The sequence below is a fragment of the Schistocerca americana genome, chromosome 5, assembly GCF_021461395.2.
Source record: "Schistocerca americana isolate TAMUIC-IGC-003095 chromosome 5, iqSchAmer2.1, whole genome shotgun sequence".
In the NCBI taxonomy this organism is placed as follows: domain Eukaryota; kingdom Metazoa; phylum Arthropoda; class Insecta; order Orthoptera; family Acrididae; genus Schistocerca; species Schistocerca americana.
The window spans coordinates 583,352,401-583,496,579 of record NC_060123.1 but is presented as its reverse complement, the minus strand read 5'-3'; the positions used below and the strand labels follow the sequence as shown (position 1 = coordinate 583,496,579).

General features: G+C 42.5%; 1 protein-coding gene across 1 annotated transcript; it reads right to left on the bottom strand.

The window, feature by feature from the left end:
* Positions 1–76,949: 76,949 nt before the first annotated feature.
* Positions 76,950–123,545, bottom strand: LOC124616554 (UPF0605 protein CG18335). Its single transcript, XM_047144872.1, has 5 exons — positions 123,502–123,545; positions 105,295–105,418; positions 94,928–95,021; positions 86,989–87,119; positions 76,950–77,012 (listed from the first exon to the last, which is right to left on the bottom strand). The coding sequence occupies exons 1-5, from the start codon at positions 123,543–123,545 to the stop codon at positions 76,950–76,952; spliced, it is 456 nt and encodes a 151-aa protein (XP_047000828.1).
* Positions 123,546–144,179: the final 20,634 nt, after the last annotated feature.

The following is a 144,179-nucleotide window of genomic DNA, read 5'->3' as shown; positions in this document are numbered from 1 at the left end:
CTACGACACAAGTATGCAAAATTTACGCTTGAGATGCCTCTGGGGTGCCTCTCCTTCCCGCGTCCCTTGTGGATTAGTAATTTTGACATTCCCTTTACAGTAAACTTTTAGTTGTGGCATCCCTAGCACCTCTCACAACTTGGCTGCACATGTGGCCGCTATTATGCCTGATACGAACTGTATAGTAACCTTACACTAATGGTGTCTCTGGCGCCCTTGTCAGGTTGGTATCCGAAGGTGCCGCTGATAATTATAACATGTCCACTATTTAAATACTGCAGCTGTCATGCCTCTGCGCCCCTCTCAGCACTGCACACCAAGCGGCTGGTACTACTCGTGACACATCCTGCATAGAAATTTCACGTTTGTGGTCCCTCTCACCTTAGTGCACCAAGCTCCTGCTACTAATTGTGACACATCCTGCATAAAGATATCGCTGTAGTGGCACCTCTGGCGGCCCTCTCAGCTAGGTACCACAAGCGGCTGCCACTGATTGTGATAGGTCCTGCAAAGTAATTTTGCGATTGTGATGCCTCTGCGCCCTATAAGCTGGGAGCTGAAGTGGCTGCTACTAATTTTGACACATACTGCATAGAAATCTTCCAGTTGTGGTGCTACTAGGGTCCTTCTCAGCTTGGTGGCGCAAGTGTGCGCTACTAATTATGGTACATCTGGTATAGAAACCTAGTGTTTTTTGCCTGTGGTGCCCCTCCCAGCTAGCACCCCAAATGGCCACTTATGTGACATGCCCTGTTTATAAATCCTACTCTTGTGTACCTCTAACACCCCTCAGAAGTTGCCACACCACGTGGCCACTACTAAATGTGACATGTCCCTTATAGAAATCTAACAGTTGTGGAGTCCCTGGCGCTCTTATCAGCTTGGTGTCACAAGCAGCCCTTACTAATTTGACATGCCCTGCATAGAAATCTTTCAGCTGTGGTGTCTCGACACCCTTCTCATCTTGGCACCAAAGTGGACACTGCTAATTATGACACATGCTGTACAGAAAACTTGCAGTCGTGGTGCCTCGGGTGCCCCTCTCAGCTACTGCCACCATTGGCTGTTACTAACTGGAACACGTCATGTATAGAAAATTCGTTGTAGCACCTCTGTTTCTCCTCTCTGTTTGGCACCCCAAGTGGCCAATATTAATTGTGAAATGTATTGTATAGAAATTTTTCTCTTATTGTGCTACTGGCGCCCCACTCATCTTGGCATCCCTAGCATAGTGCATAGGTCACCTAGAGTTTTGATGTCTGTGCCTCTGCTACCCTGTCAGCTTGTGTCACGAGTTGCCACTGCTTATTGCTACACGTTCCGTGTAACAATCTTGCGTTTGGTTCACCTCAGCCGCCATTCTTTGGTTGGTGACCCAAGGGGCACTACTTATTGTGACACGTCCTGTGTAGAAATCATGCACTTAACGCACGTCTAGCGACCTTCTCAGATTGACACCACAAGTGGCGCCATCTAATTACTGCACATTTTGTATAGGAATCCTAGTGTTGTGGTGACTCTGCCACCCCTCGCAGTGGCCCAGAGTAATTGTGACATTTTGTGTATGGAGCTGTGGTGCCCCTTCTCAGTGCCTGCCATTAACTGAGACACTTCGCACTTGTCAGCTCTTGCTGTCTTCGGAATTGTGTGATTGATGCTTTTCCGAAAGTTAGATGGTATGTCACCAGACTCATACATTCTACACACCAACGTGAATAGTCGTTTTGTTGTCACTTCCCCCAATGATTTTAGAAATCCTGATGGAATGTTATCTATCCATTCTCCCTTATTTGACCTTAAGTCCTCCAAAGCTCTTTTAAATTCTGATTCTAATACTGGATCCCCGATCTCCCCTAAATCAACTCCTGTTTCTCCATCTATCACATGAGATAAATCTTCCCCCTCATATAGGCTTTCTATGTATTCTTTCCACCTATCCACTATCGCCTCTTCATTTAACAGTGGAATTCCCGTTGCTTTGTATGTCACCTTAGGTTGTTTTGACATTCTGTATGCTGACTCTGTCCTTCCGACAATCATTTCTTTTTCGATGTCTTCACATTTTTCTTGCAGCCGTTTCGTTTTAGCTTCCGTGCCCTCCCTGTGTATTTCATTCCTCAGGGACCTGTATTTCTGTATTCCTGAGTTTCTCGGAACATTTTTGTACTTCCTTCTTTCATCAACATGTCTTGTATGGAAATCTTACTCTTGTCATGTCTCCATAACCATTCTCTACTTGCTGCCCCAAACAGCAGCTGCTTATTGTGACATGTCATGTACAATAATGTTAGAGTTGTTGTGCCTCTAGCACCCGTCTCAACTTGGAGCGCCATGCTGGGACTACTAATTGTGACACAATATGTGTAGAGTTCGTACAGTAGTGGTGCCTGTGGCAGTTTCTCAGCTTCGAAACCAAGCGGCTGCTATTAATTGCGACACATCTTGCATAAAAATGTTACAGTTGTGGTAGCTCTTGCACACCCTCAATTTTGTATCCCAAGCTACTGCTATTAACTGTGACAATTATGATATAGAAATCTCGAAGTTGTGGTGCCTCTCGAGCCACTATGAGCTATGGTCCTAAGTGCAACTACTAATTGTGATACTTGCTGTATGGAATCATTGTCATGTCTCCAGAAACTGTCTCAGGTTTTCCTCCAGGCAGGGATTACCAGTTGTGACACGTCCAACATAGATATGCTACAGTTGTGGTAACTCTAGCTCCCTTCTCAGGTTGGTAACCTCAGTAGCCCTACTGGTTGTGACACAGCCAGTATAGAAATCTTAGAGATGGGGTGCCACTAGTGAACATCTCAGCTAATTGCATTAAGTGGCCCCTCAGAGCTTGGCTGTTACTAGTTGTGACAAGTCTTGTATAGAAAGCCTTTAACTGTAAAACATCTAGCTTCCCTCTCAGCATGATTATCCAATCTGAAGCCACTAAATGTTACAAGTCCTGTATAGATATCTTGAGTTTGAGGTGACTCTGCCGCCCTCTCAGCCGGCGCAGTAACTGGCTGCTACTAATTGAGATACATACTGTAAAGAAATCACGCAGGTGTCGTGCCTCTGGCGCCATTCCCAGCTGACGTCCATAGCGGCCACTCCAAATTGTGACATGTCCTATATAGAAATCGTTCGCTTGTGGTGCCTCTACGCCAATCTCAGTTTGGCGCCCTAAGCGTCCACTACTTATTGAGACACCACAATACAGAAATCTTGCGGTTCTGTTGTTTCTAGCGACCATCTCATCATGTTGCATCAAGTGGCTTTTCTAACTGTACAGGCCCTGTATAGAATTCTTGCGTTTGTGGTGCTGCTGGCGGCCAGTCAGCTGATAACTGAAGTGTCTGAAACTTATTATGACATGTCCTGTAAAGAAATCTTGCAGTTGTCGTGCATCTGGCGCAGCTCTCCACTGCTGCTCAAAGTAGTTACTAGTATTATACAAGTAATATTGGAGCATCCTGTACAAAAATATTGCAGTTGTGGTGTCTATAGTGCTGCTCTCAGAATGGGCGCCCCAAGAGGCCCCTTCCAATCGTGACATGTACTTCATATAAATATTACTGTCGTGCTGCCAACAGGGCCCCTCTCAGTTTGTGCCCCAAGTGTTCGTCACTAATTGTGACACGCAGTGTATAGAAATCCTACAGTTATGGTGCCCCAGACTCTCCTTCCTGCTGACGCCCAAAGCGACCACTCCAAATTGTGACACGACCTACACAAAAATCTTTCAGTTGTGATTCCGCTAGCATCCTTCTCAGGTTACCACAAGTGGCCAGCCTAACGGGGACATGTCCCGTGTAGAAATCTTACGGCTGTGATGCATTTATCGCCCCTCTCTGCATGGCGACCCGAGCGTTTCCTATTAATTACGACACAGCCTGCATAGAGAACATACTGTTGTGGTGCTTTATATGCCAATTACAGCTTGGCGATCCGAGTAGCCAGTATTAATTGTGACATGATCTGAATTGAAATTTTTCACACGTGATGCCTCTAATGCTCCTCTCGTCTTGTGCCCCAGGTGGATGCTACTAGCAATGACACTTCCTGTATAGTGATTTTTCAGTTGTAGTATCCTTATCTCCTTCTGAACTTGGCGCCCCAAGTGGCCATTTCTAACTGATGCACATCCTGTATTGGAATCATAGAATTGTTATGCCTGTGGCACCCATCGCAACTTGGATCCCTAAGTGGCCTCTAGTAGTTGCGACTGCCTGTATAGAAGAAATCTTGCAGTTGTGATGATGCATCCGGTGCCCTTTCAGCTGGCGCCGCATGTTGCCGCCGGTTACTGTGACACTGCCTGTGCAGAAATCCTGCACTTGTCGTGCCTCTAACTGTCTGTCAACTGGGCACCCCAAGCAGTACCCAATAATTGCGACACATCCTGTACAGTCATCCAAGAGTTGTGGTGCCTGTGGTACCCCTCGCAGCTTGACGCCCTGAGTGAACTCCATTAATGGTGACACACTGTCTAAGGAAACCTAAGAAGTCCGTGTCATGCCCCTCTCAGCTGCTGCACCATGTAGCTGCCATTAACTGAGCCACTTCCTGCCTAGAAATCGCACAGCTTTGGTTCTTCTGACGCAACTCTCTGTCTGGCACACCAAGCATCCATTACTGTGACAAATTATGTACAGAAAATTTTCACTCGTTTGGCCTCGAGTACACCTCCCATTCTGACTTTACAAGTGGCTGCTATTGACTGTTACATGTGCTGTACCGAAAACCCACATAGGTGGTACGTCTGCCAGCGCCCTCAGCTTGACGCCCAAGCAGCTGCTGCTATTTGTGGTACGTCCTGTATGGAAATCTTACTGTTGCCGGGCCTCTAGCATTGTTCTCTACTGGCACCCCAAATAGCTGCTACTTACTGTGACGCATGGTGTACAGAAATTGTGGTTCCTCTAGTGCCCCCTCAGCTTGGCAGCCTAAGTGGTCGATTCTAATTATGACACCTCATAAACAGAAATCTACAGTTGTGGTGCGATGTTCCTAGTTTCCACTATTAATAGAGAAATCTGGTTTCGCAGGACAGAGCGGATCATGTTGTGGAGAAGGGCAAGACCAGTTACTGTTAGTTACACAAGAACAAACAACTTTATTCCTCCAAAACACAATGCACAGTTTTCTCTTTAAAACAGCAAGTATCATTTCACGGCTGAAGGCCAAAGTAACTTCTCAATAATAAAGTTTAAATAATTGCTTTAAAAACACAAGGATTTAGACAAACGGCTGAAGGTCTTACTTAAGTAAAATTAAAATATCTTCTCGGCTAAAGGCCCAAGTAATATTTCAGATCAGCAAAGGAAACTCTTTAAAAGGCAAGCATTTACAAATTTCGGCTAAAGCCATATTAAGGAAAATTTAAATTAACTTCTCGGCCGAAAGCGCAATAATTTTTCTACATAATAAAAGGCAACCTTTCAAGACAAGGATTTACACAGTATAACAGAAAACCATCTTGAGAAACTTGAAATACCTTGGCGGCTCAAGGCCCAAACAATTATTCAAAATAATTAAAGACAAACCTTAAGATAACCATTTACACAGTACGGCTGAAGGCCACTTTAAGAATTCAACATAATTAAGGAGAAAGCTTGCAGACAGGAATCCACACATTACGGCTGAAAGCCACAGATTTTAAAACAAACGCGGCTGAAGGACTAAATACAGAGCAAACAAAATTTTTAAGTAAAACACGCCTGAAGGCCTGATCTAAAATACTTCACATAAGGTTCTGCTGAAGGCCATGTACTGAACATAGAACAGACTAAATTAATACACGGCTAAAGGGCTGGCACGGTACTTGTGACAAAGGAAATCACAATCACCAGGAAAAGAACAGTGGTGCTCAGAAGTGTTCCTAAAGTCGGTCTGGGAAGGAAACTCTAACAACAGTTAAGGTGAGACAGGCAGCCAAGCATAACACTAAATAATCGGGTGGCAGCACCCTAGGGGTGGCTGAAGAAGCGACCAACAAGCTAATCAATTCCCTTCCGCGTGACCAACGGCACGACAACCGAAAATATCAGCGAGGACGAAGATACCAGCCGCACTATGTCTTGAGTTAGGCATCTAAAAACAGCTCGGGGAGCAACAATCCGCAAATGAACGAAGAGATGTCACATCAGTTGAGATTTCACAAGAAGTTAACAGATCACTCAACTTCAGCGTCCAGGTTCGGTGGACGACAAACTTTGTCGCTCTCGCAGCTAGCGCCTCACGATCCGACAGCGCGTGCACGCCGCTAGCGGCTCGGACCTGCGCTCGCACCGCGGAGACTTCCTCGCTCCTCCGTCCCAACCTACTGACCACCTGCAGCAAGCAGACAGCATTATAATAGCTGCTCAGTCAAACCACAAGCTACACACGATTCCACGAAACAATTCCACAAACAACTCGAACAAAACAAAAACCAGAGGCTCTGGAACAACAAGCACGAAACACAAGTCGACACACACGGAGAACCCAGAAGTGGTCGGCGACCAAACACACGTTGTTCGATGAGACGAACGACCGAACGACCAACCAAGGTCGTACCCACTCAAGTCACGTGTGTCGGCAAGTGTCGGGCAAGTCATGGCTGTCAGGACCTCCCTGCTGCTCGCTCCCCGACTCTCTTGATGTCCGTTCGCAACTCGGGCACACGACGACCCGAAGACGCTGGCTCGGACCCAACCATGCAGATGGAACACCGGCCCACTGACCACCCGACATCTCTGCACAAGGAAGGAACCGACCCAAGTCCGGCAAGATGACCAATTGAAGGGGGTCGTAAGACCAAATTCACTTTCCCCGATGAGGCGACCGACCGGACGACCATCCAACGATCGTCCCCGCTCAAGTCTCTTTCCGTCGGACTGTGCATGTGTGTCGCCAGCGGTCGGCGATGACTGGCTGAGCAGACATTACTGGAGTTGCATCCCGACTGAACTCCCGACACACGACGACCCGGAAATACTAGCGGTCGCTCCAGATATAGTACGACAGTGCTCTTATCGATAAGTGCTGCTGCTGCCGTTCACGGGCAGGCAAGCCAGCAACTTAGTGACGCCAGTAAATCGAATAAGAAACGGAATGGCAGTACCGCAAAGACAAGATAACACGAGCCGCCCACCGCTCAAATAGCGACATGTCCTGCATAGAAACCATCAGTTGTCGTACGTGTATAGACCCAATCAACTACTAATTGTGACATTACCTGTATGGAAATCACACTGTTGTGGTGCCTCTTAAGCTCCTCACGTCTTTGCGTCCCAAGTGGTCGCTACTAATTGTGACAACACCTGTGTATAAATGCTACAGTTTTGGTGCATCAACGGCCCTTCTTGCTTCCAAGTGGCCACACTATGGTTGTGGTGTGTCTGGTGCCCCTCTCAACTTAGTGGGCCTGACGGACCTTCTCTAGTTCACACACCAAGGGGCTACTACAATTCTTCACACGTCCTGTATAGAAACAGCGAAGTAGTCGTCCCTCTGATGCCACTCCGATCTGGCGACCTAAGCAGAAACTTCTGATTGTGACACTTCCCGTATACAAAGCTTGCTTTTGTGGTGTCACTAGCTACTGTCTCAGCTCGTCACCCAAGTGGCCGTTCCTAAGTCTGACGTGCCCTATATAAAAATTCTAGTCGTAAATCTACCTCCTCTTAGTGGCCCTAGTAGTTGTGGCACATCCTGTATAGAAACCCTACTGTTGCGGTGCCTCTAGCACCCACCTCACGTTGGCTGTTGCTACTAATTACGACAAGAAATTTGCAGAAATCCTACTGTTTTGGTGCCAGTGGCGCCCCTCTCTGCTTAGCACCCCAATCGTCCACTACTACCTGTGACACAACCTGAGCTGCTTCATTTGCTTGGTAATCTACTTCTAAACGTAATGTATCGGATATGATTCATGCTCGATAGCGTTCTACCTCAGTTTACTGTTAAGAGGTCACCGATATTTCGCGATCCAGTTGCAAAGTAAATGGGCTAGTAAAGGGTGATCCACTGCATTGCCTGCCTGATAACGAAATTTGAATCGAATGGATCTTCTTTCAGGAGACATGTGTAGTTAACTCCTGCAAACTAATGTCGTTGTTCTCATGAAGCATATCAAAAATGGAATTTACAAAATGCGACAGACTCCAGGAATTTCCGACAGAGTACGCGAGAACATGGAATGCTGGCTTGGTGCACGCATTAATCAGGCATGTAACTCCTTAACGAAAGATAAGCGGGCCATTGTTAATACGGAATTTATGTAATGTTTCAGTGACAGGAACACATGACTACATTCATGAACTCTAATTTATAAATACCCTGTATTAATAAATTTTACTCTAACTCGCTTAATCGTTTTCGTAAGTTCACAGTGGATTATGCTGCTGCGTATAATGAAGTTGAAAACCAGATAACATTGTAAACCTGGCAAATAAGGAAACAAATGCGGCTTCAGCAGATGGTGGTACCTTACACATCGGTGTGAAGAAATGAAATTTCCAGTGAGTAAAGCGGTACTGCAGATCGCACGCGGTCGGTAGTAAGATTTCAGGTACGACGCTGGCTTGAAGGAGTAGGTGCACCATATGGCGTTACCAGTGGCCGGTGGTGTGAGGCGCTGTGGCCAGACAAGAGAACGCCCGTTACGTCAGCAGCGAGGTACGGAGGGACAGCACAGTTATTCTGGCGCGAAGCAAGTAACCTTGCTTAATAAATACTTGTTAATAAAAGTAGCTTTTTCCAATGCAGATATTAGGAGAAACTTACTGGGCTAAAGTACTTCCTCACAACAATATTACCACGCCAGCAATCGATCATCTTAGTAAATAAATGAATAATGTTGAAGCTACGAAAATGTACGAACGTCTACGAAATACCACGGGTGTGAGTACGAGGTACAGGCTGTGTGCTACAGTCGTCAGTCACCGATAGCATGCCTTCCGATCTAGTCCTGCCGTAATACCATGCTTTCAGGAAATTATTAGTTTCCGGTTAACCATCATTAACTGTGTTGACATCAGTTTATGGTGTTCATCATAAAGGCATCCCTTTTGAAGGTTATTCCCAATAATATAGCTTCCTGCTTCGTCACAGAGAATCACATGAATTAGAATTGCGCTTTACAGAGAACCCGATGACGCTGATACTGCTTCTGCGAGGGACGTAAGCTTCGAGAGCTTCTCGGCAAAACAAGTGCAGAGAATTCTATGCGACCACTCACTAAGATAGTCCAAGGACGGATTGTCTAGATCTCCAAAAAACTCTCGTGCAGAAGCACGACCAATGATAGTAAACACCCCGTAGACCATCCTCTAGGAACTCACTGGCTGGCACTGGAGGTTTACTACAAGTGGGGGGTCCCTTGAAAATTGTTTGATGTACTTTCCTGTGGATCTCATTGATTAATTAACGGAAAGAAGGGGAGACTTAACTCCAGCCTATGTTAAACCAGATTTTATGCTAAAGGTTTCAGTTTCCGCTACAGGTATTTTGACTTTACTGTGGGTATATTCATACAAATTCCAAATACACGATACAATAAAAATGTAATATCACTTATTCGGAGACAAGACGCAACAACGCAAAAAGTATTGAAATCAGCTATCAAATTTAAAAACAACTCTTGTCCTACATAATCTGCTATTCTACACTACCCGACCTTTCCCTACTCTTCATCACTTTCGTGTTTGCTCTGTTCATTCTTGGATTACATTCCTTTATTCGCATATGCTATCAGCAGGCGTTTTAAGACTACTACCCGAGATTACTATTGCGAATAAAATAATTTAAAATACAGTCTGGTAGATTAACTCCCTTTATAAATCTTACTGAGACTGTGGGGCCCACCCATAAGAAACTCAGCATATAGTATTACACAAGTTTCACACCCCAGTGTGGAAGCAGCAAAATGCGATAGGGTCACTGACAAGGGTACCCCGCAACCATAATAGCTATGGGCACAACTGCCTGAGACGTGAAACCATTTTTATACATGGATTTCAGCCTGTATAAGTATCCCTGAGAAGCATGATTCAGACCCAAAATACCTTGCATGGCGAGCAGAGTCCAGATATTTATACAAATACATATTCGTCTCTATCGTTACTTCTCGGGTGACGAACGTAAATGTTCACGAAGTATGTTGTTAGCATTGATGTATATCACACTGTTGGTAAAAGTTCTTTAATATATTTCAATATATCTACATGGTCATCTTCTTAAAGAGTCATCTTCTAGTTTTGACGTGCAAGTTCCACTTGGTATCATGTTTCTGTCTTGACTGAGGTAGAACAGCAGTTCCCTTGCTTTCTCCACTCGCTAACCCCATTTACAACGATCTGAGCTGGTTGAACCACTCAACGGTTAAAACATAGAGTTACTCTGGTTATTACTTAAAAGTTGGGACCGATGACCTTAACAGTATGATCCCTTTAATCCCCACAACCAACCAACCAACCAACGTAAAGTTTACACGACGTATAGGCCTAGTTGAGATTATAAATATAAATTTTCATTGTAATTACAGACTTCTACCTTGGAGTTCAGTGAGAAGCTTGCCCCTGTTTACCATGGTACAGAGCTTTGAAGTCAGAAATCACAGAAGTTAAATAAAGCTCAAATTACTTTCAGCACAAAGTCTATTTCTGTGCATTATTTTAAAATAAGCACATGAACAAAAGGAATATTAGCAAAAATATATGCATGAAAAGGGCACTATATATTTATTTGCTAAATGTGGGAATTCCTTTAAACTTATCCAAAAACCATTTTATGACAGAGATTTATAACTTCTCTGTAACTGAAAATCAGTGGAACTTCCAAGAGGCAGCTCTTTTTCATTCACGCTTAATGTATATGCTAAAACTTTTTACTCTTCGAAGCAATTTCCAATCCAGTTATTATTGGACACAGGCAGTGTAACGCCGGAAATGCATATCCTTCTATTTCCAAAAAAAAATGGTTCAAATGGCTCTGAGCACTATGGGACTCAACTGCTGAGGTCATTAGTCTCCTAGAACTTAGAACTAGTTAAACCTAACTAACCTAAGGACATCACAAACACCCATGCCCGAGGCAGGATTCGAACCTGCGACCGTAGTGGTCTTGCGGTTCCAGACTGCAGCGCCTTTAACCGCACGGCCAGTTCGGCCGGCCTTCTATTTCCATCTATTGTACTATTGATTTTTCCTTATTATGTTACCTGAAGATATGACATTTCTGTGTCTTTATATATTGTAATTGTTTTACTATTTGTGTATATATATATATATATATATATATATATATATATATATATACATATATGTCGATGTATAATTGGTTTGTTTTGTAAATACTGTTTTTATTTTTACGCTGAGTCTTGCCTAGGAAAAACTATGCTATCGAACGAATACATCGATAGGTGGTGTGGAGAACCAAAGTGTTTAGGATCTTTGGCAGTGTTAACTCTGGCGTGTGGAGGGCGGGCAGAGCAGAGAGGGTCTGGTTGGAGTAGGGCGGTGGAGCAAGTGTGTTGTGTGACGCTCCCGCGAGTTGCCGCGCTTTCGGGGTTTGGCAACATGTAATTGCGCTCGACTTGCTATGATAGTTTCTGACACGGTGTCGCGGATGGGAAGCATTAGCTGGCGCATATCAAGAGCCCGTTTCGCCTGGTGACCATGTCGAGAAGAAGGCGCGCCAACATCGAGCTTCTGCAACAGCGACGGCCGACAATGAGTGACTGTCGCCACCTCCTCGATCGACGACTGCAAACCTTCAACCAACCAACAAGGAAGACTGGAAGCATGTAAAATTTTAGAACTGTATGGCAGACCTCAGCTTTTCAAACTGTTAAATTTTTCTCACTAAATTACAGCACCGTAGCATGAACCTTTGTTGCTCATTGTCCCAATTGCATTACCAAGCAGGGTCCCTTCCTTTTCTAGAATGAACCCGAGTGTCGTTGAAATTCAAACGCCAGCATTAAAGTAATATCATTCGATTTCACTGCTTTAATTTCAAAGTTCAGTTAAGGTATTCATAGCTGGCTACAATATTTAGATTACACAAGCACAAATTAAGAGTGCGAGTTTTGTTACCATATTTTAGCTTACCCGTGACTGCAGCTCAGCTTGGTATGTACTAAATTTTACTTTTGTTAATCAGAATCATTTGAGTCAAGTTCAAAGTTAAATCTCTTATTTCTAAATTGCGTAGATTCATGTAGCTTTTGAAATGATTGTTGAGATAGTCCAAGACTAACCTTATTTTATTGAATTTTGTAGTGCTTCAGAAACAAAGTTCACTATTAATTTCAGTCAATAAATTAACTTTCAATTTTCCTGTTTTATTAATTCTTTTGCTAAATTAAGTCAGAGTGTAGCGAAATTTATTATTTCTGACAAACATTCAGTTTTCACACAACACGTGTCTACCTTCAGTTGCCACGCTTTTAGTGCTAATTATATGTGCATTAATCTTTCATTTTCAGTTATTATAGTAGTTGTCCATATTACTGGCGACCGTAATTTTCCCCAAATCTCAAATATCTAATTAACGTCAATTAATTGTTAACATAACGACTGCACATTTACTTTCTTTATTAATTTTACCCTTTTCTCAAAATTAATTTCCACCAATTTCATTTGCATTTTTCCTTTCATTTAGATGTAACCCTTTCCTCCCTCTTTAGCGGCAAATTAACTTCGGTGACGATTGCTTTTCCCAAATTTCCGTTAGGTGTACGTGGTTCAATTTTTCACTGTCATTAAGGTCGATAAGTGAGGGGGAGGTTACAGCGGGATATATTCTCTGAAGATTTTTCCAAGTCCCGTCAAATATTCTTTAACAGTGTTCTCAAAATTTTCGTCCTAACGAGATGATTTTCGACCATGAAGTCGTGAAGGGTATCAAAGCACTTGGTTTAATACATATTGAAACATATTTCCCAAAAATTAAACTTTTTAGTGAATGATTCGATAATATTTTGCACAATGTAAATATATATTTGACCCCGGGCGAAATAAGTTTAAAGTGCTAATTTCTGAGAAAATGTCTGCCAAATAAGCTGAAGTCTGAAGTCAGATTTCATCTTCCATGCACTTTGCTTTGTGAAAGGCATGGCTGGTGAGAAAAACGTAAACCTCGTCTTTAAGCTCATACAGTCTGGAAACAATTTTGCCTCGAGATGGACATTTAACGTCCCATTTCAATTTAACGTCCCATTTCCTCACAAAGCACGGCAAAGATGAGAGATTGTGTAGGGCGGGCTTTAATAAAATTAATTATTTTCACTGTATCGTCCAACACAGATTTCAGCCCATCGGACATGCGTTTCGAAACAAAAGCCTGTCTATAAATGCAAAAATATGTCCAAGAAGCGTACGGCGCTACCGATTTGACTTTGGAAACAAACCCAGCGTAACATCCTGTCATAGATTTCGCTCAATCTGAACAAATTCCTACACTGCGAGCCCAGTCAATTGAATTTTCTCAAAAGAATGTGTCGTTTAACTTAAGCATATTTTCTCCCATAGTTCTCCCTTATAAAGGTCTGCAGAATAATGAATCCTCTTCAACTGACTCCTCAGTAATATAACGTACGAAAAGTAACGAAATTGCTAAATTGGCAACAACAGTCGATTCGTCATGTTGAATCGCAAAAGAAGGAACGTCACGAACTCTTTCCAAAATTTCATTTTCGACATAATTTGACGTACTGTCGCACAATGGTACCATACTAACTTTTCTTGTGAAACATTCTCCAAGCATGCACTGGTCTATATCATTTATACACGACCGCACTAAATCTTCCACTACTGAATAAGTTTTGCTGTTTTAGCACTTCTAGCTAACGTGATATGACGCTTCAAGAGCATCCTCATTTTCACTGTTTGCAGCGGATATAAAAGTACTTACATAATTTTTCTACTCGTTAGTTTTTCATGTAAAAAAATCTGCAGATTTGTTGAGATGGATAGGGTGTTCGGTTTCTAAATGGCGTTTAAGTGGAGAAGGTTTCAGACTACTGTTAGTAACAATGTGGCCACAGACCACTTTATGTCGTTTTCGACAATCCTTGCAACCTATATATGAAAATCCCAACCTAATGTAATTATTGTCGTACTTTATTTTCTTTACATACTTTTGGTGGATTGACACACATCACTAGAAGCTCAGTGAGCTGTTGACACAATACTAACTTGCGATTTCGTTAATCCTTGTTTCCCTTTCAAACTTCCACTTTGCGACTAGGTATCCATTTTAATGTGATCGGAAACAATTCCCGTATACAACTGAAAACTTACTGTATTTGCCTCAAGGAAAGAAGAAATAGGCTATTGTTGAAAGTCAAAGGACTGACCGTCACGTAACTATTCCTTAGTGAGGCCGTGGTACTGTTGTTAGACTAAATTTCCATTGTAGCGAAATCAAATGCGCTCGTATGGTTGTTAGCCCTGTACTTACCCTTGTTATTATGATTATTATTACAATGCTGCAGAAACTAAGGAAAAAGTAATAGGTATAACCTCAAAATCCGCCATTATGAAAAAGAATTTTGACTGACATTTGGAGATTCGCGAAACACAGGTTGGAAAACGACGAAGTAGAAGATATAGCTTTGTGAATTCGGATAAAACTCTTTCAGACATCATTTTTCTTTGCCATTAATTTCGGTTATGAAGAGGATATTCACTAAAATCTCTAGTTTTCAAGGAAAACATGACAAACAACTACATCAGTTGTTCATCTTGTATCGATCCATTCTCTCCTCAATGATATTTCGCTTTTGGGCACTATTGTGTTATTCGTTTCAGTAATCGTGTCATTTAAGTAGAACTTGTTCCTCCTGGCAAGGTGAAACTGCGTACTGGACCGTGAGGCGAACCCGGATCTTTGCCTTTCTCGAGTGATGCTCCTACTGACAGAGCTGTCCTGATACGACCTATGAGCCGAATTCAGAGCTTTACTTTGGCCACTACCTAACTTTACCTTCCGATCTTCACAGTAGCTCATTTGCGTGCCTTGCAGCAGTAGCTTACCTAGAAGGAAGACCATGTTATAGATCTGAGAGTCGGTCCGACACATGGCTTATATCTGCCAGCAAATTTCAAATAAGCGCATACTCTGCTGCTGAGTGGAAATTCATTCTACTAAGTAGAACGTGTTTGCTCCAAATGTAGTTCGCGTGTTCACACAGGGATGACGCTGAATTTGCTTTCCTACGAAGAAGGACGTTAGTTCCTTGAAATTGAATGTAGAATGGCGTGACAGAACAGCTAGCGATGCTTCCATAAATGTAACAATAAGGTCCACGTGGCAGCTGCGGTAAAATGATTGTTGGCTAATTGTTGTTTGTACGTTAAGTAAATGAAGTGGTCGGCTCGCCTACATCACTTCAAAAACGACTGGTTTCCGTCATTCTTAAGAAACAAAATGTAAAACGTTGATCTGAATAAATCAATCATTGTCGGAAGGAGACAAAGTTTTTGTGGTTGGGAAGTAGTCATGAAGGCAAACGCACGTTCCAATATCCCGATAGATGAAACGATCCTCATTATTAGAGAGAAACTCGCAAAGTACGAGAAATTACATTCTGACGAAATTATAGGATTGACAACACTTATGGGTGTTGTCCTTAAATATAATTGTGTCAACTCCAACGGACAGATTTTTTAATAAGATGAAGGTCATGCTATGGGAACTACCTCGCTGGTTTCCTCAGCTGCTGTTTCTATTAGTTATTTTGAGTTCAGGTTTTTCAAATCTTACACTCCTTTGCCTAGAAATATTTCATTTCACAGACGTTACGTGGATGACACCATCGTCGTATTTAAAAGGCCATGTGAATGATATCATATATCTTAGAGAGTGTCAGAACCGCTACCATTCGAAAATCAAATTTATATACAAATAGAATATCAGTTCCATGAACTTAGTTTCCTCGACTTGAAATTGCAGCTTGTAGACAAAAAAATTAGTTTTCCATAAGAAACCTACTACGACAGGGAACATCACACACGCATCTTCCTGTCACCAGTTTAGGCAAAAGATTTCATTTTTTCTTGCAACGATTGACCGCATATTTGAAGTTCCTCTTTGTCCCTCTGCTTTTACCACAGAGCTTAACAACCTTAAGTACACTGATTTCAACAAAGGGTACCCGGATAGCCTTGTTTAGAAACCGTATGAAGCTAAAACGAGAAAGCACTTTTTGCGTTTTTGAGTTATTTAATAACTCAAAAAACTGCGGCCTCTAGTGAAATCGTCTGGCAGTACAAAATTAGGCTACATTAAATTTCCTACAGGAAAAGGTACTATTTATTTGTTCCCCTGGAGAAATAGGTTGCGCGAGGAGAGCGAGAGCATATTGAAAATCTCGAGCGACGCTCATGTGTTATAACTGAGGCAGTTTTTGTAGGTCAGTGTGACGTTGTTTTTCAACTTGACAGACCAAAAGTGCCTTACATCAAACTGTTCGTCTCGACTGCCTGTACACCACTGTGGTACGTTGTAAACAATGACAAGTACTCAGTACTACAGAAAATAAATAACACGTACGTAAAATGCGTTTTATCTCGTAAATCATTCGGAGTAGTTGTCCATATGAGGTATTTTGTTTCCATTAAAAATTTCCGTCATACACCGGAAATCCGAACATTCTGCATTGAACAGCCTGCATATGCGCTAAGGAAATTCGTCATAATTTGGTAAGAATAGTGATGTTCGTACCTACGACAACAGAAGAAACATGCTTTCTATTACCCATCATTAAAGCCGTCAGTAGCTCAGACAACAGATCAATATCAGTCAAAAAAAATATTTGATTATTTTTCGAATAACACAATCCGTTTGACAGGTTGCAAAGATATCTACAGGATGGTCAGAAAGAGTCTGAAAAGCTCGTAACGGCGTTGCAGGGTAGTATGTGCAGCGAAAAAACTCAAGAAAAATATTTAAAAAATGACTCTGTGCACTGTGGGACTTAACATCTGAGGTCATCAGTCCCCTAGACTGAGAACTACTTATACCTAACTAACCTAAAGGCATCACACACATCCTTGCCCGAGGCAGGATTCGAACCTGTCGTCGTAGCTGTCGCGCGGTTCCAGGCTGACGCGCCTGGAACCGCTCGGCCACACTGGCCGGCTACAAATATTTCGATGCACTGTGTCGTTCTCGAGTTAATTAGCATTGAAGTTAGCCATTTAGGGAGTTGAGCGCACAAATTAGAGCGGCCTGCCAAATAAAATTAGTGTCAGTTGCTCTTGTAGTGTAGATAATAGCGCACGAGACTGCTCAGCCTCCGACTCGAGTTCGATCCTCGCCGCCATCCTATGTTCAATTTTTGTATCGTATTTAGAACCAAAATAAAACTTTCGCTAACTCTGTCTCTGGCGCTCACTTGAATTTGTACGGGTTACGACTTCGTTGTCTGACTTCAACGCTAATTTACTCGAGAACGGCGCAACATATCGATTTTTTTTTCCTAACAGTTTTAGCACAAACTACACTGCAGCACCTCTACAAGTTGTTCGGACTGTTTCTCACCACCTTGTATAATCATCTTGTCCGGATGCCGCCGCCTACTCCAAAGAAAAATTTTTATTGAACAACTCATTGCTTGTAAAGAGAAGTGAAGTTTTAAGTGTACTTGCTTGAATAGGACTGAAAAACAATGTGTTCATTTATGTTAAATCTAACCAAACGTCCTGTAAAGTGACTCGTTCGACATCATTTCAATGAAAGACATGTGCAACAGATGTCTGCAACGTGAGACTAACTAACAAACCACATTTGTGAGAGGCGGGGGTGGACAGGCGACAGTGGTATCGAGCGCACAGTAGCGGTGGCAGCGGCAGCGGCGGCAGGAGACGCGGTCCGCGCCACGCAATTACGGCGGCGCCGGCACGATGGCTCCTCCAGCTCTCGTAAAACAGGATGGCCGCGCCGGGCCGGGCACGGCCTGCTGTGGCGTCGCCAGCCATACGTGGCGATGCGGCGGCGGCGACCGCAAGTGCGTGACGCGCCACCGCCTGGCGAAGAGTGGGGGACGCACACCGAGGCTGCAGACCCGCTCCCCCCCCCCCCCTCTCAGTAAACTGCATTGCTCACCATTAAAACTGCAACAGAAGGAAGCATACATCAAACAAATTTTACTCTACAAGGTGTGTTATAGTCGCAGCAAACTTCACATTGATCCACGATAGATTGTTGCAGTATCTATTCCAAATAGTAATAACAGTATTTCGCACCTCGTAATTAATTTCAGTCGGCGACGATCATATCCATGTTCTCTTGTGTGACTCACCAGCCTTCTGACAGCCACGAATTCCACTCCTATGCCAATATTTTCATCTCACAGTAGCAACTGCATCCTATGCCCTCAATTAACTGCTGTATGTATTCGAATTTCTACCTTGCTCTACAGGTTTTACTCTCTACTGCTCCCTGTAGTACGATCGAAGTTATTCCCTGATGTAACATATGTCTTGTCGTCCTTGTACCATCTCCTTGAGTTCTCCATACGTTCCTTTCCCTTAGATTCTGCGGGTAGCTTCGTCATTCCTACCTTAATAATCTACCAGATTTTCAACGTTATTGTGCAGTATCACATCTCAAACGCTTCGATTCTGTTCTTTTACGGTATTACCACAGTCCATCATTTACTACCATACGATGCTGTGGTCCAAACGTGCATTCTGAGAAATGTCTTCCTCAAGGACTATGTTTGATACAGCAAACTTCTCTTGGCCAGGAATGCCAATTATAACCAATACTAGTCTGCTCTCCATGTCCTTCTTGCTCCATTCGTGATAGGTTACCTCGTTGCCTAGGTAGCAGAATTCTTTTTCTCCATCTACTTCGTGATCACCAATCCCGATGTTAACTTTATCGGTTTCCTCATTTCTGATAATCCTCATTACTTTCGTCTTCCTTCGATTTACTCTCATTTCATATTGTGTACACATTAGACTATTCATTAGAGTCATCAAATCATATAATTCTTCAGTTTCACTGAGGTGAACGTCACCAGCAAATGTTATCACCGATGTCCATTCACCTTGAATTCCGGTTCCACACTTCATCCTTTCTTTTATTTTCATGATTGGTTCTTCGATGTATAGACTGAACAGCAGAGGTGAAAGACTACACCCTTGTTTATTTTATTTATTTTGTTTACATGTCTAGTTCCGTAGGACCAAATTGAGGAACGAATCTCCAAGGTCATGGAAGTTGACAGTACATGAAATTACAACATAAAAATAATAACAGATAAAATAAAATGTTTATGAACCTAAAAAAAGAAGATTAAGTTAACGCAGTCAACAAAATAACATAGGAATCAACTTAATTTTTCAAGGAACTCCTCAAAAGAACAGAAGGAGTGACCCATGAGGAAGCTCTTCGGTTTCGAATTGAAAGCGCGTGGATTACTGCTAAGATTTTTGAATTCTTGTTTTAATTTACTGAAAATGCATGCAGCAGTATACTGCACACCTTCCTGCACAAGAGTTACGGAAGTCCGATCCAAATTCAGATTTAATTTCTGCCTAGTATAAACAGAGTGAAAGCCGCTAATCCTTGGAAATAAGCTGATGCTGTTAAAAAGAAACGACAATAAAGAATATAATTATGGAGAGGCAAATGTCAGAATACCCAGACTAATGAACCGGATGCGACAAGAGGTTCGTGACCTTACACCACTTATTGCCCGAACTGCCCGTTTCTGAGCCAAAAATATCCTTTGAGAATGGGAAGAGTTACCGCAAAATATAATACCATACGACATAAGCGAATGAAAATAAGAAAAATAAACTAATTTTCCTGTCAAACGATCACTTACTTCTGATACCGTTCGAATAGTAAAAATGGCAGCATTAAGTCTTTGAACAAGATCCTGAATGGGGGGGTTTCCAGGACAGATTACTATCTATCTGAACACCTAGAAATTTGAACTGTTCAGTTTCACTAATCATAAGCCGATTCTGTGAGATTAAAACGTCGGGTTTTGTTGAATTGTGTGTTCCAAACTGTAAAAACTGAGTCTTACTGTGATTTAGCGTTAGTTTATTTTTTACAGGCTGTGAGCTTATGACATGAACTGCACTATTTGAAACAGAGCCAATGTCGCCCACAGAATCCCTTCCTATTTTAGAATTACCTGTAATACTTTTATATTTTGGAATTTTTAATATTTTAGAGTTACCTGTAATACTAGAGGGCATATCATTTATATAAATAAGAACAGGACTGGGCCCAACACTGATCCCTAGGGCACCCCACATTTGAGAGCACCGCACTTAGGCCTCATATCACAGCCATTCTCAACAATCTGGATAATAATTTTCTGCTGTCTGTTATTAAAGCAAGAGATGAACCAAATGTGAGCTTCTCCCCCATGTTCCATAATGGTCCAACATCTGGAGCGATATTTTGTGATCAACACAATCAAACGCCTTAGTTAAATCAAAAAATATGCCAAGCGTTCGAAACCTTTTGTTTAATCCATCCAGTACCTCACAGAGAAACGAAAATACAGCATTTTATCTTACACCAGTTTTAATTCGAGCACTTCGTTCTTGGTCTTCCAATACTATTGCTCCCTCTTATAGAGCACCTCATCTCAACTCTTTTCTATTTTGGTTTTTCCCAAGGTCCATCATTCACTATCATACAATGCTGTGCTCCAAACGTACATTCTTCCTCAAATTAAGGGCTATCTATGATACTAGCAGACTTCTCTTCATCAGGAATGCCATTTTTACCAATGCTAGTCTGCTCTTTATGTCTTCGTTGCTTCTAGGTAGTAGAATTATTTAACTTCATGTTCTTCGTGACCACCAGCGCTAATATTAAGTTTCTCGCTGTCCTAATTCCTGCAACTTCTTATTATTTTCGTCTTTTTTCGATTCACTCTCAGTCCATATTCTGTACTCATTAAACAGTTCATTCCATTCAGCAGATCCTGTAATTTTTCTTCAGTTTCAGTGAGGATAGCAATGCCTTGAATTTTAATTCCACTCTCCAACTTTTTTGTTTATTTCTGTCATTGGTTCTTCGATGTATAGGTTGAACAGTAGAGGCGAAAGACTACATCCTAGTCTTAGAACCATTTTCATTCGAGAACTTCGTTCTTTGTCTATCACTGTTATTACACCCTCTTTGCTTTTGTACATTACTGTTGTATATTACCTGTCTCTCCCTATAACTTACCCCTATTTCTCTCAGATCCCCTATATACTCTACATCGAGTTCTATCTCTTCATCTACCAAGTCATCAGACACGTCTTCCTCCTCATAGATGCCTTCGGTGTAGTCTTTCTACCTATATGCTCTCTTCTCTGTATTTAACAATGGAATTACTATTGCACTCTTAATGTTACGACCCTTATTTTTAATTTCAACATATATTGTTTTGACTTTTCTATACACTAAGTCAGTCGTTCCGACAGTCCTTTCATTTCCGATTTCTTCACATTTTTTCTGCAGCCATTTCACCTTGGCTACCATGCATTTCCTGTTTAGTTCCCTAAACATTTTTCTACTGCCTTCTTTTATCGATCAGCTGAAGTATTTATTCTGTTGCCCGTAGTTTCTTCACATTTACCTACTTCGTACCTATGCTTTTCCCTCCAACTTCAGTGACCGACTTTTTTAGAGATGTCCATTCCTCTTCATCTGAACTGCCTACTGAGCAATTCCTTCTCGCAGTATCTATAGCCCCAGAAAACTTCAAGCGTATGTCTTCATTCCTCAGTACTTCTATATTCCAATCTTTTGCGTATTGATTATTGATTCTTCCGACTAGTCTCTTAAACTTCAGCCTACTCTCATTATCTACAAACCTGTGATCTGAGTCTATATATGCTCCTCGGTACGTCTCACAATCCAGTATCTGATTTCGGAATCTCTGTTTGACCATAAGATAATCTAACTGATATCTTTTTGTATCTCCCGATCTTTTCCTGGTATACTTCCTCCTTTTGCGGTTCTTGAGCAAGGTATTCTCTATTATTAGCTGAAGTTTATTGGAGAAGTCAGTTAATCTTTCTTCTCTCTCATTTCTAGTACCAAACACATATTCATGTGTAACCCTTTTTTCTACTCCTTCCCCTGTAACTGCGTACCCATCCACCTTGACTATTAGAGTTTCATCTTCCATTACATGTTGATTTACTCGTTCAGTATCTTCATATACTTTCTCTGTCTCTTCATCTTCAGCTAGTGACGTCGACATCTATACCTGAATTTTCGTTGTCTACAACCCCTTGAAGTTTCTCGCAATATTTGTGGCACTTCCTGTACTTGATGGCCCTATGTAATAAACCTCCCTCATACTTACTTATTGTTTTATGCTACAGTTCTTATCGGCAGCGTGTAAGGATATCGAAGCTACAGTTATGCTCTAGTTTAGATGTTCTCATTTTAGAGCTGTTTAACATTTTTGTACCAGAACTTCACCATACGTTGGTGCATTTTCCTGCTACTACTATAAACAATTAATAAGTAATGCAGATACGCTAACTGTAATTCCTTTGTCACACTAGCGTCGCAATAACATCACGAATTTAGTTAAACTGCCTATATTCTGTGTCAGATGATAGACTACTATGCTGCGCTGCTCCTAAACGAAATCTTGACTTATGCAAAGCAATTACATTTTATTTTGTCAAGATTTTAAACATGGCTGCAGCAGCAACTGTTAAAATTCTTCACAATAAAGGATGGCAGCCAAAAACAGTTGCAGGATAGAGTTTTTTTATTAAAATTCTTGACCAATGTTTCGGTACATATAAATATACCTTCATCAGAAGTAAAACTTCTAAAATTACATCATGCACTGGAGAATAATAAAACAATTATGCCAAAAGGCGTCGTCAGTAATTAAAATATCATCTCCATTTGTACAACATGTGTAATGGGCACAGGATCAAAGCGAACAGTTTAACAATGTTACTTCGCCTATGAACTCAGTTCATAGGCGAAGTAACATTGTTAAACTGTTCGCTTTGATCCTGTGCCCATTACACATGTTGTACAAATGGAGATGATATTTTAATTACCGACGACGCCTTTTGGCATAATTGTTTTATTATTCTCCAGTGCATGATGTAATTTTAGAAGTTTTACTTCTGATGAAGGTATATTTATAAGTACCGAAACCTTGGTCAAGAATTTTAATAAAAAAATTCTATCCTGCAACTGTTTTTGGCTGCCATCCTTTATTGTGAAGAATTTTATTTTGTATTGTCACCCCTCTTAACTGTCATATGAAAAGTATTTAAAAGGTTTTCCCCCAGGATATAAAAATTATTGGTGACACAAGCTTATAATGACAACTTATTGTATTCACGTATACAATTATTCTGATGGAACGGCTTAACTTTTTAGAGTTAGCGCTAGGGAGCACTAAACAAATCTTTGCAATTGGTTTCGTGTTATAGTGTTGGAATTTCGCTTCTCATTTATTGTATTCGATGTTCACATTTATCTGTCTTGTTGACCTTCTTCTTGGGTTAACTGGACGGACTCCGCCGTTGCTCTGAGCTACTATTGGATGGCATAGTGACGCGATTTCAGTCTTTATACTGTTAGGTCTGGAGCACAGGCACTAAAGTAAAAGATCCATTGTATAGCAAAAATCCGCATTGCAATAAGGAGGATTAAAATACTAAAGTAAAGAATCATCATTGTATTTGTTTTGCAGATGTATTGCTCCTGAATGCACTCATACTTTATGTTTGAATTAATCAGTTCAGGATTATCTGAAAAGTAAATGTTGTGCCTGTCTGCGTATTTTCGCAGAGATGCAGTGTAGATGTCGAGAAAGGTATATTGTCATAAAACACACAAATGTACAAAGTCATTGTTCGTCACTACATTTCGAGAGAAACATATAAGCAGTACTAGGAACCAGAAATATTTGTTATGAGCTTCCAAAGTTTTTTAAACAGAAGTTCTTTACAAATTAAAATTAAAGCGATATTCGTCCAGTGCTAATTTTATACACTGAAGTGAAAAAAGTTGTGGGATATCTCCTAATATCGCGATGGTTCTGCGTTTGCCGAAGGCAGCAACGCAACTAATCGACGTGGTATGGACTCAACAAGTCGTTGGAAGTGCTCTGCACGAATACTGAGGCACGTTGCCTCTATAGCCATCCATAGTGGTGAAAGTGTTGACGGTGTAGGATGTTGTGCACAAACAGACCACTCGATTTTGCCCATTAACGTTCGATGGGATTCATGTCGAGAGAGGTAGGTGGCCAAATCATTCGCTCTAATTCTCCGGAAGGTTCTTCAAACGGATCGCGAACAACTGTGGTCCAGTAACATGGCAAATTTCCATCCTCAAATATTCCATCGTTGCAGATTATCTCCAAGCAGCCTAAAGTAAAATTTCGAGTCAAGAATCGGTTCAGTAGGACCAGAAGGCCCAGTCAATTCCGCGTAAATACAGCCCACACCATTATGGAGCCACCAATATCTTGCACAGTGCCTTGTTGACGTCTTGGGTCTATGGCTTTGTGGGCTCTGCACCACTCTCGAACCCTACCATCAGATCTTACCAACTGATATCGATACTCATCTGGCTAGGCGACTGTTATGCAGTCGTCTAGGTCCAATCGATATGGTCACGAGCCAAGGAGAGGCGCTGCAGGCGATGTCGTGCTGTTAGTTGAGACACTCGCACCGGTCGTCTGCTGCAGTAGGCCACTAACGCCAGATTTCACCGCAACTGTTTTAATGGATACGTTCGTCGTACGTCCCACATTGATGTTTGCGTCTATTTCGCGCAGTTTTGCATGTCTGTTAGCACTGACAACTCTACGCAAAGGCTGCTGCTCTCGGTCCTTAAGTGAAGGTCGTCGGCCACTGTGTTGTGCGTGGTGAGAGGTAATGCCTGAAATTTGGTATTCTCAGCACGCTCTTGACACTCTGGATCTCTGAATACTAAATTCACTAACGATGTATGATATGCAATGTCCCATGTGTCTAGCTCCACCTACCATTCCGCGTTCAGAGTCTGATAATTCCCGTCGTGTGGACGCAATTACTTCGGAAACTCTTTGAAACGAATCACCTGAGGACAAAAGAGAGGTTCACTAATGCGCTGCTCTCTTATACATTGTGTACGTGATTTACTGTTATCTGTATATGCGCATATCGCTATCCGATGACGTTTGTCAGCTCAGTGCAATTACCTATTAGCATATCGAAAACAAAATTTTAATGGGCAGACGCTATATATCTGTTCGTAATTTTCTGTTATAACACGCTACCGTTCATGAGCATGCATTTTCATAAATTTTTATTGACACTTACTGAACCGGTTTTGAGCATTTGTTTGATCCATAGTTAGCAAATCGCATAATCCATGCAAACTACATGTGTGGCAGCGACACGTGGTCCTCCACAGTGAAGGCATCTCAGTCGCGGCAGCACCGCCGTCTGGCAAGGAGTTGTATATCTCTGTTCGAATAATTTGTATACGACACATTTTTTACATAAAACGACAATGCTCTCCTGACTTATAGCTTTCTGGCTGTACCATGTTCACATCGAATGTGTATGACTGAAAAACCGTCTGTTCTGAGGTGTGATAGTATGTAATTTTTGCATAAATTTATTTCTGATTGCCTTACTTTGTAGGTTTGATGCACTTGGTACGGTAAGATGCGTCTGTCTTATTACGTTGTAAGATCTGGTCTTACATTATGTTGGTCATCATAAACCGAAATTAGTTTGCCTGATGTTAAACATTGTGTCGAAAAGCTGGAGAAATGAAAAAGTATGGGTAAGCGGGAGTATGAATCGCACACCGAGGATTCCCTACAAACTTAATTGTAGATAATGAAGGCGAGACGGCCACTGACCTCTTCAGTGCAGATGCACACCAGGCTGAAGCTATTACGGGAGTAGGCGAAATGCCGCGAGTAAAGAGATTAGTGGGCAAGGGGAACTACATTATTAGTGTCTGCATAAGCTGAGAATCATTGACGGAAGGTGCGCTCTGGTAGTCCGTGCAGTTGCGATGACCACTGGGTGTGGATGGCTTAGTTGTCAGAGTATCTCCCTCGTAAACAGGAGTCTCGTGTTCGAGTCCCAGTCCAGTACAGATTTTTACATTTCTCCACTGATTTAAATCAATGGCCTCTGGCGGACAATGACTGTAATTCCTTTGTGTCTCAAAACTCAGTTATGCGTATAGACAGTCAGCCATCATAGGAATCGATAATTTATCGAATATTTTTGGCTGTTGTCGACACCGATAAAAAACAAGATATACATCAACCCGACAAAGGACCGTGAACCTAAATATTTTTCAAAAACTCCCACTTGATAATTCTACCCATTCCTGAGAAAGATAATTTTTAACAATCGGAGACACAGAGAGAGACAAAGACAAAAGGAAAACAAAATTATTCTACAAGGCACAGCCCAACCAGGGGCCGGCGGGCCAGATCTGGTCTGCGATTGGTTATAGTCCAAACCGTGGAAGAAATTCCCAAAGCTACTGCCAATTGTTTATCGACAGGGATTGCCCACCTCGTATTTTGTTTTTGTAGTCTTTCTCAGATTAAAATTAGTAAACAATTATAGTCCGTTACGGAAGTATTCAAACACTGCAGCTGTTGAAAATGAAACTAATTTATAATGAAATAGCTGGAACCAGTCGCTTTTATAGACTTTAATTTTTTTGTGATTATATTTCATCATGCCTGGCATCTCCTGCTCAAATGTTTACATCTGCTTACGTGTGGTGTACTTTGTTTCTTTACTATTGGTCTTGTAGAATTTTACAACGTAAGTTTCACAATATTCACTATGCGTAAATAAATATAAACAACTGAAGCTGGAGTGAACATAAAATGAATGTACTCTTAAAAACTGTTGTTTTGGGGCTTAATTTTCTGGCGTGACGTGTCGGGAAAAGTTCACCTTTCATATCGGTCCGTTAACCCATAAAAACTGACTTTGCCAACGCTATAGTTTTGACTTAATGCGCTGGGATCGCTGATGTCACGTCACGTGATGAGGCGACCCGTGACCGCAAGTATGTATCTGGATCAGGCCTGTGGGTCTCTAAGAGAGTTCCCTGCTGGAAATATTCTGTTTCTACCGACTGAGATACACGCCGTTAAAAAACAAGAAAGTTTATTTGTGGTGTGTATATAGTATAGTAGAACGAGAACATGATTAAATTTGTTGGTGATTTCGGTGTATACAGGGTGCGAAATTTAGCGCACAGAGCTGCCACTTCTGGCAGGAACTTTGGCTCGATCCCGGCAGTGCTCTCAGTCGAAATGAGCTTGGTAGACGGTTATGAAGTACGTCATTCTCTGTTGCTTCAACTGTATGCCAGAGTATAGCAGTGGCCCGCAGCTCGTGGTCGTGCGGTAGCGTTCTCGCTTCCCACGCCCGGGTTCCCGGGTTCGATTCCCGGCGGAGTCAGGGATTTTCTCTGCCTCCTGATGGCTGGGTGTTGTGTGCTGTCCTTAGGTTAGTTAGGTTTAAGTAGTTCTAAGTTCTAGGGGACTTATGACCACAGCAGTTGAGTCCCATAGTGCTCAGAGCCATTTGAACCATTTTTAGAGTATCGTAGTGGCTGGCAACGGGTGGTATGCCAGTCTCCCCGAAACCTACGACCAGAGGGTTTCAATCGATGAGAGATCTGGAGAGCCTTCTGGTTAGGCAGTACTTAGAACAACCTTTATATCGCGTTTGCTCAGGAGAGCACGCGCAAGAGAGCGTTATCTTATTGAGCCATACGTGAACTTCCGAGGTGATGTTGTAAGTACAGCCGGTGCTTCTCTGAAAAGATGACGTGTAGTCACGGGATTCATCTCCAGAACCGTGTCAAGTGAAGCTGCAATATTCGTCGCCATTTTGCCAGCCTGTGATTCTCCAGGCGTCGTCTTATTGATGAGGGCAAATTTGTCTTGTTGCAAACGAGATCATTTCCAGACTCAGGATACGTGATGTGGGTGACTGATCCTGCATGGGCAAGAGAGTAATGTGTCTGTACTCTGGGGCGCTAGGTGCTTGGTGCACTTGAAATCCTTCTATCTCATCGACTTTCATGAACACATAACAGACATGGGATCCAGAGCAAGTAGCAATACCACGCAGCGACGAATATCAGTCTCTATAGTCCATGATAATGCCACTGTCGAATTCCGACGCATTCTCTACACGCATCCTCCACTAAGCATGACACAATATTCTCGCAAACAAACTACATTCAAATGAAACTTGTGCATGAGGAATAGACTACGTAGTCTTTCCCTATTCTTAGAAAGCAGCTAGGAACATTTCTACCTTCTTTTTTCGGATGTGTTGAAACAATAATCATTTGCGTATCCAAGCACTAGTGCAGTACACTACCACCATACATTAATGAGAGAATTATACCTCTTTCATTTAGAGTCAGACTGTTAGGCTGTACTGATACTGTCTTTGACGGGATTTGGCAGACACCATATTAATTTTGGTGTATTTATCTTTTTTGTGTTATAAACTACAGTATATCATTTGACGACAACAGTGCTTTACAGAATTATCACAAACACCTCACAGATATCATTAGACGGGAGTTTATGACACACCAACGGTTTAAACCTTCAAGAGATACTATGATAAGCAAGAATAAAACTAACAACTGAATGACTTTAACCTAGAGGAATGGATAGTATCGAGAAGATAAATACTCAAGAGAGGAGATTTTTCTGCCATCTTAGCGTTGGTAACAGAGTTTGCGACTTTCGTATGAATGTAGTACAAGTATATTGTACAACATTCGATGTTATTTTTTATATTTCCGTCTGATTAGAAGACGAAGGATGAAATAAATATTTGGCTGCTTATTTCCGAATATGTGGCACATTCCGAGTATGTGATTAGGCAGGAACCTAAGAGGACAGCTTAAACAGGTGCAAGTGAAACGAACAGGAATGAAATTCATATTGTTCCTTATCACAAATACTTCGCTTTTTATTTCCAAATCTTCGGCATTTTCCGAGTCTGTGGTTGCACAGAAACCTAAGAGGACAGCATAAATTACTGCGAGAAGAACGAGGAGCAATAACATCCATGTTATTCCTTGCCACAAATATGCAATTCATTTAAATTATTAACGTTGCATCAATGTATGTACTCAGGTGAATCTAATACCAATGATTGTAGATATAGGTAGAAATCTCTGTTCAGTAATGGGTTCTAGTAGCGTTTTCTGTAAACCTGAGATGGTCTGCCACTTATGAGAATGAACAAGATATCGAAGGGGGAGTGGGGCAAGCAGACAGTAAAATGTTTCCCTCGAAATCCAGGAGTCAGTCAGGTACGGGAAGAGAGCAGAGTGCTGTTTTATCAGCAGACACAAAAACACCAGGCGGTCACTGCAGTGCGCGGCAGTCCGACAGACAGGGAAAAGGCGGGGGAAAAACATGCGCACTCTTGGTGGGTGACAGACGCTGCAAGCCGAGGGAGATCGCAGTTGTAAACTTTTACATTTTGTAAGAGTGCCTATGGTTGGCTAACGACAATGAATTTCATAGAGGTGGCCATGAATCGCAGATTTTTGAATTGTACGAAACGTGGAAACATGCATGTGGTGCGAGAAAATATTTTTTATTGGAACGCTCTGCAGTATTGGTAAACGACGACAGTTTTGTGACGAGACGGAAAATGGTTGCATTTGCTGTAAACTTTTCGTTGGTCCGAAGACAGAAGGTATTCGTATAATTATATTGCCCACCACGATTCCTGCACTGGGAGAACCACCCAGATGTTCTGGAGGAGGGAAGAGAAGACACTTCATCTTGGGGTAGCGTACAGAGCACACTTTATCAAAGGGCGTCAGAGGGAAGTGTCTTCACTTTAAAGCTCACCACAGGTACTAGCTCTGAAGTTAGGATGTCACTCCACATGATGTCCCGCTGTGCATCCATAGTCAATTTAGCTCATGGATGCCAGTCAATTGAGACAGTTCTTTTACTAGGGCACAGAAACGACATTTATACAGTGAGTTTAATAGTGAAAACACCAATCATTTGTAAATTTAGAAAGCATAAAGTATCTCTTGACTGTCGTTGATATTTATAAACTTTATTTCTTGTATTTCTAATTTATTTCTTGTATTTCTAATTTGCAACTATGCACCACGGCTTGAGAACAAACACAATGCTGGAGTCGGAGAGTGAACGAGATGAAAGCACAATTGACGGTGCAGCCAAGAGCTGAAACGCGACAAGTTTGGCCCACTTGCCGGCGCCGGCATGTCGAAGGTCCTACCTGACTTCCACCGGGACGCGCTGTTAGCTTCTGGGCGCTGGGACTTGGCTACCGAGGATGCATACCCCGGACGGGGTGTGCCACCTCATCGATTTGCTTCCAGAGGAACAGAACCAATAATTGGCGTTACGGCTGAGAACAAAGGGGACCAGCATCTGCCAACGTTAATCAGCAGCCATCCGCCTGCACTTCCACGACAGCAGGACAGCGTTCATTAATCCTTCTTGGAACATCTACATTGACTGCTGGCGACAATGCTTGAGAGGTCAAATTATCCGCTGCCACAGCAGTAAATACCACAGATGCTTCCAGTCGATGTGGCACACCAGCGGTCTTGTGTGCGGTCTGCACTAACCTATAATGGTATTCATCATTGTACTGCCCACACGAGGAGACGCCATATTATACAACATCATCTACGACTGACACATGTGTAACGGCAACCTATTGGAAGGCATATCAGCGTCAGCTTATGTGTGAGGACGAACATCGCTAGACAACTCAATGCAGCGTCACTTCTTGTGAAGCGATCATAAGGACAATTCACAAGTGGGTAATTTAGGAAATAAGGAAATGTATAATCTATCAAAGTCTCTAGTCATGAACGATGCAGTGAGAGACATTGAGAGGAGTGGAGGTAAGAATATCTAGTTACTATTTACAAACGGGTTTTGGACATGAACAAATATATTAACTAGCTCTTTGACGAAAGTAGAGATATGCGACCAATCAGTCAAAGGAAATTTTAATAGGACCATACTGATCGAGATGTGCTTCTGCAAAACGAACTGAAAAACTCTGCGAACATTAATCATTCCAGAACCGTGTGGTTTCTCATGTCAAACTTTGAGTATAGACTCTCTGTGTGTTATTGATAGACTCTTCGTTTGGTCCAAAAGAGTGCAGGCATTTCAGTATTTTCCCTTTGGTGTGTGTGCGTTTTTTTTTTTCAGGAGCATTTAAAGGCGTGCGTTATTTCGCACTCCTTAATGGAGTCATTCTCCCGCTAGGACCGTTTAGCTTGAAAGCATAGCTTGCTCGTTTGAATGCACTGTTGGGGCCAAAATTGCTCCTTCATTTATTCTTCCAAGCAACAGTATCAACCTTTCAAACCTTACCCCTCATCCATGTTTCGAGACACAGAGGTTTCTCTGCCTACATATTGACGAACCACGAGCCAATCTGTTGCGTTCTGGCTGCTGGTCAGAACAGCATGTACTTTCCACGGCAATTTTCTGCGGTCACATTAGCCAGAATGGCGAGCGCCACTTTCCGTCCCGTGCTAAGTCTTGTCTCCACCTTGAACACGGGATAGATACAGATTGCGGTAGAGCAGTGTTCCTGGAATCAATGGGTAAGTATGGGTCCCTAGTGGACACAGATTTAGGCAAAGTCGCGATGGATATATTAACTTAGGAATTCAGTAAGCCTGAAAGCATCAGCGCTTTCTTGTTCGCCTCACCACACTTCTTTTATCCTTTTACGTGTAAAATTCATTGAAAGTTGAGCTGTGTTGGACCCAGTGCCTAAGTTTTTGTCAGTTAGTTAGGTCTCATGCATGATAAAATGGTTAAGTAAATTCACCGGCTTATCATGCATTTCTTTCGTGCAGCGAGTGTTATATTCGATTCTATATTTCCTTCTCCGCAGTGAATTATTTACCGGTTTCCCTATCTTTGTTGGTAGCTTCATGTTAACCCTCCCCCAGTTCTTTGCAACCACTACCCTTATTTTCTCGTAATAATATTCAGGCTCCATCATTCTCTCCTTTTTCCCACTTGACTCCTTACTAACAGACTTAACTGCTGAAATAAGTATTCTTACAGATGAATTATTAAATTGTGGTAGACTAATAATATCCCGTTTGTAATCAATACTGAGATTTCTTGTGGGAAACAAATGCTGGAAATTCCTTTTTTAATGACATACAATCCCAACAAAATCGTAGATGAAACCACACAATAGTAAAAAACATGTCATGGCCTCCGTGAGAGGAACAAACAAATTCATAGAAATAGCATTTAGTTTTCCTGCGGTCATCACGGGTCTATCGATACCGTTGTGCTGCCAATGTTAAACTGTACCTAGAGGTGAGGGCGTTTCATTTCAGTACCCATTTCGATCATTGCGCGTAACGGAGAGTAGCTGCATATCGTTCCTTCTGGGAAACGAAGCTACTTGTCTTATTGCTAGACATGAAATAAACTTCCACTTGATGCTGCGAAACAGGATGCTTGCCTTTGAAAGTTTATAACCAAGCTTTTATTCCTTGAGATCATCATATGAAGGTGGTCTTCCTTATGTGCCCTCTGAATGTCGACGTTTATGGCGAAAAGTTTTTGTCAAGGAATCATTACTTTTCCTTCTTCTTTGTTGAATTACAAATCCTAGCGAAATCCTGTTTCACACACCCACGCACATCTTTTATCATATTTAATTCTTTGTGTCAGTTTACTGGTATGTGTGTTTCTCTATAAACGTGTTAGCAGCCACTGATCTATAGGCCCATAACATCTCGAAATTACTCACGTAACCACAAATTTGCAAGTAATGTGAGAGAGCATCCCTGTTTCGTAAAAATCTACACGGATTCTGGTCGTATTAAGGCCAAGTTCTCATTCAAAATGGTCGAAACTGCGATTTCTTTAACCACACTTTTCGAAACGTATATGTGTGCAGAACGTTGGGACGATAAAGGCTTTGTAATCCGTTGGTTACAAAAGTTTCTGAAGCGCATTCTTCGAAGAAGTGTGACGACCGTTGCGGGAGGCGCTCAGCCTGAGACGCCCGGCTGAGGTAGAAATTTTGTCGTGCCGTGACGCACGTTCGCAGAATGATTTATACAGCAGTATGCATGCGAACATAAGCGCCGGAAAAGCCGACGAACGCTGGATTTCCAGCTCAGCCAGATTGGCTTTTCTCGCCGAGAAGAACGAGGGAATTGCTCTCCAGGAACAATTTGAGTTACGGTAAGGGTTCATATACGGTCCTGCAATCGTAGACTAAACGTAAATAACGCAAACACTTTCGTTGTTGATCAAATTATGGTCAGAACTCATCAAAATATAATTTTTAGTTCCCCATGTTGGATTAGACATTTTGAATTTTGAAATTGTAAATTCCGATTTGGGTTCACCGACATCAAAAATATATTATAACATGAACCTTTTATGCGAATTGAACTAATAATACGTATAAGAGTTATCCCTAAACTTTAAACAGATTTTTCTCGAGAAACTATTTTTCAAATCTGCGTGCAGCATGAAATAAAAATGGTTGAACCTACTAACTTCTACCTTTTTTTGACGCTCGAGAAGTAAATACTTTTCTTGGGAGCTTATACCTGTAATATATGAAACTTGTTAATGTTAACAATTATTTGTAAAGCCTTTAAGGGTGAAAAAAGTCCAAAAATCGAACTCAAAGCTAGAGTTAGCACCTTATCGTTAAATTTGAGGTTAATTCATTGTGGTTAGGTATAAGCTCCCATAAATTTAAAGTAGTATCGACTGAAGTTATCCAGTGTTGAGTTCAGATAACTCCTGAGGGGCTACACTGCACTCAGTCTGCGTACTTCAAACTCGCAGGCCCTTGATCAAACCATAATGAAGAGAATCATTTTGTTTTCTTCGTGTTGAAAACATAAAATAAATTTCAAGTTATAATAAATCATAACCCCCAAGCACATCATTGGTATGTCTTTTCAGTGTCTCAAAAAAACTTCCAAACTTTCCCTATTTTTTGCTCATTTAACTGAGAACTTAGCTTTAAACGTTACGTGATAAAATAAGTGACTCCTTGCTCACTAGCCACAACTTCGTAGAAAAAACTCACGAATTTATCAAGATGTTCCCCCCCAAGTAGTTAGAAACATTCCCCACACCTCAACTTCTCAAATTCGTAAATAGTTACAAGAGAAGCGGCCGCAGCAACAGCATGTGACTTCGCATAAAGGATCGAGGTAAGGAACTCCAATCGACGTGTAGACACACTAATTTGCGTAACATTAGATCATAGCAAGAGAACTGCCAGGGGAAGCATTTATGTAAGGAATCAAGGAAATTTTGAACCTGAGAAGTTGAACGATGACGGTGAGGGGTTTGAAGAAGACCCATTCAAGGAAAGATTTTAATTTTCAGTTTCATAGATCAATTCACAAAATACGGCCCAAATAATGAAACTGAGAAGAGGTCTACGACAAAAAGAGTTCTTAGCTAATGCTCACTCTCTCGCCCAATCTCAGCATGGCAAAAGCACGTATCACCCAAGTACTATGAGAGGGGTACGAAGATCTAGCAGTCAGGGTCTCCCACAACATTTAGTGTGGCAGTGGCTCTTTGTTTCCCATTATCTCTCTAAGTTCTTGAGCTCCGGACCCAGGATGTATCAGATGCCTGTGGTTACAGGTCTACCTTAGATCGACAGTCAGTTGTTTTACTAAACCATAGCTAATGTGACATCTGTGACTAACACGACAGCTAGAGCCAGCACGGAGAATAAAATTAAAAAAAAAGACACCCTGAGTGCCCCATAGACGGCCAGTACTAATGGTTCACATTGAGAGGCTCACAATAATATTAAGATCATGAGCTTTCGAAAGAATATCAAGAAATGCATGACAACTTTGCTGTATTAAATTATATATATTTATTTCTAAAGGGTTCCGTTCCAAAGGATCGTCCAGGAAAACAGAAAAACAATACGAGTTTTTCCGTGTAGTCAATACGCAACAAGTGAATTCCATACTACAGTTTAAGTTGGAACGCATACCAAACGCTCACAGCAGGTCAGTTTCATTTATGTATTATAGACAGTCACTTGTGTACCTTAGCTGAACGATGCACGTTGACCTACTACGAGCGTTTGGTATGTATTCAAACTTAAAACTGTAGTGTGCCACTCACCTGTCGCACGTTGTATGACATGTAAAAACCGAGTAGTTTTTCTGTTTTCCGGAACGATGGTGTAGAACAGAAATTTTTAGAAATAAATGTTTAAAAATTCAATAGGGGAAAAGTGGTTACGTATTTCTTGATATATTTACGTGCTGTTGAGCGTCGCCTGCAAAAAACTTTTGAAATAAGCTGCTCTGCTCGACCATATTGCGCCGTCTGTGATCAGTATTGACAACATCCTTGACCATTTATCGCATGCTATGCAGACCAATATTAGTTTTATTGTTGTTCTGCTGTAAAAGGAGTTCAACACAAGACGAAAGGCAGTAGTATCAGATTGCATCGAAATGTATAAATGATTTCGAATATTGGGGCAGATCCGTACAAAAACAGACGTGTTAAGAATAGTATGTAGTTCAAAAAATATAGGGGAGAGGTTTCAAAATTTTTTATTAATGTGATTAAAGGTATACGTAGTTATTTGTCTGTGCATGCATTACGTACCCGAATACAACCCTTTACCGTAATTATTGTTGTATAACACGTTTTCATAACTATGTCGCAATTACTTTACTGTGGAACTGCATTTACAAATTTCAAGTCCTCGAAAGAGTTAGCAGTGTTTTTTCTTTCCATTTTTTGCAGCAAGTTTCTATGTTATGAATGGCAATGTCTGGGGATAAGGGACGCCTATTCCCAGCGATATCAACTTTTGGACCTCAACACATAAAAAGCAATGATTACTCTTCTTTTCCTTCACTTTCATCTCCATCGCCAAATTTTTGTGAGTGATCTGCGACGCTCCTTGAAGCAATTTTTCATCCCCCTTTTTTTCTGCTTGCAAAAAAGTGGAGCAATTGTTACAGTAACAATGTCCTTACCTTCAAACATTCTGAACCACAATATTATATCACAATATTACCGCCAATATTACTGAGCGGTCTAGGGAGAACGACAGTAATGTTGCCCAATATTACTGTGCTGTACTACTGTGCGACATTATTGACCATCTGCTGAGTCCTTTACGATGTATGGAAACTTCTGTCTCTGCTCGCGCGCACTAAATATGTATGCGAGTTAACGTTAAAACAGAAACGCACACTAAAACACAGCATAAAAATCTAACTGTAAACTGTTTCTCAGTTTCACGTAGCAGGAAACTTTCACACCCTATAAAAAGTATGAAGTATGACATTTCGCTGCCTTCCGACTGTATGGCAAAGACAGAAAAACAGAATCTCTCTCTCTCTCTCTCTCTCTCTCTCTCTCTCTCTCTCTCTCTCTCTCTCTCTCACACACACACACACACACACACACACACACACACACACACACACACAGCAAGACTGGATAACTGTGACATAGATGCGGTCACTCATATGCGAACAATGAAGATTAGTGTGAAAGGTAGGTAATGCTCTGAAACCTTTCGTCACCTCGTTTGCCTATTCGTTGGTCCACTTTACACGTACATCCCGCAGCGTGCTGTGGTCGACTTCTCACACTATAGCAAAGCATTAATGTTGAAGTAATTAAGTTTATTCTTTTTCCGTAATGTGACTATATTTATCGTGAATGATTAGCGCCTCTATTGTGTAAATAATGCAAACTAAAAGTGAGAACTAAATTTGTTATAAGTGAAATATTATCTGAGACTGTTAAAATAATTCTGTTAAATATTAAAGCAAACACACTGCCAAAGTCGGAGACTACGTGTAATATAGAGTTACTGAAACTGCTTGAGTGGTTGAAAGAAAAACTTGTGTACTCATTTCTTGTTATTGCGAAAGGCACTGCAAAAGGTCACAGTTCATCGGTTGTTTTAGCAATTGTTCAAAACGAATAGAGAAACAATTACTGCTTGACCACAGCAGGAATAAGTAATATTTGATTCGGCGACGAGATGCTACAATTAATAATTACGAGAAATTGTTGCTGCTGAGCTACTAATTTGAGCCTGCAGCATCCAAAATTCTAAGATTGCATCATTTCAGAGTTTTAGCTTTGTAAAATTTTTGTGAGTGTTTGGAGTGATTCGGACAGTATATTTTTGTGTGAATTTTAACCACGATTTCATTGTCACCATTTAGACACTTCATCATTACCTGGAACATGATCCATGAACTGTTGCCACATATTCTGTGCAACGCATTACGAATGCTAAATTTGAATAATATCAAAGACGTTAACTTTGCCAAAAATTAAGCAAAGTGTCCCTTGATTTTTAAGTTTATATTCTTTTTCATTAATTTTTTCTTTAATTAATCTTTGGTCACAGCAATAACGACTAACTTTTAGAATCAATTTCTCAAACGACTTTTGAAACGATGTAGTCGGGGAAATTAAAATAATTATTGTTTCTTATAGAACTATGTTAATTAAATTACTATAGATCTGGGTATTTCTGTATCGATGTCTTGTTTGCCTTATTGACGATTGCCATGGTGGTTCGTAAATAATTCCAAGTGATTAACGTTTAAATGGGATAATATGAAGAGCGAAGTTTTCCTTTGATAGTTTCTACCAGTAAAGATTATATTATAGAGAGTTTATCCTACATCATTATTATAGCGCTGTGTGCTCCTATTATCGATTCACTTTTCCTTATGTCTATCATTACTTTAAATATTTCCCAAGTTTTGAGTGTGCCCGCATCTCGTGGTCGTGCGGTAGCGTTCTCGCTTCCCACGCCCGGGTTCCCGGGTTCGATTCCCGGCGGGGTCAGGGATTTTCTCTGCCTCGTGATGGCTGGGTGTTGTGTGCTGTCCTTAGGTTAGTTAGGTTTAAGTAGTTCTAAGTTCTAGGGGACTGATGACCATAGATGTTAAGTCCCATAGTGCTCAGAGCCATTTGAACCATTTTTAGTTTTGAGTGAAAACTTAGAATCTACTGCATGTTTTGTTATCCTCTGGATATGAGAATTTACTCCCTCACAGATAAAAGTCTGAGTTCATCGATACATGTGTTACTGATTATTGTAAGGGCTTAAGTCTGTTTGTAACCATTTGGTTTTAGAAATGAACTGTTTGCTTTAAGACTGGCGACAGACTTTTATTGCACGACACAACTCCGCTGCACTACAAGGCCGACTCACTGTAGTAACCAAAACCAACTGCGGGAACGCCTTGGGCTGCGGATCGGAGCCGCCAGGCGGGGAAGCCGCCGGCGGTGGAGCACGCACCACCGGGTAAACACAAGGACAAGTCGGACGACAGACCAACGACAACCAACAACAACCGACTACGACCAAGACCGACACCACAAGGAAGAGATAAACAACGGAGGCTTGTAGAAACCACAACACGAAACACCAACGGTAAATCCACTCGGAACCAGAGCCAGGCAAATATCAACAACGAGCAACGACCAGAACGCTTATTTTTTTTTCTTTATTGTATATCTATTCCCCATCGGGGCGGGCTGGCAGCAGCATATGCGCTGCTCTTCAGCCGAAAGACATAGAACAAACAATAGAAGACATTTAAAAATAACAAAAGAGAGAATATGGTGAACATAGATATAAAAAAAGGGGGAACATCATGGAAGGCAATAGACAAGAAACGGGGTGACTGTAAAACGGAGATAAAAAACTGTTTAAAAGTAGCACACACAAAGAGCCACACACTGCGACAATTAAAAGAACACAAGGCAAAGTATGACTGGAGCATAAAAGGTATCGACGGATGGCGTAGCACATAACAAACACTGACGGCGAACCTCAAGGCAGTACACAATTAAAATCACACCTCTTGACGCACAGGAGAAACAGCACTAAACAACACTGATGTGGCACACTGACGATGGTCAAAACAGAGGATCTGCCAGGCGCAAGGAGATGAGGGAGACCTGAAGAAGGGAGGGAGGGGAAGAGATGGGGGAGATGAGCGGGGGGCGCGCGGAAGAGGGCCAGGTAGGGAGGGATGTGGGAAGGAAAGAGGCAAGTATGGGGCGCAGGGTCTCAGGAGAGGGGGGGGGGGAAAGGATGAAAATCCGCTCTGGGAGAAGGAGGGAAGAGGAAAAAGGGGGCCCTGGGGAGGGGGGGGGGGGGAACAAGGCCAGGTTATAGTTGGAAGGGAAAGAGTAGATGTACCGCCGAGATAGAAACGCAATCCTGAGCGAGTACCAGACGGACTGGACTAGGGCAGATCGGGTCCCTATATACGAAACCGGAGTGAGCGGCTATTGGCCGCTGTCTGCACGTGGCGTAGCGGTGGCGCCCTCGCTGTGAGAGAGCCGCTGCGCGGAATAGCCGCCGCGGACGCGGAGCCCTCTATAGGCTGACCACGTCCATTTGTTCTGGCGCGTGTTCGACTTCCGCGGCGGGAGGTACTAGACTCACAGCAGTGCGTGTATGGGTCGCTGAGGTAGCCATTCAGTGCCAAGCCGTTTCACAGACAGCAAAGTGGTGTCCTCAGCACTGCGAGACCCAGCGACACAGATCGAGAGGATTGGGGGCACTGTAGTTGGATACAATAGATCACTTGGAAAGTGCGGACGAGTCTTAATACAGTGCCTTATACCTCTTCCCACTACATATGGGGTTGCTGTTACATTCAGTGGCAGAATTTGCCACTACAATACCACTCTTTCTTGTGTGTACTTCTCATTATGTTCAATAAAGACTCGATTGAGAAAAAAATAAGCTCTTTTTTTGTGGGCAATCCTCGTATATCTGATGGTTACTATATTTGGTATGGTCTATGGTACCACTAATTTTCATCACTTTGGTTACTGTTTTTATGCCTTGTTTAATCATTTGATCTATGTACCATCGCCTTGTTACCTATCTGTTTCCTTCATCCCACCCGTCCAATCGTTACATTTTTAGGTCAGTGTCATTATTAGGGCCTCCCCTATTTTCTAGTTCCGGCAAAGTACAGTGATTTGGAGCTATTGCACTGATTGGCCTGACCACATGTTATGTGTTACCCAATACAAGAAGCAGTCTGCTCTTTTGCTTTTTACAGATGGGTGGCATTATGTTTCTTCCATCTTCTCCTTTGTACGTTACAGTTCCGTAACCTGAAGATGGGTTTTTAAAATCCGGAAGCCGGTCGTGGTTTTAATAAATAATCAGTACAACTGAATGGTATCGATCTAAATTATTTTTCGTTGTAATGTAAGAGCTGGAGATCCTGCTCTTATGAGGAAGAGATCCTGGCCCGCACATGTGGAAAAGGGCAAGTGTAAAGGACTTCAGAAACGTCCTGCATGGAGTTTACCGACTCATTGGCGTCTTTATTATGGAGAAAGGGGACCGATAATCAGTCTGACTATGCGAACAGAGGTGGGCCCTTCTGGAAATTACAGACAGCACTTTAATTTCACGTTTTATATTAGCCTATTTGTACCTCACTAGAAGGAAATAATGCTTCATATTGTGAAAGAAACATTACCTGTTTACTGTACTCCACAGGCCAACATCGAATGTTCCATGTGTGTCAAATGCTAAACTGAATGAACTGGTCCACGTACTACAAGACTGTAAAACTTCCCATGGCATGAACAACACTAATTATTTTTAAGAGGAAATCACGTACACGTATATAAATGTCATATGGAGTCAAGAATATCCTTAATAGTAACTCCACAAATAAATCCCTTAGAATATGTCAGTCACAGAGGGTTGTTCTGCCCCAGTGCTATGTAGTTATACGAAATTGAGACGAATGATATGCAGTATCACTTGCTAGGTCAGTTAGAGTTCCACTACTGAGTACTACTTTTCACTTATTTCACCTGAAATTCCGTTAGTAGCGACCTGTGAATTCACGTCAGGCTCCCTAACTTGGCTCTGCGGACGTGACCGCTTACAATCCTTGGGCTGAAGTCGGAAGCACGAGGCCGGCCAGGCCATCGCAGCGCCTTCGGACACAACGCGCCCCTGGAAGGATTAGCGGAAGTAAAGCCCGCTTCCCCTGCTTACTGTAGGGAAAAGCCGGCGCTGGAAAACCGTCAGATGTATGCACCTGCCGGCCCTTCAGAGAGTGGGTTCCCCCAAAACTTATGATTTTTCCACATTTACCCAAAGGAAGCTAGAATATGGAGATTTTTTCCGCTTCAAATACATGTTTCCCATTCGTTAAAAGCAACAAACTGTCAAACCGAGATTCATTGAGGTATTCAGAGAAGATGAAGAGTAATTTCAACTGAGAGGACTGGTGGTAGGAAGAAAAGTAAGTGTTAGAACTTGAAACGGACACCACCAATGGCTGAAGACAGTGATGTGGGAGTCGAGAGGACATTTCCGCCCATGGAAAAACTGGTGGTTAAGCACAATAAAGTAAAGTATTAGAAAGTTAAGTTCACAAACAATTCGTTTCGCTGAAGTCCACCACACCTAACTTGAGAGGCAGCTCCACCCCACGAGCCGAACTGAAAAGATAAATCTCATAACTTAAGAAACGACTTTTGTTCTCTGCCGTCGAGTAGCACTTTTGTTGCTGACTTCATCCGAGAGGTGCCGTTCCGCGCCGGCCGGTGTGGCCGAGCGGTTGTAGGAGCTTCAGTCTGCAACCGCGCGACCGCTCTGGTCGCAGGTTCGAATCCTGCCTCAGTTAGTTAGGTTTAATTAGTTCATTGGTCAAAGCCGACGAGTGGTATCGGACACTGGAATTTATCCGAAACGTGAGATGGCTGAGAGTTGTGAAGTACAGTATTACGCCGTCTGTGTGAACTTACGATCTCGCGACGGCTGCACTGGATCACTGCGGTAGACAGCTACGTTACGTGTCGCGGAACGGCAAATGGTTCAAATGGTTCTGAGGGATAAATTCTAGTGTCCAATACCACTCGTCGGCTTTGACCAATGACGTTATACGTAAGGCAAAGATGCTGCAATGGACTATCTACGAATGGAACGGATCATACTCGTAAACAAATGAATGTAGCATGCCCTTGATCGTGACAATTATTTACGCGCGAATTTCATTTAAACGAGTTTAAGATGACTGAAATAAATAAGAACACGAGAGAAATTACGAGTGCATATATTATACTTTCCACACGTACTGCAAAAAGGATGTAAAAATGGACCGTCGAATAGCTGGATCGGTAACTAGAAGCAACGTATGTAGGAGGTCATTTCTAGTTACCGATTCCAATATTACTGTTTGTTGCAAAAAATCTTATATCAGAAACGTGCTTAAAAATGATCTTGTTTGTGAACTACAGAATACGACTAGACTTTCAGAAAATGAAAGTCTTTACACAAGTTACTGCACATGCAGAGAAATAAAACGCAAAAATAACCAAACCTTGCAACCGATACTGCACGAAAGTCACGCCAGCTACAGTAGCTCCTAATAACACTCAGTAAAATCGACACACCAGGAGTGAAAGTAAAAATATGAGAAGTGTAGCAGAAACATCGAAAAGGAAAACATAAAAGTGTCTACATAAAAAGTTCGGCAACTCAACAGATATCAACTATTAGGAAACAGGATATTTTACTGGACGAGCAATGTTCAACAAGCTTCACACATTCTAGTTTAGAAATCAGATTCAGGTTTGCATTTGCTAATGAGTTGACTTTAACTACAGTTTATTCGATGCAGTTACATCAGATTCGTCTCTGAATTGCACATTATATTCGATTACTTGTTTCCCACTGTTTTCACGGTCTACCACAGGTGCACATTTAACATTATTTTTGTGCGTTTCCCACGGTCGCAGGTTCGAATCCTGCCTCGGGCATGGATGTGTGTGATGTCCTTAGGTTAGTTAGGTTTAATTAGTTCTAAGTTCTAGGCGACTGATGACCTCAGCAGTTAAGTCGCATAGTGCTCAGAGCCATTTGAACCATTTTGTGCGTTTCATAGTACTTTGAAGCCAGATTGCACTTCGACGAACCTCAACCTTTCAACGTTAGATTGCATATCAGGAGCCGTTAACTCTAATTTAAGTTCAGACGGCGTATTAGGTGCCTCGGCGTTCAAGCACATCTCAATACTTTGACACCATCATTTTACGAAATTATGGTCCTTAACGGAATTAACGAATAAATTATGTTATACGAGTATATCAGTTTAAAATCATTATTTTTATTCATTTACTTACAAAGTGCCCTCCCTCGAAATAGCCTTCTCTATACATGGAGGGTGCATCACCCAAAACTTGCACCAGAAATATTGCGGTAAGGGAAAGTGCTGTCGATGTGTCGTTTTCACAGAATGAATTGCTGTTCATGTATTCGTATTGTTAGTCAATACACTGATTGTAATAATACTTACAAAGTGTACTTTCTGTGCAAACATACGTTTCTAAAGAGGAACCATGCCTATTGACATTAAAAAACTAAAAGTGGGACAAATCAGAATATTAGTGGTGTTTGCGTCTAGTGCGAGTCGTTTACGAGATATTGTATTTTGAAAAGGTTCCACACCGACACTTGTCTGCGCTATTAAATTTACATAGTTGTTAGGTACAATGTTGTTCGTTTTCTTACATCGTGCCTCTTATAAAATGAATAAAATAGAATAAAATATTAATTATTAATTATGTATGATAGTGATTGGATGTAATTAATATTTGCTTATCTGGAACGTGGACGTTTAATTATTCGGTATCAGACGCTTGACAATGGCTTTTTCGTAAATGTAATGTTATTCATAGTTGACCGTGAAATAAGACTCAAATAATCGGACTTCGTATTTAAATAGTTTCCAAAGACTGCTGCGGTAGGTGCGGACTCAAATCTAAATCTCAATATTAGAATAATTTGCCAGCCATGTCAATACGTCGTACAGAGGTGACTGTCAACTAAACATAAAAAGTTTACACAGTTAGTTAAATCAGATATATTCAACGAATAAGCCTACAGTTAAATAATTCTACTTACTTTCATAAACATAAATTCTTTACAGAATCGAGTGCCTAGTAAGATTGCAACTCGCAGTGTTCTTATATATCATCAAATATGGCGGTGTGCCAGTCAATAAAATATACGTGCTTCCCGCACCAGTTGTTGTACAAGACCTCTCTTCTTAATCAAACATAAGAGTATCGTAATTGTGTTTTGTTTTATCAGCGACACAGCGCTGCAGTTCTGTGCCATAGGCTTTATTTATTTGTCATAGATTAATTATTTAATTAAGATTTCGCGTTTCCGAGGAAACTCACGCACGGCATGCAAATGTGCCTTTATATTGCCCCCTGAATTGCGAGGCGAAAGGACACACCTGCAGGCGAGCAATTCACCTAAAGGCACAAGAAAATCTAAGTTATCTACAACTATTTGCATGACTTACATTATACTGTATATCATATGCAAAATTTGAATGACGCGCGTGCGCCGTAAAAGTTCTTATGTTGGCAAAATAGAGTGCGCGCATGCGCAGAAGCGTCTTTGTGACTCCGGCACTGCCGTTATCTCGTAAATTTAGATCACGCGGCACAGTATTGCAGTTCATATTGTTCGTGTGCGCGCTCATTTCTTAGTCGTTGCACAAAGAAAATATTTCACCAAGATTACATATGAAGACTACATTCTATGTCAGGTAACTTAGTTTAAAAAATTACAATATTTGTTATAATACAATACAACTTTAGATTGTTGAATGTTCTTAGTTACATAGTATTGCATTGAAATGCTTCAAAGAAAAATGTCTTCTTGTTTCAGGTGCGTTGACCTATACACATCGTGTCTTTATTACAGTTTATATTCATCTGCTGCACAATAATTTTACACAGGTTAGTGTCGTCGTGGTAAGGTTTTTTGATCACAGTAACATCGCTGTATAACAACGTGATTGATACATAAGCATGTCCATTTCCTATTTCCATTATAGTCGTTGTGATGCAGTTCGTTGTGACAAAAGGCATTGTTTATTAAAGATCAGACGTGACCCGTCGAGTAATTGGTCCATATGCAGTTCGTTTTCGATATTCCGTGGAAGCTTGGTTGCAGAACCTCGGACTGCACATAGCTGGCGTCGATCCTTCGACAGTCCAGGTAAGTGTGTCCGTCACATTTCGAGAACATTCCATTCCCTGAAGTTCCAACCAAAATTCTTCCACTCGTCGTGTTGTTTTCTGGACAGGCACGTTGTGACCATTTAATCCAGTTAACATCTTGAAGTTAGATACTGTAGTAATGTCACTAGACGATGCACCAATTACGCACTTCACATTTTCAGTTTTTTGCTAAATATAGCTCACCTAAATGTTAGTAGTTACTTATCAAAGAAATTGTTCATCGCGTTTACAAAGGTACGATTCGTGATGAATGTCATTAACAGTTTCTTCCACATAGGTTTCTGCGTAGTTGCAGACTTAGTAATGTACGTTAATGTCCGTGAACAGTGGTTCACTACGCAATTTTTTTTTTTAAGTTTTTCACATTTTGGCACTCGTTATCGTTCAAATCTTCACATAGTAACAGTTACATTACACATCAGTTAAAAAAAAAAAAAAACATAAGTAATCATACATATACACGTCACATATTTTCTTAGCATAAACATAATACAGTTACACATAAACATGTTTACATCATCATTACATAGCTATAAATTATTACATTGTGTCACATTTGATTACATGAATTGCAGATATTTACGTCCTCTTTAACGGTTTTGCTGGGATTTTATCGATGTTTTTTGTGATGTCATCTGAAATTAAGATAGGTGAGACACAACATTCATTACATCAGTAGGCAAGACCAGGCGTTTTCACTACTCAATAAATATTCAAAATAATAAGAGATGAAAAGCTGTTAGATTCCTCGCGTTTTGTGCGTGTGTGTATAGTGTCTGTGTGGCCTTGGCTACTGGTAGATGCTTTTCTTGCTGAGAGATGTGCGTCTAATCTATTTCTCGAAGTAAAAGATCGCTTCACAGATGACGTCTGTCGGTTCGTCAGGTGTCATACCAAGTCAGTGGTACCTACAGTCACAAATGTTCCGTGAAAAATTAATATATCATTCACTGGTACGTAATCATAAATTTTACTTTAATATTCAGTCTTCTCGGTGGTGCCGCGGCGTTGAAAGAAAAGTTCTTCTGTCTTCAACTGCGTCACTGGAACCGCTGAAATGAAAATTTCTATACTACTTATTATCTGTGTTCTAGCAAACAGAGTTTTGCGAGTTGCTTAGCAATGTTTTCACGGGTATGACTTTGACATTATTTAGCATGAAATGCTCTAAGATCTCGGTGTGCGTAGAGCCCAATAATTTTGTTAGTTCTAGGATGTTGTAACAGATACGCACCAGGATGCGGTATGTTAACAATTATATAAGGTCCTTCATATAGCAGACGCCACTTAGCATTACGTCGTTTGAGTGCTACAGATTTATGATGAGTACGAAGTAATACAAGCATTCCTACCTTGGATTTTTGTTTTCTTTTTATTATGTTTGTGTGATGTTTGTTTCGTATCTGTGCGTGATGTGTCAGTGTAGTCAATACTTCTTTTATTTTCTGTTCAGGTGTGATTTCCTTGTCTGACAACTTAGGTAATGGTTCTATCCATTGATCGTTCTGTTTGCAATTGAACATGATCTCGATAGGTGTGTAATTTGTATTGTAAATATTTAAGTTATTGTGTACGTCTTCGAAAAGACTTAGGTAGGACACCCAATTAGTATGTTTTGATGAAATATAGGTCCTCATGAATCGGTTTAGTTCTCGGAAAAGTCTCTCAGTCGCGTTGCATTGTGGACTAAACCTTGAAATAAATATACTTTTAATGTTATTGTCCTTCAAGATATTTCTCCATTTGTACCCAGAGTAGTATGCTGCATTATCTGACAGAATTGCTTTAGGTTTACCCACGTGCGTCAGGTAATCACTTGAGAATCTTCGTATTATAGCATTTGCAGTGGCGGATTTTAAAGCATAAAGTTGTACATGTTTAGAAAATATATCGTAAAAAGCTAAGATATATTTGACGCCTCCAGAGCTCGCTGGATGCGGTCCACTGATGTCAGTACAGAGAATTTCCAGGGGTTTACTCGGTAAAATAGAATGTAAATCTGTTTTTGTGGATAAATTCTGGGGTTTTGATTTTTGACATATGACACATGTTTTCAGTTCCCTGTAAATTTTTCTTCTCATATTGCTAAAATAACAGTATGTGCTGAGCTTTGCCAAACACTTTTTCGTCCCATAATGACCCCAAACTAAGTGTGTGTGCCAAATCTAATTACGTTCAGACTCTTTGGGAATGCATACACACCAGTTAGTAGCATTTGGATGTCGGCGATAAAATAACACATCATTGTGTAACTTGTAATACTTAGTCAAAGGATGATTGTGTTTTTCTACCAGTAATGTTATTATCTAATACCAGTGAGGATCAGATTTTTGTAATTTAGTCATGTTTCTGCACATATCAATATAATATTGGTGATACTGCTTGTCTTGCATTAAGAGAATCCTGTAGTCATTTATATTTTCTAAGTCACTGTTGGTTTCATTCATACCTTGTGGAAGTCTAGACAAAGCGTCGGCAATGGTGTTGTCCTTACCTTTTATGTACTTCATATCAAAAGAGTAGTTCTGAAGAGTAACTGCCCATCGTGATAGTCTAGGATGTACAAGTTTACAAGTTAACAAAAATGCTAGGGCCTGGTGATCGGTATAAATTACTGTATGTTTTCCAAATAAATAGTAACTGAATTTCTTGAATGCCCAGACTATGGAAAGTGTTTCTAACTCAGTAGTGGAGTATGTACGCTCACATTCAGTTAGAGTACGACTTGCAAACCCAATAATTCTTATCTGTTCCTTTTCTTTATTCTTTACAACTTGAAATAAGCAACAGCCCAAGCCAGTACGTGAAGCGTCACAAGTCATACAAAAATCTAAATTGAAATTTGGATGGCTCAATATGTTTGCATTCACTAAAGCATGTTTAATTGTATTAAAGTCATTCTGGCACTGTTCCGACCAGATCCAAACTTGATTCTTTCTGAGTAGATTTAGCAGATGTTTACTGTTCAAAAGTGGTTGTGGTAAAAAACGTCTGAAAAATGAACATAGCCCAAGGAATGATTTTAACTGCTTTTTAGTTCGAGGGCTAGGAAAGTTTCTGATAGCATCTAATTTACTGGGATCAGGACGTATGCCCTGTGAATTAATGATATGTCCTAAATATTTTATCTCACTGCAACCAAATTTTGATTTTCTAAGATTGGCTGTGACTCCAGCTTGTGCAAATTTTTCTAAAATTCTTTCAAGTGTGTCAACGTGTTCATTCCAAGACTGTGTAGCTATCAGTATATCATCTACATAGTGTGTGACTGTCTCAACTAAATCATCGCCAAGCACGGTATCCAGGGCTGTAATGAATACCCCAGAACTGACATTCAATCCGAAGGGTAGAACACAAAACTGATAGGTTCGCCCCCCGAACATAAATGCAGTATATTTCCGAGAATCAGGAGTGATACCTACTTACCAAAATGAATTAGCGAGATCTATTGTGGAAAAATATTTTGCATCTAGAAATTTTTGTAATTGCTCTTCTAAATTTTCGGGTTTTGTGTGAACCGGTAAAATTATTTCATTAATTGCTCGTGCGTCTAACACTAGCCTAATGCTACCATTTGATTTTTTGACAACAAGTAGAGGACTACAGTAAGTTGAGGTGGATGGTTCAATGACCTTCCAGTCTAACATTTGTTTTAATTCTTGCCACACAGCAGGTCGTTGAGATAACGGTACGTTATATGTCTTGTGGTAGAAGATCTTGTGAGGCTTAACTTCAATCTTGTACACATACGTGTTGATAACACCTAATCGTTTGGTAAAAACTTGTAAATATTTGGATAACACTTCCTGTAGTTTTATACGTTCATGTACACTGAGAGCTGTAGCTTTATTTATCTTATGATCAAGCAATGTTTTCAAGTGCATTAGCTCTGTGTCAGATGAGTGTGTTTGCATGTCTTGAATGTCATTGTCAAGTACTAACTGAACCTTGTACCCTGTACAGTGTTTGTCATGCTTTAGAGTTCTCCTGTCCAAATCAATAATAATTACACTGCCTTTATCATTTAAAATACATTTACCTTTGGAGAAGTCTATAATGCAGTCGTTCTCGCTCATAATATCTATTCCTAATATGCAATTTGTCACAAGGTTTTGTACAACCAGGAATGGCCATTGTACGGTTCCATTACCTATTTTAATGTTTACAAAAACTTGCTTCGTAACCCTACATGACTTATTACCTAGAGCAGTAGTTATTTTACAGTTTTGGACAGGAAACTCAGGCACAGGCTCCAATTCACACATCTTTTTATAGAAATTAAAAGACAAAACGCTCACAGCTGCACCTGTATCTAAGATAACAGTAGTTGGAATCCCACCTACTACACCAGTAGTAGAGGCTAAAACAATTTCATTTGTGTTTGAACGACATTGTGTACTGTCTTGCAAAAGTTCATTTGATATATTCTCATTGTGGTTATATCTTATAAATAAAACAGGTAGTTTTTGTTTAGAATTATTAGGTAAATCAATATTTTGTTGTTCAATGGTGGTGTCAAATAACTGATTAACATTGAAGTCGCCCCCCAAGAATTCTTCAGCCACGACCCGGGGCATAGAATTGACTGTTTCTAGTCTGTTGGATTAGCATTTGTATTAGGTACTGACACAGATTGAGGTTGTGTATCAGGTGTCATTTCTATTATATTCATATTCGGATATTGCCTGTTGTGATCTCCAAACTTTTGCGGTTGTTGTTGCTGTTGCGCATTATAACTTAACTGTCGGTCGTAAGGTATGCTCCAATTTTGTCCTGGTGGCTGCTGTGGTAAAGCAGTGTTTGAATGAAAGTATTGATCGCTACGAGTCCAGCCTTGATGCTGTCTTGGCTCGTAGTTATTATTATTTCTATTTCTGTTTGTGTTTTTGTTGTTACATTTGTATCCGTTGTTACCGTTGTTGTTATTACCGCGGTGCCTTTTGTATGGTTTGCCGCATGAAGTGTTATTACTGTTGTAAGTGGTGTTTGTATTGGAATACGCGTGTTGATTTTGATTTCCGTACTGAGACAGCATGTGAGTTTGCTGTTTTTGATGTACCGCGTATCCAACTGTGGGCGCGCTAGAATTGAGTTGGCAAGCCTGCATATTTTGCATACAATTAGTATAAACATTGTGGCTGCTGTTTTGCCGCGCGAAGCGCTGATCTTCTAGTAACATGTCAACCGAATCTAAAGCTGTTAAAAAATAATCTGGATCGTCATCCGGAATATGTAAGAGTTTTTCTTTAATGTTGAAAGGCAATTTGGCCTTCAACGCACGGAGTATATCACGTGTTGCGACTGGTTCGTCCAAAAAAATGTCCCATGTTCAAGTATTTTTCAATATATCTGCGTAAGTTACCATTTTTACTGTTAAAAGTTTCAGGTTCTAAAATTTGTCTTCTGAGTCGCTCCTGGACGGATTGCGACCAGAATTTGTTCAGAAAGGCACGCTCAAACTCACTGTACGTGGTACATACGTCAGCTTGACTGTATGCCCAGACAGCTGCATCGCCTTGGATGTAACCGACAATATATGAAATCTTTTTCCGGTCACTCCAAGTGCGTGGAAATGCGTTACTAAAAGATTTAAGAAAAATCACCGGATGAATGGTTCGTTTTTCTGGGATATAAGTCTGAAATTGCCTGTGTTTTATTAAGCTTTCTTCTTCCTTTGCATTATGATATGGACTTGTTCCACTGTAATCACTATAATGTTCAGAGGGCGAGTAATTACGATAATGTTGCTGTGGTTTACCATGATAATAGCTTGTGTTTGTGTTTGCACGACGTGGTATGTGTTGTCGTGGTGTGTTTTGTTCTTGTATGTTTGTTGTGTGCGGTATGTGTGCGTCATACTCGTATGTATATTGGTTTCTGAACTGTACATTTTGACTGATATTTTCGTTACATTCAGACTGTGGTTGATCCGTGAATTGTGTCATTGGTGCAGTGACGGATTGTACTGCGTTACGAATCAGCTGTTTGTTATTAGTGATGTATTCTGCTACGGAGTCGTGCACAATTGTTGGTAAATTTTCACGTATGCATCTATCAAAATGTTTGTCTTTGCTCTCTACACAATCATGAAATTCTTTATTAATATTTTGAAAATAAGCTGTGGCACCAGATTGTAATCTGTCAGTCAGTTGTTGTTCAACATCGCCAAATTTATTCTGCACGTCAGCAATTCGTTTTTCAAGGTTGTCATGTACTGAAGGATATGTTTGAATTTGTTCAGTAAGAGCTTCACACGTGACATTAAGGTTTTTTACTTGTGTCTGTAAAAGTGCCACGTCATTTGTTTCTTGTCTCGTATTAAGCTTGGAAAATTTCGTACTGAGTTCAGTCATCTGTTTGGTCAGTGTGGCGTCTATAAGTTCCACACGTTTACATAAAGTGTCATTACATGCCTTGATTGCTATGAGGTCAGATTTAATTTCGTCATTTTGTGTCTTTAAGGTTGCCAGGTTTTCCGCGTTCTGCATCCTTAAGGTTGCCATATTTTCTGCGTTTTGTTTCATCAGCATTTGTAGCATGTTGGCAATGTTTACTGTTTGCAAGGTCTCTGCCCCCGCCGCGTCATTAGACGTGACGTCATGTATTAACATGGGCTCTGACTGAGATTTTGAAATTTTTGTGGTGGACGGCCTATTGTCAAAATTTCCGTTAACACTTGCATCAATATTTGATGAATCGTCACTACCGGTTGTTGTCGTAAAGTCATTTTCTAACATTTGTCTCTCGTCCGAGTCGGATTGCGTCTGAATAGTATGTCTTTGCTGTTCCATCTTTGCGTATTGTTTTCTAGTTATGACCATGCCACACGTATGGTATGCTTCAAAAAAATAAAGTTTGACACTGGTTTTAAAATAAAATGCAGTTGAATATGAATCGCTCGTAGCAACAATGGCTGTTTGTTAATTTAAAAATGTAAACTGAATATCGGATTATACTTAATGGCTGCTGGCCATGTTACAACGTATCGTACAGTAGTCAGCCATATTGTACACTCGAGTATTGGTATTGTTGCAGAAGTTATTGTTTAAGGAAAAGCACTGAGAATGAAATTTATCACTGAAAACTGCTACGCGCGAAAGAAATACTACAGAATCTACTGAAGAGCTAATACACTGAATTAAGCGCCTGGTCAAGCCTGCCAATGCAAAGATGCTGCGTCTTACCTTATTTTGCTGGAAGCTTCATTGCGTCTTCCCGCAAAATTTTAGAATTCGAAAATATCTTCAGATTTTTGTTATTTCTCATACATTCACGTCCAGGTCCAGAAAGTTGATTTTTCACATGAAACAAAGAGAACAATGTAACAAATGACAAAATAACAAGTCCGACACGCAGTCGCCAATATAAAATAAATAAAATAAAATAAAATATTAATTATTAATTATGTATGATAGTGATTGGATGTAATTAATATTTGCTTATCTGGAACGTGGACGTTTAATTATTCGGCATCAGACGCCTGACAATGGCTTTTTCGTAAATGTAATGTTATTCGTAGTTGACCGTGAAATAAAACTCAAATAATCGGACTTCGTATTTCCAAAGACTCCTGCGGTAGGTGCGGACTCAAATCTAAATCTCAATATTAGAATAATTTGCCAGCCATGTCAATACGTCGTACAAAGGTGACTGTCTACTAAACATAAAAAGTTTACACAGTTAGTTAAATCAGATATATTCAACGAATAAGCCTACAGTTAAATAATTCTACTTACTTTCATAAACATAAATTCTTTACAGAATCGAGTGCCTAGTACGATTGCAACTCGCAGCGTTCTTATATATCATCAAATATGGCGGTGTGCCAGTCAATAAAATATACGTGCTTCCCGCACCACTTATCCAAGACCTCTCCTTTCTTAATGAAACATAAGAGTATCGTAATTGTGTTTTGTTTTATCAGCGACACAGCGCTGCAGTTCTGTGCCATAGGCTTTATTTATTTGTCACAGATTAATTATTTAATTAAGATTTCGCGTTTCCGAGGAAACTCACGCACGGCATGCAAATGTGCCGTTATACTCTGTGTTCCTTGAGTGCAGTGCGACTTGCAAGTTAGTTAGTATGAGTGGACGATGGGATTTCCTAATGCAGAGAAAGCCGACATGCTACTGGTGTACGGAGAGTTTAGGAAGAATGTAGTTCGTTTTTGTACGTTATATACGACAAGATATCGAAATAGTCGTCAACCATCTCGACAGTTATTTATTAACCGCTACCATCAGTTATCTGAAAGTGCTAAATTGGCTCTTAAACAACACGACAGGAGTAAACAAGTGAAGACAGAAGAGGAGCAAATTTAATGTTTTTGCTTCTGTTGCAGCTGCTACGCACGTCAGCTTCCGTGCAGTCGAACGAGGAAGTGACATGAGTCAGGCAAGTGCCCTACACATTTTCCATCGACGGAGGTTTTACCTCTATCACATCTCTTTCCATCAAGAGCTGCATGGAAACGATTATGAGAATCGTGTTAACTTCTGTCAATGATCATTGATACAGGATTTACAGATGTACCACGTGTTTTGTTTAGTACTGAAGCCACATTTACCAATCTTACCAATCACGCCAGGTAAACAGCAAAGTATGCACTACTGGTCTGTTGACAATCCCCGTCGGCTTCATCAGGTGGAACGCCAGCGACCATGGAGTGTAAACGTGTGGTGCGGGATCGTGAACCATCAGCTCATACACTCCTGGAAATTGAAATAAGAACACCGTGAATTCATTGTCCCAGGAAGGGGAAACTTTATTGACACATTCCTGGGGTCAGATACATCACATGATCACACTGACAGAACCACAGGCACATAGACACAGGCAACAGAGCATGCACAATGTCGGCACTAGTACAGTGTATATCCACCTTTCGCAGCAATGCAGGCTGCTATTCTCCCATGGAGACGATCGTAGAGATGCTGGATGTAGTCCTGTGGAACGGCTTGCCATGCCATTTCCACCTGGCGCCTCAGTTGGACCAGCGTTCGAGCTGGACGTGCAGACCGCGTGAGACGACGCTTCATCCAGTCCCAAACATGCTCAATGGGGGACAGATCCGGAGATCTTGCTGGCCAGGGTAGTTGACTTACACCTTCTAGAGCACGTTGGGTGGCACGGGATACATGCGGACGTGCATTGTCCTGTTGGAACAGCAAGTTCCCTTCCCGGTCTAGGAATGGTAGAACGATGGGTTCGATGACGGTTTGGATGTACCGTGCACTATTCAGTGTCCCCTCGACGATCACCAGTGGTGTACGGCCAGTGTAGGAGATCGCTCCCCACACCATGATGCCGGGTGTTGGCCCTGTGTGCCTCGGTCGTATGCAGTCCTGATTGTGGCGCTCACCTGCACGGTGCCAAACACGCATACGACCATCATTGGCGCCAAGGCAGAAGCGACTCTCATCGCTGAAGACGACACGTCTCCATTCGTCCCTCCATTCACGCCTGTCGCGTCACCACTGGAGGCGGGCTGCACGATGTTGGGGCGTGAGCGGAAGACGGTCTAACGGTGTGCGGGACCGTAGCCCAGCTTCATGGAGACGGTTGCGAATGGTCCTCGCCGATACCCCAGGAGCAACAGTGTCCCTAATTTGCTGGGAAGTGGCGGTGCGGTCCCCTACGGCACTGCGTAGGATCCTACGGTCTTGGCGTGCATCCGTGCGTCGCTGCGGTCCGGTCCCAGGTCGACGGGCACGTGCACCTTCCGCCGACCACTGGCGACAACATCGATATACTGTGGAGACCTCATGCCCCACGTGTTGAGCAATTCGGCGGTACGTCCACCCGGCCTCCCGCATGCCCACTATACGCCCTCGCTCAAAGTCCGCCAACTGCACATACGGTTCACGTCCACGCTGTCGCGGCATGCTACCAGTGTTAAAGACTGCGATGGAGCTCCGTATGCCACGGCAAACTGGCTGACACTGACGGCGGCGGTGCACAAGTGCTGCGCAGCTAGCGCCATTCGACGGCCAACACCGCGGTTCCTGGTGTGTCCGCTGTGCCGTGCGTGTGATCATTGCTTGTACAGCCCTCTCGCAGTGTCCGGAGCAAGTATGGTGGGTCTGACACACCGGTGTCAATGTGTTCTTTTTTCCATTTCCCGGAGTGTAGTACCGTTTTTCATAGACGGAACACTGAGCGGGCACACGAATTGCAGCCTTCTGACCAACTATATTCCGCGGATGCTAGACGAGGCTCCTCTGCCGACTAGGAGGAACCTGTGGTACCAACATGATGGCTGTCCAGCCCATAGTGCACAAAGTACTACAGCATGTCTTCACGAACTATTTCCAAATCGTTGGATTGGATGCAGAGGACCTGTACCTTGACTGGCCCGTTCCCCAAATGTTAAGCCTGTTGACTTTTTTCTGTGCGGAAAGCTGAAAGACGTTGTCTACATGGACATACCAACTACATCTGGCCGAGCGGTTCTAGGCACTTCAGTCTGGAACCGCTCGACCTCTACAGTCGCAGGTTCGAATCCTGCCTCGGACATGGATGTGTGTGATGTCTTTAGGTTAGTTAGGTTTAATTAGTTCTAAGTTCTAGGGGACTGGTGACCTCAGATGTTAAATCCCATAGTGCTCAGAGCCATTTGAACCAACTACATCCAATGACATGCCACGACGAAACGACGTATTACTGCAGCCTGCTCAGACATGTCTGCCGAAATGCTAGCACGTATGCAGGAGTCGTTTCGTACCAGATGGGAAGTGTATATTACAGCTGCCGGTTGTCATTTTGAACACAGCTTGTGATGGTCAAATGTCTCGTTACTGGCCAGAATCCACGTATCTATTGTATGCACTCGTGTTGTTCTGTAGTGTGTGCTACTACAGGTAGTGTACAAGTGTCGGCGTGGGATCTTTTCAAAATACGATATCTCGTAAACGAATCGCATTATGATCTTGCAACAAACACCACTGACATTCCAATTTACCCTGCTTATAGTTTTTAATGCCAATAAGCATTGCTCCATTTAAAATGTGTATGTTTGCACAAAAAATACACCTTGTTCGTGTTATTACAGTCAGTTGAGTGGCTATCAGTTTGAGTCCCTAACTACCAATCCATTCTGTGCGAACCCCAAATCAGTAGCACTTTCCATTTCTGCAATATTTGCGGTGCAAGATTTTCGTGATGCACCCTGTACCATATACAGGATGGTCCATTGATCGGGCCAAATATCTCACCAAATAAGCGTGAAACGGAAGAAGTACAATGAACTAAACTTGTCTAGCTTGAAGGGGGAAACTAGATGGCGCTATGGTTGGCCCGCTAGATGTCGCTGCCATCGGTCAAACTGATTTCAACTGCGTTTTCTCAAATAGGAACCCCCATTTTTATTACATATTCGTGTAGTACGTAAAGAAGTGTGAATGTTTTAGTTGGACCACTTTTTTAGCTTTGTGATACATGGCCCTGTAATAGCCACAAACATGTGGCTCACAATTTTTGACCAACAGTTGGTAACAGGTAGGTTTTTTTAAATTAAAATAAATAACGTATGTACGTTTGAACATTTTATTTCGGTTGTTCCAATATGATACATGTACCTTTGTGAACTTATCATTTCTGAGAATGCATGCTGTTACAGCGTGATTACCTGTAAGTACAACATTAATGCAATAAATGCTCAATCTGTCAACCTCAATGTATTTGGCAATACGTAGTTCTTCTCAAATGCGAGTAGTTCACCTTCCATAATGTTAGCACATGCATTGACAATGCACTGACGCATGTTGTCAGGCGTTGTCGGTGGATCGCGATGGCAAATATCCTTCAACTTTCCCCACAGAAAGAAATCCTGGGACGTCAGATCCGATGAACTTGCGGGCCATGGTATGGTGCTAAGACGACCGATTCATCTGTCATGAAATATGCTCTTTAATACCGTTTCAACAGCACGCGAGCTATGTGCCGGACATCCATGATGTTGGAAGTACATCGCCATTCTTTCATGCAGTGAAACATCTTGTAGTAACATCGGTAGAACATTACGTAGGAAATCAGCATACATTGCACCATTTAGATTGCCATCGATAAAATGGGGGCCAATTATCCTTCCTCCCATAATGCCGCACCATACATTAACCCGCCAAGGTCGCTGATGTTCCACTTGTCGCAGCCATAGTGGATTTTCCGTTGCCCAGTAGTGCATATTATGCCGGTTTACGTTACCGCTGTTGGTGAATGACGCTTCGTCGCTAAATAGAACGCGTGCAAAAATCTGTCATCGTCCCGTAATTTGTCTTGTACCCAGTTGCAGAACTGTACACGAAGTTCAAAGTCGTCACCATGCAGTTTCTGGTGCATAGAAATATGGTACGACTGCAGTCGATGTTGATGCAGCATTCTCAACACAGACGTTTTTGAGATTCCCGAATTTCGCGCAATTTGTCGGCTACTGATGTGCGGATTAGACGCGACAGCAGCGAAAACACCTACTAGGGCATCATCATTTGTTGCAGGTCGTGTTTGACGTTTCGCATGTGGCTGAACACTTCCTGTTTCCTTAAATAACTTAACTATCCGGTTAACGGTCCGGACACTTGGATAATGTCGTCCAGGATACCGAGCAGCATACATAGCACCCGGCCGTTGGGCATTTTGATCACAATAGCCATACATCAACACGATATCGACCTTTTCCACAATTGGTAAACTGTCCATTTTAACACGGGTAATGCATCACGAAGCAAATACCGTCCGCACTGGCGGAATGTTACGTGGTACCACGTACTTACACGTTTGTGACTATTACAACGGAATCTATCAAAAAGCGAAAAAAGTGGTCCAACTAAAACATTCATACTTCTTTACGTACTACACTAATATGTATTAAAATGGGGGTTCCTATTTAAGAAAATGCAGTTGATATCCGTTTGACCTATGGCAGCTCCATCTAGCGGGCCAACCATAGCGCCGTCTGGTTTCCCCCTTCTCGCTAGACGAGTTTCGTTCTTTGTAGTTTTTTCTTTTGATGCTTATTTCGTGAGATTTTGGCCCGGTCACTATCAATGGACTACCTTGTATAGACAGACAAATCCATACAGGGAGAAAAGGCATTCTAACGCCAGTGTTTTCTGAGGCGTAATCTGAATACTTTGGTACACACGATATGTGGTCTCCGTCACTCGTTACGGAATAATTGCATTTAGTTTTTTTTCCTTACCCCCACTTTATATCCGTATTTCACAGAAAGTATATGCATAATTTTGCAAATGTGCTCGGCCTTATGTTTGGAAACAAACTTGTCCGTTCTCTCACGCTTCTTGTTGTCGAAAACAGTAGTGCCGACTTTGCTCTTCATTATCAAGCTTGAATTGAGCATTATTTGGTCCCCTCCTGGGTCTGTTTTTTAGGATATTAATTGTGCGTTAACAGTGATAAACAAAAGTATTGATAGGTCTACTGATGAAGAGTTGACCGATATGCTCCTCGTATATCGGTTCACTGAATGCAGTAGCAGAGCGACACAACTACTCTATGCTGAGCTATTCCCTCAGTGACGGCGAAAACATTGAAACTATTTAACACACGTGCCTTTGTTGCTTTACTCTGCGTTTTATGTTGTATGTTTTGGAGATATCTGTATCACATATTCCAAATTTGGATTCTGCTGTGAAGGTACTTTCACATAAACTAATCTAACCAGTGATATAAAAGTAATAAATCGTAATTGCATTTATCATTCTGAACGAGCTAAAGGAGACTATGGGTCTCTTACACAGAAATACTCAAAGAATATGTATGAGAAACCTCATCAAAAGTTCTCGGTGTAAGGGGAGTTTACAGTATAATTGCTGACGTATTATCAACAAAAATTCATTGATGTAATCATTTAATTCAAATGGTAGCATCTTCAACTCTCAGGTTTACCACATTCCATATCATATCAGTAACGGAGGGGACTATTTTTTACTTTTCATTCAGGTTTCATTTCCAGATCAACTTCTTGATCCACACTCATGGCAGGCACCACAGCCATTTCTGGAGCCAGCAACCCTTCTTGTAGATTTTGTTCTCCTGTTTCTTGTAGTTCTTGTGCTTAAATCTCCAGCCTTTGCTACAAACGTGTTTCTCGCTGCTGTTCGACTTCTCTTGAAATGTCTTTATTCGTTTTTTGTCGAGGCAGCATAGATACCAAAGAATTCGAGATGTAGTCTCATCTGAAGATTTCTAACCGTTGTCGAATATGTTGCCGCAGATCATTAGCAGACTCTGTGGCCCTGGGTGGTATCCGTTATCTGTAGAAGAGAAAAACAGGAATGATTATAACCTTAAGTGGCGTTTTAAAAATTCTGTACATATCACTACAAGTCCGTTACCAAAGGGGAAATACAGCGTGCTCCTCAATCCATTACAAATTCGGGACGTTAAACACAATTTTCTTTTTCCTTCCTCATTACTATTTATAATGATTTTATCGACTTATTCTACTTCTTAGAATGACACAGCAAGTTTTAGTTCAAGTTGTTGCTCTTTTCAATAAGTCTGTGTAAAAGAAACCTAGATAAGTTTCAGAACACAGAGTCTACGGATAAACTGATTCAGCATATTCAGGATTAAGATATCTGTAAAGAAAATGTTCAGCATTAATTCCGCAATGGGCTCACAATTTGTCTATATGTAACTTTATGGTCAATCAACATTATTATAACTAAAGTACTGTAGGCGTAGCATGATTATAGCATTATATGCTGCCTCAGCTACCTCATCGAATCACATATTGTGGCTGTGAGCGATATCCCACCAAACATTTTTAACTATCATGTTTATTTGATTTGTAGCCGATAACCGACAAATGCGTCAGAAAATTCCGGAAGTAAACATTTCCATAGGACTCCTACCAGAAGACATATTAACTGTTTCTGATCCATTTTCTAGCCGAGTAGAGCAGTGTTCATCATGGAGACATCAGACACTGGGGCACATCGATTTCGACGTTTCGTCATTCTAGTCAGGAGCCATTTGAAAGTAATTCGTGTGAGACTGGATGACTATACTATGCTTCCGTTGTTTTTTTCTTTTTTTTTAACTCGAGGTGAAAAATCATGGTTCAGGAACCGATTCGGATCGGGCAGAGTCATTATAGCTCAATAAAATTTTATCGACGCCCATCATGCCTTAAGATAACAGATTAGGTCGAGAAGTAGTCCTGCTATGCAGATTTATCTGGACATGTACATCACCTGCAAGTAAAATGCAAGCAGCAGTGTGTTTAACAAGATTCAAAGCACAGAAATGAAGGGAGGCTGACTACGTACTCGGCATCCACAATCCGATGGGGCCCTACTTTCAGCAGAGGACACAGTATTTGCTTTGGGTGTGGTCCTTCCAGTAAGCAGTGCCGTAGCCGAACAAGTGCATCCTATTAGCAGACAGTTCTCTCCGGAATGTCATTAGTTATTAACAAAATTATGCATTGGAACGTACTCCCCATAAAGATAACGGAAACGATATCATGCATTTGAGTCAAGGCAACCCACGTAACCAGAGGTGATACATCAGATCACCTGTCGTGCCTCGGTTGTATTTGGACTTGTCAGGTATGTGAGCCTCTGTGTAGGTCGACATTCATTTTCGTAACTGTTCGTGAGAACAAAAATATTGGAAATGCAGAAACAGACTCCGGACGGGATGGATATACCGCATGTAATAACTGATGAGCAAAGAAATGATAATTAAATAAAGACCCTGAGCTGCCGACAGGCGTTGATATACATTAACGGGGACAGTTGAAAATTTGTGCCCCCACCGGGACTCGAATCCGGGATCTCCTGCTTACATGGCAGACGCTCTATCCATTTTTTTAACTCATTTTGTTCTATATTGTTCGTCGAATTTGTTCGTGGTGGACGTCCGATGACTCCCATTCCGGTTGTTCGTTGATCCATTCACACAGTTTTTTATTACAGCGTGTAGCTAAGCACTCTGCCCAAACACGCTGAGCTACCGTGCCGGCAACCCATCTGAGTCATCGAGGGCACAGAGAATAGTGCGACTGCAGGGATTTATCCCTTACACGCTCCCAGTGAGACCCACATTCCCAACTTAATTTCCATTACACTCATTACTCGCAGCAGACAACCTTAAAAGAGTCCCGTAAGAGTTCGGACAATGCGTGTGCATCCAGGACAGAGGAAGAAGGTCAATGGGCGGTTATATATGAAGATGGTATCTGTTCTTTCGGACATGTCCGAAAGAACACATACCATCTTCATGTGTGATCAACAAAGAGGACTACTGTAATAAGAGCGAGAGTCAGTGGCACGGGTAAATTCGTTGAGAGCAGTCCAGTAACAAAAGAGTGTAGTATACTAAAAGCATGTATCATTATTATTGGAAGACACATAGCAGGTACAGTGTGAGGAGAGGCGAAGAATCCACGGATCATACAGAAAATAATTGAAGTTACAGAAAGAAAGAAGAAAACATAATCCTAAGTCTGAGTTAAGAAGGCAGCACTACAGGTTGCTTAGGAATAAAATTAACAGTGAGTGCAAATTGAACAAATCTGATTAAATGAGACGACCATGTAAAGATATTGAGCACAATAGGCTTGTAAGTTACATGAACCTGCTTACAGGTAGATTACAAGTAACTTCCAGTAAGTAATATGTAAATTAATTAACCTGATAGATGCAGATCTAACCGCTATATTACATGTACCGAAAAACTTTGATAGATGGCAGGAATGAATCGAAGGCCTCTGCAAAGGAGAGCTGCCCTCGAAGTATGACACAAGACGAGGAGGAAGTTGAACTGGAAGTAATATATAGTGCAGATATGCGGTCTGTACTTGCCAGAGCGACGAATGTCTTCAGCTAAAACGAATCAGTAGGCGTCGATGTACACGTTCGGAGTTACTGAAATCTGTGAAAAGCATATATGAAATGGAGTCAAATCTGTGACTTGCCAACACAGTACCTAAGGAGATCTGCGCCAGTGTGCAGAAATTAGTATGACAACTTACCCTTTTACACTGCTAACTAAAATGATATAAAGAAGAATAAAAATAAACGTTTAAGTTGTGGTAGAAGAAGGGAAATTTATTTCCAGGTAGAGAGGAGGTACATCTACACCTACATGTACATATAAATGACTGCTCTGGAGTACACACTGAAGTGTTTAGCACGTGGTTCACACAACCACTTTCATGATATTTCTCGACCGTTCCGCTATAGAATGCGACGTGCCAAAAATGAACGTCCTTATCTTTCCGTTGTTGCCTCTAATTTCTCTCGTTTCACCACCATGGTCATGCCTGAAATTTCGTGAGCAGATCTCATTGTAACGAAGAACGCTTTTGTTTTAATGATTGCCACTCTTATTCGCTTGTCATATTCGTGATATTCTTTTCTCTACTTCGCAATAATACAAAACAGACTGTGCTTTAAACTTTTACAATGTCCTCTGTCAATCGTACCTGGTATTTTACACAGGTCAGCTATATTCCAGCAAAGGACTGTCAAGTGTAGTGCAGGCAGGCTCTCTAGTAGATTTTTTGCATCTTCTAAGTGTTTCGCCAATAAAGTGAAGTATTTGGTTCGTCTTCCTCACAATGTTTTCTGTTTGATACTTCTAATATAAGGTGTTGGTAATTGTAGTCCCTAGGAATCGCTAAACTACAAAGTTATGTGATTTACATGAAACATCAGTCAATAACGAAACAAGAAACAAGGATATGAAGTAAGCTAGAGAATGCGTGTGCGCTAGGAGAAGCACCAGTGGAACAGTTGGCAGATTATATGGTCAGCAGTGCTTAAGAGTTGCGTTGCGTTTTGAAGGTGGATTCTCCGATTAATGAACAAAATATTTAACTGCGCTTCTCTCCTAACTAAAGTAAGAGACACTTTACATTATCTTGAGTGGCTCAAATGGTTCAAATGGCTCGGAGCACTATGGGACTTAACATCTATGGTCATCTAACTAACCTAAGGACATCACACAACACCCAGTCATCACGAGGCATAGAGAATCCCTGACCCCGCCGGGAATCGAACCCGGTATCTTGAGTGCACTAACGAGTATGTGGACTCTTAGAATTAAACAGTAGCCAATAGCAGCCTAACTGAAGATTCATTGTGAGCCTCCGATTGGACTAGACGGGTAAGTTCGTGTCATCGGAAGCAGGTGGAATGATTAGAGTTAAGTTATAGGTCCAATAGATACCGACGACGATAACAGGAAAGCAAGTAACAAACGAAGCTTGCCCTATTGTAATCTAACAAAATGTAAAAACAAAAAGTTGCCAAAGAAACTGAGTCACAGACAAATACAATCAATGAACCGCTGATAACAAATTGTCCATTTCAATCTTTCTGCGTTGCTTAACCAGCTGAGCAACAGGAGGAGGGGGTCATTGTGGGAATGTGACATGGATGTTGCTCACTTGTTCCATAGCCCTGAACATGGTGGTGGAAAGGAGTGTCCAGGTCATAGTGTCCATATGACTAACTGTTAGATTGATAGTTTCTGTACTGCTCAATAAGAGACGATTCGAGCAAGTGATGTGGAAATATCGGTAGACTCTTAGCTCTGCACTTCTTTGTAATAATTGAAGTCGATCGTGATTGCAAGACAGTGTAGTAATTTCCTCTCCAAGGAAAAGGCCTCATTTTCCGTGAACATGGGGTTTGAACATGGGGGTCTACCAAACAAATCTAAGTTAATTACTATTGGCTAAAGACATAGCATTTCCCGTCGCATTTGACAACGCTAAATCTCCTATTTTGTGACATGATAATTATACAATTTCTAGAAATATGCCAAAATTCAGCAGTGCTTAAGACGTCTGTATCCCAGAATACAGCTGTGGGCAATTTCCTCCTTTCTTCCATGTTATGCGAGTGGGTGTGCGCAATACCTACACAATAATCCTTTTTAAATTGTCCATATACCAAGCCTTATTGGAGTTCATGAAAAAATATGCTTCTTCTACTTAATGTTCTTTCGAGTTGACGACAACAAATGGCTCTGAGCACTATGGGACTTAACAGCTGTGGTAATCAGTCCCCTAGAACTTAGAACTACTTAAACCTAACTAACCTAAGGACATCACACACATCCATGCCCGAGGCAGGATTTGAACCTGCGACCGTAGCAGTCGCGCGGTTCCGGACTGCGGGCCTAGAACTGAGTTGACGACATCACTGCATCGCATGTGTCGCAGGTGGTTAATCAGCTGTGTTACATTTCAAGGGCTAGAAAAAAAATCTCTTCATGTTGTAAGATGGCAAGAACTATGCCCCTTACATGAAGTCATTAAAGATCACCTAACTCACGTTGAGCGAACAGTAGGGCTGAACAACATGACTGAAAAGGCACAATGCATCTTGTAGAGGGTATAGTATGGACGTAGTGGAATAATTAATGTCGGGTGATGGTTTTAAAGTAATTCACATGACATGAAAACTTTGTGGAAACGAGTCCATTTACTGGACGCTAGTTTACCCCAGGGAAGTATTTAGAGTTGAGTGTGGCCGGCCGGGGGAGCGGCTAAGGGAAGCGACAATGGGCAGCTTAAGGTGGCTCAAGCTCTGAGAAAGCGGTAACGGTGCGCGGCCTCTAGCCACCTTAAGATGAGTGACAGTGAGTGGGTTGTTGACCCTGACTCCATGCTGGTGTACCGGAAAACAGACAGAGAACTTGTATGCCTGTTGATAAATGTCTGTCGTCGATAGGAATTACTTTTGAGTTATTGAGCTTTACTCCACGCAAACGCAATTTATTACCACTGCCTGGTAGGAGAGTCATGTAATGTGACGATTGAAGGTCGTGAGTTAAAACAAATTTGTGATAATCGACTGCATCTGTTTTCAATCAAGTAGTGGAAATCCCAAGTCACGTTCTTAATTAATTTTATGTTCAACATTTGCATCTGGTGATCAATAGCTGCATATAACATCAATGTGCACCCCTTTTTAATTAAAAGTGATCAATTCTGAATCAATTAACGTCAACACTGCCACTGCAGTTCAATCAGGAGGCACAAGGCCTTATTACTTTCTTTGTGTTATCCGATATTGCGGCATTTTGCACTCTCTGTTGATCTGTTAGTCAATTAGCTGGGGTGAACACACGCCAAAACCAGATAAGTGATAGGTGGGGTGTTACAATGTGTCACAAGGAAGGGCTCCACGAGATGTGCCACAAGTGGGACAAGTTTCATTCTAAAAAACCAGACATCATGTCGAAGTAAAATCAGCACGCTTTACAGTCAGATTGTCCCTTGTACGACTCCCTTGTAGCTTGAGTAAAAACATGGAGACATGTCACTCTGTGACCAGAATAGTAAGCTTCCAAGAGTATGATAATTTTTTTCAAGTAAATCAATTGGGTGCTGGGAGATGGGTGGTGGACTGCCAGGTGAGCTGTAGTAACTTCTTATTTCCGATTTCTGTTCGATCTTATACCAGTATTAGAGTGACAACAGAAAGGTGGCTACACAGCTAGTGTTAACTGTCGTTGGTTTGACGCAGCTCTTACGCTAGTCCATTCCGTGCAGTTCCCATAATCTCTGCATAACTACTGCAGCCTACATCTATTAGAACCTGATTGCTGTGTTCAAAACTGTGCCTTCTCAAACCATTTCACCCCCCACACACTTCTCTCCACTACAAATTAACTGTTCTTCCAAGTCTCAGTGTGTGTCCAACAATATATGCCTCCTTTTACAAAATTGGGCCACAAACACCTTACCGGCAAATTATGTTCAGTATGCGCATCATTAGCTACTCTACCCACTCATCTAAACTTCACCATTCTCCTGTAACATCACATTTCCAAAGCAGCTACTTTGTTCTTCTTCATACTGTTTATCATCAGTGTTTAAATATTGCGCAATGGTACATTTGAGGGAAATACTGTTTCAAAACACTTCATACCGCTTAAATTTATGTTAACATACTCCTCTTTTTCTGAAAGTTTTCCTTTTTATTGCCTGTCTGTATTTTATACCCTCTCTACTTCTGTCATCGTCAGTTCCTGCCCAAACAGCAGAGCTTGTCTGCTACTCTTGTTAATCAGATTCCCTGACAGTTAGTTAATTTATTCGAGTACGCAACATCAAAATTTTTTTGCTTTTTTACATTTTATAACCTTGTTTCAAGACCGTATCCATTCCGTTCAATTGATCTCTGAAGTCATTTCGAGGCTTTGGCGAAGTTAATATGTCATCGTCAAGCGTTAAAGCTTTATTTTCCCTCCTTGAATTTCCACAACTTTTCGAAATTTGTTGTTGATTCGCTGAACTCCTTGATCTGTTTAAGAAATTCAATAAAATGGGTGTAGGCTAACTCTCACTCACTTCTCAACTTCTGTCCTCTTTCATGTCCTTCAAACCTTGTACAAACAGTCTAAATTTAGTAGAAGTTGAAGATAATCTATCACTTATATATTTTATCAACGATAGTCCATGTGGTGTCACCGCCAGACACCACACTTGCTAGGTGGTAGCCTTTAAATCGGCCGCGGTCCGTTAGTATACGTCGGACCCGCGTGTCGCCACTATCAGTGATTGCAGACCGAGCGCTGCCACACGGCAGGTCTAGAGAGACTTCCTAGCACTCGCCCCAGTCGTACAGCCGACTTAGCCAGAGATGGATCACTGACAACTACGCTCTCATTTGCCGAGACGATAGTTAGCATAGCCTTCAGCTACGTCATTTGCTACGACCTAGCAAGGCGCCATTACCAGTTACTATTGATGCTGTAAAACATGTACCGTCAAGAGCGATGTTCACCATTTACGGATTAAAGTTAAGTATTCCAACAGCTACGTCCTTTTTTGCCAAAGTCTAACTTCCTTGTCCTGTTCCAGACCTCACGCCAGCCTGCGTGAGCTAAAACGCGTGCCTTTCGGCTTCCTCTCATAGTGGGTTGGCTCTCTTGCCAATCCACAACAGTCCAGAATGGAAAAAATGTATTACAAACGTTACTATAAGCTTTTCATAAACACATAAAAGTTATATGTGTAGGTTTGCCCTTCTTACATCTCTCTGCTACGGTAAGTTATACTTTCAGTATTGGTTCGCAAAAATTTACAATTATTCTGAACCTAAATTGCTTGTCACAAGTGTCGGCTAATAGAAGTCGTTCCAGCCTTATGGAGATATTTCGTTCTACTTTTTAACAACCATGACATATTAAAATGTTGGTTAGACAATATTCACGCTTTGTCTTCTTTGGTGTGGCGATTCTTACTACTGTTTAAAGCCCTATTACTGCAAAGGCCAGCGTTAGTCAGGCAGATCTGAGAACTACATACACATCGGCTGTGTCAATATTTATTGTTTGTGATCCTTCATGTAGTTCACTTACTTTCAACATGTTGAAAACGTTATCTTAAACGTTGAGTTGCTGCATTGCGTTGATTCTGATCTCAAATACTTTCAGTGCATCCTTTTACGGTAACCAGAATGGTTCCTGTCCTTTTTTGTTTTTTTGTTGTTGTTTTTTTTGTTTAGGACTCTACGTCATTGTCACTTGGTAAATTACAGTCATGTTCAGAAAAAGCAGAACACCTTGAACAGCTAGAGATAGGACCTTCATACTCACTATACATGTACATTAGTATGTTCTGCAGAAATGATTAGCATTTCGGTCATCTCGAAACAGTGTGTCCTGTTTCCTAGTAGGTACATGATCCGCCATGGGTCCTGATGACTTTTTCCATGCGTGATGGCATTGGCGCACATCGGGAGCGAATGGCGTCCTGTGGTATAGCCATCCACGCTGCGTTCACCTGGTTCCAAAATTCATCTGTAGTGGTTGGCATTTGGTCACAGAGCAGCACCTGTGTTCTCACCATACCACCCACACATTTTCTACTGGTGGAGAGTCTGGTGATCTGGAGAGCCAGAGCAAAAGGCTGGAAAACGAGTTCTGGAGTGTTGTGCAGAAATCGTATGGCTACGGGTCACAGGACGTCATTCACATAGGCCGCACTGGTCACAGACCCATGGACACGCACCAAATGTGATCTTTAGTTGTACTCAACAGCACCCCACACCATAGGGCCTTCAGTTCGTGCTGTACGTCTCGTGCGAATGCAGTCACTGTAATGCCGATCCCCTGTCTCCGGCGAACCAAAATGCGGCCATCATTTTGAAATAAACAGAACACTGGTTCGTTCGAAAACACTATCTGGTGCTATTACTGTCACCAGTGTCGTCGTTTCTTACACAATTGTCGTCTAGCATGTTTGCGCCCATTCGTCAGTGGTAGGCGGAGTAGTGGACGACGCACGCGTAACACACGCGATAATAAACGGCGTCGGACTGTCATCCCTGATAGCGTGCGATGTGTTTCGCTGTTCCACTGTTGCTCGAGAGCCGAGGAGGATGCAGATCTGTCCTGCAAGGCCATTTAGATGAGGTTTCGATCTTCTCGGGGGGTTGTCTGGGTGGTGCGACCTTACCCATCTGATCGTATTCTACGGCCTTTCGTGAAACTGTCTGCGCACATCCACTGCACTGCCGAAACGCTTCGTCTCACACGAGCAGCAATTTCCCGGATTAATACGTCACATTCTGTCATGCTAAAATGTGGTCTCTCTCAAACTCACTGATTTGATGGTACGGTTTGCGCATACGTCTGCATTGCATCCTGTTCGATTCTCAAGTAGCTCCGATTCATTAGCTTCAGTTTATAGCGAGAACGAAAGCCGCAGCCGGTGGCGGTGTTGCGCCGCGATATCGATCTTGACTTTGAACCCGCCGACCGAGATGGTTCCAGTGCTAATAATTTCTGCATAACATACTAACGTACAGCAGCGGTCTTGCCGCGGTGAATACACCGGTTTCCGTCGGATCACGGAAGTTAAGCGCTGTCGGTGGTGGCCGGCACTTGGATGGGCGACCATCCGGCCCGCCATGCGCTGTTGCCATTTTTCGGGGTACACTCAGCCTCGTGATGCCAATTGAGGAGCTACTCGACCGCATACTAGCGGCTCCGGTCACAGTAAACCGTCATAACGACCGGGAGAGCAGTGTGCTGACCACCCATGCCTCCTATCCGCATCATCAGGATGACACCGCGATCGGATGGCCTCGATGGGCCACTTGTGGCCTGAAGACAGAGTGAATACTAATGTACATGTCGTGTGAATGTGAACGTCCTATCTCTAGTCGTTGAAACTCTTCTATTTTTTCCTGAACGTGAGATTATTTATTCTGAATACAGAAAATAACTGCAAGTACCTGGAAAGAAGACAGTAGCAGACACTGTTAAGGAAACGCGATCACGAATAATATTGCCGAACATCCACTCAGTTGCCATCGTCGATGCCATCGCCAACTTACCGTGCTGTTATTTTGTTATTTCTTCGTTGACGTAAGCAGACGGAATGAAATAATAGTCAGCCGCTTCAAAAAGCACCGGATCAATACAGGGCGCCGTAAATGGTGTGGAATTGCTAACAGGTAAGCACGTGACTCACCACCACTGACCTAAGAAATGATAGTGAGGTGTAGGACTGGGCAAGCGATATTCGCGTTCGAACGGGATTGACATTTCCAGATACACCGCAGAGTCCTATACAGTATCGAGTTTGTTCGAACTACCACGTGGTACTGAATTCGGACGGCGCGAGTGCAAAGGATAACACAGGGAACTACAAATTTTCTACAGCAATAAACTAAGAATATTTTGTGAAACAGTGGAGGCAATAGTATTAAATGCTACCACTGCACGGCTCCTATTACATTCAAACAAATTTACGACAAGAGGTCTAATGTAGTATGTACGTATATGTAAATATTTATTCCGATTTTTAAGTAAAGGTAACAGATAAAGTCGAAAACGTTGTTCTCCAAGAAAATACTACCTGAGTGAACCCAGCATAGCACTTTATTTCATTATGAGAGGCACCAATGATTAACTAAATAGGTTGCAAAACAGCAGTTAAATTCCTGTTTACATATTAGAATACCAGAAAAAAACTATATCAGGTTTTAATCAGTTTGAAAACAAGATGGCAACATTGAAATGAAACACCTAAGACAACTAATCAAGGATTAAATGACGCAAAAACGAAATGTATCTAAGAAAGCGGCAGCAATTTTTATAGGGAGAGTAAATTACAACGGAATGAGCCGTCTTCAAAATCATGATTTAATCTTTTATTTATTTATCAGCTGCGGTTGTCATGTGTGACCTGCGCTGTAGAAGATATTTCAGTTGGTGCTGCAGAGTCATTTTTGTTGTTAAAATGCACAGTGTAATCAAAACGCTAAGATAGGACGTTGTGATAGTACCAACAAAAGTCACTAGATCGCAAGCCGATCAAAAGATCGAACATAACCAGAGTTTTCCCGAACTATGACGTAAATTTTTCGAGCAGTTCGAGTCGTGTTGAAACACGCCCCAGTGAAGTGATGTCTGTGTGCCAGTTGATCAAATGTTCAAATGTGTGTGAAATCTTATGGGACTTAACTGATAAGGTCATCAGTCCCTACGCTTACACACTACTTAACCTAAATTATCCTAAGGACAAACACACACACCCATGCCTGAGGGAGAACTCGAACCTCTGCCATGACCAGCCGCACAGTCTATGACTGCAGCGCCCTAGACCGCTCGGCTAATGCTGCGCGGCACCAGTTGATCATACTGAGTCATTGCACCGACATGTAGACATGACAGAACGGCAGAAAGGAGTTATCATGACTAAACATGCCCATGTCAACACCTTTGCCCGGTTTGTTGGTGTATTAACGGGGACAGTACAGCATGCCTACACAGAATGGTGTACCTCTCACTGCCAGGAGACGAAGCCTAAAAATAGTGGTCGTAAGAAGATCCGACGCGGATTGGAGAAGGGTATCATGCCTTGTCAGTGACAACAGATCTAAAATCCAAAAAACTCTGTTGTACACAGCTTAATCTAAACTCGTATTCGAACGAAGAGTCGTCACCTAGCTAAACAGCACAGTACCTGGCCAATATCTGCGTGGGGGCGCTTAATGTGCTCCGTTGAAGCTTGAGTTTGCCTCTTTCCACGTAATTCTAGGCGTAGAGTGTAACGACTACCAATTGGTGCGTGTGATCTTCAATGCGTGGAGGAATACATTCAGGCCTCAGATGTTTATTTCACTTCCGGGAATGTTTTTCGTAATGTAACTCGGGCACACAAATTTAAATTACCATGAACGTCAACCAGAATGTATATTTGAACTTTCTCGGTGGTCAAGTGTCGCTATTTCTTCTATATGCAGGGCGTCCACAAAGTCTGAGTATATAACGAATTCTAATAAATATTCTATACTCTATAAATATTAAGAAATAAATAATAATAAAATAAATTCTAATAAAGTTTGTTTTTTCCAGATTGAATGATGGTTCGGTCTAAAGAGGAAGGAGCGGAGTTGGTACTCTTAAGTCGACGAGAGGAATAGTCGTATCGCAAAATTGCCGAAGAGTTTAACCTTCGACACCCTCATCGTCAAACTATTTCTTTCTCCACCGTCAGAAAACTTCTCATCAAGTTTAAAGAAACAGGCATTCTGTTGGACAAACCCCGTTCCCGACGACGAAACAAAAGCGGCTGTCTTGGCAGAGGTTTAAGTTAGCCCAAAGAAATAGGCTCTTCCGACATCCATGGAGTTGAGTGTTCCAAGGTCAACCATCCAAAATATCCTGGCAGAGCAGCTCTTTCATCCGTACAAGTTACAGGTATTGCATCACTTTAATAAAGTTACCCATAACAGAAGCATCCAGATGTGTGAATGGTTTACAGATAAATTGGATGAAAATATCAATTTTAATAAAGACAGTGTGTTGTTCAGTGATGAAGCTGTGTTTTCTGTCAATGCTGAAGTGAACATACAAAAACTTCGATCTGGTCTCAAAGCGATCCACATTGGATGAGTCCAATAAAATGATATGCCCTCTAGTAATAGGGGTAATTCTAAAGTATATCTGTTTGCTGATGACACTAGCTTGGTTGGTTGATTGATTTGGCGGAAGAGACCAAACAGCGAGGTCATCAGTCCCATCGGATTAGGGAAAGACAGGGAAGGACGTTGGCCGTGCCCTCTCAAAGGAACCATCCCAGCATTGCCTTAAGCGATTTAGGGAAATCACGGAAAACCTAAATCAGGATGGCCGGGATTGCAGGACACAGGTTTGAACCGTCGTCCTCCAGAATGCGAGTTCAGTGTGCTAACCACTGTACCACCTTGCTTGGTACCAGTTTAGTAATAAAGAATGTTGTCCGCATCATTGGCTTGGTTTCAAATGGAGCACATCATGATTTAAGTTCATGGCTTGTAGAAAATAAACTAAAGCTTAATCACTGTAAGACTCAGTTTTCACAGTTTAGAATACACAATCAACATCACCCGATGTTTTAATTTCACAAACTGGGCATATGATTAGTGAAATTGAACACTTCAAATTGGATAGTAAACTGTCGTGGGAACGCGGGACTGCTACGGTCGCAGGTTCGAATCCTGCCTCGGGCATGGATGTGTGTGATGTCCTTAGGTCAGTTAGGTTTAAGTAGTCCCATAGTGCTCAGAGCCATTTGAACCATTTTGTCGTGGGAAGCCCACGTTCAGGATCTTGTTCAAAGACTTAACGAACGGTATCTCAAATAAGTGATCGTTCAACACGAAAATTAGTTTATTTTGCTTATTTTCATTCGTTTATGTCGTATGCTATTAAATTTTGGGGAAAATCTTCCGATTCTAAAAGGATAATTTCGGCTCTGAAACTGGAAGTTCGGGCAATAAGTGGTGTAAATTTACGAACCCCTTGTCGTTCCCTGTTCACTGGTCTGGGTATTTTGATATTGGCCTCTCAGTATGTATATAGTTTACTGTCCTTTCTTCTTAACAATATGACCTTATTCCCAAGAAGCAGCAGCTTTCACTCAGTTAATACTCGGCACAAATCCAATCTGTATTTGTATCGCACTTCCTTAACTCTTGTGCAGAAAGGTGTGCTGTATACTGCCGCATCCATTTTCAATAAGCTACCACAAGAATTCAAAAATATTAGTAGTAATCAACGCGCATTCAAATTGAAATCGAAGAGTATCCTCATGGGTTACTCCTTCTATTCTGTTGATAAGTTCCTTGAAAAATTAAGCTGATTCTTATGTTATACTGTTGATTGCGTTTACTTAAACTTATGGCTTGATTATTTGGGGTTCATAAACATTTCCTTTTTGTCAGTCATTAATTTTATGTTGTAATGTCATGTGCTGACACGTTCTATGACCTTGGAGATTTGCTCCTTAATTTGGTCCTAAGGAACTACACACGTAATAAAAATAAATAAGAGGCCTGCCAAAAGGTGATGCTGTGGTGTAGCTTGTGAAATACTCATGTTTTCGGACCTCTCTTCTTTGGTGAAAATATAACGAGTGAGACTTATCTGAACAAGCTGAGAGACAAATTGTTGCCCCCAATTGAGAGTCTGGATGAGGGACTTTCAGACTGGTTTCAGCAGCACGGAGTCCCTGCCCATTTTGCTGCAGATATTAGAGATTGGTTGAATGACAATTTTCCTCACTGTATTGGGAGAAGAGGTCATATGGAGTGGTCCCCTCGTTCACCAGATCTTTCTCCCGTTGATTTATTTCTCTGGTGTATGCTGAAAGAGGATGTTTAGTCGATGAACCTGACAGAAGGCATTACCGGCCACAGTCCTAAAATCGACCTCAATTCAGACTTGTTCCATCGAGTTCACCTTAATTTTGCGAAGTACATCAAATTTAGCATTAAAAAGCGTGGAGATCATGTTCAAATTATTATTTATCAACACTGAAGTGACTAAAATGTGCTTTATTATTATTTATTAGAATACCTAGACTTTATTGACACCCTGCATATCTTCACCTTTCTGTCTGGCTCACTTACCTTGAGTTTTGTGCGTTGGACGGGACCTGTATTATTGCTCATGTACTATTTTGAAGTGTAATGATTTCATTCAAGCGTTATCTTTACAAATTGCATGCAGCTATGTACGAGGGTCGTTCAATAAGTAATGCAACACTTTTTTTTCAGAAAGCAGGTCGGTTTTATGTAGTATTTCAATCTTTTACCTACAAATCGATATTTTTTAACATAATTTCCGTTAATTGCGACGGTCTTACGCTGCCTTCCTGGGAGGGCCTGTATGCCTGCATGGTACCATTCTAGAAGTCTTGCTGGACCATCCAAGTACTGCTTCCCGGAGTACATCCTTCACTGGCCCGAGAAGATGGAACTTAGGAAGTGCGAGATCCGGGCGGTAGGGTGAATGAGGAAGAACAGTCTTTTGAAGTTTTGTGATCTCTTCTGGGGTGCGCAGACTTATGTGAGGCATTGCTTTGTCATGGAGGAGGAGCTGCTTGTTTGCATTTTTGTGACGATGAACACGCTGAAGTCGTTTCTTCAATTTCCTAAGAGTACCGCAATGCACTTCGTGGTTGATTGTTGCACCACGATGGAAGACACTAAACAGAATAAACGCTTCACTGTTCCAGAAGACCTGTGCCATGAGTATGCTGGCTGAGAGTGAGGTTGTGGACTTTCCCTCTGGAGCGGAAGCGGTGTGGCACCACTCCAGGGAATACCATTTTGTTTTCGGATCGAAATGATGATCTCATGTTTCATTCCCGTGACGATATTCGATAAAAACTGTCACAATCAGCCTCGCAATTTCCGAGAAATTTGGCACAGATGGTACTTCGTTGCACTTTATGTTATTCGGCGAGAACCCTGTGGGTACCAATCTGTCACTACGCCAATTGGTGGACGAGAGTGTCAGCATTACCAAAAGAGACGTTCACCAGTGGAGAGAACTGGTTGACTATGATCGAAGGAGAATTTCAGCAAGTTCCAACGCTGCAGGAGTCATAGCTGTGTGCGGCAGGTCACCAGCGGGAGATGGGACAGAGTGATACACTATGTGATCAAAAGTATCCGGACACCGACAAAAACATGTTTTTCATTTTGCTGCCAGTTACTGCCAGGTCCCTATATAAGCGACCTCAGTACTCGTTAGACATAGTGAGTGAGCAGAATGGGGCGCTTCGTGGAACTCACGGACTTCGGACCTGGTGAGGTGATTGGGTGTCACTTGTGTCATACGTCTGTACGCGATATTTCCACACTCCTAAATATCCATAGGTTCACGGTTCCCGATGTGATAGTGAAGTGGAAACGTGAAGGGATACGTACATCACAAAAGTGTACTGGCCGACCTCGTCAATTGACTGACAGAGGCCGCCGATAGTTGAAGAGGGTCGTAATGTGTAACAGGCAGACATCTATCCAGACCATTACATTCGAATTCCAAACTGCATCAGGATCCACTGCAAGTAGTATGAGAGTTAGGCGGGGGGTGAGAAAACTTGGATTTCATGGCCGAGCAGCTGCTCATAAGCCACACATCACGCCGGTAAATGCCACACTATGCCTCGCTTAGTGTAAGGAGCGTAAACATTGGACGATTGAACAGTGCAAAACGTTGTGTGGAATGACGAATGACGGTATACAATGTGGCGATCCGATGGCAGGGTGTGGATATGTCGAATGCCCGGTGAACGTCATCTGCCAATGTGTGTAGCGCCAACAGTACAATTCGGAGGCGCTGGTGTTATGTTGTGGTTGTGTTTTTCATGGAGTGGTCTGGCACCCCTTGTTGTTTCCCGTGGCTGTATCGCACCACAGGCCTACATTGATGTTTTAAGCACATTCTTGCATCCCACTGTTCAAGAGCAATTTGGTTATGGCGATTGCATCTTTCAGCATGATCGAGCACCTCTTCATAATGCTCGGCCTGTGGTGGAATGGCTACACGACAATAACATCCCTGTAATGGACTAGACTGCACAGAGTCCTAATCTGAATCTGTACAACACCTTTGGGATCTTTTGGAACGCCGATTTCGTGCCAGGCCTCACCAACCGACATCGATACCTCTCCTCAGTGCAGCACTCCGTGAAGAACGGGCTGCCATTCCCCAATAAATCTTCCAGAACTTGATTGAACTTAGGCCTGCGAGCGTGGAAGTTGTCATCAAGGCTAAGGGTGGGCCAACAAGATGTTGAATTCCAGCATTACCGATGGAGGGTGCCACGAACTTGTAAGTCACTTTCAGCCAGGTGTCGTGATACTTCTGATCACATAGTGTAGCTCTCTGCTTGGAAAGCACCCGCGTTACATATGCCATTCAGACGGTTGCGTATAGAGCCACCTCTATCCGAAATCCATGACACTGTAGGGGCTGAAGCGGAACAAATTTCGCATTTTTTCAACTGAAACTGGCCGAGAGAGAAAATTGTGTTTCATTACTTACTGGACGCCTACAAATGTTTGTTATGACCATTTTTTATGCAACATTATTCATAACTATAGTATTATGTGTGTAGGAGCTGCTGTCTGATTTTAAGAAACATGTTTCGCTTTTTACATCGGTATAAATTATCCCCCATATTATGATTGTCCTGGTGGGAGAACCCATACAGGTATGTAAATGCTTTTCCATCCAGCTGAGGTATAATGTAATAAAACTGATATCAATAGTTGTGGATATCCTATGCCCAAGATAAATACCATATCGACAAACAGTAATATACAATACATATTTGGCGTTAAGCACTGAAACAGTATGGAATGATTGGGAAATGTGGTCCACCATAAGATGGAAGTTTGCACTGAAGTTTACGGCTGCCATTACGTTAATTTAGATGTAATTGCTGTGGGGCTAATGATAGTATACAACTTATACAGATGAATATGTGATATCCTACATTTATAAAATCTCACCTCGTCGGGTGTTGCCTCTAATGCCACGGAAGCTTTTGCTGTTCTGGCGGCAGTGGTGTCAGCGGCAGGCTGACCTCAGGCTGAAAACGCGAAAAAAGCAACTTCTGTAAACCATCCCAATATGTCATGAGTGCATGTTGAGCGTACTTCTACAGGTATCTCCATGCGTATTTACCTTCCCTTTACAAGTAAAAATACGAAAGAAGTGAGTAATTTTATACTGCAAGAATGAGGCAATATTGTTAGATCTTAATAGAAACCATCATATGTCTCCAGACAGAGATAGGCGTAGCAGAAAGCGAAAAATACGCCTTATTACTTTAGAAACGAAATGTTGACTGTGTTAAGTAGACTACTAATTAGATTAACTTCCGAAATTTAGTGTTTGCAAAATACGTAGGGTGCATTTGAAAAAGATCACTTTGTGTTTAGGCCGCATCATTACGAAATATTTAAGAAATTTAAAATAACTTCGTTTCGATGGAGCGATTCCTTTCCTAGATGTAGAAGTATACGATAACCAAGCGGCCAACTTGGGCATAAAGTATACAGGAAACCGAGATACACCAACGTACACTCTAAGACAACAATAAGAAAAAGCGACCAGTGAGAAGGAATTGTAAGTATTCGAATGGCACGAAATCGGTAATTGTGACGTACTCGTGCAGGAAAACAAATGATTACAATATCGGCAAAATTGGATGATTTATTCAAGACAAAGAGCTTCGCCAATTGAGTAAGTCAGTAACGTGTTGATTCATCTCAGGCAGCTACTCGGGTTGGCATTGATTGACAGAGTTGTTGAATGTCCTCCCGAGGGATATTGTACCAAATTCTGTGGAACTGGCGAGTCAGAGTCAGAGTCTAGCCCTAGGTGGCTAGAGGGGGCTGTCGATAATGCTCCGGACGTCGTTAACTGTGGAGAGATTCGGCGACCTTGCTGGGCAAGGTAGTGTTTGCCTGCCAATTGTATTCAACTGTATTGCATTGCGTGACACTGGGGACCTAGAAACGATGGAGAGGCTTCGTCCACCCGTAGCTCTCAGTGGTTCACAGCCCTACAACAGGCTACAGCGGTCCGCCCACCCCACCGCCGCCCCACACCGAACCCAGGGTTATTGTCGGTTCGACCCTCAGTGGACCCCCCCCCCCCTCCTCCCCCCCCCCCCCCCCTCCCCCCAGGAACGTGTCATTCCAGACTTGTGTAGCCCCAAATGTTTGCGTGGTAAATTATGGTGTACGCGAACGTGGAAACGGTGTTTTCTGCTGGGCGGATTCGTGCCGGGTACCGGTGCGCCTTTCTGGTCGGGAAGCAGCGCGTTAACCGCGCGGCTAGCCGGGCGAGCGCAGTGTTTACCAAGCACGATGTCAAGAAGTAGAAACCCTCGCCATGTGCGGACTAGCATTATATTGCTAAAATGTAAGCCCAGGATGACTTTCCATGAAGGACAACAAAACGCGGCATAGAATATCGTCGACCTACCGCTGTGCTGCAAGGGTGACGCGGATTACAACCCAAGGGGTCCTGCTATGAAAAGAAATGCACCGCAGACCGTCACTCTTGGTTAACGCGCAGTATGGATGGCGACAGTCTACTTGTTATCGCATTGCTGTCCGGGGCCTTTTCCGACACGTCTTCGGCCTGGAACTTCATTGGATGGAGTAGAATTGCCTTCACTGATGGGTCCCGCTGCGAACTGAGCTTCGATGACCAGCAAAGACGCCTCTGGAGACGCTACGGGCAGTGGTTGTATACCTACCAGATTGTCGCTCGCCACACGGCCACACAACTAGGACCAATGGCTAGGGATGCCACTTCTTTTCGCAGCAGAGCCCCCTTGGTTGTCATCAGTGGTACCCTTACGGCAAAGGCGTACGTCGAAGAATACATTCTACGCAACGTTTTGTTACCTTTCATGGCAAGTCATTCGTCGCTTACTTTTTAGCAAGACAACGCCCTCCTGTACACGACGAGAGTTTCTACAGCTTGTCTCTGTTGCCTGTTTAACCCAGCCGTATCCAACAAGGTCACCGGATCTTTCTCCAATTGAGAATGTTTGGAGCATTATGGGCAGGGTCCTCCAACCAGCTCGCGACGTTTACGATCTATCGCGCCCGTTGGACAAAAGTTGGCGTGAAATTCCTTAGGCGGGCATTCAACAACTCTATCAATCAGTACCAACCTGAATAATTGCTTTCAAAATGGTTCAGATGGCTCTGAGCACTATGGGACTTAACATCTGAGGTCCTCAGCCCCCGAGAACTTAGAACTACTTAAGCTTAACTAACCTAAGGACATCACATACATCAATTCCCGAGGCAGCATTCGAAACCTGCGACCGTAGCGGTCGCGTGGTTCCAGAGTGAAGCGCCTAGAACCGCTCGACCACACCGGCTGGCCAACTGCTTTCAAATGGGCTAGAAGTGGACCAACGCTTTACTGACTTGCTCAATTTGTGATGCTCTTTCTCCTGCATAAATCATCCAATTTCTTTGAAACTGTAACCATTTAATTGTCTCTACATGTACATCATATCTACCGATTTCAGTCCCATTCGGATACTTCCTTCGCGGAGCGTCGTTTCAACATACAAAGAGCTATGAGGCGCAGTGAGGATTAAAAAGACAAATAAACAGAAGAGCCTTTTGCTGTTGCTCCCTTATCTTACGTGAGAAGCGTCTTCGACAGTGTAGCCAAGGCGCTGCGCCTCTTGGGAATTAACCCCGCAAAGGATTCCTAGAGTCACTCCACAATATAGGCGCCTTCGAACTCGATGTGATGCAGCAAAGTCAACATCGGTGAAACCGGGAGACTGATTAACAAGCACGTGCCAGAGCACGAACGCTACATGCGACTGAAGCAACACGATAAATTTGATATAGCTGGACACCACCACGACTGTGGTCGACCTAACAATTTTCATGAACGTCGTGTGCTTGCTATGCAGCCGTGGATGCAGCATTCAGAAATAAGAGAGACTAGAGAAATAATTAAACGCCCCAGCAGCCTGTGCAGGTAGAACGACGACAAGTAATCGACATCCCGGATACCAACGGTTCCCGACCAGCCAGCGAGCAGCTACATATGATCCTGGTTTAGCGCTATATGGGTCCGCCCCCGTTAGCTGAGTGGTCAGCGCGGCGGAATGCCATGCCAAGGGGCCCGGGGTTCGATTCCCGCCTGGGGCAGGAGATTTTCTCCGCTCAGTGACTGGGTGTTGTGTTGTCCTCATCATCATTTCATACCCATCTCCGACGCGCAAGTCACCCAACGTGGCGTCGAACGCAGTAAGTACTTGCCCTCGGCGGCCGAACATACCCGAATGTGGGACTCCTGGCCCGCAATGCCGTACGCTCGTTTCCGTTACAGCGCTATACGGAAATGGCCGCAAGAGAACTGCCGGTCGGTATCAGCGTATCTCTGCAGGAAAACGTTGACACTGAGTACAAGCTGCCGATTCGGCATTGCCTGCCAGTCACTTGCCGTTGTAATGAACACAAATAGCCTACTGTACAGCCATCCGTCCACATAAAAACTTCGCATTGTGGCCCAGATGAATCAATCAAGACTGACCGTCAGCCGTGTCATCCTCTGTCAATGGCTTCACTTTGGTGCCGTATGGAATGGCACGGTGTGCGTACACCGCTCTCTCGGTCGTCATCGGCTTTCTCGACTTTGGAGCCACTGCTAATCCATCAAGTGGCTCCTTAATAGGTCTCACGAGACTCAGGTGGAGCCCAGTCCAGTCCTCCGATCAAGGAAAAATCTCTGGTAATATGGATAATCGAAACCTAATCCTCCGCATAGTAGTCAGGAAGGCTGACCACGAAGCTACAATCCTTCTATAGAAATCTTTACTTCAATTTGTGAAACGGCATCCCAGAATATGAGATCGGTAATTACCTGACAACCGAATTAAGGCAGTATGAAGGGGAAGACAATCATCAGAATCCGGCATTTAGTCGCCCTGGGAAGAATTGCTTCAAATACGGTCGAAACGCCGGTACCGTATTTCATACTGACGAGGCCCAATAGCGAAAGCGATTTTATTCATACCGACACTGGCGGTTAGATCCTAAAACCTTATAAATGCTGTCCAATAACGAATGTCATTTTTAATTTTATAATAGAATACATAATTGATTTAAAAATTGATAGTATTATTGCGTCAGTTTGTAACATAAAGACTACGATTAAACATAGAACAAAGTATCAGGCAAATTTCCTCCACGGCTTCGTCTGCACACGTCCACTCTGTGTACAAAAGCCGGCCGGTGTGGCCGAGCGGTTCTAGGCGCTTCAGTCTGGAACCGCGCGACCGCTACGCCCGCAGGTTCGAATCCTGCCTCGGGCATGGATGTGTGTGATGTCCTTAGGTTAGTTAGGTTTAAGTAGTTCTAAGTTCTAGGGGACTAATGTCCTCAGATGTTAAGTCCCATAGTGCTCAGAGCCATTTGAACCATTTTGTGTACAAAATTTTTGGAGATTCTAGGGAAAAGTTCCTCTTGCATTTGACCCATGACACGTCTTATTTCTGTCTTTTCTGGTGGTTCGTGGTTGTTCAGATAAATGTAAAATTTTACATACTCCCCCAGAAAAGTCACATGGTGTCGAATCACACGATCTCACCATTCCGAGAGATGAGACGAGCACGGAATCTTTCTCTCAGCGACATTGTTGTTTCCACATCATTGTGGCAGGTTGCCAATTCCGTTGGAACCATATACGTTCCATATTCAATTCTTACAATGACGACCACAAAAACCATGTGATCATGTGGCGATAACGATAACCAGTCATTGTCACTGCTTTTCCAGCCTTGTCTTCAAAAAAGTGTGGCTTATTTTAGTTAGCCTGCCCATAACTCGCACCAGACCGATTAAGAAACGTCTCACGGAACATGGGAGAATTCTCTGTGCTCAAATACAGTATGTTGTTTATTTACATAACCAATAATCTGTAAGTGTGCCTCATCATTGAACATTATTTTGTTATGAAAATCACTAGCCAATTCTGGTATTGCGAATACCCAATCGGCAAATGTTCGACGCTTCAAATGGTCCATCGGTTTCAGCTCTTGTGTTAGTTTGATGGTACAAGAATGCAATCGCAGATCTTTAAACTTGAATGCAAAATCCTTCTGGGAATGGCTAACTTTTGAGAACGGCGGCGAACCGAGCTCACGGGACTCCTGGCGACTGTCTCTCTGAGCCGGCCGGTGTGGCCGAGCGGTTCTAGGCACTACAGTCTGGAACCGCGCGGCCGCTACGGTCGCACGTTCGAATCCTGCCTCGGGCATGGGTGTGTGTGATGTCCTTAGGTTAGTTAGGTATAAGTTGTTCTAAGTTCTAGGGAACTGATGACCTTAGAAGTTAAGTCCCATAGTGCTCAGAGCCACTTGAGCCAATTCGGTCGAGTTTACCGCGCAGCTACGGGGCTCACGGACACAGCACTTGACTACCACGACAGGTGGAGGGACCACGTGAGGAATTGGCACCAGTTCTACACCGTATACTGCGCTCTGAAGTGACCTGGGTACTCGGTTAACAACTGCTCGGCCACTCCGGTCGGCCTCGTTTAGCAGGGTAACAAATATTTAGTTCAGTGAGCTTAAATTACTGGTCTTTCCTCATAGTTTATGCCTACTATTTCTGAGAGTTGCAAACATATTCACGTTGGCAGATTCTTTTTCTACTGTGATAAAATCTATGCAGGATTCTTGATATTTCTTAAATTTTGCCTCTTGCACAACTCCAGAACTGCCTGTCTGGTACTTTTACTTACCTAGCACCATACTGGCCGTAGTCTAACACATTCTCAGTTTTCACTTCCTTTCTACTGTATGCTTATCTTGTCAGCTCTTTGGCTCCATGGGTTGTTGACACCACAATTCGTTAAATTTGACTGCATTTTGACATCTTGCGGATTGTGAGGATGGTATTTGTCCGAAATTTAGATTGTATGACTCTAGTCTAACTGATTCTGCGCACTAAGTGTCACTTCTTCCTATAATTTCAGAAATTCCACAAAACAAATGGTTCAAATGGCTCTGAGCACTATGCGAATTAACTTCTGAGGTCATCAGTCGCCTAGAACTTAGAACTAATTAAACCTAACTAACCTAAGGACGTCACACACATCCATGCCCGAGGCAGGATTCGAACCTGCGACCGTAGCGGTCGCATTGTTCCAGACTGTAGCGCCCAGAACCGCACGGCCACTCCGGCCGGCCGAAATTCCACAGGTATGTTAAGTATTCCCTTTACCTCTTCCTCAAAGGTAACCTCGATTTCTTTTTCTATCTCATCATCAGGTAGTTGCTCCCCTTGTATAGTCACTCGATGTACCCTTTCTACTTATTCCTGCTCTCTCCTCAACATATAACTGTCTTAATGCCTTGCATTTTAATTCAGCGAAAGCTATTTTTACTTTTCTGTATGCTGAATCTACGATTCTTAGCTTTCCATTCTATTCAGTTTTGTCCAGTACTTCCTACAGCATTTTCTCTTTACCGTCTCTGCACTTCCTTTTAATTTCATTCTTAAGTGACTTATGTACTGTGTACCATTGTTTTCTTGAACATATTTGAATTTCCTTCCTTCATCGATCAATTGAAGTTCAGCATTTCTTCTGTTAGGCAAGGTTTCTTCTTTCAGTTTCTCTTCACTAATTCCAGCGACATCTGTACTGAGCATCTACTTTCATTTTAAAGATTTTCTAGTTTCTGTACTACTTCTCGACTCTTAGAATGTTACTCTTCGTCGATTTGTCAACCTTTTCCGCCTATCACCTCTCCTGGAGATCTGAATGGTGACCAATCCAAATTTTTTTAAATTTTTTTTTTATTTTTTTTGGCCAATGGAGAAACGTCAACACCTTTGTGCGTCTTTATATACAGTGGTTTCAAGTTGCCTTCTTCGTCTTATTTTGTTGATAATTACTAATTATACTGTTTTTAGGAAAGTTTCTCACATTAAGGGGAATATGGAGCCGCGAACTTCTGGTCACTATCTCTCGTCCTCTTCCACAGGGCCGCTGGCAGAATGACTCCTTCTACTGGAAGTCTTGGGCTGCTATTGCTGCTTAATTTTTTTCAAAAGTTGCCCAGTGTCTGGGTTGAGCCCGTGAGGTATGCTTATAACACATTTGCTGAATGGAATTAGATACGGGCCATGAAATGGACGACTGGGATGGTCGTCAAAGGCGTTACTGAGTTTAGTGTGCATCTTCCGCAGCTTGATTTCGTCTGTTAATGGCAGCTGCCGCCAATTTGGTTCGCGCACCTCTTTCTAACAAGATTACATGTAGTCACAGCTTTCGTCTTTCTTATGAACTGCTAACTGCTAACTGCTACATAGCGGAAAATTTCACTGAACGAAAGATCAATTATGAATCGCAAATCCTGCGGAGCTCGGGACAGTTGTCGTTACGTTCCTAGCACCTCACTTTTAACGCTCAACTTCGTGGTACACCTCGCTAAAAACTGCTCTGATGTCCCATTCCCATCAGATGTATCTATGAGCCAACTCTTCTTGAGCGCAGAATTTACCGGTAATATTTGACAGGTACTCTGGTCTGGTGGATCCAGAATATGAGTGACGTATGAACGCTTTTGGCAAAATTAGGGCAAGCAGTTCTACTAGCTGCCAAAATTGTGGATTTTTGAGTGTGTTTTCGACTCCGTTTCGTATTTCCTGAAATTAAATAACACCTGTTGGCTAGGAAAAGCCACTTCTCTAACCAGACCGCTGCCTCAGCAGGCAACCATTACTGTAGTGATCAATAGCCGTAATAACTATAAGGCGGGCGAAAGAAAATTGGTCCCCTCTGCCGATAATATATATTGGGTTGCCTATCCTCCTAGGAATGAATAAATTAGGGAATAAAGGCGAATATGTTCCTTTTTAAGGGGGGTAGGACGTCAAACGGGCCGACTTGGAGCAGGAGAGGCATCACTGGACATTTTAATTTCCAGTGTCTATACATTTACAAATAAATTCATAAAACTTTGTCAGCATCACCAGGAAGGATTCAGGATTCACACTCATTGCAGTGGAAGTTCGAAAACACAACAAAATAAAAATTTTTTGCGTGTGAAAATTCATTATTTTTTCACTTACTAATGGCTGTATTTGTTGCTATAGGTACACTTTTCTTCATAAGTTAGAGAGATTCTTCGATGAATTTTGCACAGCATACAAACCATACAAAATTTATTTGTAAAAGTATAGACAGTGGAAATTGAAATGTCCTGTGGTGCCTCTCCTGCTCCAAGTCGGCCGGTTTGACGTCCTGCCCCCCAATAATCTGAGATGCGGGAACCAGCTGCCTTATTCTGTTTTTCTAAGCACCTTTAAAAAATTTTCCTTGAAAGTTTGGCATGTGGAGATTTCACTCTCTTTATAACATGCAACTCATCTCTCACTCCCCAACTCTTCTAACTGTATGTCGTTCACACCCATTAGTGCATCGCTGTAAGTCCCCATTCACAGCCACTCCCACTTTTCCATTCTCACTCACTCATTCATCTCAACTTATTTTCATTACCTGTTTGTGTTTCTGTAGCTGTCACTGTCTCCTGTCTCACACCCACAGCCTCCTGGGCTCTGTCCTTCTAGTACTGCCTCCTCTGACCGTCACCGTATACCTCTTGCTACCTGTTACAGCTACTATCTCATTCATTCCTTCCCATGGCTGTTGTTTCTTCTCATTGTCACTATCTCTCTGTTGCTCGTTGTCATTGTCATACACTCTGTCTCTCACTATCAATGGCTCCCACCTACTTCTAGGTTTCAACGTCTCTTTCTTTATTCCTCTTCCAATGACATTGTCTCCTTCACTTTTTCCCTAGCATTGTTCCATCACAGTTAACTATGGTCCAATGCCCGTGTGTCCCACTGTTTCTGTCACACAGCCATTTTCTCCTTTGCCGTTTCTGTACCACAACCACTGTCTACTATCTTTCACTATTTATCAGTCTTCCGTCTCTTTCCCACTATCAATGTTTCCTTTTCTCTGATGATAAAAAAGCGCGATGTGTTCGCTGTCAGAATTCTTTGGAAAATTTTTAAAGGTGCTGAGCAAGGTAGAACGTGGCAGCTGGAAACCAATTATTCACTCACTCTTTTATCAGAAGTATGTTTTGTGTTCGAAAAGGACGATTTTTCTCCTGGTTGCCTTCTTTTCCCTGCTACAGCAGGCCTTATCGCTAATATGGAAAGAACTTTTGGGTCAGTAAAATTTTAATAGTTTACTTACGTGAAAATGAGAGAGGGCAGAATTAATTTTACACATCATACCAGACTGCAAGTGGACAAAAATTTTCCATGCGCTACAGTACTACAACGTGAGGTTCAGAGAACTCTTCTGTTGATATCGGAGACTCTTTACAGTATATTTCTCCGTGATCCTTCACTTTAAAAAGGACGTTTTCGTCTGACACCATGTTTTACACGTACAGGTAGGGTAACTTTGAACCTGTATATCAAAAACTGACAAAAATATCAAGAAAGTTTTCAAGCTATTTCGAGATTGTGGTCTTACGAATACACCAAAAAAATTACACTCATTTCCTGTGCATAGCCGGCTCGGGCTTGGAACGAAAATAAGTTAAAAACCTCTTATTTGGAATTTCTAAGGAGCCGCCCGTGAAATAATGGTGCGTCCAAAAGCTCCTTAAGGCCAACCACGAATGACGGCAGACGCAAAAAGGTCCAACAGATTTTCCCCATTTGTCTAAGCAGAAGGAAGTGTGTAGTATTCATACTTTGACCCTGTGATGGAGGATACTGACACAAAGACGATTCTTCTGCTAGGTATACAAATGATTCCGAGTCCAAGAGCTACCCAGAACGTTACCTTCCTTAAAACCCGAGAAATGAGCCCCGAAAGAATCGCGTTTTAATGCGTGGCGTTTTGGAACAAATAAGGTAGCGCACGTTGTCACATCCTGTGCGATAAATAAAAAGTCCTCTCCTAAAACTATAGGTGTGTATATAGTAAAGCAGTTTTACTGGAGGGAAAGTGTGTTGGCTGAGCAGTGGTTGCAGTCTCACCTGACAGTCCTTCTCTGTGTCCTGCTGCTGCCGCCGCTTCCGGCGTTCGTACATCTCGGAGAGAGACTCCGTGGCCGCGACAGAGAAGCGCAGGCCGGGCTGCGCGCTGGTCGCCTCCCCGGGAACGTGGCCTGCACAGTTAAAGGCGCGAAGTCATCACTATGCAGGTATTACTCCGAGACCACTGTCAGCAGCACCCTCATTGTGGCTTTACACAGCCAATCGACAAGGAAACTGATAGTGACGTTGTCTCTGAGACACTGGTTCCGTTGGCAAAATATTGTGTCTAACGTCTCGCCTACCTCTGCGCAAAGTATTATCTTCTACATCAACATCTATGTACATACGCCACAAGCAACTGTACGATCCTTGGCGGAGGGAACTCTGTACCACTAGTAGTCACTACCTCACCTGTCGTTGTCGCAAATAAAGCGACGAAAAAAATGACTATCTACACTGAAGAGCCAAAGAAACTGGTACACCCACCTAATATCGTGTAGGGGCCCGCGAGCACGCAGAAGTGCCGCAGCACGACGTGACATGGACTTGACTGATATCTGACGTAGTACTGGAGGGATCTGACACCATGAATCCTGCAGGGCTGTACATAAATCCGTAAGAGTAAGTGAGTGTGGAGATGTCTTTTGAACAGCACGTTGCAAGGCATCCCAGATAAGTTCAATAATGTTCATATCTGGGGAGTTTGGTGGCCAACTCACTAAAATCTTGATAACCTACTACTGTAGCAGCAGAGGAAGGAGTTCCTGGAGCCATTCTGTAGCAATTCTGGACCTGTGGGGTGTCGCATTGCCCAAGTCCGTCAGAATGCACAATGAACATAAATGGATGCAGGTGATCAGACAGGATGCTAACGTACATCTCATCTGTCAGAGTGGTATCTAGACGTATCAGGGGTCCCATAGCACTCCAACTGCACACGTCCCACACTATTACAGAGCCTCCACCAGCTTTAACAGTCCTCTGCTGACATGCAGGGTCCATGGATTCATGAGGTCGCCCCATACCCTTACGCATCCAGTCGCTCGGTAAAATTTGAAACGAAATCCGTCATGTTTCCCGTCATCAACAGACCAATGTCAATGTAGAAGCGCCCATGCGGGGTGTAAACCTTTGTGTCCTGCAGTCGTCAAGGGTACATGAGTGAGTCTTCGGCTCCGAAAGCCCATATCGATAATGCTCCGTCGGGTGCTTCGCACGCTGACACTTGTTGATGGACCAGCATTGAAATCTGCAGCAGTTTGCGGAAGGGTTTGCAGTTCTGTCACGCTGAACGCTTCTCTTCATTCGTCGTTGGTCCCGTTCTTGCAAGATATTTTTCCAGCCTCAGCGAAGTCGGAGATTTGATGTTTACCGGATTCCTAATATTTACGGTACACTCGTGAAATGGTCGTACGGGAAAATCCTCACCTCATCGCTACCTCGGATATGGTGTGTACCATTGCTCGTGCGTCGGCTGTAACACCACGTTCAAACTCAGTAAAATCTTGATAACCTACTACTGTAGCAGCAGCAGCCTATCTAACAACTGCGCCAGACAATTTTTGAGGCGTTGCAGACCGCAGCCCCGTGTTCTGCCTCTTTACATATCACTGTATTTGAATACGTATGCCTACACCAGTTTCTTTTGCGCTTCAGTGTCTATACCTCCGTATGAGCCCTAATTTCCTCGCGGTCCTTGTGCAGAATATAAACAGGCGGCAGTAGAATTGTCCTGCAGTCAGCTACAAATGCTGGTTCTCTAAATTTTCTCAACTGTGTTCCTCCAAAAGAACGTCGCCTTCCCTCCAAGGATTCCCATTTGATTTCCCGAAGCGTCTCTGTAATATCAGCGTTTTCCTCTAACCTAACGGTAACAAATCTAGCAGCCCGCCTCTGAATTGCTTCGATGTCTTCCCTCAATCAGCCCTGGCTCAGATCCCAAACACTCGAGCAATACGCTAGAATGGTGGCAGTAGCCGGCAGCCTATATAAGGCCTCCTTTATGAACAAACAACAGTTTGCCAAATACTGACCACTAAACCGAAGTTGATCATTCGCTTTCCCTACTAGAATCCTCACACGCTCGTTCCATTTCATATCGCTTTGCAGCGTTATTCCTAGTTGTTTAAATGAAGTAACTGTGTCAAGCAGTACACTACTAATGCTGTACTTGATCATTATGCGTTTGTCTCTCCTACGCATCCGCATTTACTTAGATTTTTCTAAATTTGGAGCTAGCGCCAATCATGACACCAACTATACATTTTGTCTAAGTCATCTGGTATCCTCGTACAGCCAAGCACCTCCAACACCTTCGCGTACACGACAGCATCATCAGCAAACAACCGCAGATTGCTACCCACCCTGTCCGTCAGATCGTTTATGTACACTGCTAACCTTTATAATTGCTACACCACCAAGATGACGCGAAATTTAACCGACAGGAAGAAGATGCTGTGATATGCAAATGATCAGCTTTTCAGAGCATTCACACTAGGTTGGCGCCGGAGGCGACACCTACAACATGCTGACATGAGATAAGTTTCCAACCGATTTCTCATACAGAAACAGCAGTTGACCGGCGTTGCCTGGTGAAACGTTATTGTGATGCCTCGTGTAAGGAGGAGAAATGCGTACCACCACGTTTCCGACTCTGATAAAGGTAGTATTGTAGCGTATCGCTATTGCGGTTTATCGTGTCGCGACTTGCTGCTCGCGTTGGTCGAGATACAATGACTGTGAGCAGTTTAGGGAATCGGTGAGTTCAGGGGGGTAATACGGAACGCCGTGCTGGATTCTAACGGCCTCGTATCACTAGCAGTCGAGATGACAGGCATCTTATCCACATGGCTGTAACGGATCGTGCAGCCACGTCTCGATCCCTGAGTCAACAGATGGGGACGTTTGCAAGACAACAACCATCTGCACGAACAGTTCGACGACGTTTGCAGCAGCATGGACTATCAGCTCGGAGGCCATGGCTGCGGTTACCCCTGACGCTGCATCACAGACAGGAGCGCCTGCGATGGTGTACTCAAAGACGAACCTGGGTGCACGAATGGCAAAACGTCATTTTTTCGGATGAATCCAGGTTCTGTTTACAGCATCATGATGGTCGCATCCGTGTTTGGCGACATCGCGGTGAACGCACATTGAAAGCGTGTATTCGTCATTGAAAGCGTGTATTAGTCATCACCATACTGGCGTATCACCCAGCATGATGGTATGGGTTGCCATTGGTTACATGTCTCGGTCACCTCTTGTTAGCACTGACGGCACTTTAAACAGTGGACGTTACCTTTCAGATGTGTTACGACCCATGGCTCTACCCTTCATTCGATCCCCGCGGAACCCTACATCTCAGCAGGATAATGCACGATCGCATGTTGCAGGTCCTGTGTGGGCCTTTCTGGATACAGAAATTGTTCGACTGCTACCCTGGCCAGCACATTCTCCCGATCTCTCACCAATTGAAAACGTCTGGTCAATGGTGGCCGAGCAACTGGCCCGTCACAACAGGCCAGTCACTACTCTTGATGAACTGTGGTATCGTGTGGAAGCTGCATGCGCAGCTGTACCTGAACACGCCATCCAAGCTCTGTTAATGTACAGGCGTATCAAGGCCGTTATTACGGCCAGAGGGGGTTGTTCTGGGTACTGATTTCTCAGGATATATGCACCCAAATTGCGTGAAAATGTAATCACATGTCAGTTGTAGTATAATATATTTGTCCAATGAATACCCGTTTATCATGTGCATTTCTTCTTGGTGTAGCAATTTTAACGGCCAGTAGTGTATATAGAGAATATCACACTTCCTTCGAGCACCGTGTCAAATGCTGTTCGGGAATCTAGAAATGTGAAACCTGCCTGTGCCATCATCCACAGTTCCCAATATTTCATGTGGGAAAATGGTAAGTCGAGTTTCGCACGAGCGACGCTTTCTAAAACCATGTGGACAGAAGCTTTCCGATCTCAAGGAAATTTGTTACATTTCAACTTAGAATATGTTCAAGAATTCCGCGCAGACCAACGTTAAGTATATTGATGTGAAATTTTTCGGATTCATTTTTTACCCTTCTTATATACAGAAGTCGGAATCGGCCCCTTACTTAGCTTTTATTTACCACGAATTTCTCGCCGAGCACCAAGTCCCAAGCCACTGGTTCTATAAAACTGTAGGCCTTTTTTCTTAATGCCAGATTGCTATAGAAATCTTGAGCATGTTCTAAGTCTGGACATAAAAAAAATCTTGAGAGATAAGATCTTCTGTCCGCAGAACAGTTGAACTTGGAAAGTATCACTCGTGCGATACTACTAAACACAATATCTCTTCGCTTCCAGGAGAAATGCTGCTGTTAAAGAGAAATACTTCAAGCTGAATAGAGTCATCTAAGAGGAATGTGAGAAATTATAACAGATAGTAGCGCCAGTATCCGATGATAACAGCGTAGATGAAGAAATAAAAGGCAGGATTGCCGCGAGAAATGGAGCTTACTGCGCCATGATTAAGAATACTGCCACGTCTCCAGAGCAGAAATTGAAGGTTACTGTCTGTCATACGGTTATAGGTCCGGTGATAGTGAATGGCTCAAAAACACGGACAATGAATGTTGCAGAAGAGGCGTTCCTGAGAAGATGGGAGAGAAAAATATTCAGACAGATTTTTGCGCAAGTGAACGAGTTAGGGTAGTGACGAATACGGAAAAATAAGGAACTGATATAACTATACCGTTATGCTAACCTAGTTTCGGAAATCAGAAGGAACAGATTACGGTGGTTGGGTCATGTCGCGCGAACCTCGGAGAGTAGATCTGACAACTAGGACTACAGAGGAGATCCAGGTGGCAGAAGGTCCAAAGAAGGAGCACGGAAAGAATGATTGGATGATGTGAAGGAAGAAGTGAGAAAGAGAGTAAAAAGAAGATGGACGAAGCGTGCAGAAATTTGTCAAGACTGGGCTGCGATTGTCAGAGAGTTCAAGGCCCTACAGGGTCTCTACCGCCAAGGAGAAAGTAAGCAAGTCTGGAACCGCGCGATCGCTACGGTCGCAGGCTTGAATCCTGCCTCGGACATGGATGTGTGTGTTGTCCTTAGGATAGTTAGGCTTAAGTAGTTCTAAGTTCTAGGGGACTGATGACCATAGATGTTAAGTCCCATAGTGCTCAGAGCCACAAAGAAAGTAAGCGAGCTCGACCACAACTCAGCTGGCCTTTTCCTCATTTGACGTCCTGCGAATTATGGATGAAGTGCAACAGACAGCTTCCGTATTTCTAGATTTGTGGAAGGCGTTTGACATGGTGCTCCACTATAGACTTTTGTACTGTTAACGGAAGTCCGAGCATACTGAGTAGATTTCCAGGTGCGTGGGTAGCTGAGATAAAGTTTTAAGTAATAGAATCCAGTACGTTGTTCTGGGCGGAGAGTGTTCATCAGAGACGAGGGTATCGTCAGTAGTACGTCAGGGGACATCTGATGGGACCGCTCTTGTTTTCTGTACACTTGAAGCTAAGCTCTCACAGACCGGGCGAGCAGCAGTTTGCGACTGTTTGCTATGACGCTGTCGTGAACGGGAAACTAAAGTTGTTGAGTGATTATAGAAAGATGCACGCTAGGTCAGTGGATGACTTCGGTTTGGTAGGTGAATTCTAAGAGAGTGTTCTTCATGTATATAGGAGGCCACGTATAGAATAGCAGAATAACCCATTCTTGAGTACTGCTCGAGTGTTTGGGATCCCAACTAGATCGGATTAAAGGAAGACTTCGAATCGATTCTTAGGCGTGCTGCTAGATACGTTACCGGTAGGTTCGATAAGCATGTGAATATTACGGGTATGTTTCGTGAACTCAAATCGGAAATCCTGGAAGGAAGACTACGTTCTTTTCGCGAAGTACTGTTGAGAAAATCCAGAGAAATGGCTGATGGGTCTGACTTTAGAACGATTCTGCTGGCACAGACGTACATAGCGGGTAAGTAGAATGAAGTTAGGCTAAGAGAGACTATCAGTCGTACGGTAGCATACAGACAGTCGTTCTTCCCTGTTTCCACTTGCGCGTGAAAACGGAAAGGAAATGACAAGTTGTGGTACAAGGTACCCTCCACCATTTTCCGTATGACGGCTTGCGAAGTATGTGTGTAGATATAGATGTAGATTAGGAAAAAGAACAAAGTGCATAGTATTAACCAAAACGATAGGCAGTTTACCGTCAGCACTTACAAACACAGGAGTCGAAATGTTAGGCAGAAGAAGTTATGACTAACACTCAAAAACCATATGCCCCAACACAAGGTAACGCTAGCCGAGAAGCCTTTCAGTGTATGTACAAAAGTATCACTCAGTCTTTAGGCCACAATTGGCTCACCGGGACCATCCGACCGCCGTGTCATCCTCAGATGAGAATGCGGATAGGAGGGGCATGTGGTCAGCACACCACTCTCCCGGCCGTTATAATGGTTTTCTTTGACCGGAGCCGCTACTATTCGGTCGAGCAGCTCCTCAATTGGAATCATGAGGCTGAGTGTACTCCGAAAAATGGCAACAGTGCATGCTGGCCGAATGGTCACCCATCCAAGTGCCGGCCACGTCCGACGGTGCTTAACTTCGATGATCTGACGCAAACTGGTGTATCCACTGCGGTAAAGCCGTTGCCATCATTAAAACTAGCCCATGTACAATACACGTTTAGCGTAGCAAGTTTGTTTGAGAAACATCCAATTATCGAGTTCAGTACATTCTGTCTGTACCCATGTGCAGCTGCAATATTAGATAAGAAACACAAAATTACATTTATTTGGTCACGAATCGCCTTTCGGCACCGATGCATATGTAATTATTATGTTACTATATTAAATCATAAAATTATTAGATACCCATGAGTATAATTGTTTTTCTGACATCTCTGATCATCGGTTTCGGTTTTAATGAAATGTAATTTCTTGATTTTATATTTCTTATCTCAGTGAAGATTAGAACGCTAATAATTAATAAAGCGCTTCAGTATTCTGCAAGGATTTTTCAGCGCGCATCAACTGCCGCAGACAAATGGTAATTTTAGTAATGATCGCTTCTATGGGCGTGAAGTGGATACGTGTAAATTAGTTATACAATGGAAGACGAGAATTTACAGACAGTTATAAGGCGGCAGGAAAGAGGAAACAGTGAGATATAAACCTTACCAGTCCGTAGCGGCGGTGAATCAAACACAGGTTTAATCTCGCGAGTGGCCCTCCGTTTACCTCCGTTTTGGCCACAGAATACAAAATCTTGCTTTGCACAGGAGGATCCAAATTTCCTCTATAATGGAATAACGAACGTTAAGACAGAGTTCTCGTATGTGGACAGCCATTTTGGACAAAAATATGGAAACACCGCTAGAAATGATTGCTAGAGCCCTAAATGCCGATGCTAGCAAAGCCTGGCGGTTTAGCTGTAACATTTGATAGTGAACGGCACCTATGCAATGTACTCAATACGTTGCAGGTGTCACTCGTGGTCGTAATAGTGTTATGTGTAATTTTGTTTGCATTATCTCGGATCTAAGTGAATTCGAATGTGTGAAATTGTTGTTAGTATGGTGGCTTCTGCCTTAAGCAAGTTAGCCGAAATATTTGGTGTTTGAAGAGGCACTATACTGAAGATTTGTCCCACAAAGAGACAAATAGGGAAAACATCTAGCCCCTAAATCACAACGTGTTGAGTGATTGTAGCAGACGGTCTTTGAAGAGGATTGTGACGAAAAATAGGGGGACGACTGCTGCAAAAGAAGTTCATATTCAACATACTGAAAGAATCGCAGCTTATCTCTATTAAGCGGTCGTTTCACTATCCATTCGACGTGCTCGTGGAAATACTGGATTCCGCAACGTAAATTATGTTTTACACCCACATTTACTTTAATCGAGATTTCTGTGTGGCGAATACTGTAGGTTTGTACGTACCTGCATATCCAGGAATCATCGGATGGCTATACTTGATGATGCCACAGGTGCGGTGCTGCACCACGTCTATGTCACGTTGAGTCGGGCGCTTCTCCTGGAATATGGGAAAAAATAAGTCTTTCTCAAATTAGAAACATTACAACTGAGAAAATTCTCTCATTTATGCAGAGCCGCCATGGCGTATACGCCTGAGAAACTTTCTGGAAATTCTATAAAAGAATGGTAGGTGGCCTTACAGTATGTATATTCTAAAATTTGAGGAAAACTCTTCGTATCTGAAAGGAGACAGCAGTACAACAGTCCATTTCTAACCCTTACCCTTCCATTAGATTTTCTCGGTGACCATATCTGCACATGGTGTCTCTATCGAATCAAGATGTACATACGTGCGACGAAACCTGGTTGCGAATTACTCCGCAAAACATAAACTGTATTCAGATTGTGTGTGTTAGCATAAAAATGTAATGGTTATAGACTGGAAAAAAGCAGAAAATTATCACCGGTCATTTCTTTGAGAGATGTGCAGTAATGCATATCATGTACAGAATTAGGTTTAAGATGTGGGGGTATAAAATGGATAGCGATCCTGTAGGTGAATCTTGTTTTGTTCGAATATGGCAACAGGAAGACTCATGATTCCACCCAGTTGGGAAAAGATTCCTATGAACATTGTGAAGGTAATAGATTTCCCAGATGTTTAGTAGTCAAAGTTTTTGGAAATAGATCATTTCGTTGATTGACAGTGAAATCACGTACCAGTTTTGAATGTAAATTGACAACCCTTATGAGCAGAAGATCTGTTATTTTGTTTATGTGCAAAAATAGTCCAAAACTTAAAAGTTTGATTATTATGCAATAGGATTTATTAAGCTCTCGTTTCGTATATTGTACTAGGTTTATCAAAGCAGTAGTTGGCATCATGACGTGCAAAGTAATCGGAGGCGGCAAAGAATCATGTGAACGAACCATGGGGTCAATGAATTACAACGACTAGGAGATCATAGTAATGAAGTAAATACTGATGTACTGATGCTCTGTCCGCAGCTCGTGGTCGTGCGGTAGCGTTCTCGCTTCCCACGTCCGGGTTCCAGGGTTCGATTCCCGGCGGGGTCAGGGATTTTCTCTGCCTCGTGATGACTGGGTGTTGTGTGATGTCCTTAAGTTAGTTAGGTTTAAGTAGTTCTAAGTTCTAAGGGACTGATGACCATAGATGTTTAGTCCCATAGTGCTCAGAGCCATTTTTTTTTACTGATGCTCTCGTTTCTCTTCGGAAGTTTGGAGTTTGTTAAAAAACAACATGTATCCAGTTGAATAACCTCAGACCACGTTTTGTAAGTAAAGGCGTAAGAAAAGCTTTCCTATAAAGCAGAGTTGATGAATTCTGGTTTTGGTAGAAGAAGAGATCTTCTGGAGACAAAAATAGAATTTTCATCGAGTCGGGGGTTCGCACACTTCTCGGAGCTGAAGACCACCGACGAGGTAATTTATGATGTAACTGAACCCTCGCAGCATACAAAGCAGGTCTCTAAGTACTACAGTTTATGGCCAATGTGGTATTTTAAGCATACAGACCCAAAAGCTTGAGCTGTGACTGAATTATGTGACAAACGGTTACACTGATGTTCCACATATAAAGGATTGGTTATTGGTTTAGGGAACAGATCAGATTTTCGGCGGTAAGAAAAGTGACACAGCCATAAGAGAAATGATTGCGTTTCTTTGCACGATGAAATAAAAACAACACACGGAGGATACGTTAAAGTAATTAATAATAGGAGCGACGGAAATTCTCGTTGCAGTAAAAACGTTTCTTGCTGTCCACAAAAAGCGACAATCTTAAATGAAGTCTGTTCGAAGTGTGACAGTAAGAGACAGAATGGTATTTTCAATATGAAAACAATCCATTGACCCTCCTGAAAACATATGGTGTAATCGATGCAAAACATCAAGTCAAATTGCTAGTAAGTTACGAATAAGAGCCAGGATTCAAATGAACTAATAGATTTCAGAGAATTATATCTCTCAAAGATACAGATAATAGCAACAAACTTATCAGTTAAACATTCTACCAGTTTATGACACACTAGAAATATTCGATTGCACATCAAAAAGTTGGACTGTTATCTGAAAGGTGAATGAAAGAAGTAAATGGTAGAAACGTTACGTAAGAATAAATGCGACATCAGAGTGGCTTGCTAATCTTTTGTAGCTCAATAACGAAAATATACCACCACAAGTAGTGAAAATAGATGATTCTGCTACGAAGACAGTGTAATGAGAGTAATGTATCTAAGCTACATGGGAACAAGTGAATTATCTGCGCCACATTCCGATACTAGACCAATGTAAGTTCGCTGTAAATAGTGTCCATGAAGTTAACAAGAAGAGCAACAATTTAATGGAATGTGTAATATACAATATAAACCAAACTAAAATTAATGGAATCACTACTAGAAATAAGAATTACACGCATAAAGATTTAAAATCACTTTCTTTGGTCGAGAAAGATGCCCATTGTTAATGAACACACACTTTTAGTGATCGTCCGTTTAGCATATAAAACATAGCTCCTGGTAAAGTTTGCGAAGAGAGTGTAGGAACTGTTGGCGGTCAACCCCTTCTTCCACGCTTAAGGATTTCGTAGTAGAAGTAGTTGATGTAGACATTATTAATAGTATCAGAGTACCTGAGTGTTACGCAAAACCTCGTTTTTGCACATATTCAGCACTGAAATAATATCAATGTTACTACGTGTTGCAGACTGACTTTTTGTTTGATGATACGTGGATAAGAATTGCCACAATATTTTCTCCAGGCAGCTTTTGACAACAACAATATTTTGGGAAAATTGCATGACGAAAACAGTGCTGTTTAGTAAATTAGTAAATGACAACCGGTTTAGGTCATAAACTATCTCTAAAGTGGAAAAATATCTTTTACAAAGGCAACATCGCGTGGCATTCATGCTTTTAACCATGAAATGAAGAACACTGACTACCTGAGCGACGTAAGAAAACCCGTGTATTCAGCAGCGTAACACTGACTCAAACCAGCACAAGTAGACTACTCCATCTACCTGTGGTTGTTTGAGCCAGTGTTACACTGATGAGTACATGGGTTTTCTTGCATCTATCAGGTAGTCAGTGTTCTTCATTTCATGGTTAAAAGCATGAATGCCACGCGATGTTGCCTTTGTAAAAGACATTTTTCCACTTTGGAGATAGTTTATGACCGAAACCGGTTATGAAGAAGTGATTTACAAGACAGCACTGTGTTAATCATCCACTTTTCCATATTATCATAACAATTCCCATGTATTAAGCATTTACATGTATCGCGGAAATTTTGTTTCACTTCTTCAGCTAAGGGGTAACACCACTGTACAATTAAAAAGAAACATTTTTAGTGCCTTGAAAATGCATTGAACCTTCCAAAATATGAGGCAAAATGTGTAATCCCTGAAAAAAATTATTGTGTGGAATTCTGAGACTTCCTCTAGCACCTCGAATGATCCGAAACGGCCTACCTGCGCCAACACAATACATCCTGTAGTGTCTGGGTGCAGTCAGAAGCATTTCAGAACAATAATACGTTCGCTTGGCGTCAAAAAGCGTCAGTACATACACAAAAAAGACAATTCGTTTGCTCGGAATCTTGATTTTTGTGTGCAGGATTAACTTTTGATGATTTATTTGTTATCTTATAGTATACAGTTTTGTCTTTCAAGTAAGAATGAGTGGTAAGAAAGTGTACTCGGGCAAAGACGAAACGAAAACATTGAATCCAACGCGCCGTCGAAGCAGTATGTCTTCGAAGCGTCCAAAGAATGGATACAAGGTTGAGAGCTGTTCGGAAGGAGTGGGTGCTTCTGCTAAGAAACTGAAAGACAGTGACCATGACTTTGATACGAATTACGGATTGAACTACAGGATTATAAATTTTCTTGCCGTTTTCTCTGTTATTTCTCAGCACATTGTAATGTAAAACGTGAAGTGCAGACATCACGCTGCAAGAACGTAGTCCTCGAGGTTTACAAAACACAATAATTGTTAGTAGAAACTGCCAAGAAGTTGCTGTACAAAGGAGAAAGTTTATATGGAACGCATTTGAAATCAACCGTCAAATCGTCCTAGCAGTGTGCCGGCTTGGGGTTGGGCTAATCGGAACTGTAAAGCTTTGTGCTTTCATGTTATTGCCACGAATGATATTTCAGTCGTTCTATGATATATTGGTGGGTATGATCCCGATCGCAGAGGCAACAGTACGACAGGCCAGTCATGGAGTACCACATTACTGGTAAGAGTTTTCTAAAAGTAGGATTTTTTAATTCGTTCATGTCTATAACACATTTCTAAACTTCAAATGCGTTTTTCCCGGTATGTGGTTTTTCTAAACGGCACGCAGCGTAACTCCAACAATTATTAATCTTTATCAGAATGAGATTTTCACTCTGCAGCGGAGTGTGCGCTGATATGAAACTTCCTGTCAGATTAAAACTGTGTGCCCGACCGAGACTCGAACTCGGGACCTTTGCCTTTCGCGGGCAAGTGCTCTACCATCTGAGCTACCGAAGCACAGAAGTAAAGCTGTGAGTACCGGGCGTGAGTCGTGCTTCGGTAGCTCAGATGGTAGAGCACTTGCCCGCGGAAGGCAAAGGTCCCGAGTTGGAGTCTCCGTCGGGCACACAGTTTTAATCTGCCAGGAAGTTTCATTAATCTTTATGTTTCAAAGTTTAACCTCAACTTTAAAACAGTACTTCAAAGTCAGCCACCAATATTTATTAGCAAATTTCGGTGAAAATCGTACGATTTTATTCAAACAGTCGCCAGTTGCACTAAATTCCATACGTGGTTCAGTAGCTACGCTTGTGTACGAGATTCATTCAAATGAAACCTGGTCAGTGATTCTACCTTTGCCTTACACGTAAGGTGGCGCCACGTAACTGCGGGTGTGGTGGCGTCATCTATTGGCAGAGAGACTGGCGCGTGCGCATCGTTTGAGGTTGCATAGCGCCAGTGTGGCTTGACGCCGAAGAGAAGGTGGTCACACAAGTTCTCGTCCACTACCGAACATGCACGAGAATAAGCAGGAGCAACGAGGAGTGATTAGATTTTTTGGCGGCAGAGGGAGTTGGACGCCATGAAATGTATCGCCGGATGAAGGCTGTGCACGGTGAGTACAGCCTGAGTCGCTCAAGTGTTGTGGAATGGCACAGACGATTCCTTGAGGGGCGCGAGTCACTGGAAGACGATGCTCGTCCTGGACAGGCTCACCGTGCCATCACACCGGAAATGGTTGCGGAAGTGAATGCTTTTAGTCTTTGACAACAGCAGAATCACCTTGGACAAGATCCATCGGTTACTGGGTATTAGCGTGGGCACCGCCGAACCACAATGCATCAGCACTTGAACTTTCGGAAAATCTGTGCGTAGTGGTCTCACCACCAAATGACCGCCGAACAGCGCTATACTCGAGTGGCGCTGTCTCTGAGTCATCTGCAACGCTATCGTGAGGAGGAGTACGACTTTTTGTCGCGTATTGTCACAGGTGACGAAACATGATGTTACCATTTTGAACCGGAAAGTAAGCGTCAGAGCAAGCAGTGGAAACATGCGGCTTCACGACCTCCAAAGAAATCAAAGGCCGTGAACACCAGTTATGGTAATTTCATCACGTCCATTTTTGACCACAAGTGCTCACTGCTTTTCCAGTTCCTGGAACGGGGAAACACCATCAATCGCCAGCGTTATCAAGCCCCTTTACAGAACTTTAGACAAGCCATCAAGTCGAAACGCCGAGACATGTTGTCCAATGGCGTTATCCACCTGCATGATAATGCCCGAACACAAACAGCCAATGCGGTGAAGACGATTTTTCAGCAGTTTCGATGATAAACGCTGGAACAGCCACCGTACAGTCCCGACGTTTCACATTGTGAATTTCATGTTTTTGGACCTCTAAAACCAGTTATTCATGACCATCGATTCGCAACGGACGACGAAGTGTGCGACTGGATCCAGGCTTGGATCCGACAGCACCTTGCTAGCTTCTTCTAGGATAGAAGAGCCCGGCTAGTGTCGTAATGGGATAAATGGGCCAATAGTTTTTGCGACTGTTTTTGACTATGTGTACTGAGCATGACTGCATTTTGGAGGTAATAAAATCGTTACCGTTACTGTACGCTAATGACCGGGTTTCATTTGAATGCCCCTTATAGTTTATATTGATGTTTTTCTTTTTTCTAAACTCAAACTGGCGCCGGTTATAGTGCATGCAGCTGACCGCCACACGCCTCGGCAGAGGTGCAGCAATGTTGCCTTTTTTATTATTTTGTGGCAAAACCTTTTTGTAATATACTTATGTAGATGCTCAATAATACCCCAGGTATTACTTCTCTCTCGTCTTCGTTCCGACCAAAAGAAACTGTCAAGGAACTGCCTTTTTTACACCACTGTAGTGGTCATACCTCTTAGGTTCTTTGACTTATTCCACATCAGTGAGGACCATTTCACTTAGTACTATGGGAGGAATATTAACATATTTTTTGTCTGTAAGTACACTGATAAGCCAAGATATTGTGACCGACTCTTTTACCTTTGGAGCGGAATACGGTAAAGACTCTGCGTGGCATTGTTCTGACTAGTTCTTGATAGGTTTCCGGAGCTATGTGGCTCCTGATGTGTACGCAATGTTCAGGTTGCGTCGGGTTGAGATCAGGCGAATTTGATGGCCAACACATCAACGACAGTTCACTATCATCTCTTCAAGCCACTGCAGCATGATTTTGGTTTTGTGACATGGACAGATATTCTGATGGAAGATGGCATCACAGTCGGGGAAACATATCGTGCGTGAAGAGATGCAGGCTGTCCAAATGAGGTTTATGTTACACTCATGTGCCGTAGTGCTTTCGATTACAACACGCTTTCCGTGAATTCCTAGGTGAATGTTCTCCATTCTATAATACTGCCGCCTCCAGGCTGTGTCTGTAGCATGGTACACGCTAGGACTAGACGTCTGCCAGGACGACTGCGTGTGCTCAGCCAACCATCGTACTAGTGTACGAAAAAAACAGCGAATCAGCTGGCCAGGTGAAACGGATCCATTGATCTACAGTCCATTCTCTGTGAGTCAGTGCCGACTGCAATCGTTGCTGACGGTGCAGTTGGATCAACATCGAAACACGTGGGAGTAGTCGGCTGCAAAACCCCTTCTTTATCGATGTGTGCTGAACGATGAGCTCTGAAACACTGCAGCCTGCTCCAGCAGTGTCCTCTGTCGTCAGATCCGCCACAGCTTGTCGCCTGTCCTGCTTTAAAGAGTGGGAACGCCCCCGAGATCCACTTTCTCTGATGAGCCGCTGACGTGCTACACCTTGTCGCCCACTCGTGGTTTTACCACGCTTCTACGGCTTTCCATAAGGTAATCCATTAAATTACAGGTAACCCACTAAATTACAGGCCCACATCGTTAACTCGATATGCAGCAGGATTTTGGAACATGTATTTTGTTTAAACATTATGAATTACCTCGAAGAAAACTGTCTATTGACACACAGTCAACATGGGTTTAGAAAACATCGTTCCTGTGAAACACAACTAGTTCTTTACTCGCATGAAGTGCTGAGTGCTATTGACAAGGGATTTCAGATCGATTCCGTATTTCTGGATTTCCGGAAGTCTTTAGGCACAGTACCACACAGCGGCTTGTAGTTAAATTGCGTGCTTATGGAATATCGTCTCAGTTATGTGACTGGATTTGTGATTTCCTGCCAGAAAGATCTAAGTTCGTAGTAATTGACGGAAAGTCATTGAGTAAAATACAAGTGATTCCTGGCGTTCCCCAGGGTAGCGTTATAGGCGCTTTGCTGTTCCTTATCTATATAAACGATTTGGAAGACAATCCGAGCAGCCGTCTTCGGTTGTTTGCAGGTGACGCTGTCGTTTATCGACTAATAAAGTCATCAGAAGGTCAAAACAAATTTCAAAACGATTGAGAAAAGATATCTGAATGGTGCGAAAAGTGGCAGTTGACCCTAAATAACAAAAAGTGTCAGGTCATCCACATGAGTGTTGAAAGGAATTCGTTAAACTTCGGTTATACGATACTCCAGTCTAATTCAAAAGCTGTAAAATCAACCAAATACCTAGGTATTACAATTACGAACAACTTAAACTGGAAGGAACACGTAGAAAATGTTGCGGGGAAGGCTAACCAAAGACTGCGTTTTATTGGCAGGACACTTAGAAAATGTAACAGACCTACTATGGAGACTGTCTATACTACGCTTGTCCGTCCTCTTTTAGAATACTTCTGCGATTTGTGGGATCCTTACCAGATAGGACTGGCGGAGTACATCAGGAAAGTTCAAAGAAGGGTAACACGTTTTGTATTATCACGTAACATGGGATAGAGTGTCACAGAAATGATACAGTATTTGGGCTGGACGTCATTAATAGAAAGGCGTTTTTTGTTGCGACGGAACCCTCTCACGAAATTCCAATCACCAACTTTCTCCTCCGAACGCGAAAATAATTTCTTGACATGGACTTACATAGGGAGCAACGATCACCACGATAAAATAAGGGAAATCAGAGCTCGTACGGAAAGATATAGGAGTTCGATCTTTCGGAGCGCTATACGAGGTTGGAATAGCCAGGCACTTAAATGTGATTTGCAGAGTATCCATGCAAATGCAGATGTAGATGATAACGACGGGGGGAGACAATTTGCCGACCAGCTTCGACGTCTCCAAGGTGCACGTTTCCTGACTCCAGGCCATATCAGTTTACCTTATCTCAAAGCTGCTTATGTCTGTGGATTTCCCCATTTGCGTTACACATCGTCACTGGAATGAGTACCCGTTCGTCTCTGCTCCCCTTAAGTTCGAGAGGACTTGAATAAGTAAAGCAACATACTTTTTTTTCCTGAAAGCAGGTTGCTTTCATTCATGATTCCAATACACCATATCATTCTCCACTCTTCGGCTACAAAACACTATTATTCAACATGATCTCCGATCAGTGCGACGACCTTATGTCACCTTACTGGGACGGCCTGTGTGTCCACATGGTACCGCCCTACTGGTCGACGTCAGAGACAACGTCTTGCTCCATCAAGTAACCTCCCCATCATCCACGTACTGATTCTCACGGAGTGCATTCTTCACAGGCCCAAATAGATGAAAGTCGGAAAGTGCGAGATCTGCGCTGTATGGTGGATGAGAATGAACAGTCCAATGACGTTTTGTGAGTTTCTTTAGGTTGCGGAGATTTGCGTGAGGCCTTGCGTTATCATGCGGAAGGAGAAGTTCGTTTGTATTTTTGTGGCGACGAACACGCTGAAGTCGTTTCTTCAGTTTCCTGAGGGTGGCACAGTACACTTCTCGGATGGTCGTTGCACCTTGAGGGACTATATCAAACAGAATAATCCCTTCAGAGACCCGGAAGGCCGTCGCCATGGCATCACCGACTGAGGGTGCGGTGTTGAAAGTTTTCTTCATAGTTGAGCTGGTGTGACACCACTCCATGGATTGCCGGTTTGTTTTTCGGTTCGAAGTGATGTTTCATCGCGTGTGACAATGCTTGACAAAGCCTCATAACGCGCAAGCAACTCCACGCAGATGGTACTCCGTTGCTCCTTATGATCTTTGGTTAAGGGGTGAGGAACCGAGCGAGCATGCGCCTCTGAGTAGGGCAACGCAGCGAAGCGTTTGGTTATGATCCGTCGATCACCTTGAATGAGAGTGTCCGCACGTTCCAAAACTGCAGTATTGACGGCTGCGTGCGGCAGGGCGGCCCGCACGAGATCGGAGAGGTTCGCGCGACCTTGTTGTGATGATGGTATACGCATTGCTCAACGACTCGCCGTGCTTTTGTTCACTGCTAGGTCTTCGTAGACATTCTGCAGGTGCGTATGAATATCCGCGCTGCTCTGGTTTCCGCTAAAAGAAATCCAGTGGCTGTTCTGTGCTTGGAACGCACCTCCGTTACAGGTCCCTTTGTGATAGCTACGTATAGCGCCTCCACCTATCAGAACTTCATTGAACTTTAGGGGCTGAAGCGGGAATATTCAACGGTGTCCCCCAACAAATTCAGCATCTTTTCCAGCTGAAAATGAAAGAGAGAAAAATGTGTAGGTGTACTTATTTAACCCCCATCGTACTTTGCTTGAGGAGTCGCGTGCTTGCAACGGCACCAAGAGGTACTGCATCTTCCGATAGACAACAGTCGTAACGTCTCAGCCCAAGTGTATGTATTATGTATTGTTGTTTTAAAACGTTTTCTGCGGGCCTAAGTATCTCCACAATATGGATCTATGGAACTAAAAGTACATCAGACTGGGGGTGGCATGGACGCTGTACTGACCTGATAGGGCGGTCCCTTGATGGGCGCCAGTACGGTGAGCGCCTTCCCCACGAGAAGCAGGTGAGTCGCGTGTCCCTTCGTGCGGCCCAGAACGTACTTGAGGCCCGGCGTGTGACCAGTGTACCTGCGCACCGGATCCACGTTTTAGTCACCACTTTCATTTATAATGGAGTTTCTACACCCAATGATCTGATGATAAAATGTGGATAAAAATAAACTAGGGAAGTTTCTAGTGTTTGGAGATCAAAGATGTAGACGATAACATTTATAGAGATTTAAGTACAGCAGTCCCAATAACACCATCAGAATTAAGAACAACATCAAAAGACACGAAAAATAGAAGAGCTTGTGACCTAGACTATGAACTGCTAAAATATAGGGGAATGTTTTCTTAACCACGGTTCTTACACTTAATAAACGACCACTGGAAGAAGTGCAGCACACCATCTGCGTGACATACGAATGGGTTAATATCTTCATTTAAAAAAGATGTAAGAAAAAATTGCGCAAAACAACAGCACGATTAGCCTGCTTAACTCCATTTATCTGCCCGTGTACGACAGTGGACGTAGCCATTGTGTTCCACAAAACGACGAACTAAAATGCAATTTTGCAGGTGGTCATATCTCGCGTTCTGTTGTTCACAGAGATAGGTCAAGTGTTTTGGACAGCCCGTGGCCTAGCAACCACTTGTGTACCTATCGGAAAAACATTCATATTGTAGCTATCTTACAGTACAGGGTCAGAATTTAAACATTTCACACTTCCTACGCCCAAGCAAACTAAGAAAATGGGTATGGTCTATGGTTGGCCTTAGGCGGTTTATGAAAGCACCATTTGTTTATGGGCGGTTCCTGAGAAAACCCCGATAAAACATGATTTTTGGGCACGAAAAGTACCGGTTATGGGGAGGATCACATCTATAATTTCTATTCAGGGAAAACCGTCGAAATATTTACAATATATTCGTACGATTACATTCACGGTGAAATCCGAAACTTTCTACGATTTATCCTTTACCGAAATCCACAAGTTCAAATGTACCGTACTTATGCAAAAAAATAGAAGCGCAAAAACCAATTCTTAGCCAGCTTTGCACAGTGGGCAGCATTGTTTAGGGAACTAACAATAGCAAACAGTTCAAAGTTTGACCGTACATTCTTTAGTCATTCATTTAGAAAAGCCATATTTTCAAACAATCTGTATCCGTTATCGAGATACACCTAAAAAAAACATTGTGTTTGCATTCCAAAAGTACCAGTTGTGGGGACGGCCATTTCCATAATTTCTACTCATGACAAATCGTCGAAGCTATTACCATATATTCTTAAGCTCATGTTCTAGGAGAATCTTGAAACTTTTCTCGATTCATTATTCATTACCGAGATGCAGAGGTTCAAAGTTACCGTACTTATGCACATAAAATATGCACATATTATCCGGTGTGAGGTGTAAATGCAGTTTTAACTGACATACTGAACAGGTGGTAAAGGTACTAGGTTCATCGCAAGGGTTACGAGACCGCCAAACTACGTTTTCAGTCAGCATATTTTCACCAATAGTACCTCATGACGCGCTGTCCCTGTATAATGTGCACTACATAGTGGAACTGCAATGACAAAAAGTGGGGTGAAAACGGTCTTAACACGCTTGAAAAGGACTTAATATGGCTGCCAAACTTATGTAAAACTGGAAAGACTGAAAATTCAAAAAAATATTTCAAATAACTGTTAACTCTTTTTAGACACAAATCATAGGCCAGGTATTTTCGACGAACTGCGATCGATAAGCAAAGTATACAGAAAAATTGTAAACAAACAATTTTGTGTTAACCGTATATTATGAGTATTATTTGTCGTTTATATCTGTAACAATATACAAATGTTTCGAAGTATATAAATAAACTGTGAAAACATCACTGGTCTGTAGAATTTGTTTTATATAGGTAGCACACACTGCAGCAACAGGAAAAACAAGGGAATCAGTGGGAAAATGCTCTTTTCGGAGCACAAAAAAGGCAGATATGTTCCTGTTTGCAAGACTCTGCCAAAATGCTGGGAACCAGTTCCCACAATCCTCATTCCCCCTTCCTAACAAATGTTTGGGCAGGCTGTAATATTCATTTTCTGAAAGAGAGTAGCAAACAGACAGGGACGGTGAAAGTGAAACGAGACAGCGCCAGAGGGAAAGCAAGGGAGAGGAGAAAGTGATGGAGGGAAAGAGGAATCGGCAGAAAAAGACTTAGAGCGTGGGTAAGACAACAGAAGTGGCAGACAAGATACAGAGGAGATATTGATGATCAGTGAGAGACAGGGGAAATAAGAGGAAAAGAGAGTTGGATGGAGACAGAATTAGTATGAGCAAAAGGGAGAAGAGACTGTGGAAATGACGAGACGTTTGTCATATTTCGTCCACATTATTTAACATATACGTTTACCATATCGTTAAAGGATGGAAAACAGAGGTCTGGGATAAATATAAATCATGGTAAGCAGTAGTTGCTTAGTTGCTTGTGGATAATCCTACGTTCATACAGGAAAGAGAGGATGATCTTTAAAGATATGTATACTGAGCTGATTAAATTACCAAAGAATATAACACAAAATGTCGGCAGAGGAAAGTGTTCATTGTAATAGAATTTTTCCTATTCCATTTTTAAATTATAGCTTTCTTTATAGATATTGCCGTTCAAAAAAATGGTTCAAATGGCTCTGAGCACTGTGGGACTTAACTGCTGAGGTCATCAGTGCCCTAGAACTTAGAACTACTTAAACCTAACTAACCTAAGGACGTCACACACATCCATGCCCGTAGCAGAATTCGTAATTCGGACCTGCAACCGTAGCGGTCGAGTGGTTCCAGACTGAAGCGCCTAGAACCGCTCGGCCACTTCGGCCTGCGATACTGCCGTCTTTCTCCAAAATTAGAGTAAGTTGTCAGGAGAAGCAAGTTTTTTCCGCGTGTGAAAAACTGTTTCAAGGTACAACATGGACTTGTACCTAGGAATTAGCATTTTGTTTACGTTTAAAAGGCTCACAATTGAGAAAAATCTTGTCAGTACTGTATTTAGTTGTCTATGTTACATCATTTACCTTCTGTATGCCAATAATCAGTGAAGGAAATCAATCTGAGATTAAATATTATCCAGTAGCAGTTAAAAACTGCAAGCTTTTTGAAATAGAAGCTACTGCCAGCCAACTCATATTTCTATTTCAAAGGTGGGGACAGTTGGTGAGACATCCAAGGAACTCAATTTGCAAGTACCAAATGTAGGAGACCATAAATTTCAAAATAGAGGGTGGTGCATGACTGACCAAGTATAGCTTAAATGTCCTCATGTTACTTTACTAGTTTTCAAAAAATACAGAATTTTACTCACCCTAAATCTCTGTAAATGAATAATTAACAGTATCCTCCAAATATATTTAATATATTATACAGCACCTAAATATGTGAAACCTGTAATGTTTACAAACGCTCCACAAAAAACAACCTCATATACTACAACAATAAAAACTGTAGAAAACAGCGGAAATTGTTTATATACGTTCTTTCTTGTGATTCTAGAAACAGTCACTAGATTAAAATACAGACTAGGAAACATTAAGTGTTCCTAAGTACATTAAACTGCGGTCGCTGCACTGTCCCATACCCAAGACTAGAGTAATGGCATTTTGGGCAAAATACCCAATGCGTTCAAAACCAAAAGAAAACCCGTAGAGCTATATTCTCACTTCTCCTTTCTAGGAGCAGATATAAGATACAATAAAAATAGTGATAGAGAAACTAGAACTCACTGTTTTGAAACATATGAGGTACTGCAAACTGAAGACTGAATAACAATGCTAGAATTAATATATTAGTGTGATACTTGGGCACGTACAAAGACAGAAATGAGTATGATACAAAGAGCATAAATGAATACGTACCGGAGGCATTCGAACAAAATTTAATGTTCACTTTTGGAGGAAGAGTGAACAATTACGAAGAAAACGAGCAAACATATGAACAGAATAAATGAAGATAACTGCCAAAATAGGTAAGCCTTTATAAGTCACAACGAAGGAGAGATTCTGGAAGACATAGGGAAATATGGTAACAAGTACGAATGTGAGCTTAGAACGGGCATTACTACCTAAACGGTGGTCTGCGGAGGAAGAAGGATTCCATGAGGCGTCTCTTGTTCGCGCACGCTTTGGTGTTCATTGCGAAGTTTTGGTATGCATGCTTATTGAGTCTTGATGAAAACATTTATATTACTTCTCAATCACTGCGTATGTTGTCCTAAGCGATAGCATCAATATTTTGTTAACATAATCAGTAACTGTTAAAATAAAAGCTACGCTCCGAAACAGCTCTGAGCTGAAAAAACGTTTTTACGTTGACAGTTGTCACTATGTTACTTTTATTACAGTCGTGACTCTATTGCACGTTTGTAAAAAATGTAAAATGATTTTTGTGAGTTCGACCTCCGTTCTGCAGAGGTATCTGACCTACCATGAGTAATACCGCAGTGTAAGTAAGTATCGTATCTCAGTTTCGTACATATTCGTTCGTATTTTAAACACGAAAAGAGTAGTCGGAGGTTTAAGTGCTACTCAGTAATACACGGAACATTATAGGACTTGTAAATCGGGTCCAGTGGTTGTACATTCACGAGCACGGAGCAGAGTGTTTCTCGGCCATTGTCATGTGGTAATTGACAGTCGCGTGTGTGGGCGCATAGTAGTAGTAGTAGCTTTATTCATACGTAGACCTCTTTTTACAAGGATATAGGACATGTCAAAGTATTTACATGTATAGACCAATTTATAATGTATGCATTACTTTTTTTACAAATAACTATTAATAATGTAATGCCACACTGTTGACTCATATCTCACTATCAGCCACTGCACACACTATACACACATTGTTTCATAACACTTGACTCATTACACACACACACTGGCGATCTCTGCGCCGTTTTCTGTACCACAACTTCCCATTTGCTATCCCGAAAAACTGAGCCAACATCCCTCTATAATGAGTGACATGTTGAGCTCAAAAAGAGGAAGAGGAAGGGGTGCATAGTTTGGGGGTAAGTTTCTCCAGAAAAGGAAAAAAGAAGGAAAAAACATATTGTGAAGGTATTATATGGAATGTTGGATGTTTTATATTCTTTATTGTTATTTATTTGTATAACTTTTTTTTACCAAACCCCTACTCTGTTTTATCTAAGTAATCCTTCACTGTATAAAATATATGGCATAGCAGGTACTTTTAGCTGTCTTTTTAATGTATTTATGCAGTTTGTTTTATCTATTTTGATAATTAATTGTACAGTTTTATACCTTGGTAGGAAATGCTGTGTCGAGTTTTATGTTTATTTTTTCTTGGTAAATGTAAGTTGAGTCTAGCTCTTGTTCCATGGTTATGTACAGAACTGTTTGTGCAGTAATTATCAATGTTATTTTTGATGTGTACAAGTGATTGGTAAATGTATTCACACGGAGCAGTTAAAATCTCCAGTGTTATGAACAGATCTCTACAATTAGCTCGACTACCATTTTTGGTTATGATTCTTATGCCACTTTTTTGGAGTTTGAAAATTGTTTCCATATTTTGTGCATTTGTTCCCCAAAAAAGAATGCCATAGCTAAGAACTTAATGTACATATGAATAGTCTGTAACTAAAAAACACTGCATGTTACACACTGATGATAGGATTCTAAGGGCATAACATGCTGATGACATTCTGTTTGCAAGTACCTTTGTTGGTGTGTGTGTGTGTGTGTGTGTGTGTGTGTGTGTGTGTGTGTGTGTGTGCATGCATTCATAGATGGTGGGTCGCTGTGTTTGTGTTTTTTGTGTTTTCATTCCTAATCTATTTACCTTACTTCAAGCGACATCAGGCTGCCTGTGGACAAAATACCGCTTCTTAGCCACTGAACTGCATGGTTCATAATTTTAATATAAGAAATTTAAGAAGGTGAAATAAATGATATTTAGAAACTATGATGGTGATTGATGTGCATTCTCTTCATTATAGGGGTGGTTTGAAGGGACCACATGTAAGTAGCATAGGTGCAGTGGTATGATATCACGGCAAAGAAAGGATGTGTTGGAGGTTTCATTCAGGATATGGTAGGGTTGATTATGAGTGAGGGAGAGGATGATATAAGCTCACGGAAAAAGTCTCAGCACCAGGAAGGTGTTGTGCAACGTAAAGACAGTTGCAGTTGGTATGCGTGTTTCTACATCTGAAAGATGATGTCTATTCAGATTTCGCGCCAGTCGGATAAGAGTGGAGCTAGTATCGCCGCTGGTAGGATACAAATCAGGTATGATTTAAATACACGCTGTAATGGTACTGAGAGTTAGTTACCTTTGAGATTGGACGTGGGGAGTTGATGTTAGTCAAGATTGCCTTTAAGGCGACAAAACACACCGTTATTAACACCTTACTGACTACGAATGAGGTCGTGTAACGGGACTACGAGAAACTGGACGTTCCTTCTCCGATACTGCAGAAAAACTTGGCAGTAATGTAGCTACTGCACATGTTTGCTGACAGCGGTTGTCAGGATAACGTTAGGTCGCAATGAGGTCGGGTTCCGGGTGGCCACGTGGCGCTACCGACGGGAAAGACCATCGTGTTTGGCGTATGGCTCTAAAACATCGTACTGCATCTGTAGCAGCAGTCTGGAGAGTAGTTGGCACCACAGTGACACAACGAAATGTTGTAAATCGGTCACTTTAAGGACAGCTCCGAGCCAGACGCCTTCTACCGTGCATTCCACTGATCCCAAATCACCCCCATTTGCAACTTCATTGCTGTCAAGCGAGAGCTAATTGAAGGGCAGGATAGAGCTCTGTTGTGTTTTATGATGTAATCTGGTTCTGTCTCGGTGCCAGTGAGAGCCAGGAGGCCAGGTGAGGACTTGCAACCAAGCTGTCTCTGTGCTAGTCACACTGGACCAATATCTGGAGTTACGTTCTAGGATGCGATTTCGTATGACAACGTGAGCACTCTCGTGGTTATCCAATGCACCCTGACGGTAAAACTGGACCCCACTCTGGATCTGTTGTGCTCCCATTCATGAACAGCTGTCCGCAGCTCGTGGTCTCGCGGTCGCGTTCTCGCTTTCCGAGCACGGTCTCCCGGGTTCGATTCCCGGCGCGGTCGGGGATTCTCTCGTGGCAAGATTGGACTGAGCAAAGTTTGGGACTTTGTACGGGCGCTGATGACCTCGCAGCTGAGCGCCCCACAAACGAAACATCATCATCATCATCATAAACAGCATTCTACCAGGTGTGACCCAGCCGGCTAACGCTCACGTAGATACACAGCTGTTGTGACCCAAAATGGTCTACACAGTGTCGACAGCTCGATCGCCAGACCTGTCTCCAAACGACCACATAAGGGACATCATCGGACGACAACTCCAGCATCATCCACGAACAGCACTAACTGTCCCCGAATACACCACCGAAGTGCTACATGCATGAAACTGCATCCCACAGACTAACATCCGGCTCCTGTACAAACAGTGTTTGCATTCTTGCATTCAAGATTCTGGAGGTTACACAAGTTACCAATGTACCAACATTTCACATTGGCAATGACTTATCTAGCGTTGATCTTAACCTGTTACCTCCCAGTGTTAATCACGTGTACATGTTATCTAGATGAATGTACTCCCGGAATTTGTCCCTATGTTGTTTTCTGGCGTTGCGATTTTTTTTCGTGATTGTATTTAACGAATGAATTCATAGTCTGGGAAAGGAACGCAGATGGACCCAGTGAGTTTCGATAGATAAGGGCGGCAAGGAATGGAAAGGTACCGTCGTTTCAAACATCCGTCATGAACTTGATGTCGTCATGGATGCCACTGAGATGTACCAACGGCATTCTTTGGAAAAAAAAGGGACATAAAACTGCACTCAGCGAGACCCCTATCATCATGAAAGCTAATGACTTTTACTATAGCGCAATTAAAATATCTACAGAAGTCAAAAGCGCTAGTCAAGTCACTAACAAATACGGATTTTTGTAGCACAGCACAATGTGCAATCTGATCATCTTCAGGCAAAAGCGGGCGCGTCATATTAGAAGCCAAAGACTGTATTGCACAAACACAGTCAAGTCACATTATCATGACCACGGCCTATATTCGACGTCAGCTTGCTGTAACCACTCATAGACTGCAGGTGGCAGCACCGGCAGTGGAGGCTATATAAGCCTATCCTGCAAGGCGTCACACAGCTGGCAGTGTATGTGCGTGGGTCCAGGAGCACCAGGTTGGGTTTACCGTACTCCACTCGCCACCAGACTCCCGGATTTAAATCCAATGGAGGATGTGTGGGACCCCGTCGCTCCAGATGTTTGCGTCATGGATCCATGACCGCGAAACCTAGCGCAGCTGGCGATAGCACTGGACTTGGCATGCTCCACATGCATGTCGGTACCTTGCAGAACGTCACTGAATTCTTCTTGCACGTCTCGCAGTGCTCCGCCCCGCAGTAGGTGGTTATTCAGGCTTCTGATAAGTTGTCCCATTAATGTGACTCGACGTTGTATATCTACTGACTAGTGGGTACACCTCAGCTGTATCACGACCGTATACGGACTTGGCCTGTAACCTCACTGCTGTACTGGACTCGCATTCGGGAGGACGACGGTTCAATCCCGCGTCCGGCCATCCTGATTTAGGTTTTCCGTGATTTCCCTAAATCATTCCAGGCAAATGCCGGGATGGTTCCTCTGAAAGGGCACGGCCGACTTCCTTCCCTAATCCAATGAGACCGATGACCACGCTGCCTGGTCTCCTTCTCCAAACAACCAACCAACCAACCTCACTGCTGTCAGTTATCACTCCACAGTGACGGAGGAGTACTCGGGTGGCATCTTTTGTATTTCCAACAACTTGACCCAGATGGGGTCACGATGGATGGAGGGAAGTAGAAATAGGAGGAACCCTCGCGGCACTTGCCTGACGTGATTTGGGGAAATCATGTAAAATCTAAATTTTTATGGTGAGACGGGGATATGAACTTCCGTCCTCCCGAACGTGAGTCCAGTGAGCTAACGACTGACCCACATAACTCGATTGGGCGCTCGAGAAGATTTTTTTATTCAGTCACATAGGTGCAAGACCACGTATTCATACAATAGCCAATTTTTCTGTTGTCTTATAATTATAGAAATACTGGACAAATGTTGGCAGTGGTCTAGGCTCTTTGAAATTGGTAACTGATGACTCATACGAACAACATTATTTGTTATACATCAAAGTGATCGCACGGAGGTCATCTCCCTAACCGTGGCCGTGCGGTTCTAGGCGTTACAGTCTGGAGCCGAGCGACCGCTACGGTCGCAGGTTCGAATCCTGCCTCGGGCATGGATGTGTGTGATGTCCTTCGGTTAGTTAGGTTTAAGTAGTTCTAAGTCTAGGGGACTGATGACCACAGCAGGTAAGTCCCATAGTACTAAGAACCATTTGAGCCATTTTGAACCATCTCCCTAACCGCACTAAGAAAAGCAGCATTTGCACAGTGACATTTAAATTCGAAGTAGCTCCAGGTTTCGTGCACGGAATAGATGATGCATTGAGTACTGTGATCTCTCGAGTGGAAGAATCTTAAGTCTGAGATTGGATGCTATCTCTATAGATTTATGGTTTACTGCAGTAACAGGTGTCGTTGATGTGAAGTGTTTAATCCAATGGACCCTCAACGTCCTCCGCTGTGTCTTTTCTTAACGAAACAGTATCTTGTTTTCTTGGAAGACTTACCGTTATTCTTCAACTGTATTTACACGCATTAGGAGGTCTGAAATTCGTCAGAGAGTGTTAGACTGTTTAGCTGCTTAGGACTCGATATTCATCATCTGATAACAGCTTATATTTTCAGCTACTTAATACCCTCCCCCCTTTCCACCCCCCTTTCCCCCACAGCCCGGATAGAATTCTACTTAGGATGCATCCTTATATAGGCGAAACTGTGGCCATGCCACTTACTTTCAGATAGGTGAACTATACGTTCTTTAGCCAGTGATTCTGAGCCGTGAGCTGAGTATCATGTCAGACCTTAAGGTAAAATGAAAAGGTCAGCGATTATCAACTAATAATATACCGTCATCAGTCTAAATTTATTTATTTTATAATTTTATATAATTTTTATAATTTCAGAGATGCAACTCCGTATTCAAGGACTGTAAGAACATAACGGGTGTTACGTCTCTTTCCGATTTTGCGCCTATCAGTAACAGAACGACACAGTTAGTAGATTTAACGAGATAAAGTATACCACACGCAGGATTAATGAGAGAAAACTAGAGAAGTGAGAGAAATAAAGTCTCATGACGTATTACCTTCAATGGACCGCATAACATTCCTCTTCTGCACCGGTGAAAATATTCCATATTTGCACTTACATTCTGAAACTATTTAACATGAACTTGAAAGCACTACGTAACTTAAATGGCGCATATTTCACCTACGTTACACAGATGTAATGCACTATTGCATTTACTACTATTTCCATTTAAACAACTGACGAAATTAAAGAGGAAATAGAACAATACGTAGGTGAATATGATATTGGGGTGGAACTCGCTTAATTGGTTATATGACGGAATATAATTAATTAATAATGCCTAGCCTAGAGGTTACAGTCACGAACAGCCCAAAGCCTAATGTTTATTAATGACGTAAAGGTGTCTTGTCAGTCAGAAAGAGGTATGTATGCGTTCAAGAATTAGTCGGCTCAATTAGCGACAGCGATACAACATTCAACAGACCACGATTTAGAAACGGACTAATACTCACCTATGCACGGATTGTTATGAAACTTAACGGCAGAAATGCTACAAACATGATTGCACGTGCCGAAAAACTATGGATTCTATACGAAATGCACTCCCTTTATATAAAAAAGAAATATATTAATAGAGTAATATACACATTACAACTGCATTTTGGTATGGTTACACACAGGAACGAACATGAAAATATAATAACATTATTTATGATAAAGCGGCAGAAACAACGGAAAAGTAGAAGAAATACTTTCCAGAAATCTGCTGAAGCTTGAAACACGACGATATCCGTCAACATTTCACGATCATATGCAGAAATGCCAGCCTCGAATCATAAACACAACAGGTATCCACTCTGAGAAGGACTAAATCTGTCTGTAGCAGAATGGTCTCAATCAAAACATTAAGCACAAGTTACAGCAACAAGCAATGGATGATACTGTAAGTGTGGTTACAAAAGCGGCAAAATTCAGAATAAAATACTTCTCAGAAAGGATAATATTGACTCATAAGGCCACTTCGGAATTAAAACTGTAGGATGTCACAGTTAAAGAGAGAAAAAAATATCAGCAATATTAGTCAAAAACTGAAAGAAAATATAGACATAATATTGACTCATAAGGCCGATTCGGAATTAAAACTGTAGGATGTCACAGTTAAAGAGAGAAAAAAAATATCAGCAATATTAGCCAAAATCTGAAAGAAAATATAGACATAACTATCAAATTTGTTAAAGAAAATGACACTGTCATAAAGAAGGTAGATAACTGTACGAACAACAGTGAAGATCTTTGTCAAAAACACCACCAAATAAATCAGGAGAGATCCCATAGTGTGTTTCAAAATTCAAAAAACTAAAAATATAACAATGCTGAAACCACAAGCCCAACCCATGTCCTCAACGATGGTGCCCCGTCAAGGCTGTAGCTAACTCTAGAAAAAGCCCAGCATTACAGCTAAAGAAGAATCTGTTCAACATTCTAAAGTAGACAAGCACCACTGAAAGCAACACATCTATCAAGGACAATAGAGAATTCACTCAGGCGGTCAAGGACTTGCAGGTACACAGTGAATTCTAAATTTGTGCACTAGTGTCGCAATCAAACCAACATTAGACATCATTAAGAAAATTTAAATAAGCTAATTGCAACAACAGAAGTTCTCATGGAGTTCCTTGAACTTGTATTGAACAATAATTACTTTCAGTTCAACCACTAATTTTACGAACAGCCAGGTGGACTCGTCACGGGATCAGGTCTCTCTGGCTTGTTAGTTGACATCAGTATTGATAATTTAGGTAACCAGGTTCTTTGTCTAGTCAGCAATAGTTAGTAAAATAATTAACTGTTACGGATATGTTGATGGGTTAATCACAATTGTCCAGTGCAACAACACTGAAGTAGGATAGCTGTGTAAACTATTCATCAGTTCCACCCCAACACAAAATTCACTATCCAACGTGAGGTACACCGCAGATTAAATTTCTTATACTTAACTGTTTGCATAAAAAACAACAGACACGCCTTCACCACACGCAGAAAGAAAATAGCTACAGAAACAAACTGTTCACAGCAGTTCCTTCCTTCTAGCTACTCACAAAACAGAAGCATATAGATGATCAATAGGGCAGTGAGTATACCAATGGCACAGCATGATCTTGGTGATGAAATTGCCTTAAACAAACAAATAGCCACTAGTACTTGCTACTCATCATTCACAATAAAATTTATCACCTCTTTAATCCCATGACAAAGGAAGAAAGTGGAAAGGTAACAACACACTTGTTACCAACAGATACCAAAACCATAAAATTTTCCTGTATTTCATTCACTGGAAGAGCTTATTATAAAGTTGCTAACCGGGAAGTTACATTCACGGACAGTCCTCCATGTCCGTTAATAATATACGCTCATGCTCATAAAGTAAGAATAATGCTGATACATGGTGAAACAATGCTCTGGGCGCTTTGCGAGTTTAAATCACCTAGGGGTATGACCATGCAGTGCATTTGACCTGCGGTCGTCGCACGGTGGCGGTGGCAGCAGTCCGCATACGCAGAGGTGTGTTGGTGCATGTCAGAGTACGGTGCAGCGAGTAAGTGCGCAGACGTTTTCAGACGTGCCAATGGTGACTGTGTTGAAAATGCCTCCAAGAACGCATATTGATGACGTTATGAGGGGTAGAATACTAGGGTGACTGGATGCTGGTCAAACACAGCAGGTCGTAGCACGGGCCCTCCGTGTGCCGCAAAGTGAGATCTCAAGATTATGGCAACGATTCCAGCAGACAGGAAACGTGTCCAACCGCGATAGTACGGGACGTACACAGTGTACAGCACCACAAGACGACCGATATCTCACCATCAGTGCCCGCAGACGGCCACGGAGTACTGCAGCCAGCCTTGCTCTGGACCTTAATGCAGCCACTGGAAGAGTTGTCTCCAGACACACAGTCTACAGACGACTGAACAGACATGGTTTATTCGCTGGGAGACCTGCAAAGCGCATTCCACTGACCCCTGGTCACAGGAGAGCCCGTAAAGCCTGGTGTCAGGAACACAGTATATGGTCATTGGAACAGTGGTCCCAGGTCATGTTCACAGACGAGTCCAGATATAATATGAACAGCGATTCTCACCGGGTTTTCATCTGGCGTGAACCAGATACCAACCCCTTAATGTCCTTGAAAGGGACCTGTATGGAGGTCGTGGTTTGATGGTGTGGGGTGAGATTATGATTGGTGCACGTACATACCTGCATGTCTGTGACGGAGGAACTGTAACAGGTCATTTGTATCGGGACGTCATTTGGAACCAGTATGTTCGCCTTTTCAGGGGTGAAGTGGGTCCCACCTTCCTCCTGATGAATGATAGCGTACGGCCACACCGAGCTGCCATCGTGGAGGAGTACCTTGAAGCAGAAGATATCAGGCGAATGGAGTGGCCTGCCTGTTCTCCAGACCTAAACCCCATCGAGCACGTCTGGGATGCTCTCGGTTGACGTATCGCGGGACGTCTTCAAACCCCTACGACATTTCAGGAGCACCGACAGGCTCTGGTGCAAGAATGGGAGGCTATACCCCAGCAGCTGCTCGACCACTTGATCCAGAGTATGCCAACCCGTTGTGCGGCCTGTGTACATGTGCATGGTGATCATATCCCATATTGATGTCGGGGTATATGCGCAGGAAACAGTGGCGTTTTGTAGCACATGTGTTTCGGGACGGTTTTCTCAACTTATCACCAATACCGTGGACTTGCAGATCTGTGTCGTGTGTGTTCCCTATGTGCTTATGCTATTAGGGCCAGTTTTGTGTAGTGCCACGCTGTGTGGCACCACATTCTGCAATTATCCTTAATTTATTAGGATGAGTGTAAAATGAAAAGAAATGATCATTTTTGTACGCTTTGTCAGAGAGCTTTAAGTTAATCCTAACTCTGCCGGCATGAAAGACTAGTTTACAACCCTAGCGTACAAAGAGCCGTTTCAAGTCAATCAGTAGTTAACAATCTGAAGTCTTCTGTTGATAACCTTGATGGAAATGTTTCAAGGCTTCCGCTATCCAGTACCTACTGTGACACGTGGCTCAGCCATTAGGTCCAAGGAGGCACGTATTTGCAGGCTGTATGGGCTAGAATCTAGGCACAGGTACTTCTCTTCGACTAGGAGAAGCAGCGTTCATGTGATTCTTCAAGGCCTCTTGAGTATTCCCGTCATACGTTGTGACTTTATATCCATTGTGCAGAGTGTATTTCCGTTCTTCTCATTTCTGGCTGCACTGTGTCCGCTGTTTACGCTTAAAGAACGATTAACCGTCTACAGCCTGTGTTTTCCGATCAGTGTTGTCTGTAACTCTTTTTCAGTCATGAGCCCAGCTGATATAACCAAGAACAGACGCAAAACGGTATTACTTGCATAGCCCCCTCTGTTAAGAGATGACTTGTACACGAAGAGTCCGTATGATAGGCGAACGTGGTGCCTCTGAAAAACGCTGATGAAAATATTGGTAGACCTGATAACTTATGATGAAAGACTTTTGAGACACAAATAAATCTGGAAACATTTTTAGGTATCAAGGAGTAGCTAAACTGGCAGTAGAGGGAAGTGTAAGTGGAAAAAATAGCAGAAAGATAACAAGACTTGGCTACAACCAAGCACTGTCAAGTGGACGTAGTTGTGCAGAAAACAAGAGTCTCACAAGAGGATGGAATGTGAGAACTGTGTTCATATTAGCCCTTATAGGCTGTAATTGCTTCAAATGGTTCAAATGGCTCTGAGCACTATGGGACTCAACTTCTGAGGTCATTAGTCCCCTACAACTTAGAATTAGTTAAACCTAACTAACCTAAGGACATCACAAACATCCATGCCCGAGGCAGGATTCGTACCTGCGACCGTATCGGTCTTGCGGTTCCAGACTGCAGCGCCTTTAACTGCTCGGCCACTTCGGCCGGCTATAGGCTGTAATTATTCAGTATTCAAATTAGTAAATGCTTCTCTCGTAAAACGCATCAAGCGACTGGAAATAGAAGAAACCCTAATACTGGCACTATGGAGAGATCACTCTAACAACACCTCACACTGTCTGTCGTAGTTTGGATGTGGATGTAATGGGTGTCCATAATTAAAATTCCAGTTCCAAAACCCTGTAAAAGTGTACCACTGCTCAGAATGATGTAAAAGTGGAACAGCGTATTATTGGCGTAGGGGCAGATGTCATGAAAAGGAAAAAAAAAAAGGAAAACAGTAAAAGAAAGAATTGAACGAAAATTTTACCAAAAGACGGCGATGTAACCATCTTAACATAAATGGGTCAGGGAGGCAGCTACATATGACAGATGAATCGCAATACGATGGCAATGGTTTGAGTTGCACATTACACCATTAGTAATGTTCATTGTGCTCGGCTGCACAAGATTAGCTGTCTACGGTTGTGGCACTGTAACGTACGTAAGCCCATTCATCTCGGCAATATCTTACCACAGCGGGTGGTAAAAGGGCAGTTTTTAATTGTTCTGAGGCCACAAACCACATAGGAAGCAAAATGACGTCAGTTTTTAATTGCCCCTTGGCCAAAAATTGCATAAAAACCAAAATGACATTGGTTATTAATTGTATCTGTGGCCAAGAACCGAAAAAAGCAAAATGTTTTGCTGTTGTTAAAACTAGTACAAGACATGTTCTATACTCTGTCCACCGTTCTATGTCACCAGGTGAAATCAAGAAATAGAGTTATCCACAACAGATCAAAGTGTCTCGCGGGTCACGTTCAGAACTCGTTGCATAATGTGTACCTTTAATTCAGCTACGGTCGTAAATGGAGCACTGAACACATCTTTCAGATATCCCTGCGGCCAGAAGTCACACAGATTAAGATCAGGTGGTCTGCATGATCAGGCTGAAGGGAAATGGCGGCTGATAATTCTAGAATTCCTGAAATAGCTCTGAAGCAGCTGCTTCACTGGCTGTGCAATGTGCAGAGAAGCTCACTCTTGCTTAAAAATGCTCACCTCCCCGTAAAAATACGGTCCTACTATAAACGATGTCGTCGACTCGCACCACACAGTCACCTTTACGGAATGGGGTGGTACCAGATGACAAGCGAGCGGATTTTCCGTTGCCCATCATCTGCAATCCTTGGAGACGGAAATGGGCTTCGTCTGTCCGCAGATTGTTCCATGGCCTTTCATTGTCCACTAACACGGAAGCAAGAAAATACAGCTCAGCAGGAAGCAACTCCTGAACATGTGTGATTTCTTATGGATAGCAGTGAAGGGTGTTTCATAGGCTTGTTTGCACCGTGCTCGCAGGAATGTCAAGCGTTCGGTCAGTTCACGTCATGTTTGCACACCACCGTTCGACCCTTCTTGCAGTGCTGTGGCTACATCTTCGATAGACGTCGGACTGTTCTCCTCCCTCTGCCACATTGCACTTCTAAAGAACTTGTCTTTTCGAATTCAGTAATCATTTTCTCCAGACCCTTCGTAGACATCGGACCAGTGCCTTTTTTCATACTCCTGAGTGTCCGAAACTTCTGCAGAGCTACTGACGCACAGTCGCCGTTCTTGTAAAAAGCTTCATATGCGGCACATGATCCTTCATGAATACATACATGTTGGGCGTCAGAGGCGCTAACTAAGGAACAGCCGTGTGCCGCACGTTTCTTAGCATTCATGTTCTGCCGCTTACAGCGCCATCTACCAGCGTTTTGAAACTGGAAGTTTAATAATTGACGTCCTGTATAAATAACTTGGTGAGCTGGATGTTTTGCGGACATTGTATGAGATACGAGGTCCACCACACAAATTAAAACAGGTTAAGAATGTTGAAAGGTCATCGCTCTTCATATTATTGACCCATTCATGACACACGCCGTCTAGGTATGTTTTAACAATTTCCAATACTAGATCTTTTGGACTTCATCTTTTACATCCACGTTAAGTACATCCAGAGATTTAATGGAACAATTACAGTCGATGACGGTGCAGTTAAGTACGTCTGTAAACACAAGCTGTGTAGACCAAATATTCCCAAGATAGTCCGTTCTTACGAAACAAGCCGAAATAATCTTTTTCATCTCCTCGTTCCGACGGCCAAAGTAATATGCTCGACAGTGTGCTTCGCTTCCCTTCCTATATAACAGTGTGGAAATTTATTGTAATGAATGGTGGACAATTATGAGAGGTGGCCAATCGACTGTCCGAACTGATTCCAAACGGGTGTCTATGTTTTTGTGAGTCCCGACAATGCACAATGCAATGTTTACGCTACTAGCTCCATTTGCACGTGCCGTCCGTCGTTTACTACCCTGAATGACATGAAAATTATGCTTACTGTTTCTAAATTCGTCAAATTTTACACTCCGTGTAATCACAGCTTAAATCACACCAAATGTGCTTCTACTTTCCAACTAAGGGTACCGAATGCAGCTCACTGTCACGGAGGTACTATGATGCCAACTACAGTCTATAATAAATCATAAATATTACGGTAAATCACGATTTATAGACATTAGAAATAGTATAGGTATTTTTATTTATATCGTGTTTCGTAGTAGTAGGACACTACGCTCTTTTGTCACACTTCTCCATTACGACGAAACACTATGCCGGCGGGGAACTTACTGCTATGTTGTGCTCACTTTTACCGTTTGGTAGTTTTCTCGGGTGTACAATGAAGACATGAGTAGTACCGAAATCCCAGAATCATATTATTATTCCGTACTGTTTAGTTCTGGTGCTAAAGAAAAATACTTTAAAAAGCGTTATAAATAAGAGTTTACCGTAGATTTACTTCAAGTTTATGTCGTATCCTGGGCAAGAAAACATTTTGCTGTATTACTTAAAATCTAAAGTAACACAAACCTCGACACAAAGGAAAATGAATAATTAGTAATCGTTTACTCACCCAGGTAAATGGTGCGGCTCGGCTGTGGCCACCAACTCGGTCATTTTAATGAGTAATTTAGGAGCTTTCCGAAAAGGTCACAGGAATTTGAATGGAGACGTATCTAGGTAACGAACGAACATTGTTGGCGGTATTAAGCATTTGTGCGGTGGTGCACTTGATTTTTTTTTTTTCAAGGACGAAATAAATACGTCTCGGCGCTTAGTAGAGTTATTATCGTAGATATATTGTTTTACGTCAGTTTTAGTAAATATGGATTTACTTAGGTGAAAATACAGTTTAGGTGAATTTCTGTTTATAACACGTCATTGTAGGATGCTTTCTGAACCTAGCAGTGTCAGTGGGATACGTGTGTTTAGTTACAATTATGCAGCAGAATCAAAGGTTTGAAGCATTTTGTATTGGTACCCACATTAATGAAAGTATATCTATACGGTATCTATTGAATTTTGTATTAGAAGGAAAAAAGCGCCGATATTACAAACCGTTGCATCTGAGCCATGTATTGCTAGACTGTAAGATGCGGATCAGCAAAACCGAAGCACAGGAAGCCGTAAGAGCAAAAATTTGTCGTACAGGATTATAAGAAGAAAACAATCACTTCCAAAAGTCACGAAAACTAAGTTTGGCATGCCCATTACCTGCAACAATTAAATGTTTACGATTGAAATTAACGATTAGTCGCACAAAATTTAAATACGTAGAAAGTGATCCACTCACAGAGAAAGCAGACCAATGTTTTGTAATAAATCTTCATTAATTGTGGGTCACACGATATCAACAGAGAGCCTGTACTAAACCCGTGTGAGTAACAAGCATTTCATGATTAAAGTGTATGCCCCCAAGAATCATGTACCTCAAAATTTATTTCTATTTTGGTTACTCATTATTAAAATTACTGTCAACTTTGAAACCACAGGCATAGTTTTTAAAAATACGTAGAAATTGCCAGTTCACAGGTTTCACTTACAAATCTCGAAAGATTAGTAGCCTACATATTTGCCTCACTTAATGAATCTTCTTTGATTTTCTTGTGTTCTCATTTAGGAGACTAGTCGGCAGCTATTCTTGTCCTTCATTTTTTTGTCTTTTGTAAGTCTCTTCAGTTCAGAGCATGTTATAAGTTTCGTATCTTGTTTTATTTGCATGATTTAGTCATGGATCTTTCTTGCGCGTTCTTCCCATGTGTCTTTCCTTGTATTTATCTCACAGTGAATGAGCACTACCTATACAGGGTGAACATAATAAAACCGACAAACGGCAGGGACAGATTCCTGATTTCAAGGAAAAAAGGTCCTATGAACATTTGTCCGGAACTGCATGTGCGTTCAACGATAACAAATCGTGCACGCATCTCGTGATCGTGCGGTAGCGTTCTCGCTTCCCACGCCCGGGTTCCCGGGTTCGATTCCCGGCGGGGTCAGGGATTTTCTCTGCCTCGTGATGACTGGGTGTTGAATGATGTCCTTAGGTTAGTTAGGTTTAAGTAGTTCTAAGTTCTAGGGGACTGATGACCATAGATGTTAAGTCCCATAGTGCTCAGAGCCATTTTTTTGACAACAAATCGTCCCGGAACACAGTACAGAGCTGCAGCGCGTCCACGGCACAACAGGTGTTCAAAGAGGCCTCCATGGGATCGCAGGCGATAGGGAGAGTAGTGGTGGTCATGTAGGATAGACACAATCGTATTTTTGTGTACACCATGTTGAAGGGCCGCTTACCTGGAGCTTGCGCTAGGGTCCGTCTCAATATTTTGTTGAACCCAGTCCTCCAAATCCGCTGCCTCTCTGCGAGTTCGTCTGTTTGAAAGGACCCACGATCACACAAAAACGAATAAAGGACTTGAAATGTTGTGCGATGTGGTTGGTATTTTTGAAGGTGCCTATTTTAGTACAGCCGTGCCGCCTGTCGACCGTTTCCATCTACTTGGCCGTACACGAACGCCGTTTCGGCTTGCTCGCAACATGAGTACCGGACCATTCCGTTGCGTATAGTACGCTTTGTCAATCACATAACTTGCAATACACAAGGAACACGCGGCATGTGGTCAGAGGAACTGTCATTCGTCAGCGTCATCTACCGTGGCAACGATGCATTTCCGGACACATGCTCATAGGACATTTTTTCCTCCATTTCCAGACATAATCCGTCCCTGCAGTTCATCGGTTTTATTCATGTTCAACTTGAATAGGTGTCTAACGCATCGGTCCCTCAGTACCATGATAATCCTCCCCAACGATCTTTTCTCTTATATGATGTTGAACGCTTCTTTATTGGTCATTCTCCCTGTCGAACAAATCTCTTGTTGTTCTCCAACAACGTCTCAAAAGCCGGTAACCTCTTCTGGTTTCTATATCATCCATGCCGCCTAGCGATGTATGGCAACGCTCCAAACAGAAGCTTTTACGTGCAGTTTCCTGCTGTTTAAACTAAGGTTATTCCATTTTAGTTGGTTTCTGGTCTCGTTGAATGTTATTTTAGCTTGTTCAGTTCCACAGTTAATCTACTAGCATGATCTACCACCCTTTGTTGTTCTGCTACGCAGGTACTTGCCGCTGCTGCAGATTATCTCAATCAGAGGTAGGTATGCTGCTGCCGGAACTTTACTTGTACTAGGATTTAGGTTCTGTTCTTTTTTATACTAAATGCTGCTGAAAGGCCGGCCGGTGTGGCCGAGCGGTTCTAGGCGCTTCAGTCCGGACCCGCGTGACCGCTACAGTCGCAGGTTCGAATCCTGCCTCGGGCATGGATGTGCGTGATGTCCTTCAGTTAGTTAAGTTTAAGTAGTTCTAAGTTCTAGGGGACTGATAACCTCAGATGTTCAGTCTCATATCGCTCAGAGGTATTTGAACCATTTTTTAGCTGCTGAAAGTACGTTGTTTGACCTCCTATTGTCTTTGGGTAACACAGCTATATCATCTGCATTATAGTTTCTCCATGTACAATTATTCCTTCAACATACGTTTCGTATCATTCGATTAATGCAGTCTCAGTGTTTGCTGAAGTGCAATGGGGAAAGGCGGCATCGCTGCCGACTGCACTAAGCTGACAAAAGTCGTGGGATATCTCCTAATGTCGTGTCGGACCTCCTTTTGCCCAGAGAAGTACAGCAACTCGACGTGGCATGGTGTACCGACACACGGTACAAAAAATTAAATCGTGCGATGGCAAGTCAGACACAAAACAAAGTAAAATGAAAACAGTAAAAAAAAAAAAAAAAAAAAAAAAAAAACCTCTGAAAATGCGAGTGCAGTTAGCTGTCTTAACGGTAATTTATAATTAAATGAAATAATGGTACAAACAGACTCTATAAAATAACTGTCTAGGATCATTGTGGTAATTAATTGTTCTTTTACTCGCTGGCGAAAGAAACTAAAAATCCAGTGTTATTGCTCACTCTGTGTTCTAGTCTCGAAGCTACGGTGGACTTTCGCATTGTAAGTTGTAAATTTTTAAATAATATATGGTAATCTATGCTGACCGTGAATTTTTCTTTCATGTACCTAATGACCTTCATACAGAAGTAAAAATATTAATTGTAAGGTTTTCAGTACGCTGGGTAATTAACAAGAACGGGCGAACTATCGACCATTCTTGGCGGACACACTGCGTAGGAATAATTTCATTATAATTTCATTGCGTTCCGTCATCAACGGCACTTCATAAGACTAGCACATAATTATAAAGGAAAAGGAAGTGAATATACTAATTTATGAGGTTTAAGGTAAAGACTAAGAACATTCAGTTAAGCTCAGATATAGGCCGCTTCTCGGCAAGACGAAGAGTTGTTGTTGTTGTTGTGGTCTTCAGTCCTGGGACTGGTTTGATGCAGCTCTCCATGCTACTCTATCCTGTGCAAGCTTCTTCATCTCCCAGTACCTACTGCAGCCTACATCCTTCTGAATCTGCTTAGTGTGTTCATCTCTTGGTCTCCCTCTACGATTTTTACCCTCCACGCTGCCCTCCAATGCTAAATTTGTGATCCCTTGATGCCTCAGAACATGTCCTACCAACCGGTCCCTTCTTCTTGTGACGTTGTGCCACAAACTCCTCCCCAATTCTATTCAATACCTCCTCATTAGTTATGTGATCTACCCATCTAATCTTCAGCATTCTTCTGTAGAACCACATTTCGAAAGCTTCTATTCTCTTCTTATCCAAACTAGTTATCGTCCATGTTTCACTTCCATACATGGCTACACTCCATACAAATACTTTCAGAAACGACTTTCTGACACTTAAATCTATATTCGACGTTAACAAATTTCTCTTCTTCAGAAACGCTTTCCTTGCCATTGCCAGTCTACATTTTATATCCTCTCTACTTCGATCATCATCAGTTATTTTGCTCCCCAAAAAGCAAGACTCCTTTACTACTTTAAGCGTCTCATTTCCTAATCTAATTGCCTCAGCATCACACGACTTAATTTGACTACATTCCATTAACCTCGTTGTGCTTTTGTTGATGTTCATCCTATATCCTCCTTTCAAGACACTGTCCATTCCGTTCAACTGCTCTTCCAAGTTCTTTGCTGTCTCTGACAGAATTACAATGTCATCGGCGAACCTCAAAGTTTTTACTTCTTCTCCATGAATTTTAATACCTACTCCGAATTTTTCTTTTGTTTCCTTTACTGATTGCTCAGTATACAGATTGAATAACATCGGGGAGAGGCTACAACCCTGTCTCACTCCTTTCGCAACCACTGCTTCCCTTTCATGTCCCTCGACTCTTATAACTGCCATCTGGTTTCTGTACAAATTGTAAATAGCCTTTCGCTCGCTGTATTTTACCCCTGCCACCTTCAGAATTTGAAAGAGAGTATTCCAGTCAACATTGTCAAAAGATTTCTCTAAGTCTACAAATGCTAGAAATGTAGGTTTGCCTTTTCTTAATCTTTCTTCTAAGATAAGTCGTAAGGTCAGTATTGCCTCACGTGTTCCAACATTTCTACGGAATCCAAACTGATCTTCCCCAAGGTAGGCTTCTACCAGTTTTCCCATTCGTCTGTAAAGAATTCGCGTTAGTATTTTGCAGCTGTGACTTATTAAACTGATAGTTCGGTAACTTTCACATCTGTCAACACGTGCTTTCTTTGGGATTGGAATTATTATATTCTTCTTGAAGTCTGAGGGTATTTCGCCTGTCTCATACATCTTGTCAGGACTGGTTCTCCCAAGGCCATCAGTAGTTCCGATGGAACGTTGTCTACTCCCGGGGCCTTGTTTCGACTCAGGTCTTTCAGTGCTCTGTCAAACTCTTCACGCAGTATCGTATCTCCCATTTCATCTTCTTCCACATCCTCTTCCACTTCCATAATATTGTCCTCAAGTACATCGCCCTAGTATAAACCCTCTATATACTCCTTCCACCTTTCTGCCTTCCCTTCTTTGCTTAGAACTGGGTTGCCATCTGAGCTCTTGATATTCATACAAGTGGTTCTCTTCTCTCCAAAGGTCTCTTTAATTTTCCTGTAGGCAGTATCTATCTTACGCGTACTGAGATAAGCCTCTACATCCTTACATTTGTCCTCTAGCCATCCCTGCTTAGCCATTTTGCACTTTCTGTCGATATCATTTTTGAGACGTTTGTACTCCTTTTTGCCTGCTTCATTTACTGCATTTTTATATTTTCTCCTTTCATCAATTAAATTCAATATTTCTTCTGTTGCCCAAGGATTTCTATTAGCCCTTGTCTTTATACCTACTTGATCCTCTGCTGCCTTCACTTCTTCATCCCTCAGAGCTACCCATTCTTCTTCTACTGTATTTCCTTCCTCCATTCCTGTCAATTGTTCCCTTATGCTCTACCTGAAACTCTCTACAACATCTGGTTCTTTCAGTTTATCCAGGTCCCATCTCCTTAAATTCCCCCCTTTTTGCAGTTTCTTCAGTTTCAATCTGCAGTTCATAACCAATATATTGTCGTCAGAGTCCACATCTGCCCCTGGAAATGTCTTACAATTTAAAACCTGGTTCCTAAATCTCTGTCTTACCATTATATAGTCTATCTGATACCTTTTAGTATCTCCAGGATTCTTCCAGGTATACAACCTTCTTTTATGATTCTTGAACCAAGTGTCAGCTATGATTAAGTTATGCTCTGTGCAAAATTCTACAAGGCGGCTTCCTCTTTCATTCCTTCCCCCCAATCCATATTCACCCACTATGTTTCCTTCTCTCCCTTTTCCTACTGACGAATTCCAGTCACCCATGACTATTAAATTTTCGTTTCCCTTCACTACCTGAATAATTTCTTTTATCTCGTCATACATTTCATCTATTTCTTCATCATCTGCAGAGCTAGTTGGCATATAAACTTGTACTACTGTAGTAGGCATGGGCTTTGTGTCTATCTTGGCCACAATAATGCGTTCACTATGCAGTTTGTAGTAGCTAACCCGCACTCCTATTTTTTTATTCATTATTAAACCTACTCCTGCATTACCCCTATTTGATTTTGTATTTATAACCCTGTAATCACCTGACCAAAAGTCTTGTTCCTCCTGCCACCGAACTTCACTAATTCCCACTATGTCTAACTTTAACCTATCCATTTCCCTTTTTAAATTTTCTAACCTACCTGACCGATTAAGGGATCTGACATTCCACGCGCCGATCCGTAGAACGCCAGTTTTCTTTCTCCTGATAACGACGTCCTCCTGAGTAGTCCCCGCCCGGAGATCCGTATGGGGGACTATTTTACCTCCGGAATATTTTACCCAAGAGGACGCCATCATCATTTAATCATACAGTAGAGCTGCATGTCCTCGGGAAAAATTACGGCTGTAGTTTCCCCTTGCTTTCAGCCGTTCGCAGTACCAGCAGAGCAAGGCCGTTTTGGTTAATGTTACAAGGCCAGATCAGTCAATCATCCAGACTGTTGCCCCTGCAACTACTGAAAAGGATGCTGCCCCTCTTCAGGAACCACATGTTTGTCTGGCCTCTCAACAGATACCCCTCCGTTGTGGTTGCACCTACGGTACGGCCATCTGCATTGCTGAGGCACGCAAGCCTCCCCACCAATGGCAAGGTCCAAGGTTCATGGGGGACGAAGAGTATTACGTTTAAAAAAGGGAAATACTTTCTTTCATTACAAGGTTTCTTTTAATTAAATATCACTACAGTGAAGATGTCCTGCAGCAATATTTTAATGTAATAAGAGCAAATACAATCCCTGGGATTATGTTTACGTCTTTTTTTTGTCAGTATGAACGCTCCACGTAAACATCAGCTTCAACAAATTCGGAAAGCGCCTCACGCAAACCCATATTAAAAAGGCGGTGAGTAGCGCGCTGTTAAATAATCGGAGTTCAGAAAACTATTTTACGAAATTATAGATTCAGGTGCCACATATTATTACGATTCTTTCTTCTGTCCGCTCCACCAAATAAGTGCTCTATTCACGCTCTTGTCGGGCGTAAATGTCGATAAAGTTAGGCGGTAAGATCTTACACTGTATTCGTCACATTCATTGAGTACACGTAAGTATACTTGAGACAGTGTCCGCGCCTGGGCGGCAGCTGTACAATGTCTTTGGAAGTCCTCTGCAGAAATACTCAGCCATGCTGCCTCTATAGCCGTCCATAATTGTGAAGTGTTGCCGATTCGATGGGAATCATTTGGCCCGATCTGGGTGGCCAAATCATAAGCTCGAATTCTCTTGAATGTTATTCAAACCATTCGCGAACAACTGCAGCCCGCTGACATGGTGCATTATCATCATAAAAATTCCATCGTTGTTTGGGAACAGGAAGTCCATCAATGGCTGAAGATGGTCTCCAAGTAGCCGAACACAACCATTTACAGTCAATGATCGCTTCAGTTGGAGCAGAGGACGCAGTACAATGCGTGCAAATATGGCCCACAGCATTATGGAGCCACCAGCAGCTAGTACAGTGCTTTGTTATCAACTTGGGTCAATGGGTTCGTGGGGTGTGCGACACACCAGTCGCATCACCAGCTATTACCACCTCAAATCAGGCCTCATCTGACAAGGCGACGGTTTTTCAATCGTCTATGGTCCAAAACATATGGTCACGAGCCCAGGAGAGGGGCTGACGGCGATGTCGTGCTGTTAGCAAAGACACTCGCGTCGGTCGTCTGCTGCCACAGCCCAGCAATGTTAAATTACACCGCATTGTCCTAACGGATACGTTAGTCATGCGTCCCACATAGATTTCTGTGGTTCTTTCATATAGTGTTGCTTATCTGATAGCACTGACAACTCTACACATACACTGCTCCTCTCGATTGTTGACAAAGAAAGGAAAACTGGATTTAACGTCCCGTCGGCATCGAGGTTATTAGAGACATAGCACAAGCTCGGATTGTGTTGACGGTGGGGAAATAAAATGGCCGTGTCATTTGAAAGGAACCATCCCGGCATTTGAATGCCTAGAACGATTTAGGCAAATCAAGGAAAACCTAAATCTGGTTCTAGGCGCTTCAGTCCAGAACCGCGTGACCGCTAAGGTCGCAGATTCGAATCCTGCCTCGGGCATGTCCTTAGGTTAGTTAGGTTTAAGTAGTTCTAAGTTTTGGGGGACTGATGACCTCGGATGTTAAGTCCCATTTTGCTCAGAGCCATTTGAACCATTTGAACCTCCCGAATACGTGTCCAGTGTGCTAACCACTGCTACATCTCTCTCCGGCGATTGTAGTGTGGAGGCCTTTCGGCAGTGTGTTGTCCGCTGTGAGAGGTAATGCCTGAAATTCGGTATTCTCAGCGCACACTTGACATTGTGGATCTCGGCATACTGACCTCCGTGACGTTTTCCGAAATGGAATGTCCCATGCGTCTAACTCCAGTTACCATTCCGCGTTCAGGGTCTGTTAATTCTCGTCGTGCGGTGATACGTCCGAAACCTCTTCACAGGATCACCTGAGTACAAATGACAGCTCCACTTTTTTTTTTCCTTTATTGAGTTTCGATTCCCCCTAAAGGGGGCGGGCTGGCAGCAGCTTATTACGCCGCTCTGCAGCCTACAGAATTTGTTTTAAAAAGATGAAGATAATAAAAAATAATAACAGTTGGCGATAAAATTTTGTTTTTTTTGACAGCTCCACCAGTGCACTAACATTTTATACCTTGTGTACTCGATACTACCGCCATCTGTATGTGTGCATATCGCTGTCCCATGACATCTGTCACCTCAGCGTATAGTGCTCGATTCTCATTGCAGAATTGATTACGTCACAAGAATGTGAGGTTACATTATACAACGATGCAAGGTCTATGGGATGCTCTGAAACAAAATGCACTTATTTAGTATCAAAGACACTTAGCAGTGACGTCAGGAATGCCTGGAAAGAACGTAGATCTTTCTTTCATTTAATGGTTAGAGCATTTACACACACACACTTGCTCTACAAGCAGCATCCATTATTCGCATGTAATGTGTTGTTTGTCCATTTGGCGCTGACAGCGTAGGTATGACACCCGAGATGATGTGCGTTATGTACTGATGGGATATAATGTTGTAAGGAATCCTGAACCTTTTTATCTGTACTCTTCCAATCTTACTGTGTCATCAGGGTCAGTTTCAGAACTGCTTTTTCAGCACTGAGACGATGTTACTGTATTTGTACAGATCTATAGTTTCTCTCAACCGCCACAATCTGATAAACTCATCGATTACAAGTCAAGAAATTAGTCTTAATGCTTGAGTTTAAAGTTATAGTTCATATTTTGTTCCAAGATTTAAAGCTTCACATTCATATAACATTATCGAACTAATATTTAATTAATGTACGCAAGTTCTAAAATTAGTTTGAGCGTGCTCGTCCTTGGGATTTTGGCGTAACTGTAAAATATTCTCCCAGCAGTTGGTTGACGTACATCGAATTCTACACTGGCAAGAATGGTGAAACACCCAGAAGACGTGGGCGGACGTCCGACATCAGTGTAACTTCGTTGATGCACACACCGTCCGTGGGCGTGTAAATGATTATGGTTGCAATTTCCTGTGCCAGGCGCTTCAGTCCGGAAACGCGCGACTGCTACGGTCGCAGGTTCGAATCCTGCCTCGGGCATGGATGTCTGTGATATCCTCAGGTTAGTTAGGTTTAAGTAGTTCTAAGTTCTAGTGGACTGATCACCTCAGATGTTAAGTCCTATAGTTCTCAGAGCCATTTGAAACATTTTGAACTTCTGTGGGGAAGTGTTATCAATTATCGGCATCTGGCTGGCCGGCCGATCGAATCGTCCGATATCCAGATTCGTGGGTCATTCGCATGTGATAGCGGCCGACAACGTCTGACCATCCCAATGGATTGACAAGGTATGATCCCTACCGTTTTTTTAGTAGCACTTGTAACCTACGTCCTCAGCTGTTTGCTGGATGTATTCAAATCTCTGTCTACCTCTACAGTTTTGCCTTCTGCTGCTCCCTCTGCTACCATGGAAATTGTTCCTTCGTGTCTTAACAGATGTCCTATCGTACTGTCCCTCTTTCTTGTCAGTGTTTTCTGTATATAACCTTCCTCGCCGAGTCTTCGGAGAACCTCATCATTTATTATCTTAGCGGTCAGCCTAATTTTCAACACTTTTCTGTAGCAGCACATCTCCATAAATTCGATTCTTTTCTTTTCCGGTTTTCTCACAGTCCATGTTTCACTAGCATGCAATACTGTGATCCAAACGTATATTGTCAAAAACTGTTTCCTCAAATTAAGGCATTTGTTGACACTAGTAGACGTCTCTTGGCCAGAAATGCCCTTTTCCCTAGTGCTAATCTGTATTTCATTTCCTGCTTGCTCCGTGCGTCATTGGTTATTTTGCTGCCTAGGTAGCAAAATTCCTTAACTTCATCTGTTTTGTAATCATCAATTCTGATGTTTAGTTCCTCTCTATTCTCATTCTAATACTTCCATTACTTTCGTCTTTCTTCGATTTACTCTCAGTCCACATTCCGTACTCATTAGATTTCTCATTACAACAACATGTCTAGTAGTTCTCCTTCATTTTCACTGAGGGTAGCAATTTCATCAGAAAATCTTATCACTGATCGCCCTGAGTTTTAATTCGACTCTTAAACCTTTATTTTATAATTTTCATTATTTCTGCGATGTATAGACACTACAGTAGTGACGAAAACTTCAACTGGAAACAAAACGACTGTTCCCATTGGTGTGGAGAACGTATGAGAGTGCCGATGTACCATCAGACTTTCGGAGAAAACATCATCCACAAAATTCTGAAGTTTCCAAGAGCCGACAAATGAGAGAATAATCGCACAAAAAGATTAATAGCTCTTGTATCAAAGTTGCTGGCAAAAAGAAAATTGAGAATCTGTTACATGACGTTTGGCTTTAGGAAAGATAGAGGCACCAGAGTGGCAGTTCTGACAATGCGGTTGATAATGGAAGCAAGACTGAAGAAGAATTAAGACACATTCGTAGGATTTGTCGACCTGGAAAAGCGTTCGGCAGTGTCAAATGTTGCAAGATGTTCGAAACTTTGAGTGAAATAGGGGTAAGCTACAAGGTACGACGTGTAATATGTAGTGTATACAAGAACGAAGACTGAACAATAAGAATGGTAGACCAAAAACGACTTGCTCGAACTGAATGGGAGTAAGACAGGTTATGCCTTTCGCCCCTACTCTTCAGTCTATTCATCGGAGAAACTGTTATCCTAGTACCGTGCACCAAACCATATCGTAACCCTTTAACACCTGCGACTGCCATACGAGAACAGATAACGAATTCGCTGAAATATTTTGTGTCATCACGAACAATTAGTTTGAGACTAGTAGCAAACGAACTAGCGAAATACCGTTCCAAGTGTGGCCTGCCGTTAACACAGCAGCTCAAACGGCTGCTACAAATCACTAGGCGTAATGGTTCAAATGGTTCAAATGGCTCTGAGCACTATGGGACTCAACTGCTGAGGTCATTAGTCCCCTAGAACTTAGAACTAGTTAAACCTAACTAACCTAAGGACATCACAAACATCCATGCCCGAGGCAGGAGTTGAACCTGCGACCGTAGCGGTCTTGCGGTTCCAGACTGCAGCGCCTTTAACCGCACGGCCACTTCGGCCGGCAGGCGTAATGGGCAACCGCAACTGTGATAATACATTTCAGCTGATGAAAACCGCAACAGCTGCGTAGAAATGGGTTATGAATCTCGACTAGCTTCATGAGCTTATAATCATATCTTCAGTTGACAAACTGTTGACTTTCCCGTACATAATGTCCATAGAATCTCCTTAAGAGTAAATATTAGAAGTCCGTATCATTCCGAACACAGCCATTTCGTGCAGGAAAGGATTTTAAGAACGTTATGTACTGAAAGTCCAACAGTTTTTCATCTGAAGATGTGAGTACAATGTCATGAAAACAGTCGCCATTAGTAATGATTGTGACACAGCTGTCCTGCTTTCCTTTAGCTGAAACAAACGGCTGCGTTTGGACTGGTGGTGCGACCAGGAAGCAGGGACCGCTGCTGAATGGTATGGCTTTGTGTTCAATCGAAGCTCTGCACGACCCCAGACGACCACACGACTACCGACACGAGGTACACCGCGGATGCGTCATCAAGGGTCACCCTAGAATTCGGAGAGGAAACGAGTACACTCCAGGAGCCAACGTGGAACCATTTTTCGCTGGGGAACAGCCTCCCCTGCTCGCCGCAGTGCCAGGGTTGTTGACATCATCTCCTGGGCGTGCAAACAATGAGCTGACTCGACGTACGTCAGCTAGAATCCAACACACAGCCACACAGCTGAATGAGCTACATCCGAGGCTGGTGTGGAAAATCGACGACTTCCAAACATCAAGAATAAAAGACTGAATGGTTCAAAAGGCTCTGAGCACTATGGGACTTAACATCTTAGGTCATCAGTCCCCTAGAACTTAGAACTACTTAAACCTAACTAACCTAAGGACATCACACACATCCATGCCCGAGGCAGGATTCGAACCTGCGACCGTAGAAGTCATGCGGTTCCGGACTGAAGCGCCTAGAACCGCACGGCCACAACGGCCGGCAAAAGACTGAACTGCAGTAGTGTTTTACTAGAGTGGCTGGCTCTTCACCGCTTCGAAGTAGCTATCCTGACTTCGAGCACCTCTCGGCCCGCTGTATATCTATCTCCTATCTTACAAATTTGACAGACGTTCTCCTACTTTCCTTATGGGACTTGAATTCCTCGAAGAAAGTATTTTTCACGGCCATGGCCTACCTACAGCATAGGGCGCAGTTCCTCGTACGAATAGTTCACTTGCTACTCGGTCGATATAACTGTCTCGTTCCAGATAATCTGGATAAAAGAATCGTTAAAATGATCTATGAAACATTTAACTAAATAACTTTGACCGCGAAAGAAAAAGGTTCAGATACGGGATACAATCAGGCTTAAAGTACTTAGAATTGTTAATTATATCGATGTTATCCTGCAAGGTCTCTCTGCGGGTAGCTCACGGCGCTTGAAACTGACGATGAACGGCTGCGTACGATAAACCTGTGACTTTCGAGTTTCTGATCGCGTTTTAGTCCCTTCCGTTTATTATTGAGTTTATAATGCGCCTGAGAAAACTGTAGTAACCCGAAAGGGAGCAGGAATTTTAACTGGAATTCACGTGTAATGAGGATATGTGATGTAATTTTAGCGATCGAGTCAAATGTACAAAGAGAGTCGCATTTGACCCTACTTTTCATTATGACATTGTATCCCTTCTGGCATGGTTGTGCGCACTGACGCAGTTGGAAATGGTATCAAAAAATCATTGTATCCTCACCTCAGGCAAGATAGCCCTAAGCTGCAGTAGCTGGTCCTGGATAACCACGATTTTGACACAGAGATTGAGTTGACGCGCAAGCTGGTCCCGCACGATCCATCGGGGACAGATCTGTAAACGTTTCTGACCGTGGAATTACCTCAACATACGCAGACATTTCACACAGCATTGTTCTGTTGACAAATAGCACCACAATACTGTCGCATTAGAGGTAATACATAAAGACGCAAGATGTCCGAGATGCAGCAACACAGCTTTGATCAGGTAGGAAACATCTAACGTACGTGACATATCGTCTCCTGTTTCCTAATTGACCTTGTGCTAACTTTAACTTTGTGCAGTGTAGCTTATTTCCTCTTATTTTATGAACTGCAGCGTCGTTATAACGAGCTAATGGTTAGAAGCTCACGTGAAGTCCGTTTTCTCACTGGTTGGTCGTAATATGGCCTTACATGGTAGCTGACTTTCTTCACTTCTGATGGACCAGAGCTGAGAGAAAGGCATTACACTTCATATTGATAACAGTACACTGGAGGCGCCGAAAGCAGTTTTAGAGAGGATTGGCAGAGGAGATTCTCTGAGTGTAAGTTCGTGTCCTGAGCAGCAGTGTCATCACTGCTCAGGATTTTTATGTTTAGTAGGGTAGTGTGTTGTAACTGGAGAATAGTGAACCTAGGAAGACATGACGTTTCTTGGTATGTGTTTCAGTTTAGTGGTAGATATTGGAGTCGCCTAAAGAACCACACACTGTAGTTCGTTGTAAGTAATCCCCCATTTTTACTGTTTTTGTTGTTATGAGACGCGGGGTTGTGTTTTGTGTAGCGTTTGTAAATGTTACAAATTTACCTGCTTAACTGCTGTATAATATATTAAAGCTATTTTGAAGACATTGTTAATTCTTCAGCTACAGTGTTTCATGGTATGTAAAATTTATCTCACAGCCCATGTTTCACAAGCATACAACACTGTGTTCCAAACGTACAGTGTCAAAATTTTTTTCCTCAATTTAAGGCATTTGTTGATACTAGTAGATCTCTCTTGGCCAGAAATGCCCTTTTCCCCAGTGCTAATCTGCCTTTCATTTCCTCCTTGCTCCATCCGTCATTGCTTATTTTGCCGCCTAGGTAGCATAATTTCTTAACTTCATCTACTTTGTGATCATGAATTCTGATTTTGAGTTTCTCTCTATTCTTATTCTACTACTTCTATTACTTTCGTCATTCTTCGATTTACTCTCAGTCCACATTCCGTACTCATTGGCCTTCTCTCTTCCAACAACATATCCTGGAGTTCTCTTTCATTTTCACTGAGGGTAGCAATTTCATCAGTGAATCTTGTCACAGATATCATTTCGCCCTGAGTTATAATTCCACTCTTAAGCCTTTCTTTTATATTTCTCATTACTTCTTCGATGTATAGACATTACAGTAGTGAGGAAAAACTTCAACTGGAAAGAAAACGTCTGTTCGCATTGGTGTGGAGAACGTATTAGAGTGGCGATGTACCAACAGTCTTTCAGAGATACATCATCCGCAAAATTCTGAGGTTTGCAAGAGCCTACAAGTGAGAGAGTAATCGCACAAACAGATTAATAGCTCTTGCATTAAAGTTGCTGGCAAAAATGATATACAGAAGAATGGAAAAGAAATTTGAGAATCTGTTAGATGACGTTTGGCTTTAGGATAGGTAGAGGCACCAGAGTGGCAGTTCTGACAATGCCGTTGATAATGGAAGCAAGACTGGAAAAGAATTAAGACACATTCATAGGATTTGTCGACCTGGAAAAATGTTCGACAGTGACAAATAATGCAAGATGTTCGAAACTCTGAGTGAAATATGGGTAAGCTATAAGGTACGACGTGTAATATTCAGTATACAGGGTGTTACAAAAAGGTACGGCCCAACATTCAGGAATCGTTCCTAAGACACAAAGGAAGAAAATATGTTATGTAGACATGTGTCCGGAAACGCTTACTTTCCATGTTAGAGCTCATTTTATTACTTCTCTTCAAATCACATTATTCATGGAACGGAAACACACAGCAACAGAACGTACCAGCGTGACTTCAAACACTTTGTTACAGGAAATATTCAAAATGTCCTTCGTTAGCGAGGATACATGCATCCACCCTCCGTCGCATGGAATCGCTGATGCACTGATGCAGCCCTGGAGAATAGCGTATTGTGTCACAGCACGAGCACGAGCACGATGAGTCTCTACATTTGGTACCGGGGTTGTGTAGGCAAGAGCTTTCAAATGCCCCCATAAATGAAAGTCACGAGGGTTGGGGTCAGGAGAGCGTGGAGGCCATGGAATTGGTCCGCCTCTACCAATCCATCGGTCACCGAATCTATTGTTGAGAAGCGTACGAACACTTCGACTGAAATGTGCAGGAGCTCCATCGTGCATGAACCACATGTTGTGTCGTACTTTTAAAGGCACATTTTCTAGCAGCACAGGTAGAGTATCCCGTATGAAATCATGATAACGTGCTCCATTGAGCGTAGGTGGAAGAACATGGGGCCCAATCAAGACATCACCAACAATGCCTGCCAAAACGATCACAGAAAATCTGTGTTGATGATGTGATTGCACAATTGCGTGCGGATTCTCGTCAGCCCACACATGTTGATTGTAAAAATTTACAATTTGATCACGTTGGATTGAAGCTTCATCCGTAAAGAGATCATTTGCACTGAAATAACGATTGACACTTTGTTGGATAAACCATTGGCAGAAGTGTACCCGTGGAGGCCAATCATCTGCTGATAGTGCCTGCACACGCTGTACATGGTACGGAAACAACTTGTTCTCCCGTAGCACTTTCCACACAGTCACGTGGTCAACGTTACCTTGTACAGCAGTAACTTCTCTGACGCTGACATTAGGGTTATCGTCAACTGCACGAAGAATTGCCTCGTCCATTGCAGGTGTCATCGTCGTTCTAGGTCTTCCCCAGTCGCGAGTCATAGTGTGGAATGTTCTGTGCTGCCTAAGACGCCGATCAATTGCTTCGAACGTCTTCCTGTCGGGACACCTTCGTTCTGGAAATCTGTCTCGATACAAAGGTACCGCGCCACGGCTATTGCCCTGTGCTAATCCATACATCAAATGGGCATCTGCCAACTCCGCATTTGTAAACATTGCACTGACTGAAAAACCACATTCGTGATGAACACTAACCTGTTGACGCTAAGTACTGATGTGCTTGATGCTAGTACTGTAGAGCAATGAGTCGCATGTCAACACAAGCACCGAAGTCAACATTACCTTCCTTCAATTGGGCCAACTGGCGGTGAATCGAGGAAGTACAGTACATACTGACTAAACAAAAATGAGCTCTAACATGGAAATTAAGCGTTTCCGGACACATGTACACATAACATCTTTTTTTTTATTTGTGTGTGAGGAATGTTTCCTGAAAGTTTGGCCGTGCCTTTTTGTGACACCCTGTATACAAGAAATAAGACTAAACAATAAGAATGGAAGACCAAGAACGAAGTGCTCGGACTGGTGGGAGTAAGACAGATTATATTGTCCTTCGCCCTTACTCTTCAGTCTATACATGGCAGAAACTATTTTCCTACTATTGTGCACCAAACCGTATTGTAACCCTTTAACATCTGCGACTGCCATACGAGAACAGATGACGAATTCCCTGAAATATTTTGTGCCATCACGAACAATTAGTTGGAGACTAGCAGTAGCGAAATACCGTTCCAAGCGTGGGCTGCCGTTAACGCAAACGGCTGCTACAAATCACTAGGTGTAAGGGGCAACCACAGCTGTGATAATACATTTCAGCTGATGAAAACCGCAACAGCTGCGTGGAAATGGGTTATTAATCTCGACTAGCTTCATGACCTTATAATCACATTTTCAGTTGACAAACTGTTGACTTTCCACAAAATCTCCGTAAGAGTAAATATTAGAAGTCATCATTCCGCCGACACTCATTTCGTGCAGGATAGGGTACTTTCATTATTTTCCATTACGGAGATTTTAAGAACGTTATGTACTGAAAGTCCAACAGTTTTTCATCTGAAGATGTGAGTACTGTTGTGGACTGGCAAGACAGCCAATCCACAGTGACGGGTAGCCGAAAGGCACGCGTTTAAGCTCACGCAGGATGGTGTAAGGTCTGGAACAGGTCAGGGATATGAGACTAGCAAAAATAGTACGTATCTGTTGGAATACTTAACTTTAATCCACAATTGGTGACCATCGGTCTGACGGTACATGCCTCACAAGAAAAATAGCAGATGATAATGGCGCCTTGCTAGGTCGTAGCAAATGACGTAGCTGAAGGCTATGCTAACTATCGTCTCGGCAAATGAGAGCGTAATTTGTCAGTGTACCATCGCCAGCAAAGTCGGCTGTACAACTGGGGCGAGTGCTAGGAAGTCTCTCTAGACCTGCCGTGTGGCGGCGCTCCGTCTGCAATCACTGATAGTGGCGACACGCGGGTCCGACGTATACTAACGGACCGCGGCCGATTTAACGGCTACCACCTAGCAAGTGTGGTGTCTGGCGGTGACACCACAAGTACAATGTCATGAAAATAGTCGCGATTAGTGACGTAGCTGTCCTGCTTTCCTTCAGATGAAACAAACGGCTGCCTTTGGACTGGTGGTGTGATCAGGAAGCGGGGACCGCTGCTGAATGGTATTGCTTTGTGTTCAGTGACCAATCAAAGCTCTGCACGACCTCAGACGACCACACGGCTACCGACACGAGGTACACCGCAAATGCGTCATCAAGGGTCACCGTGGAATTCGGAGTGGAAACGAGTACACTCCAGGAGCCAGCGAGGAACCATTTTTCGCTGGGAAACAGCCGCCCCTGCTCTCCGCAGTGCCAGGGTTGTTGTCATCTTCTCCTGGCGTGCAAACGATGAGCTGACTCGACGGACGTCAGCTAGAATCCAACACACAGCTGAATGAGCTACATCCGAGGCTGGTGTGGAACAACGACGACTTCCAAACATCAAGAATAAAAGACTGAACTGCAATAGTGTTTCACTAGCGTGGTTGACTCTTCACGGCTTCGCAGTAGCTATCCTGAATTTATGCAGAGGTATCTCCGCTCGGCCCGCTGTATATCTATTTTCTACCTTACAAATTTGACAGACGTTCTCCTACATTCCTTGTAGGACTTGAATTCCTCGAAGAAAGGATTTTTCACTGACATGGCCTACCTACAGCAAAGGACACAGTTCCTAGTACGAACAGTTCACTTTCTACTCGGTCGGTTTGGCTGACACGTTCCAGATAATTTCGATAAAAGAATCGTTAAAAATGATCTATGAAACATTGAAATAAATAACTTTGCACGCGAAAGAAAAAGGTCTAGATACGGGATCCACTCAGGCTTAAAGTACTTAGAATGGTCAATTATAGCGATGTTATCCTGCAAGGTCTCTCATCCGGTAGTTCACGGAGCTTGAAACTGACGATGAACGGCTGCGTACGATAAACCTGTGACTTTCGAGCTTCTGATCGCTTTTTGGTCCCTTCCGTTTATTGTCGCGTTTATAAAGCGCCTGACAGAGTTTTTGGTAACCAGAAAGGGAGCAAGAATTTTAACTGGAATTCACATGTTGTGAGGGTATGTGATGTGATTTCAGCGATCGAGACAATTTTACGAAGAATGTTGCATATGAACCCACTTATCATTATATCGTTGTATCCCTTCTGCCGGCCTTGGTGGCTGAGCGGTTCAAGGCGCTTCAGTCTGGAACCGCGGGACCGCTACGGTAGCAGGTTCCAATCCTGCCTCGGGCATGGATTTGCGTGATGTCCTTAGGTTAGGTAGGTTTAAGTAGTTCTAAGTTCTGGGGGACTGATGACCTCAGCTGTTAAGTCCCACAGTGCCCAGAGACTTTTGAACCATTTGTATCTCTTCTGGCATGGGTGTGTGCACTGACGCAGTTGGAAATGGTATCAAAAAGTCGTTGTATCCTCTCCTCAGGCAAGATGGCCCTAAGCTGCTGTATCTGGTCCTGGATAACCACGATTCTGACACAGAGATTGAGTTGACTCGCAAGCTGGCCCCACAGGTTCCATCGGGGCAGATCTGTAAACGTTCCAGACCGTGGAATTACCTCAACATCACGCAGACATTTCACAGAGCATTGTTCTAATGAAAAATGGCACCACAATACTGTCGCATTAAAGGTAGTACATGAAGACCCAAGATGTCCGAGAGTCAGCATCACACAGTTTTGATCAGGTAGGAAATATCCAACGTACGTGACATATCGTCTCCGGTTTCCTAATTGGCTTTTTGCTAACTGTGACTTTGTGCAGTGTAGCTTAATTCCCACTATTTAATGAACTGCGGCGGCGTTATAAGAAGCTAAGGATTGGAAGTTGACTTGAAGACAGTTTTCTTACCTCTCGCAGGTTGGTCGTAATATGGCCTTACATGGTAGCTGACTTTATTTACTTCTGATGGACCGGAGCTAAGAGACAGGGATTCCACTTCATCTTGACAACAGTTCACTGGAGGCGCCGAAAGCAGTTTTAGAGAGGATTCACTGCGGAGATTCTCTGAGTGTAAGTTCGTGTCCTGAGCAGAAGTGTGATCACTACCCAGGATTTTTATGTTTAGTAGGGTAGTGTGTTGTAACTGGAGAATAGTGAACCTAGGATTACATGACGTTTCTTGGTAGCTTATCAATTTAGTGGTAGATACTTGAATCGCCTAAAGAACCACACACTATAGTATACTGTACGCAATTTCTCGCATTTTTCTTTTTTTGTTGTTATGAGACGTAGGGTTGTGTTTTGTGCAACGTTTGTAAATGTTACGAATTTACCCGCTTAACTGCTGTATAATAATTAAGCTATTTTGAAGACACTATTAATTCTTCAGAAGATTTTTATCACGGAATGCTTCTTACTTGCAAATAAATTGAATTCCTTTAATGC

Coding starts and splice junctions, on each gene's coding strand:
- LOC124616554 (XM_047144872.1), bottom strand. CDS start 123,545: ATGACCGAGTTGGTGGCCACAGCCGAGCCGCACCATTTACCTGG. Junction 95,022..105,294: donor TCAAGGGACCGCCCTATCAG/GTCAGTACAGCG, acceptor CCCATATTCCAG/GAGAAGCGCCCGACTCAACG. Junction 87,120..94,927: donor GATGATTCCTGGATATGCAG/GTACGTACAAAC, acceptor TTAACTGTGCAG/GCCACGTTCCCGGGGAGGCG.